Raw genomic sequence first — 144,179 nt, 5'->3', positions numbered from 1 at the left:
TTTCATTATTATTAAATTACTTATAATATAAAAGTAATTATTCTAATTTGAGACTTAAGATATATATATTTATTATATCATTTATTAATTACATTTTGATTAATGAAACTTTAATTAAATTTATGATTATTAATACTTTCATTATTAATGAAAAATACTTATGATAAGTATTAAACTTATGTTATGAGATTATTATAATAAGACTTATAATAAGGATTAATTAATTATTTAATTATTATAAGACTTAGTTATTATTTAATTATAATTTAATTATTAAATACTTATGATTTAATAATTATAATTAAATACTTATGATATGATTAATAATTCATTATTAATTAATAATATTTATGATAAGATTAAAATTTATTATTAATTAATAAAACTTATATTATGATTAATATTTAATTAATTAATTAATTACTTATGTTACATTAATTATATCATTTAAACTTATGTTAACTTTAATAATTCAATTTAATTTAATTAAACTTATGTTATGACATAATTCTACATATATGACTTTAAATAACATTATAACTTATATTATTATTATAACTTATACTTTAAAATTCAATGTTGACTATGTTTGACCAAGGTTGACTTTTGAGTTGACTTTCGGTTGACTTTGACTTTCAGTTGACTTTCTAATTAAGGAAATTTTCCTAACTTATAAAGTTTCCAAAAATAGCAACTTTCTAAATATGGAAACTTTCCAAAAATAGAAACTTTCTAAAAATAGAAACTTTCCTAAAATAGAAACTTTCCTAAAATAGAAACTTTCCAAAAATGGAAACCTACCAAAAATAGAAACTTTCTAAAAATAGAAAGTACGTGTCCTTACGCTGTTCTGATCAAATCGAAGCATGTTGTGTGTTGTTCTATGTTTACTTGCAACACGTGCTATAGCTATCCTACTAAGACTTGACCTAAGTTAGTTATTTATATCGACCTGCTTTATTTATAGGTCGGCGTTGTGATCATTCTTGATCACTTTACTTCATTTGCGGTTAGCCTTTTGTGTGGTTACTTCATTTGCTTTAAGGTGAGTTATAGTCCCATTTTTTCTATTTTATATCTTTTAGGATGAGAATACATGCATTTTATTTTTCATATTGGACACAAGTGGAAGTTGGTTTAAGTTATTCATTGTGAGTTGAACGAAAATATTCCCTAGTCTGGTAACTGTAATAACTGGTTTCTACTGATGAACGCGAATCCTATGGATAGATCTATCGGGTTTGACAACCCCATTTCGTTCTAGTCGCGCTATCAATTTTTGAAGACGAAATGTATTAGCACTTCGTAATTATTTGAAGATACACATGTTCAGTGTATATTGTGTTTGGTAAGGGTGAAATTGGTTAAGTGGTTACCAGGTGGCTCACGGGTTAATGGAATAATGTTTTATATATTTTTGAGCATATAATTTTTGTGGTCCAAACTAAGGCTTTATGTTTTCAAACATAAATTTTTACGGTTTAAATTAAATATTGTTTGCAATATTAAACCTATAATTCACTCAACATTTTTGTTGACAGTTACTCGCATGTTTTATTCCCAGGTTCATGATTGGTTGCTTTCGATGTGCTTAGAGAGTCTGCATATTTATGATGGCAGCTTTTGTTAAACATTAACTTGCATTCTATTTTGATACATTAAATTGTGGGTGTTTGTTGACTTTGTTTTGGTCAACTTTTGATTAAGTATTTATGTATGGTTTTTCTAAACTTACATATTTTGGTAGGTTTTCTTTATAGGAAATCATTTTTAAATAAAGAATGCAAGGTTATTTATTAAATTCATTTAGAGTTATGATCAAGCTGTGGGACCAAGATAACGATGGTCGTCAAGTGTACTTTGACGGGTCGTTAAACTCGCAAAAGATCATCGGAGTTCGCAACATCCATTAGTGTACTTAACATCGCGTATCACTAACCCCTGGGTGGTATCTTAACACCGCAACTAACCCACCCTCTATGACATTGTGGTATCTTAACACCGCGACTAACCCACATGTCACTAGATCCCAGAGTGGTGTCTTAACACCGTGACTAACCCACTCGTTACGTATTATGTGGTGTCTTAACACCGCGACTACCCCATATTTCATTAATTTCCGGAGTGGTGTCTTAACACCGCGACTAACCCACTCATTACGTATTATGTGGTATCTTAACACCGCGACTACCCCACATTTCACGCAACACAAATAAATACATTATATACATACATGCATAATTATTCCACTCACCTTATCACTTCAGTGATGATTAAACACTTCCACAAGCTTCAAGCAAAGTACCTAATACATTAAGTACCCAATCAACACACCAACACTTAACTCTTGTGCAATTAATGACCTAATTGCAATAAATGACCCATTTACACCAAAACCGTCCATTCAAGGCCAAGACTTATCATTAATCACTAAAAGCTAGTGATTTATAACACCAACTAACACAATTTAGGGTATTTTCATACCCATCTTGCCCAACTAGGTCAACCATTACCCATTTGACTCATTTTAACATCAAGACTCATAATTTGGTCAAACTTGAACTCATTACAAAACCTTTCACTAACGCATAAGTGTATTAGTGATTTAACAACACAGTTATCTATGAACACCAAATTGCATGACTAAATCCTAGATTACAAACCTTAGGGTTTCCATACATCAAGTTTAACCCAAATCCACCCATTTAACCCCCCAAATGGGTCTTACAAGTCACACATGAATAAACCCTAGCTATAAATCAAATTGAACTCAAAACTCAGAGTTAAGACTTACCAACACTATCACAACGTAGCTAGAGATGTACGGAACAACTTTAAAACTTGGACTCGGGCAAGATTTGGTCTTCTTCTTCCCCAAAGTGAGCTCTCTCACTCTAAAACTCTACTCTCACTCTAGAATTTAATTTGATGTTGGTGAAAGAGTGTTTAATGAGTTTAGGATAAGCTTTGTATCGCTTTTTAAGTCCCCAAACCGTTCACATGGTGAAAAGACCAAAACACCCAAAAAGATGCCCTTACAAACGGGTCAAAGAAGTCAATTCAGCGACTTCGTCGCGTTTCGCGACGACCAGGCCGCGACAAACATCACCAAGCCGCGATAAAGTGGTCAGGTCGAGGGGTTTCATGTTGTCGCATTTCAGACGCACCTGTCTCGTTTCGCGACGACCCCCAGACGCGATAGACATGCTCAAAACGCGATAAAAGGCCTAATCAACCCAATTTCTAACATTTAATCCAATTACACTAAACCAAGGTTAAAGCTAAACATTCAAAAGGTTAAATACGCACCTCGGACTATGTACTCGGAAAACAGGATGTTACAATTTGAGTCGTCGGATTTAGTAACAAGATGACGTAGGGATCGAGCCACAAGATGACGTAAGGGTGGAGATCATTGTTACGCCAATTGATGTTCTTGAGGTGTTTGGCGGAGATGATAAGGAGTTCGAGATCTAGGGGTTTGGGTGGTTGACAGTGGGAGGTGGTGGCAGTTGGCATGACGGTGATTGGTTGTTTGCGGGTGAATGAATTTGGAGGGAATTGTGAAATGGTGTAAGTTTTAAAGTGGATTTTTATAATTTTAAAAACAGTGCATCCCTTCTAGTCTAGTAGATATAAGATATATATAAGATATATATATATATATATATATATATATATATATATATATATATATATATATATATATATATATATATATATATATGTATATATATATATATATATATATATATACTTTTCAATTATTAAATTTTAATTAAATACTAAATATTGCTCATAACAAATATAAAGCGAGCGTTAGCGCCCTTCCCTAGTGTCTCACTAGAGAGGTGGTAGCTTAATAAAATTTCGTCGTTCTAAAAAGACTTTTTTGATCTGTTCATCCCTCTATTATACACAAAATCTATAACAGCGTCCCTTGGTTTTTAATTTGGCCTTTCAGATCCTTTGTTTTTCTTAATTTGGCAATCCGCATCCCTCCATCGAAATCAGTTAAATAAGTCCGTTAAGTCATGACATGTGCCTTGCATGTGAGGGTAAATTCATCTTTTTACTCTTTTCTTCACTAAAAACGAGGGACCACCGGTGCAATAATTCTTATAATTTATATATTTTTAATTTATAAGTTCTTATAAATTATATATTTTTAATTTATAAATTTATATTATAATTATCTTCATTATCTGGTCATGAATACCATCAAGTTACCATCATCAATAACATTTATTTCTTAAGGTTATCATTTCTTCATCATCATCAACAGCAACAACAAAATACACAACATCAATAGCATAAAGTCAGAAGTTAAATTTTACCATGTTTCAAATCTAAAATATAGTCAGAAGTTGATTTCAAAAATAACAACACTTACAAGTTTCAGTTGGCAAAAAAATCAATCTCACAACACAAACACATACACGAAAAATCAAAAATCAATCTCACACAAACATACACAAAAATCAAATCTCACAAACACATATACGAAAATCAAATCTGTATAATCACGTCGTCTCAGATAGAAAAGAACTTCGGTTCACTGAAAGTTTTAGATCCGGTGGGTGCGTGCTTTATCCGGCGAGTATTTATCATCGTCATCTTCGTCACCACTCGAATCTGAGTTCTATGTTTCAACACCACCGATGTATGCACAATTGACTTCTCAAACCGCCACCTGTTCCGACCCCAATTGATGATGTAAACAAACCGCTACCACCACCAGGACTTGATTCGGAAACCTGCAAATATCAATTCGATTTCTATATAATCGAAATCTAAATCGGCTATCTTTATTATATTCCAACCATTTTCCGGTACTTCCGTGTTTTCTGGCGATGGATGGATTTTACTGGGTTTAAGGAAAGATTGCTAATATGCTAGCTGATGATTTGTTTATGGACTATTGGGATTGAAGGTTGCGATGTTATGACTTATAACATCAATTTTTATTTTTATTTTTGTTTTTATTACTAATACTAATTACTAGTAATCATAAAAATATAATATATATATATATATATAATTAATAAATATTAAAATGTTATTTTTAGTGAAGAGGATGATAAAAAGACAATTTTACCTTCACATGCATTTCACATGTCATGACTCAACGGACTTATTTAACAGAATTTAGACGGAGTAATGCGGATTGCCAAATTAGGAAAAACAAAGAATTCGAAAGGCCAAATTAAAAATCAAGGGACGCTGTTAGCGATTTTAGGTATAATAGAGGGACAAACAGAGCAAAAAAGTCTTCTAAAAAAATAAATATAAAGCGAGTTAACTTTCTTTCCATTTTTTTTTAATATATCTAATGACAAAATGTTGTTATTAGAAAATTAGGACACACAAAGACAATTGTAAAGATTATCGTTTGAAAAATCTTATTTTATGAAAATATGAAAGTGAGTTTAATAAAATTAAAAGATTAATCATAAATAGTTCATAATTTAAATGATTTTAAGATTTTTAATGAATTCGATTCAGAATAATGTGTTCGATAGTTATTATGAATGAACATCATGAATGATCTAACCATGGAGACTTGTTTGAGTGGTCGATTTGTCCAATGAAACACACCAATCGAGTTCGATTCCTGACTATATATGTCAAATCATTCAGAAAGGAAGTGTGACTAGAGGGTGCGCATAATGCGCAATTCACCCGGTACCAGTGATCGGTGTCGAAGGGCCGGTCAAAAATGAACTAATTACTATAGATTAGCTATGGTAAGTAGGATTTGTTTCACAAAAAATAATGGTTGAACACAAGCAATTTTCAGGATTTGGTTATTTATTTAACTAATGAGTAACTAAGATTAACCAACAGGTTTGAAACTTGAATATATAAACTAAGAGCACAATTGAAAAGATTAAAATGTAAACAATAAGATTAAAGGCCTTTATCCCTTCACAATCTCAATCTAACATGCATTCATTCAAACAAGTATTATGTTTATCAAGTATTGATCAAATCTCATAGACAATATTTCTTGGTTTATTACTTCTAACTATCTTGAGATTGAACTATGCAACCTAGACATTATGTCTTTATCCTTAATCTAATTAACACTAAGTTGGATCAAGAACACAATGTTAAATCACTATAATTCAACTTGCAATAATCAAAATCAATAATACTTGCATTGATCAATAAACAATTGGTTTATCACAATCCAAAAGACATAAGTATTATAAAATTACAAATCACATAAACTTTGAATAAAAAGAACACATGTATCAATTGTTCATGGAAGGAATAAAGATAGAGAAACTAGTCACTCATGTTGAAGGTGATGAACATGATGATTCCTTGAAGTTGCATGAAGAACACCTCCTTAATCTTGACTTGAATCTTGAATAATGATGTTTTGTAATGTGATTTGGTGTGTTTAGGGCACCAAGAACTGATGGAAGTGATGATAAATTTGTAGCCTAGTGTTTTATATTTATAGGGATGAAGTAAAGTATATCTCAAGTAGAAAATTCCTCAAATTCGGACTAAAATTCTATCAAAAAATAGTCCAAGCCGTAATTTACTCCTCCCGGCCGCAATTTACGGCCAGGCCGTAAATTCCAGGCACAAAAAGGCGCCCATTCTTAACCTGAGGGTGTTTTTGACATGCCCCAGGCGTAAGTTACTCCTCCCAGTCGCAAATTACTCTCGGGCTCCTGCTTTTTCACCTTTTTCTCGTTTAAGCTCTATTTTTCGCGTTTTCGTCTTGAATCGTTTCCCGTTATAAAAACCTCATGAAAAAGCATTTAAAACCTCAAATATACACATAAGATTCAACCCTTAACATCAATAATGATCGGCGTTTATGACCCGATCAACCAGATCTCGTGCTTGGGGTGCTTGATTACCCGATATTTACCCTCTATGGGTGAGCCAATGTATTTGGATTACTAACGAATGTGGCCAACTTTTTTTTTAAAGAAAAATGAAGTTATATTAGAGTAATATGTTGTATGAGATACAAATTGAAAAATGGTTCAAATTGTTCAAATTTTTATACTATTTTGATAAGAAGCGGAGACGTTCTCTATGATGTATTGTATATTCAAAATTGAGGTTATTGTTCTAAAAGTATATGTATATTGTTAAATATATACATATAAATATCTATCTATCTATCTATATCTATTCTACGTATTATATAGAACAAGATTTTAAACATCTCATGTGCAGCCTCTATTTTAAAAATTGATGACGTGTCAATTTATTAGAAAAATAATTTTTAAATACTTATATTTGGAAGATTTTAGATAAATTTACATTTTTATTATTTTTTTATTACTTATATTTGAAATGTTTTAGATATTATTATTATTATTATTATTATTATTATTATTATTATTATTATTATTATTATTATTATTATTATTAAGAATGATGTAGATTGAATAAGGAATCGATGTACATATTATCTTATTATTATTATTATTATTATTATTATTATTATTATTATTATTATTATTATTATTATTATTATTATTATTATTATTATTATTATTATCGTCATTATTGTTAAGTCATATATGGAAGGTTTTAGATATTATTATTATTATTGTTATTATTATTAAGAATGATATAAATTGAATAAGAAAACGATGTACATATATCTTATTATTATTATTATTATTATTATTATTATTATTATTATTATTATTATTATTAGTGTTAAGTTTATATTATTATTATTATTATTATTATTATTATTATTATTATTATTATTATTATTATTATTATTATTATTATTATATAGATTTTGTCTCACAGTTCAGAGATTGGTTGTCACGTAATATATTACTAGATATATAGATATATAGATTTATAGATTATGTTTCACATTTCAAGGTTGGTTGGGCATAACTAAAAAGCTAGAAAGTTTGAAGAAAAAAAGTCATTTACAAGAAAAACGAAATATCATATTATTAATACTTTATCCAAAAAATCACTACAAACGTCATCTACATATTAAAGTATGTGTCATTCACTACTCGATAAACACATAGTATTATATTTATAATTTACAAACTAATTTTTAAAGTGATAATGGACTACTTGTAAATTATATGAGTCTTGACCAAATGGGCCAACTAATTTACAATTATTTGGACATAATAATACATTTGAGAATTGGTCACTGAGGGAGGCTTATAATTATTTGGGCATAAAATACAATTAAGATTTGAGCTTTATTTGGGTCTTGGTAGGATCAAGAGGGAAGTAACCATTCGGGGGGAAGCGGTGGGAAGCAAAAACTTTTTTTTTGGTTTTTTGAAAAAACTTTGTCCACGAACATTATAGATGAGATGAAAATATGAACATTTAGTAGAGACACTTTGTGATAAATATTTTTATTTTGGCGAAAAAACGCTCGAAGAAGTAATATATAACAATTATCGTGTTTTTCGAGCGTATTTTGAGGTTTTAGCTATTGAGGTTTAGATATTAGGGTTTAGAAATTTAGGGTTTAGGGTTTAGATTTAGGATTTAGATTGAGTTTTTAACACGAACGGTTTAGAGTTTAGGGTTTAGGGTTTAGGGTTTAGTGTTTTGGGTTTATGGAATAAACCCAAAACACCAAACCCTAAACCCTAAACTCTAATTCAGGCTAAATTTTACTTCACAAAACATGAAGAAAAAAAACGTTCATATTCTTCACGAACAATATTATCTTGAATGTTATATTTGTCGATCGTTTTCCCGCCTAAATAATAACATTCATCACGAAATGTCTCTTCTAAATGTTCATATTTTCGTGTGATCTTGATACCGGAAAAAAAAATTTCAAAAAAAATGGAAAAAATAAAATTTTTGCTTCCCCCGATTGGTTACTTCCCCATTGATCATGCCCCTATATATATATATATATATATATATATATATATATATATATATATATATATATATATATATATATATATATATATATATATATATATATAATATATTTGATGTTATTGTTCTTTATATCACAATAAATAAGTTAGGCGATCTTTTAACTAATTTGAAAGTTCTTTTGGGCAGACATGACTTGCACACTACACTGGATGGAGACTTTCTACATGTACGATACGCAACTACTCCTAATACATAGAAGGGAACATACTGGTAGAACTAAATCAGAAGCGAACGAGCTTAGTAGACTGATTAGTGCGGTTGTCATCAATCCGTTCAAAGAAGACTCGTGGCGTTGGTCGTTAAATGGTAATGGGAAGTTCGAGGGAAAAAAAACTGTTAGATTTGATCCGGTCGAAGCTTACTTCAGTAGGTTCACAAAATGTAGCAGCTCAAAGGAACTATTTTGTACCGAAAAAAAGTGAAAATTTGTGTGTGGAGGGCAAAAAGGAAAAGGTTGTCCGTTTTGTCGGAACTTGACAAGCATGACATCGACCTTCATTTCATTCGATGCCCTCTTTGTGATGATGATATCAAGACGGTTGAGAACATTCTCTACTTCATTGTAAAAGTGCGCTTGATATTTGGTCAAAGGTGTTTCATTGGTAGGATGTAAGCGGACTCCCTCCATTGTATTTTTGATGGGATTTCGTCCTTGCAAATCACATATTTTGGTACGAAAATTTGGCAAATGGTGGTATGGACGTGCGGATATCTTATATGAAAAAATCGGAATCAAACAGTTTTCAAAAATGTGAGTTGGAATCTACCGGTGGCATTAATGAGATTCATATTAAAAGCTTTGAGTGGATTGACAAGCGATGTAAATCCAAGAAGATCAATTGACATAATTAACTACACAATCCACAAAGTTTCATTATGGGAAAATATGCTAGGAACTAAATGTATAGGTTACTAACTTACCATCTTTGCATTTAGTTTTCTTAATATTGTATTATGAACTTGTGTGATACTAGGGCAGCAACCATACGGCTCCCTGTTGTACATGTTCATGTTTTTGTATTGTTAATAAAATATCTGCTTTTCCAAACCAAAAAAAAATAAAAAATAAAAAATAAAAATAAAAATCCATACACATCGTGTGCTAAATGATAAATAGTTATGGAACATGAGTTATCACACGTTGGGTCATCCATACACATCGTGTGTTAAACGATAAAGAGATGCAAGTATGCAACATATGACACGTTGGTTCAAAATACTCGGTATTATTTTTTGGGTTCACTTTTATAAATGCAGATGATTATTATGAACAAACTCTATACCTGAAGGTGTTTAATTGTACATGTGGAATATGTAAGGTGTAACTGTATTATATAGTTTGGATAATTCCTTTGCAAGAACAAATGAAAGTATAGTTTAAGGAGTGTAAATGTAACTACAGTTAAGTGTAAACATATAAAAGAACTATTATCTGATTAATTCTCATTCATTTTAAATGTAATTTTATTTTTATGAGTTTATACTTACTATTTTCTCTTCAAGATTTCGTGTGATTGGTTCTTTATGATGTGATTTATCAGGATTATTGTCTCAATGATTAATGTATAATTGTATATTTATTGAGTGACTAAAAAAATTGAGGTTAATTTTTTTGAAGTATAGTTCTTGTTATAATATATAAATATATATATAAATGGATAGTCAATTATTGATACACAAAAGTAATATTATTGTATTACATAAACTTGTGATATTTTTGCTATAAATAGCCATGAATGCAAGCATTAAACTTGCACCATTTCTCACACTTACAAAGTGTTTCTTTCTTTTCTCTCCATTATCATCTTTGTTCTTACACTTCATTATTAGTATTCTTAATCAAGAATCAAATCACTAAAGGTAGTTATAAGCCTACTGAATTATAACATCAAGAATCAAACCACTAAAGGTAGTTATAAGCCTACTGAATTATAACACGTTATCAGCACGATAATCTTAATACTAATTATGGTTGGCTCTGCCACCTAAATGATATGGTCGGTTATACCACCTGAATAATATATGGTCGACACTGTCGTCTAATTATCATTTATGTTACTAACATTTATATTTCAATTATCTAACATTTATATGGCCGACACTGTCGCCTAATTATCATTTATGTTACTAACATTTATATTTCTATTATCTAACATTTATATGGCCGACACTGTCGCCTAATTATCATTTATGTTTACTAATATTTATATTTATGTTATATAACATTTATTAATGATTGCTTACATATGGTCGACACTGTCACCTACTTATCATTTATGTTATATTAAATTTATGTTTAATGTTTATATACTTATGAATATAAAGTGACTATAATTTATCATGTTGTTTGTTTTAATAGAAAATGTCGAATCTGGAAAAACTTAAATTTACTCCTTTAGAATCAACTGGAAACAACTACATGCCATGGGTTATAAAAGTAAAAATGCATCTTAAATCAATGGGCATTCTTGAAGCCATAAATGAAAACAACACTTGTTCTGAAAAAGAACAAGCAACGGCATGTTGCTTTATTCATCAACATATTGATGAATGCTTACAAAATAATTATGTGACTGTAGAATATCCCCATGTTTTATGGAAAGGTCTCAAAAGCAGATTCAATAATCAAAGAGAAATTTTACTTCCAGCTGCTATGGAACAATGGAGAACATTAAGGTTCCAAGACTTTAAGAAAGTAAATGAATATAGCTCAGCTCTGTATAATACATATTCACAACTTAAATTCTGTGAACATGAAATAAGTGATGCAGACATGATGGAGAAAACTTTCTCCACAATGAATGCTGCAAACATCACAGTGCAAAGAAATTTGAGAATGCTAAAGTTCAAAACATATCCTGAACTTAATTCATATCTCTTAGTTGCAGAGCAAAATGATGAGCTATTAATGAAAAATCAGCAATCCCGTCCTACTGGTACACTTGCAATCCCTGAAGCAAATACTGCAAATAATTATAAACAAGGACAAGGACGCGGGCAAGGTCGTGGTTATAATAACCATCACCATCATCATGCCAAAAGCCATAACTATGGTAGAAACCATCCTTATGGTAATGGTAATGGGCGAGGACGTGGTCGTGGTCATGGCCGTGGTGGTCAAAGAAATAATAATCCACGAAAATATAAATATCAACCACAAAACAAGCCCACTAAACAAGATGTTGAAGAAAATTCTTCTAAAAATTCTGAAGAATCTTGCTACAGATGTGGTAGAATGGGCCACTGGGCTAATACTTGCCGAACATCTAAACATCTTGTTAAGATGTATCAGGATTCGCTGAAAGATAAAGAAAAGGAAGTAAACTTTGTGGATAACGTCGACCCAACAGTCACTGAGAAACCATCTGATTTATATGAAGATTTCTTGAATGTTTAAGTTGTGTGTCTTTCGAAAAATAAACGATTTAATATCATCTGTCTTTGTCATTATGTTTGCTAAATGTTTCAGTACTATCTATTTGCGTGTAAAATATTGTGTAATATTAATGTACTCACTATTTATTTCTTATATATGAAGTTCAATATGAATTTTGCTGGAATACAACATCAATCAAGTGGTGGAGATCTCTGTATAGCAGACAGTGAAACTACACACACTATACTTAAATCCGAGAAATATTTTATTGATCTAAAACCAACGAAAGGAACTATATGTAGTGACCCGAACTTTTCCATGTTTATATATATTAATTGAGATTGATATTTACATGATTAAATGTTTCCAACATGTTAAGCAATCAAACTTGTTAAGACTTGATTAATTGAAATATGTTTCATATAGACAATTGACCACCCAAGTTGACCGGCGATTCACGAACGTTAAAACTTGTAAAAACGACATGACGATATATATATGGATATACATATGGTTAACATGAGATTATGATAAGTAAGTATCTCCATAAGTATATTAACAATGAGTTATATACATATAAACAAGACTACTAACTTAAGGATTTCGAAACGAGACATATATGTAACGATTATCGTTGTAACGACATTTAAATGTATATATATCATATTAAGTTATATTAATATATCATAATATCATGATAATATAATAATTTAACATCTCATTAGATATAATAAACAATGGGTTAACAACATTAATTGAGATCGTTAACTTAAAGGTTTCAAAACAACACTTACATGTAACGACTAACGATGACTTAACGACTCAGTTAAAATGTATATACATGTAGTGTATTTAGATGTATTAAAATACTTTTGGAAGACTTCAAGACATATATCAAAACACTCATACTTAACGAAAATGGTTACAGTTACTATTTCATTCTTTTCTTTCATCAAGAATTCTAGTCGTATTCTTACCCGTATTATACACAGCTTCAAAACGTACTTACTATGAGTATATACCAATAGGAACTAGCATGGGATTCCACTCTTGATTATGTCATGTATGACTAATCAATTTTAACTTCTACCATGAGCTAGTCAACTAACTAGAACTCCTTTTAACCCCACTCACCACTCACCAATTACCACTCATCATTCACTCCATTTCACTTCCAATTCTCTTTCTAATTCTCTCTCAACACACACACACACTATTATGAACGTATTTTTCCAGTAGTTAATCATCATCTTCATCAAAAATCACTTCAAGAATCAAGCTATAATCATCATAGGAAGAACACTTCAAGAACACTTCAAAAATCCCTTCAAGTTTACTAATTTACTTCCAAGCTTTCTAATCCATTTCAAGTAATCATCTAAGATCAAGAAACCTTTGTTATATACAGTAGGTTATCTTTCTTATTCAAGGTAATATTCATATTCAAACTTTGATTCAATTTCTATAACTATAAACTATCTTAATTCGAGTAAAAATCTTACTTGAACTTGTCTTTGTGTCATGATCCTACTTCAAGAACTTTCAAGCCATCCAAGATCCTTTGAAGCTAGATCATTTCTTGTCACTTCCAGTAGGTTTACCTACTAAACTTGAGGTAGTAATGATGTTCATAACATCATTCGATTCATATATATAAAACTATCTTATTCGAAGGTTTAAACTCGTAATCACTAGAACATAGTTTAGTTAATTCTAAACTTGTTCGTAAACAAAAGTTAATCCTTCTAACCTGAATTTTAAAATTAACTACACACATGTTCTATATCTATATGATATGCTAACTTAATGATTTAAAACCTGGAAACACGAAAAACACCGTAAAACCGGATTTACGCCGTCGTAGTAACACCGCGGGCTGTTTTGGGTTAGTTAATTAAAAACTATGATAAACTTTGATTTAAAAGTTATTATTCTGAGAAAATGATTTTTATTATGAACATGAAACTATATCCAAAAATTATGGTTAAACTCAAAGTGGAAGTATGTTTTCTAAAATGGTCATCTAGACGTCGTTCTTTCGACTGAAATGACTACCTTTACAAAAATGACTTGTAACTTATTTTTCCGACTATAAACCTATACTTTTCTGTTTAGATTCATAAAATAGAGTTCAATATGAAACCATAGCAATTTGATTCACTCAAAACGGATTTAAAATGAAGAAGTTATGGGTAAAACAAGATTGGATAATTTTTCTCATTTTAGCTACGTGAAAATTGGTAACAAATCTATTCCAACCATAACTTAATCAACTTGTATTGTATATTATGTAATCTTGAGATACTATAGACACGTATACAATGTTTCGAACTATCATGTCAACACATCTATATATATTTCGGAACAACCATAGACACTCTATATGTGAATGTTGGAGTTAGCTATACAGGGTTGAGGTTGATTCCAAAATATATATAGTTTGAGTTGTGATCAATACTGAGATACGTATACACTGGGTCATGGATTGATTCAAGATAATATTTATCGATTTATTTCTGTACATCTAACTGTGGACAACTAGTTGTAGGTTACTAACGAGGACAGCTGACTTAATAAACTTAAAACATCAAAATATATTAAAAGTGTTGTAAATATATTTTGAACATACTTTGATATATATGTATATATTGTTATAGGTTCGTGAATCAACCAGTGGCCAAGTCTTACTTCCCGACGAAGTAAAAATCTGTGAAAGTGAGTTATAGTCCCACTTTTAAAATCTAATATTTTTGGGATGAGAATACATGCAGGTTTTATAAATGATTTACAAAATAGACACAAGTACGTGAAACTACATTCTATGGTTGAATTATCAAAATCGAATATGCCCCTTTTTATTAAGTCTGGTAATCTAAGAATTAGGGAACAGACACCCTAATTGACGCGAATCCTAAAGATAGATCTATTGGGCCTAACAAACCCCATCCAAAGTACCGGATGCTTTAGTACTTCGAAATTTATATCATATCCGAAGGGTGTCCCGGAATGATGGGGATATTCTTATATATATGCATCTTGTTAATGTCGGTTACCAGGTGTTCACCATATGAATGATTTTTATCTCTATGTATGGGATGTGTATTGAAATATGAAATCTTGTGGTCTATTGTTACGATTTGATATATATGGGTTAAACCTATAACTCACCAACATTTTTGTTGACGTTTAAAGCATGTTTATTCTCAGGTGAATACTAAGAGCTTTCGCTGTTGCATACTAAAATAAGGACAAGATTTGGAGTCCATGTTTGTATGATATTGTGTAAAAACTGCATTCAAGAAACTGATTTCGATGTAACATATTTGTATTGTAAACTATTATGTAATGGTCGTGTGTAAACAGGATATTTTAGATTATCATTATTTGATAATCTACGTAAAGCTTTTTAAACCTTTATTTATGAAATAAAGGTTATGGTTTGTTTTAAAAATGAATGCAGTCTTTGAAAAACGTCTCATATAGAGGTCAAAACCTCGCAACGAAATCAATTAATATGGAACGTTTTAATCAATAAGAATGGGGCATTTCACTATACATACAATATCAGGACCTGCTAACTTGATAAAAGGGATAGGAAAGGCAAATTTCATACTACCAAATGGTACAAAATTTTTAATAAATGATGCCTTATTTTCTCCCAAGTCAAGCAGAAATTTATTGAGTTTCTCCGACATATACCTTAACGGGTATGATTATCAGTCAGTGACAACAGAAAATGAGAAATATTTAAGTATCACTGACAATAGTCATGTGGTTGAAAAACTGCCAAGACTTAGTTCTGGATTACATTATACACATATAAATGTACCAGAAATACATATGGTAGTTAACGAAAAATATATTGATCCTGGTATATTCAGTTTATGGCATAACAGATTAGGACATCCAGGATCAACAATGATGAAAAGGATTATTGAATGTACTCATGGACATCCACTAAAGGATAGAAAAAATCCATCATGATACAATGGTTCCATGTACATCTTGCTCTCTTGGAAAATTGATAACTAGACCCTTACCACTTAAGGTTGAGAAAGAATCACCAATGTTTCTTGAAAGAATTCAAGGTGATATATGTGGACCAATTCATCCACCATGTGGACCATTTAGATATTTCATGGTTCTAATAGACGCATCTAGCAGATGGTCTCATGTTTGTCTGTTATCAAGCCGTAATGTGGCATTTGCAAAATTTCTTGCCCAAATTATTAAATTGAGAGCTCATTTTCCTGATTACACCATTAAAAGGGTGAGACTTGATAATGCTGGTGAATTTACATCTCAAGCATTTAATGACTATTGCATGTCTATAGGAATTGTTGTTGAACATTTTGTTGCTCATGTGCATACACAAAATGGTTTAGCCGAGTCTTTGATTAAACGTTTACAGTTAATCGCTAGACCATTGATAATGAGAACAAAACTCCCTGTATCTATATGGGGTCATGTAATTTTACATGCTGCTGCATTGATTCGCATCAGACCAAGTGCAAGTCATAAATATTCCCCCCTACAACTTGCTTTTGGTCAAGAGCCAAATATTTCCCATCTTAGAACATTTGGTTGTGCAGTGTATGTTCCAATTGCGACACCACAACGTACAAAAATGGGTCCTCAAAGGAGGTTGGGAATATATGTTGGATATGAAACATCTTCAATATTTAGGTATATTGAACCTATGACAGGTGACGTTTTTACAACACGTTTTGCTGATTGTCATTTTAATGAAACATTGTTCCCTAGATTAGGGGGAGAAATGAAAAATAAAGAAAATGATGTTTCATGGTGTGAACCTCAATTAAAGTATCTTGATCCTCGCACAAAAGAATGCGAGACAGAAGTTCAAAAGATAATGCATATACAAGAACTTGCAAATCAATTGCCTGATGCATTTACAGATACAAAAATGGTGACAAAATCATATATACCAGCAGTAAATACTCCAGCTCGAATTGAAATTCTAAAAGCTGGCAATAACGTCACTCATGAATCTTTGCCACGTCATAAACGTGGAAGACCAATTGGTTCAAAGGATAAAAATCCTCGAAAAAGAAAATCAGCTGATAATGAAGTAAAAGAAAGTGTTCAAGAAGAACCACAAATCGGTACTCCTACTGCAGAGGAGATTGATGATGTCAATACAGAAATTGCAATCAATTATGCATATTCAAAAATATTATGGAACCGAAATGAAATGAAAAATCTTGATGAGAAATTTTCATTTAATGTTGCATATGACATCATGAATAATGATGATGATCTAGAACCAACATCTATGGTTGAATGTCAAAATAGACATGATTGGGCTCAATGGAAAGAAGCAATACGAGCTGAATTAGAATCACTCAATAAAAGAAAAGTTTTCGGATCCATCATTCTCACTCCTAAAGATGTGAAACCTGTAGGATACAGATGGATTTTTGTCCGAAAAAGAAATGAGAAAAATGAAGTTACAAGGTATAAAGCTAGACTTGTAGCTCAAGGTTTTTATCAAAGACTGGGAATTGATTATGAAGAAACTTATTCCCCTGTTATGAATGCAATTACTTTTAGATACTTAATCAGCCTGGCAGTTTCTAAAAATTTAGAAATGCATCTCATGGATGTTGTGACTGCTTATCTATATGGATCACTTGATAGTGATATATATATGAAGATACCTGAAGGATTTAAGGTACCAGAAGCATCAAATGCAAAACCCAAAGAAATGTATTCAATTAAATTACAAAGATCTTTATATGGGTTAAAACAATCGGGATGTATGTGGTATAATCGATTAAGTGATTACTTGATAAGCAAAGGCTATACAAATAACCTTACTTGCCCTTGTGTTTTCATTAAGAAAACAACATCCGGATATGTGATCATAGCTGTTTATGTTGATGCTCTTAACATCATAGGTACAAATAAAGAGATCTATGAAGCCATTCAACTTCTAAAGAAAGAATTTGAAATGAAAGATCTCGGAAAAACCAAGTATTGTCTTTGTTTACAAATTGAGCATATGCCTGATGGTTTACTTGTACATCAAACAACATATACTGAAAAGATTTTGAAACGTTTCAATATGGACAAGGCAAAACCATTAAGTACTCCTATGGTTGTTAGATCACTCAATGTTGAAACTGATCCATTTCGTCCATGTGAAGATCATGAAGATATTCTTGGACCAGAAGTACCATATCTTAGTGCAATTGGAGCTCTTATGTATCTTACAAATTGTACAAGACCTGACATTTCTTTTGCTGTTAATTTGTTGGCAAGGTTCAGCTCTGCTCCTACCAAAAGACACTGGAATGGGATCAAACACGTATTTCGATACCTTCGAGGAACTACTGATTTAGGATTATTTTATTCTAACGAATCAAAACAAGATTTGGTTGGTTATGCTGATGCAGGTTATCTATCTGATCCACATAAAGCTAAATCTCAAACTGGATATGTATTCCTAAATGGAGGTACTGCAATATCATGGCGTTCTCAAAAACAAACACTTGTTGCTACATCATCAAATCATGCCGAAGTGATTGCATTACATGAAGCTACTCGGGAATGTTTTTGGTTGAGATCAATGACACAAATCATTACTGATTCTTGTGGACTAGAACGCGATAAAAGTCCAACAATTATCTATGAAGATAATGCAGCTTGCATAGCACAGATGAAAGAATGGTATATCAAAAGTGACCGAACCAAACACATACCTCCTAGATTCTTCTCATACACTCAAAATCTCATTAAGGACAACGAGATTGAAATGAGATATGTTCAATCCAGCAAAAACTCTGCTGATCTTTTCACGAAAGCACTTCCAACTGCTATTTTCAGAACACACGTTCATAACATTGGTATGAGACATGTTCAAAAGATGTAACAACTGAAGCGATGTCTACTTGAGGGGGAGTCAACTCCATGCTGCACTCTTTTTCCCTTAGCTAAAGTTTTTCCCACTGGGTTTTCTTTAGCAAGGTTTTTAACGAGGCAGTAACTTATAGTTGATTTTCAACAAACAAAATTGCTATCCAAGGGGGAGTGTTATAATATATAAATATATATATAAATGGATAGTCAATTATTGATACACAAAAGTAATATTATTGTATTACCTAAACTTGTGATATTTTTGCTATAAATAGCCATGAATGCAAGCATTAAACTTGCACCATTTCTCACACTTACAAAGTGTTTCTTTCTTTCTCTCCATTATCATCTTTGTTCTTACACTTCATTATTAGTATTCTTAATCAAGAATCAAATCACTAAAGGTAGTTATAAGCCTACTGAATTATAACATCAAGAATCAAACCACTAAAGGTAGTTATAAGCCTACTGAATTATAACAGTTCTCTATATTAAAAACAATCGAGGCTTCTATGTATTCGCTTTAAATAATTTTTAAGGAGACGAAATCATTTTCGTCCTACTGTCGCCTACAAACTTTCAAAAAATAGGATACAAACTTACACAAATGTACCGATGTCTCCCACAAACTCATTTTCGTCCTACTGTCGCCTACAAACTTTCAAAAAATATGCTAATATCAACATTTTATAGTTTTGACTTGTTACATACTAATTTTGACCTAATAATTTTTTTTTTTTTTTTTAAGAATTAAGATCCAATCTACGAACGACACGTGTTGATTTTAACCAGTTTAGCCGGTAACAAGTCATTTTTGTTTACATTGGTACACTTTTTAAAAGTTTTTGTTTACATCGGTACACTTTTTGAAAGTTTGTAGGTGACAGTAGAACGGAAAAGAGTTTGTGGGCGACATCGGTACATTTGTGTAAGTTTGTAGCCTATTTTTGGCTTTAACCCAAAGGTTGAACCTGGAATAATTCGTTTGTTTGTATTACAAAAGAGGGAGTTTTAATAAGGTTATTGGTATTTTCAATAAAGTTTTTGATAAATCGGGCATTTTTGTGTGCTTCACTTTATTTGTACGGTATAATATTTTAATATGTACATTTGGTGGATTTATCACATATTCAAGTAAGAAATATCATCAACTTGCTATAATATTTGTTCTTTGAAACTATCAAAGATGTAACTAGTGTTATAATTCAGTAGGCTTATAACTACCTTTAGTGGTTTGATTCTTAATGTTATAATTCAGTAGGCTTATAACTACCTTTAGTGATTTGATTCTTGATTAAGAATACTAATAATGAAGTGTAAGAACAAAGATGATAATGGGGAGAAAGAAAGAAACACTTTGTAAGTGTGAGAAATTGTGCAAGTTTAATGCTTGCATTCATGGCTATTTATAGCAAAAATATCACAAGTTTAGGTAATACAATAATATTACTTTTGTGTATCAATAATTGACTATCCATTTATATATATATATATATATATATATATATATATATATATATATATATATATATATATATATATATATATATATATTTATATATTATAACACTCCCCCTTAGATAGCAATTTTGTTTGTTGAAGATCAACTGTAAGTTACTGCCTCGTTAAAAACCTTGCTAAAGAAAACCCAGTGGGAAAAACTTTAGCTAAGGGAAAAAGAGTGCAGCATGGAGTTGACTCCCCCTCAAGTAGACATCGCTTCGGTTGTTACATCTTTTGAACATGTCTCATGCCAATGTTATGAACGTGTGTTCTGAAAATAGCAGTTGGAAGTGCTTTCGTGAAAAGATCAGCAAAGTTTTTGCTGGATTGAACATATCTCATTTCAATCTCGTTGTCCTTAATGAGATTTTGAGTGTATGAGAAGAATCTAGGAGGTATGTGTTTGGTTCGGTCACTTTTGATATACCCTTCTTTCATCTGTGCTATGCAAGCTGCATTATCTTCATAGATAATTGTTGGACTTTTATCGCGTTCTAGTCCACAAGAATCAGTAATGATTTGTGTCATTGATCTCAACCAAAAACATTCCCGAGTAGCTTCATGTAATGCAATCACTTCGGCATGATTTGATGATGTAGCAACAAGTGTTTGTTTTTTAGAACGCCATGATATTGCAGTACCCCCATTTAGGAATACATATCCAGTTTGAGATTTAGCTTTATGTGGATCAGATAAATAACCTGCATCAGCATAACCAACCAAATCTTGTTTTGATTCGTTAGAATAAAATAATCCTAAATCAGTAGTTCCTCGAAGGTATCGAAATATGTGTTTGATCCCATTCCAGTGTCTTTTGGTAGGAGCAGAGCTGAACCTTGCCAACAAATTAACTGCAAAAGAAATGTCAGGTCTTGTACAATTTGTAAGATACATAAGAGCTCCAATTGCACTAAGATATGGTACTTCTGGTCCAAGAATATCTTCATGATCTTCACATGGACGAAATGGATCAGTTTCAACATTGAGTGATCTAACAACCATAGGAGTACTTAATGGTTTTGCCTTGTCCATATTGAAACGTTTCAAAATCTTTTCAGTATATGTTGTTTGATGTACAAGTAAACCATTAGGTATATGCTCAATTTGTAAACCAAGGCAATACTTGGTTTTTCCGAGATCTTTCATTTCAAATTCTTTCTTTAGAAGTTGAATGGCTTCATAGATCTCTTTATTTGTACCTATGATGTTAAGATCATCAACATAAACAGCTATGATCACATATCCGAATGTTGTTTTCTTAATGAAAACACAAGGGCAAGTAAGGTTATTTGTATACCCTTTGCTTATCAAGTAATCACTTAATCGGTTATACCACATACGTCCCGATTGTTTTAACCCATATAAAGATCTTTGTAATTTAATCAAATACATTTCTTTGGGTTTTGCATTTGATTCTTCTGGTACCTTAAATCCTTCAGGTATCTTCATATATATATCACTATCAAGTGATCCATATAGATAAGCAGTCACAACATCCATGAGATGCATTTCTAAATTTTTAGAAACTGCCAGGCTGATTAAGTACCTAAAAGTAATTGCATCCATAACAGGGGAATAAGTTTCTTCATAATCAATTCCCGGTCTTTAAGAAAAACCTTGAGCTACAAGTCTAGCTTTATACCTTGTAACTTCATTTTTCTCATTTCTTTTTCGGACAAAAATCCATCTGTATCCTACAGGTTTCACATCTTTAGGAGTGAGAATGATGGATCCGAAAACTTTTCTTTTATTGAGTGATTCTAATTCAGCTCGTATTGCTTCTTTCCATTGAGCCCAATCATGTCTATTTTGACATTCAACCATAGATGTTGGTTCTGGATCATCATCATTATTCATGATGTCATATGCAACATTAAATGAAAATTTCTCATCAAGATTTTTCATTTCATTTCGGTTCCATAATATTTTTGAATATGCATAATTGATTGCAATTTATGTATTGACATCATCAATCTCCTCTCCAGTAGGAGTACTGATTTGTGGTTCTTCTTGAACACTTTCTTTTACTTCATTATCAGCTGATTTTCTTTTTCGAGGATTTTTATCCTTTGAACCAATTGGTCTTCCACGTTTCTGACGTGGCAAAGATTCATGAGTGACGTTATTGCCAGCTTTTGGAATTTCAATTCGAGCTGGATTATTTACTGCTGGTATATATGATTTTGTCACCGTTTTTGTATCTGTAAATGCATCAGGCAATTGATTTGCAAGTTCTTGTATGTGCATTATCTTTTGAACTTCTGTCTCGCATTCTTTTGTTCGAGGATCAAGATACTTTAATTGAGGTTCACACCATGAAACATCATTTTCTTTATTTTTCATTTCTCCCCCTAATCTAGGGAACAATGTTTCATTAAAATGACAATCAGCAAAACGTGCTGTAAAAACGTCACCTGTCATAGGTTCAATATACCTTAATATTGAAGATGTTTCATATCCAACATATATTACCAACCTCCTTTGAGGACCCATTTTTGTACGTTGTGGTGTCGCAATTGGAACATACACTGCACAACCAAATGTTCTAAGATGGGAAATATTTGGCTCTTGATAAAAAGCAAGTTGTAGGGGGGAATATTTATGACTTGCACTTGGTCTGATGCGAATCAATGCAGCAGCATGTAAAATTGCATGACCCCATATAGATACAGGGAGTTTTGTTCTCATTATCAATGGTCTAGCGATTAACTGTAAACGTTTAATCAATGACTCGGCTAAACCATTTTGTGTATGCACATGAGCAACAGAATGTTCAACAACAATTCCTATAGACATGCAATAGTCATTAAATGCTTGAGATGTAAATTCACCAGCATTATCAAGTCTCACCCTTTTAATGGTGTAATCAGAAAAATGAGCTCTCAATTTAATAATTTGGGCAAGAAATTTTGCAAATGCCACATTACGGCTTGATAACAGACAAACATGAGACCATCTGCTAGATGCGTCTATTAGAACCATGAAATATCTAAATGGTCCACATGGTGGATGAATTGGTCCACATATATCACCTTGAATTCTTTCAAGAAACATTGGTGATTCTTTCTCAACCTTAAGTGGTGAGGGTCTAGTTATCAATTTTTCAAGAGAGCAAGATGTACATGGAACCATTGTATCATGATGGATTTTTCTATCCTTTAGTGGATGTCCATGAGTACATTTAATAATCCTTTTCATCATTGTTGATCCTGGATGGCCTAATCTGTTATGCCATAAACTGAATACACCAGGATCAATATATTTTTCGTTAACTACCATATGTATTTCTGGTACATTTATATGTGTATAATGTAATTCAGAACTAAGTCTTGGCAGTTTTTCAACCACATGACTCTTGTCAGTGATACTTAAATATTTCTCATTTTCTGTTGTCACTGATTGATAAATACCCGTTAAGGTATATGTCGGAGAAACTCAATAAATTTCTGCTTGACTTGGTAGAAAATAAGGCATCATTTATTAAAAATTTTGTACCATTTGGTAGTATGAAATTTGCCTTTCCTATCCCTTTTATCAAGTTAGCAGGTCCTGATATTGTATGTATAGTTCCTTCCGTTGGTTTTAGATCAATAAAATATTTCTCGGATTTAAGTATAGTGTGTGTAGTTCCACTGTCTGCTATACAGAGATCTCCACCACTTGATTGATGTTGTATTCCAGCAAAATTCATATTGAACTTCATATATAAGAAATAAATAGTGAGTACATTAATATTACACAATATTTTACACGCAAATAGATAGTACTGAAACATTTAGCAAACATAATGACAAAGACAGACGATATTAAATCGTTTATTTTTCGAAAGACACACAACTTAAATATTCAAGAAATCTTCATATAAATCAGATGGTTTCTCAGTGACTGTTGGATCGACGTTATCCACAAAGTTTACTTCCGTTTCTTTATCTTTCAGAGAATCCTGATACATCTTAACAAGATGTTTAGATGTTCGGCAAGTATTAGCCCAGTGGCCCATTCTACCACATCTGTAGCAAGATTCTTCAGAATTTTTAAAAGAATTTTCTTCAACATCTTGTTTAGTGGGCTTGTTTTGTGGTTGATATTTATATTTTCGTGGATTATTATTTCTTTGACCACCACGGCCACGACCACGACCACGTCCTCGCCCATTACCATTACCATAAGGATGGTTTCTACCATAGTTATGGCTTTTGGCATGATGATGGTGATGGTTATTATAACCACGACCTTGCCCGCGTCCTTGTCCCTGTTTATAATTATTTGCAGTATTTGCTTCAGGGATTGCAAGTGTACCAGTAGGACGGGATTGCTGATTTTTCATTAATAGCTCATCATTTTGCTCTGCAACTAAGAGATATGAATTAAGTTCAGGATATGTTTTGAACTTTAGCATTCTCAAATTTCTTTGCACTGTGATGTTTGCAGCATTCATTGTGGAGAAAGTTTTCTCCATCATGTCTGCATCACTTATTTCATGTCCACAGAATTTAAGTTGTGAACATGTATTATACAGAGCTGAGCTATATTCATTTACTTTCTTAAAGTCTTGGAACCTTAATGTTCTCCATTGTTCCATAGCAGCTGGAAGTAAAATTTCTCTTTGATTATTGAATCTGCTTTTGAGACCTTCCCATAAAACATGGGGATCTTCTACAGTCACATAATTATTTTGTAAGCATTCATCAATATGTTGATGAATAAAGCAACATGCCGTTGCTTGTTCTTTTTCAGAACAAGTGTTGTTTTCATTTATGGCTTCAAGAATGCCCATTGATTTAAGATGCATTTTTACTTTTATAACCCATGGCATGTAGTTGTTTCCGGTTGATTCTAAAGGAGTAAATTTAAGCTTTTCCAGATTCGACATTTTCTATTAAAACAAACAACATGATAAATTATAGTCACTTTATATTCATAAGTATATAAACATTAAACATAAATTTAATATAACATAAATGATAAGTAGGTAACAGTGTCGACCATATGTAAGCAATCATTAATAAATGTTATATAACATAAATATAAATATTAGTAAACATAAATGATAATTAGGCGACATTGTCGGCCATATAAATGTTAGATAATAGAAATATAAATGTTAGTAATATAAATGATAATTAGACGACAGTGTCGACCATATATTATTCAGGTGGTATAACCGACCATATATCATTTAGGTGGCAGAGCCAACCATAATTAGTATTAAGATTATCGTGCTGATAACGTGTTATAATTCAGTAGGCTTATAACTACCTTTAGTGGTTTGATTCTTGATGTTATAATTCAGTAGGCTTATAACTACCTTTAGTGATTTGATTCTTGATTAAGAATACTAATAATGAAGTGTAAGAACAAAGATGATAATGGAGAGAAAGAAAGAAACACTTTGTAAGTGTGAGAAATGGTGCAAGTTTAATGCTTGCATTCATGGCTATTTATAGCAAAAATATCACAAGTTTAGGTAATACAATAATATTATTTTTGTGTATCAATAATTGACTATCCATTTATATATATATATTTATATATTATAAAAACTAGAACAAAAAATAGAAATATTAGGCGTCAATATTAACGGAAGTCCTCCTAGATCTGACAACCTTGGATGATTAAAGGGAATAGTGGAGGTGCCAAATTGTACGATGGGAGATAGTATATTATAATTACCGTTACATACCTGAGTAAAATAATGTCAACCATCATTAAAGAAAATTAAGAATTAGACGTAAGAAGAGAGAAGAACCTGGGATTAATATTTTAGGGGGAAAAACCGGTGTGGGTCGGTTCATGCGAGTCGGAGTATGCGGGGTCGGGTCGGATTATGTGGGGCGGATTCTGATAAGCGGTTTCAACAGTGATTGCTTCCCCTTTGGGCTGATGGCGTTTGAGGAGAAATCACGGCAAATAGAATATTGAGTAATGGCTTAGCAACGACTCCTTGAATTATAACTACAAAATACTACGTCAAACAATTATTTGTACTAATTTATACGATAACAAATTGTTAAGTTAGTGACCAACTTGAGTATTTGGAAAGTTGGGTGTCCGAATTGTAATTATGTAAAACAATGTTACCATAGAAAACCCGGTTCACAATCCGACTTCAAAAAGTCAGACATCATTTCTCAACTTCTTCTTCTCCTCCTCTTCTCTCTCTGGATCATATATCTGACCTAATTCTCCTGAAATCATAACAAATTTGTCACTGTATAACATAGGTATATAGAGAGATAGCAGGAGAGAGAGAGAGTGATGTCAGACGCCGTGATCAATGGACTTGCCGGCGCCGGTGGTGGAATCATCGCTCAACTCATCACTTACCCTCTTCAAACCGTATAATAAATTTCGTTTCCATTTAGTTTCAATTTTTTTTGTTCAATTGATATGTCTAATAATAAATGTTAATCCAATCACAGGTAAACACGCGTCAACAAACCGATAGAGATCCGAAACAAGAGAAGAAAAAAGCGGGAACTGTTGAACAGATGTATCAGGTAAATAATCCTTTGAATTTAATTATCTCATTCTTTTCTTATATTTATTGAATTGATTGATTGATTATTGAATTGAATAATTATCTATTTTGTTGATTAATTTTAAATTATAGGTAGTTCAGCAAGAAGGATGGGGTCGACTATACGGTGGCTTGACACCCTCACTGGTTGGGACAGCCTGTTCGCAGGTCAGTTTATTTTTAGGGTTTTCGGTTACTGAACGATAATTACTTGGTAAATTGGTAATTGCGTTTTCAACAGCCAAAAATAAGTGTGTCTGGATGGATGTCATGTGGGTCCCATTGTAGGGGAAAGCGTGCCATCTTAATGTATAAATTTGATCTTGCATTTTATATAGTAGAAGAGTAGATAGATACGGAGTAATTTTTAATTTATATGCTCCGTATTTATTATCTTCTCTTTTCTTTCTTTTGTCATTATATGTGGACATGTTTTTTGAAGAATTCATAAACATTACACATTACTACTTATAATAAACAACATATATAGATTGTGATGTCTGTAAGACAAATACATTGATATGTAGCAAGTGATTAGTCGTGTTTAATTGTTGATTTCCTTGTATCATATTATCAAAACTACCACTACACTATAGCGACGTGCTAGACGTTATGTTTCTCTTTTCATTCAGGAAGAACCATACATTATATGGCGTTTCAATTTCTTAATGAGTTCCTCCCACCGAGTGATGGGATCAATATTGTTCTAACAGTGTATTAGGAACCGTAATTAAAATACTTTGGCATGGTATTGCACTATTGCCTAACACTAGAAACCGTACTAGAGTATTAGAAAATTAAGTGGCATTAGTGTAATTTTCTTGATAAATCTTGGGTCTATGTATAATTTAATCACTTAGCCCCCCCAAAGTTTTATCGGTCCACTGTCGCCCCCAACAAACGTGTTCAAGTTCCATTATTTCGTCATTTGAAGTTCTGTAAGTTTTATACACATGTTATTTTACATTATACCTGTAATTCTACATCGAATGCCTGTAAAAATAATTATTGTTTGCATACATAGTTGCTGTAATGTTGTCCTTCTTACTTAAAATGTATTTCATTTGTGGGTAGACTGTGTGAGTTTCGAACTCATTGTCAAACTTGATATAAGAATCAAGACAAATTTAATAAGCAAAACGTCTGATTTTTGTCATCCTATTTTTATGCTACAGGGTGTTTATTACTATTTCTATCAAATATTTAGGAGCAAGGCCGAAGCTACTGCACTTAGACGTAAGAAGGAAGGGGCAGGAGATGGATCAGTTGGTATGCTTTCATCACTCATGGTGGCTGCTATGTCTGGGTACATAGTTTGTTCGTACTTTTACAATATCATCGTATTAAGTACTAAAATTTATCATATTAAGGTGAAGCTTGACCAATCCTATGATTTATATTTTTAAGTAAATGTCTTTAACTTCCCTTCTAGGTGTGTGAATGTGCTGCTGACAAATCCTATATGGGTAGTAGTTACCCGTATGCAGGTGAGGATTCGTATGTTTACTTGTCACTCTGATAACTAAACTGTGGGATTTTATGATTTATATAGAGCAGTACTTGGTGGGCTTCTCTACTCGATTTGCTAACCTTTGTTACCCAACGCTGTATACTTCAATGGCTCCATTATATCTCATTTTTTTGTGCATTAAAAATGCTAGTAAGTGACTATAGACAATTTTCCACTTTTCCCCGGAGTATATCAAGTGTGATTAGTGGAAGCAACTTGTTTTCGATCTTATAAATACCGAGAAATTTTTTTTCCCTCTAAGAATATTTTATGGTGTAAGCTATTGTAAAATGGTTATTAATTTTTTTTATTATTATTATCATTTGGTATATTAATTTAAAACCATCCTAAGGTAGCCTAGTGGTTGGCCCCTGACATCCTTGCAAGAGGTTTCAGGTTCGAATCTTGGGGTGGCCAGGGAAGGGTTGGAAACAGCCAGGGAGTATATTCCTGATGAGTTACCTATAGTAGAGTATGAGGTCGGATTACTCTCCCTTCCCGGGTAACCCGAACAGGGAAAACCTTACAACTTTATTTATTTTATTTGGTATATTAATTTAGTTGTTAAAAGGGGGATCTAGCTGAAAAAAACTCATATTTGTGGAAAATGTGGGTAAAAAGAGTAAAACCGACCCTTTAGCGGCCCCACACCGACTGGTCCCACGGCCAACATGTGAGAGGAAAATCACGTAACTCATGCTTAAAGGGACATAGGGCAGGGATTGAACTCATGACCTCCACTTTACGCTGCATGTCCCCAACCACTAAGCTACTATCGCGGGGACGGAAAACGTCGGTAAGAGAAGAAGGGTCAAAGCTTTAATTTCACATCCTTATTGTACTCTTTTTTGGCTAGTGGAAAAGAAAGATGTATTTTTTATCATCTTAATAAGCTTTAAGCTTTTTGTGTGAGTTTAAGCAACATGAGTTTTACTTGTGTATATACAGGATTGATATTTTTCCAATTTTCAAACTATGTGCCAACACCCTAGCTTCTAATGCTACTTTTTTGCAGACCCACACAAAGAAATCTCCGTCTGACCAGGTTAAACCTACTGGTCCAGAACATGCAATTGTTGGTGGAATAGAACCACCTCCCTTTGCAACTAGCCATGCGGTATGTGTTAGCAACATCATCTCTTTTCTTATATACGACATCATAATCTGTTGCTAGGCATTAAAGTTTTAGAATTGTATCTTTATCGATGAAGCTAAGTTTAAGAATATATTAAATACAAGCCTTCTTTAAGTTCAACTGATTGGTTTTGCACATGGGTCCTCCAGAAAACACTATTGTTATGTTCTGTATCACTAGTTTACTTAAGAAAAAACAGTGAACTAGTTATCTAACTTCAAATTTATAAGCTACAATGATTAACTGGCTGTACTTGACTTACAGTTGTTTTGATGGATTACTCTATCCTTGAGTTTCTAAGTCATGTAGACCGTATTCTGCAGATTCAAGAAGTGTTTGGTGAAGCTGGAATTTGGGGATTTTGGAAAGGCGTGTTTCCAACATTGGTTATGGTACATGTCAATTAGTTTTAGTTCATGCTTGTAGCCTTGTAGGATTGTTGCCTCTTATCCACTTTGTTTCTGCCAGGTCAGCAATCCTTCCATACAGTTTATGCTGTATGAGACTCTACTAAAGAAATTGAAGCAGCGTCGTGCTGCCAGCAACACTAACAAAGGTGTAACTGCTTTAGAGGCAAGTATCAAAATCACCACAGAATTATTATATAACAATATAAATAATTATTGGACTTTTGCCGCTTAATAAAAGTATATACTAGTTTAGGAAATATCTCATCTCTCCACATAATTTATCAGATATTTTTGCTTGGGGCATTAGCAAAACTTGGTGCTACCGTGGTAACTTACCCTTTACTAGTTGTAAAGGTAAGTGCATCGACGTTTTATAAGAACTTTTTATTTGAGCTTGTTAATAAAATAGTCCAGCAAGATTAAAATTACATCTTTTTGTCTCAATTTGCAGTCGAGACTTCAAGCGAAGCAAGCAATTGGGGTGGACAAAAAACATCAGTATAAAGGTACATGCATATGTTGTATGAAATATTATCATATAACATGATCATCTTCATATTAAACCAGAGAAAAGCTGCTTACCTTCAACAACATGAGATGTTGATCATCTTCACTGAAACATCTTTTGCATTAGGCACACTGGATGCAATTTTAAAGATGATACATTATGAAGGGCTTCATGGCTTTTACAAAGGAATGAGTACAAAGATAGTACAAAGCGTTCTTGCTGCAGCTGTTTTATTCATGGTCAAGGAAGAACTTGTGAATGGAGTTCGGTGGCTGCTATTGAAGGATGCAGCAGCTAATGTTGTTAGATCGAAATCTTCATAGATGTAGTAACACACAAGTATCAAAATAATAGTCGAATATTTCTTTATAAAAATGGGCTCAGAAGCCAAAATCATGCCCTTTCATAACGATCATTTGTTATATTTGAATATGTGGTCTACCGTCTGGTGGATAACTTGCAGGAAATTGTAAGGTGTTGGTGTAATATGTATAGACTGACTGACTGACATTATTGTTTATTGTGAGGTCAATCGTGTGGTAGCCCCATGTTTCTTATCCTTTGCTAATCTGTTCACTATGCTTTGCTCATTTGAAAACGAGTAATTGAAATATTATTATAAAAACATAGCGTGTTCTTCATTTGTGATTACGCTTGAATCAGTGTTATGGAGTGGAATAAAACTCACAATGAATGCTGATTCGCGAACATGGATAGAGTAATTTTCATGACTTGTAAGTTGTAAAATACGTCACAACCTCCAAAATTTAGATAGTTACCTATTTAGCTCTCTCTAATGCCCATCTACCTCTTTGCTAGTGGGCGGTTTATTTGTTGTATAATAATATAAACTAGTGAAATGATCCGTGGAATCACGATTTTGTTTAAATAAAATAATTTAATGATATATTTTAGGTATTAAGTGTACGTAAATGCTAAAGTCATTTAGTTTAATGACCCGTGAAACTACAGATTCCGACTAAAAAACTTGTCGTTGTTTTTACAAGCATATTGATATACTTACTTGGTCAGAATAAATAAATGAACTACATTTATTCTCCCACCACTTTCTTCCAATTTTCATCACAATTATTATTTTTCTTGTCATAAAAGCTACATTACAACATTTTATTGAGACATATATTTCGCATACATATGTAATGTAATTAATCTCGTAAAGAGAACTTGTATTTAATTTATATTTATATAATAATAATAATATAATAATAATAAAGTTTGCTTCAAAATTAAGTATTTATATTTTTAATAATTATTATTAGTATGCCTCTTTATTTAAAAAAAAAATTAAAATACAATTATTATATGAAGATTGTACAATATGCTTCAAAGTTTTTACATATGTTCATGTGTTTTTTTTTTGTTTAAGATTGTACAATTTGTTTTAAAGTTTGTACTTATATCATGAGTGTGTTTTATCATAAGGTTGTACATAATGTTTCATATATTGTACATATGATTATGGGAGTGTTTTACTATAAGTTTGTACATAATGCTTAAAATATTATACATATGATCATGGAGGTATTTTATTATAAGGTTGTACATAATGCTTTATATATTATACAACTAACATGTTAATATTTTTATTAAAAATAATTAATTATTTTAATGAGCATCATGAGGGGCTTAATTTTTTTTTAATTTTTGTAAGCTTGAATAATCATTATTTATGATATTAACATTTTTGAGATTTATATGATATTATAGATTATTATAGATATATTATATATAAATCTTTGATGTTAACAAAAATAGTGACTTACCATATGGACCCACTCTCACACTATTTTTCTTGCAAAAAATATTTCTTTAGACCACTCTTAACCATGACGGTCCATCATAGAATCACTGACTGCCACATCAGCGTCACATCAGCACCTTCTTCCCATCACTAACCAACCACTAAATGCTAACAACCATGACGTACCCATTACACACTTCCTCACACTCACTAAATTAATTAATTATTTACGGGTACAAGTTTAAAAGCATTATGTACAAGAAAAAATTGTTTTGCTTCCGTGATCGAATTTGCTGTGCAATAACATTTTGGAGTACGAGTCTTCAAGGACCCTTCAAGGACTAATTGCTAGTATTGGAGTCCTTAAGGGCGGAGGTCATTCACGGGCCAAGGACGGAACCGATACTAGTGCTCTTACAGGTCCTTAGAGTTAGACCATGAGTTTTTTTTTTTTTTTTTTTAAACGGCGATATCGACATCAAATGCTCTTATGTCACACACACACGCGCGTTAGGAGAAAACTCAAATCGCGACGATGTTGACAATACAATCGGAGATTGGGAATCAACTAAAGCTATCAATCTGTGTACCATCTAAGGTTGAAAAAGAAAAAAAAAGCTGTCAATCTATGGCCATTTTCAACTAAAACTATTGTGCACAGAACTATTGTGTACCGTCAATCTGTCATCGTGCTAACTTAATACCACATATATAAAATCTGGACGAAAAAACTAAAGCTAAGCTTGAGGGACATGGACCAAACGTCACTTCTAACACCAACATAAACTGATCCATGACACAACTCTTCCATTTCACCAATTTATAGGGATAAATTCAATCCGTCAAGAAAGAGATAAACTAATGTTAACGAAACATGAATTGTTTGAGTTTAATAATGGTAAAGTTGTTTTTTTCTAGAGTGCACCAATGAAGAATATTTATTTAGAAATTGTTCTTTAGTGTTGAAAGGTGAAAACGACTTTTTATTATATGTGTTTCATGACGTCCCCTTTTTTATTAAAACACAATAACTTGACATAGTTGACAAGGACCGGTTCATTTCCCTTTTATAAAATCCCAAAAGGATTGTTCACTCTACAAAAGTAAATTCTACATGTTTACCATCATAACATTTAGAGATGAGATCGGATCGAATTTGAGTCAGGTTTAGGTAATCCCTTACCCAAACTCGATTAAAAAAACCTGTCTCAAACTTGGATCTGGACATGTCGAACATATCGGGTCCCCATTTAGTTACTAACTAGTGGGTAAACGGGTTTTTCTACCGGGTATCCGGATCCCCATTTACTTACAAACTATAAGGTAAACAGATTTTTACACGGATATTCGAGTCTTTTTTCGAGTCAGGCAGGGTAATCGGGTATATACGGGCCGAGTAATCGGGTTTACGGGCCAAACTTATCGAGTCGGGTATTTGGACTCGGGTCTTTTTTCGGGTATACGGGCCGGGTAATTGAGTTTTTTTTTTGTCTCAATATATCCCTAGATCCGGACCCGCGAAATAATTAAAAACCATCCTCATACCCGATCCTAGACCCATTTACCCGTCTCGAACTAGGCTAAAAAATATCGAGTTTCAGATTTTCCCATTAGGTGCGGATTTTTTTTTCCATCCCTAATTACCATTATCTACAAAATGTACATCTTTAAAGATTTTCTAACGACACCACAAGACGTTAACGTACATAAATCTCTTGTACAATTTAATAATTATCACTTTAAAGTCAATATGTAATTGCTATTTACAATACTTTTATACACGTTAACGACAACCTTTAAAGTTATCGTTAGAATTATTCATTTTTAAAATAAGGTTAAAAGGAAATTGATCATCTAAAAGCAAATATTTGCAGTTCTTTTAAAACTGTGTATTATTTTAATTGTGACACACAAACTATGGTGTGATAAAAGGTGAAAATAAAATGTCAAAATTTAGTTAGGTGTCAAATTTTAGTTTTGCTTGTTGCACATGTGACTCACGTCTCGAACAAACGTTAGGGACACCAAATCCCGCCACCTCAAAAAAAAAAAAAAAAAAAAAAAAAAAAAAACGAAAAAAACAAAACAAAAACTTTTCTAATGACAAATTTAAAAATGCTTTGATTAATTTTATATTTAAAATAGTCAATCACTCTCTAAAATTAACTTTTCATAATCAATTTAATATACAATAAGTTTATGCATGATTTTGTTTTTAATGACAACTCTAAAGGTTGCTATTAGAATTTTCATAAAAACAAACCTGATACCCATGATCAAAGAGTTATCGTAGTGTTAGTTACTTGTCTTCTCACATGGTAGGTCAAAGGTTCGACTATCTCTCGCTGCAAAATTCTTCTTGTTGTTAATCACTCATTTCATGAGTCTCGGAGGTCGCGGACGTCTTGCGCTCGGGCCTCACCCGAGGAGGTTTTGCCACACACGATGCCCGTATGAATTAGTCGTAATAATTAGTTCAATATTGCATTCGACCCTGTCAATGACTCCTAACCGGCGTTAAATTTTTCTTTTTTGTTGTTTAATGATATTTTAAACTATCACTTGTAAATTTAACCAGTGACATTATAAGTACGGAGTAGTACTTACCAAAATTTAAATAGGATAGCAAACAACAACAACAAAACTCAACACCACATGAGTGGAGAATAAAAGCAAGTCATTTTTCACTCAGAGTGAAACACTCTCAAAAATAGAGAAAGTCATCCCTCTCTTTATTTGACGAATAAAGAGATTGCTTTCGAGTGGACCTTCGGTCAATAAGTAGAAATTTTTTAAAAAAAATAGTATCTTAATTTTTTAAAAATTCTGTTTAAATTCAATTTAGGCTCCAGATACCACCGCGAGATAAATATAATAAACTGATTCAAATTATTATTAATGATTCTCCATTAGAAAACCAAATAGTCGGCTATCTGACGTGTCACATCTAACGCCCACACTCACACCGCAACATGGACCCGCTTTTGCTGATCTGGTTAACCGTCAGCATGGTCCCACACGGACTCCATCTCTCCTTTTAATTCCAACTCAAAATTTTCTTTCAAGTCCGTATCTTAATATTGCAAATTTACATTTTACATCCCTCTTCTATAAATATCTTTCCATCCACCCTTATCTCTCCCGTTTTGCTTATCTACCAGTTATTTTACATACAAAAAAAGATAAATACATTTATATACCCAATCACATCCTCCATTTAGATCTATTAAATTCTAGGGTTTCTAATCACTGATTCCTTTAATTCGTTACCAAATCGTTGATTAAATTGTAATAATCGATTCCATATAATTAAAATCAATTTCAATATGAACAATCATCAGAAACAACAATCGATCGATGATAGAGACAGCGATGATCAACAAATATCATCTGATGATTCATCTTCTTCGGTTACGATTTCCGGAGATTCATCGATACCGCTTAACGGTAACGGACACGGACTTGCGGCTCGTTTGACGAATTTGTTTGTTGGTGATGGAGATAACGATGACGATTTGTTGATTCAACGGAGTGCTCAAGGAACGGTTATGCAGTGGTTACAAGCGCTTGATATGCAGGTTATGGGAGCTTGTCGTGCTGATGAGAGGTTGAAACCCTTGCTTAAACTTAATGTGTCTAGTGGTGTGGCTGAGGATCGATTACTTTCGCATCTCAGTCAGGTATCCATATATATATTTGTTAATTGCAATTGTAATTATAATTATAATCAGTGATGTGTGTATGTAATTATAATCAGTGATGTATCCATATATATATTTCTGTGTAGTAGGTAATATATTATTTGAATACATTGAAAATAGATAAATGATGATAATCTATAACGATACAATATATGCTGACGTGTACTCCCTAATTTGTGTTGCTTACAGCACTTTGAGCCATCAGAAGTTGGTTTGCTTGCAAGGTGCTTGTGTGTTCCGCTTGTGTCAGTTCGTGTTGGGAAGATTGACAAGCAAGGGACTCTTCTAATCCCTAACCACGCAAGGTAGTTGCCAGTTAGATTACTATGGAACTCCACCTAGACGTTTTATAACTTAAACATCATATCACACAATAAATTATGATTGATTCATAAATTCAATTCTACTTGACATGCTATAAATTTGCTGATTTATCTTAGGGTATAACCTTTAAGCACGTGGTGTCATTTGATAATTATTACTTACAATAATCTAGCTATGGGTTAGTCTCAGCAGCTTTGCATTCCCCTTCCCAGATTACTTTATAGTTCTAAGGTTACTATCTGTACTTCTTTGGGGGTGTTTGGACAATTGATGCTTGTCAGTAGTGAAGAGTTTGCAAGTGTTTATCCAGAAGTTTTTTAGAATTTGGTTAGTTACATTGTTGTTGGTCCACTTAGTGTGGCTTAAGTACCTCGGTAAGACATTTAGTGGATTCTGATTTTTAGTTTGTGCAATTTTTGAAGTCTGGACTGTGACGCATGCCATACGTCAAGCAAAAAGTTATAGATGTATAATGTTCTGTAGTCCTCGCTTGTCCTCTAAATCTGATAAATATTTTCACAAAAAATGTGAATGCAAGGTAGTGATATCCATTCCAATAGATTACAGCAACAATATTACAACTATTGTTTAGTTGTGGCTATTTACACTTACTATTAGAACTTTATGCCCAAATCTTTTTATATGTTATTGTTTGCACACCCAGTATTGCTTCTCTGTGGTAACTACTTGTATCTTATTTGTGTGATCTCACGGATGATATTGCGCATTGAATACCGTTATCTTACCATATATTTATCCTTTCAAGGTTCCAGATTCTCTCTGGGAACTGTATATTTTATGTATTGAATGTGAGTAGAAAATTTTCATCACTTGGCGTGAAGCTAATGTGTTTAAATTGACCTACAATTCACCTTTCTGAGAAATATCTATTCACATATAATAATTGTTAATTGCTTGTTACATATTATTGCTTTTAGTGAGTGGAAGTTATAGGCTCCTGCATATCAACATATTAATAGTGACATGTTCATCCTTCCAAATAAATATATTTTTTCATTGTAGGTTACTGGGCGTGTTCTAGTATGATCTCTGAATTAAGAAGAAGTAAAGGTAGAGTAATGCTCTTATATTATATGATCATACAATAGTTATGCTATGTCTGTGTTGTGATGCATTATGTTATGTTATCTATATTTTCACGTGGATCCTTTTGCATTCTTATATGTTATTATGACTTCATATCTATTTATGTTCCATTATTTTCTATTAGTGCACAAAGACATGTCTTCAATTTCAGGAAGTTTCTTATCAAGCTGCATGTTTTTGACTAATAAATGTAAAAAGTTTTTTTTATCACCACTCTTATTTATTATTTATCTGGAGATATGACATGAATTCATTTTTAACGAATATGTTTAATGTTTATTATGTATGAAATTTGATTTGGATAACCAGTGGTGTAGTTGTCTGAAATAATGGCTTTAACTATGTGTGAATAGATATAGTGCTTTAGACATATGGAGTATCTAAGATGATAAACAAAACCACTGGTTGATTTTGTTAAGTATATTATGTCACTCTAAATATTACGTAATATTTTGTATATAACTGTCTTTGTCTACCAATCAAACATGAATGCTACTCATTATTTTTAGTTTTTCGTTTTTTTCATCTAGCAAGAATGAGCGAGTTAGTAGCGTGTTGTTATGTACCGTTTTTAGTCATTGAAATAATGGAAGTTAATGCGCAGTTGGTTAGACTGTCTCTAGACTATCTAAGAGTCTAAGAGACAGCGTGTCTATTGAGGAGGAATTCAATATTAGTAACAACTGTTGCATATCCAATTTTTTCTTAAGAAATAATATAGTTGAAGTACTTAAAAAAGATGGAATTAACTATATCATAGAAGTCTGTATATATACTAAATCACCAACCGACAATTTATGGGAAAAAAACCCTTAAAAGTTTATACTCTTTTACATGCAAAGATGAAATGGGCGTAGCTATTATTTCTGAATTGATGGTGACTGTATGTTTGTTTTTTTGTTATATATTCCAGTACATTGATATTGTCATTTGTTGGATTGGAACAGGGGAAACTTAACCCTCTCACTCTTGCCAACTTCTGATTTGCGTATATCGTTTATTGGAGATGACGGTCATGCAGAGCGTCTTTCAACCTTGAAAAATATCTCTGAATGCTTGTCGGTTGTGATTGAGGGAATATCTGCAGATAATTCTGGTCGTTCTTTTATGATTAGGATTCCTAGTTCTGAACCTTTTTATTTTTGGTGCTCAGAAAAGTCCAGACTTCTTGGTAATGAGTTACTTGATAAGGTAGGTATCTTATTTAGTACATTATATTTTCATGTTTTTGCTCCTACTACAAACACATCACAAATCCTTACTGATGATGTATTTCATACCCCTGATTTTAGATGAAGAATTTACTTGTGAAGAAGCCTTCCCTTGCTGACTTAACTGGAATTACTGATTCCCGTCTTGAACGTTTTGTTGCTCATCTTCGAGCATATTTTGTTGGGTCGAGTACTCAAGTTAATTCGTCAACCTCTTTAGTTGTTGACGAAGCTGGTAAAGGTTCACACTCGGCATCTGTTGCATCAAAGTCTTCACGTGGTCGAAGCTGTAGTATTCAAGGTAGCCTGAGCCCAAGGCCAAGTTCTTTCAAGGAGGGCCCACCCAGAAACTTGGTTTCCTTGAAAAATGTTGTCAGGGAAAAAATCAAGCGAAAAGGGGAAGCAAGCACCTTTTCATGTATTCAAAATCTCCAAAGCCTTTCTATTTCTTGTCCAAGTTCATCTACCAATACATCTACTTCAAATCAATCATTGAAGGCCAAGATTCCCGAATCAAGTTTGGATACCCATACGTTCCCATTGGTAATTGGATTAGAAGTTGGCTTAGCTGAAAAAACAATGGACGTGCCATCTACAACGCCTCCGATTCCTTCGTTTTCTCCCTATTATTGTTGGTGTCCGCCTGTTGCGTCCACTCTCCAATATACGGTGGCTCCTACACAGATGATGCCCTTGTCGATGGCCGAGTCATTTACCTTGCCCCCTCTTTCTTCACTTCTTGCCAGCTCAGCACCCGGACCATCATCTGGCCTTTTAACACCAAAGCCATCTCTAAATCTTGACGAGATCCCACCATTTTTACCCATATCCATGCCATCCTCACAACAGATTCCAATTTTCACTCCTTTAATGACTGACCCTATAATGCACATCCCTGTGATAGACATCTGTTCCTCAGGGCAAGCCTACTTGGTGAGTGCTGGGCCTGGTATGAATGTCACTATTCCTCCACTTCACCAAACACTTGTGAGCCCGTTGATCCAAGAAACTGATTCCGTAGCAGAGAAGAGTGCAAGGGATACATTACGGTTGCTTATTAGTGGATCCAGTCAGCTGCCCTCTGTTCTCGCCAATGTTGATGGTAACCAAAACGTACTTGCAGCTGGAAGCAGGGGTCTGTACGGGGGAGCCACTGACGTGAACCGTGCCATTGCAAATAGCATTGCTGCTATGGGGTTGGTTTCACTGAGTGAGAGGTCTGGCGGTGTTATGCGGAGGTGTATTGACCAAGGTGACCTGGTTGATCTACTAGGTGAGACGGTCGACTCGGGTGGAACTTATTCGAACAATGAAGACACAAGCTTCTCAGATTCGGGGGTTGGAAATAACCATAACCAGTAATATGAATGCACGGGAGGCTTTGTTGTCACTTCTGTTTTTGTTGTTCTAAGATAAAAGAAAAAAACAAAAAAAAAATGAAAATGTAGATATATGTTTTTTGTTAGTTTTTTTTTTGGGGGTGCAAGTCATCTGTAAGTCTGTAACTAGACTGGAAAGCATAAAAGAAGGTCTTCCACTACCTCTTCAGCTGCTGTTTATAATCACAAAGTTGATTGGTTATTTCTAGTTATGGAGTGCTTTTTTGCATGTGTTTTGACATTATTCCCAATCGTGACTTACTTACTTCCCAGGATTAAATGCCATATCAACACTTTCTTACCGGCACTAACTAATGGCTAACTCTCAATTATGATATACTTTCTCATAAAAATTGGAATCCACTATATTAATTAATTATTTTATGGTACAAATATACAACTAAATGTACAAGCTTCTTTTACAACCTTCCCGTGCTCAGAAATGTATTAAAATACACAATGGAGTGCTAAAGCTCCTGGACTAAGTGAGGGCTACTCACTCCCATCCAAGCCCTCCGTGGTGATCTTGTGGACGATGAGGACGCGTTCAGCGTTGGGAAAGATCTTATTGCTTCAATTGTGCACCACCTTGATTGTAAATTTGTTGCAAAAATTCCCCACAACATTATAACCTGATCATTATTTGTCTTCCTGGCATGAAGTTGTTCATAATATTGCAACCAAAAAATAATTAATAACCTAATACTTGAGTATGATGATGAATGGAACGTAGTAACCATATGTTAACATGATTAAAGATAATAAAAAAGATAACACAACACAAATAATTTCTCCAAGAAATTTAATGGTGGAGAAGGTAGGGAGATAGAACATCATGTACATATACTTGTGTATTACTCCCTTGCAGGACCAATAACTGATTTCCCCTCTTCTGTTATCCCGTTTAATTCCATTGCTCAATGAACACATACATATTATTTACTATGGCAACCCATTTTCCTTGCAAATTAACCCACAGGATGTGAAGATGGTTCAACTTTGTATTTTTTTTCTTGTTGGTTGTATCGTTAATGTTTATAATGGTTTGTGTCGGGTTGTTGCTAGTTATGCAATGATGAGCATTTAATTTTGTTATCTAGATAGATGTACGGTTGATGAGTATTGTTACATAGCCTCTCTATACACAAAACAAGTTTATGTAACCTCTACCAAAGGGCGCTTAGTGGTATCGAGGTGCCCTTCTAACCATGAGATTATAAGTTCAAGGGTGAATGAATTATATGAATATATGTGTGAAAAAGTTGGTGTTGAGGGTTGGAATTGCCTTTCTATAATAACTTACACAACAAACCTTGAAAAACTTACTGTTTTTGTAGGATCAAATTCCCTAGTAGGACCATTTATATATTCGTGTTTTGGGTGCTTGGCCATGTTCTAAAAGAAACTGTTGGCTGCTGTTCACTTCGTCATTTTGCCTAAAGGTTCTATTCTTAGTTCAAGCAATCTACCTCAGATTCCTAATTTTGCTGAATAGCACCATTTATCCATACAAAGAACAGAAACAAGCTTACTAAGCCAAACATAAAACAACAAATCAGAAAACTAAAATGATGATTCCTTAAATAATTGTAAGCATGTGCTACCAGGGTTATATGACTTCCGCTGTTCCACTAAGACATACTATATTTATATATAATGATGATGATGTGGATTTATATATACTGATAAAAGTGTGGTACCACTGAACACCATCTAGCGTTGTCCGTTGAAAAATCTGACCGTTTATATGCATCTCCTAGGTGTGTTAAAATACAATGCAAATTTAGAATAATATGGAATTAGTAAATGTATATGGGTAAAATATCTAGATATTAATATGTATAAGAAAATATCTAGATATTAGAATATGAGAGAAAAATCTAGAAATTGAAATGTAAAAGAAAAATCTAGATATTTGTAGGTTGTAGAAATATCTAGATATTTATATATCCATGGAAATATCTAAGTTCTAGAATGTTCCATGGAGTAGTATAAATATGGGAGGAGATTTCATTTGTGTTGTGTGAAGTTGTGAGAGTGAAATAAGAAGTGAGTTGTGAAGAAGAGAAGAAGAGTGTGAGTTAGCGAAAGTAGAGAAGAGAAAGCTTGTAAGTAATATTGTAATTGTAATTTAATATAAGTGTTTATGTTAAGTTTCCCGATCAAGCCTTAGTTTGTGTTTAAGTTCTTAGTGCACTTTTGTTGTTCTTATTATATGGTCGGCTCTGCCGCCTAAGTAATATATGGTCGGTTATACCGCCTAAAAATATATGGTCGACACTGTCGCCTAAGTACATTGTGCACTAAGGATTTATAAAATTAAAGGCTAACCAACGTCAAAGTGTTGGTGTAGTGAGTCTAGTATAGTCTAGGTCCTCTATAGTGGGTGTGTTGGGCTCGTCGAAGCTTCCAACAATTGGTATCAGAGCAAGGTCGTTCGGGACCATTTCTAGTGGAGGAAATCGGTAAACGTTGGACGTTTACATCGGCTTGTTTTCACCAAGGCTCTAAGGAAGATTCTGTCGGAGCACAGTTAGGAACTGTGAAAGCTCATCGGTCAGGGACCAAGCTTATTGGACGTTGGACGTCATGATGGCAGATCTTGCAAGTACGAGCAGTGGAATCAAGAGTCTCAATAACCACAACTATGGTTATTGGCGGACTTGCATAGAATCCTACCTACAAGGACAGGATTTATGGAAAATAGTTGCTGGCAGTGACACAACGCCTCCACCGAAAGAAAATGCTGAAGCCTTGAGAAAATGGAACATCAAGGCCGGGAAGGCTTTATTTATATTGAAGACTACAATCAAGGAGGATCTATTGGAGCACATCCGTGACGAGAAAACACCAAAGGCAGCTTGGGAAACTTTTGAAAAATTATTTTCAAAGAAGAATGAAGCACGCCTCCAGCTCTTGGAAAATGAGCTCGCGGGTATCTCACAAGGAAGTCTGTCTATTTCTCAATATTTCACCAAGGTGAAATCAATTTGCCGTGAGATATCTCAACTTGCTCCTGAAGAGAAAGTGAGTGATGCAAGGATGAAGAGAATTATCATCCACGGCTTAAGATCCGAGTATAATGGATTTATAGCCGCTGTGAGAGGATGACCTACTCAACCATCATTAATAGAGCTGGAGAATCTATTGGCAAATCAAGAGGCATTAGCCAAGCAGATGAATGAAGTAACCGTAAAAGACGGAGAAGATGCACTCTTCACCAATAAAAAGAAAGCAACATCTCGAAGACAAGAGGCGATGAAAGAAAGTAAGACATATGGGTGGAAGGGTCACCCAAAATCAAAAGGCAACGCTTCAGGGGGAGCTCAACAAGGAAGAAGAGATCATCGCCAACAATACGGGGAAAATGATAAGAGAAAGAATGGTGAATGCTTCAATTGTGGCAAGAAGGGTCATTTTGCTCGAGAATGTAGATTCCCCAGAAGGCGAACTTTCGAAGGAAATGTGGCCGCCGCAAGAGATGAGAAGAAAGAGGTCACATTCGAAGCAACCATTAATGAGGAAACATGGGATGCAGAAGCAGGACTCTCCGTTGAAGCTGACATGGATGATCAAGCTCTTGCAGCAACCTTAAAGTCAAAAATAAACTACAAAGATGATTGGATCATTGATTCTGGGTGCTCAAATCATATGACCAATGATGAGACGAAGCTGCAAGAAATGGAGGATTACAAAGGAAAGAGAGTCATGTTGACAGCCGACAATTCAAGGTTGTCTATTTCTCACATTGGAAAGACAATAATTCCAAGTGAAGGTGACTCTCATAAGCTCCAACTCGAGAAGGTGTATCTTGTCCCTGGCCTAAAGAAGAATTTACTGTCAGTACCACAATTGACAGCAGAAGGGAACTATGTGCTCTTTGGACCAGAAGATGTGTCCGTATTCAAGAGAGTGAAGGTGGTTGGCAATCCAATTATGCAAGGAAGAAGAATAGAGTCGGTCTATGTACTATCTGCTGAAACAGCATATGTGGATAAGACTCGGAAAAATGAGACGGCTGATCTTTGGCATGAACGTCTTGGGCATGTGGGCTACAACAAGTTAAAGGAGATGATGGTGAAACACGTAGTAAATGGGCTTCCTCAAATTGATATCCGAACAGATACAATATGTGCTGGATGTCAATTTGGAAAAGCTCACCAATTGCCATTCAAGGAGTCACAACATCAGTCCAAGACACCACTAGAGCTCATACACTCAGACGTCTTTGGCCCAGTTAAACAAACATCACTTGGAGGAATGAAGTATATGGTGACATTCATTGATGACTTCTCAAGGTATGTGTGGGTTTACTTCATGAAGGAAAAGTCGGAGACTTTTCAGAAGTTTAAAGAGTTCAAGAAGAAGATAGAAAGTGAGCTCAATAATAAGATTAGGTGCTTACGCACAGATAATGGAGGAGAATATTTATCGACTGAGTTCAATATCTATCTTGAGAAGCACAAGATTAGAAGACAATTAACTTGTCCCAATACTCCACAGCAGAATGGAGTGGCGGAACGCAAGAATCGTCACTTTGCCGAAACTTGTCGAAGTATGCTTCATGGTAAGAATGTACAAGGCAGATTTTGGGCCGAATGTATGAGGACGGCATCGTACGTGATTAACAGACTCCCACAAACAAAGTTAGGATATATTTCACCATATGAAAGATTATGGAAGATCAAACCAACCGTCAACCATCTCAAAGTTTTTGGATGTGTATGTTACGTCTTCGTGCCAGATCATCTACGAAGCAAATTTGAGAAGAAGGCAATTCGGTGCATTTTTGTCGGTTATGATGAATCAAGAAAAGGATGGAGATGTTGTGATCCAAATACCGGAAAGTGTCATACTTCAAGAAATGTGGTATTTGATGAAGCGTCTTCATGGTGGTCACCTCAAAAGATAGAGCTTCCAGAATCTCATGGATTAGAAGAAGTTCCAGAAGAGAAAGAAGAACATAAAGAGCACATATCGGATCCAATTAAAGAAGGAGATGGATCGTACTCTAAGGAAACGAGTCCATGGAAAACTGGGGTACATCAATCTACATTCGAAGAGGTTCGTCCAAGCCAAATGGATGCCGAGGAGCATGTGCAAGAATTACGGAGATCAACAAGACCGAGGCAACCTAATCCGAGGTATACCAATGCTGCTCATGTGGATGAATTAATACATATTGAGCCTTCCACTTATGAAGAAGCAGCACAAAGTCAAGAATGGCAGAAAGCGATGGAAGAAGAAATTAATGCACTAAAAGAAAACCAGACATGGAGTTTAGTTCCAAAGCCAAAAGATGTAAAACCAATATCTTGTAAATGGGTTTACAAGGTGAAGACTCGATCAGATGGCTCCATTGAAAGGTATAAAGCTCGACTTGTTGCTAGAGGTTTTTCTCAACAATATGGGCTGGATTATGAAGAAACGTTTAGTCCAGTGGCGAAGATCACAACAATTCGAGCTCTACTAGCTTTAGCCGCTAGCAAATCTTGGAAGCTGTGGCAGATGGATGTCAAGAACGCTTTCTTACATGGAGAACTTGACAAAGAAATTTATATGGAGCAACCAAGAGGCTTTGAGAACAAGTCTCATCCTGACCATGTCTGCAAATTAAAGAAACCACTATACGGCTTGAAGCAGGCTCCAAGAGCTTGGTACGGGAAGATTGGCGAGTTTTTAGTAAAAAGTGGTTTCACAGTTGCTCCTTCAGATTCTAGTTTATTTGTGAAACAAGATCAAGGAAAACTAGCCATAGTGCTAGTATATGTGGATGACTTAATCATCACGGGAGATCACTATGAGGAGATTCAAAGAACAAGAGAGAATCTGTCTATCATATTTCATATGAAGGAGCTTGGAGAACTCAAACATTTTCTTGGACTCGAAATAGAGCAGAAAAGAGAAGGATTATTTCTGGGACAACAGAAATATGCGCGAGATCTTTTACAAAAGTACGGAATGCTTAATTGCAAACCTATCTCAACTCCGATGGATCCGAATACAAAACTACGAGCAGATGAAGGAAAAAGTCTTCAAGATGTTACCATGTATCGAAAGATGGTCGGAAGTCTTATTTATCTCACACTAAGCCGGCCAGACATATCTTATGCAGTTGGAGTGGTTAGTCGATACATGAGCAATCCGAAGAAGCCTCACCTTGATGTTGTACGACGCATCTTAAGGTATGTTAAAGGCACTATTAACTTTGGCATTTTGTACAAGAAAACAAAAGAATGTCACGTGACTGGATATTGTGACGCCGATTACGCTGGAGACTATGATACACGACGGTCAACAACTGGATACATGTTTAGTCTTGGATCGGGAGTAATATCATGGTGCAGCAAGAGACAACCGACAGTATCCTTGTCAAGCACTGAAGCAGAATATCGATCGGCATCGTCAGCAACACAAGAAATTACATGGTTGAAACAACTAATGGAAGATCTTCATCAATCAACAGACTATCAAGTAGAGCTTTTCTGCGATAACCTATCAGCTATACGTCTAGCAGAGAATCCAGTCTTTCACGCAAGAACAAAACATATAGAAGTACACTATCACTATGTTCGCGAGAAGGTCCTTGAAGGGGAGATCAAGATGGTGCCAACAAAGACAGATGAACAGGTAGCAGATATATTCACCAAGAGCCTAAGTAAATCGAAGTTTACAAAATTCAGAGAAGCACTTGAAATGGTCTGCAAGACATCGTTGGAAGAAAATTTGCATTGAGGGGGGAGTGTTAAAATACAATGCAAATTTAGAATAATATGGAATTAGTAAATGTATATGGGTAAAATATCTAGATATTAATATGTATAAGAAAATATCTAGATATTAGAATATGAGAGAAAAATCTAGAAATTGAAATGTAAAAGAAAAATCTAGATATTTGTAGGTTGTAGAAATATCTAGATATTTATATATCCATGGAAATATCTAGGTTCTAGAATGTTCCATGGAGTAGTATAAATATGGGAGGAGATTTCATTTGTGTTGTGTGAAGTTGTGAGAGTGAAATAAGAAGTGAGTTGTGAAGAAGAGAAGAAGAGTGTGAGTTAGCGAAAGTAGAGAAGAGAAAGCTTGTAAGTAATATTGTAATTGTAATTTAATATAAGTGTTTTTGTTAAGTTTCCCTATCAAGCCTTAGTTTGTGTTTAAGTTCTTAGTGCACTTTTGTTGTTCTTATTATATGGTCGGCTCTGCCGCCTAAGTAATATATGGTCGGTTATACCGCCTAAAGATATATGGTCGACACTGTCGCCTAAGTACATTGTGCACTAAGGATTTATAAAATTAAAGGCTAACCAACGTCAAAGTGTTGGTGTAGTGAGTCTAGTATAGTCTAGGTCCTCTATAGTGGGTGTGTTGGGCTCGTCGAAGCTTCCAACACAGTGTTCCATTTATTCTAAAGGGTTAAAGTAAAAAATAGGCTACAAACTTACACAAATGTACCGATGTTGCCCACAAACTCATTTCCGTCCTACTGTCGCCTACAAACTTTCAAAAAGTGTTCCAATGTAAACAAAAACTTTCAAAGAGTGTACCAATGTAAACAAAAATGACTTGCTACCGCCTAAACCGGTCAAAATTGACACGTGTCGTTCGTGGATTGGATCTTAATTCTTAAAAAAAAAAAAGTTTCAGGTCAAAATTAGTATGTAACAGGTCAAAACGCCAAAATGTTGATATTAGCACATTTTTTCAAAGTTTGTAGACGACAGCAGGACGGAAATGAGTTTGTGGGCGACATCGGTATATTTGTGTAAGTTTGTAGCATATTTTTGACTTTAACCCTATTCTAAATTTTAATCCCTTCATCTATACAAAATTCCATGTATCACTGCTGCTTTTATTTATTTATTTAAATATCATGGAAACGTATGACTAAAGCTTTAAATTATATATTTTTTTCCGGCAAAAATAACGAAAACTCATATAGAAACGAGGTCGTTTTTCAAAGGAAAACGCCCTCAACAAAGAATACAAATGAACGGGGAAGCTCGCACCTGGAAAGCAACCATCTAAACAAAAACTATCTATAAACGAGCCTTCCCTAAAAAACAAAGTAACTGAATGAAAACGACAAACGGAAAATCACGAGACAAACTCAACCTATCAACCTCTATTTCCCGCCCTTTTCAGCTTACCATTAACCGTCTCTTTCAAAATGTTCTTCCCGGATCGATTCTCAATCTTGTAAGATAACACAGTAACAGATCCATCACCCGGAACGCTCTCCTCGGCCAAGCGTGTCATCACTTCATCGAATGCCGCGAAAGCCTCCATGGACATATTTCATTTCCCGATAGCCGAACCGCAGTCTCTTCCATCATGAGAACCCATAAACAAGTTCTGGATTGCATCCCCGTAATCCAAGTCATCAATGTGATCTTTAAACTAGTAAGTATCCGAAGTAGAAGCCCCATTCACCTTCTTTCTTGACCTCGGATTAGCTTCACAAAGCAAACTTATTGAAACCTCTCTATTCAAGACGTACTACGATTTACAAAAACCTCCGCACGATGGGGCCTCACAATCACAATATCTTCTTCCACACTTAAAATACTACAGTATTAAATGGTGGAACAAAGTGCTCTATCCTACAACTTGCTAAAAATAAAACATCACTTCATGGGGGTGAGAACCTTTGTCATACTCCAAAAGCATTTTTTTTTTTTTTATTTTGAGATAAAGAGAATCAAAGAAATAATTAATGATGTGAAACATAATGAAACTTTGGTCTGTGTGTTCGTTGATCTGCTTGTCATATACACTGGTAATGGTAATATAAGATGCATTGTGCACTTTCTTTATTTTATTTATTTTTTTTTTCTTTCTGATGGTTGCAATCAATGAGGCATGAGTTGATAGGCATTGCATGGTGGTGATCTGATCTGTAAAATTTCGTACTAGTGTACAGTGAGTCAGCTGATGACATGCCAGTAGACCCGAATAAGCGATCAGCAACTTGGCTTATTCTATGCATGAGTACTCATGACATGCAGCAAAGGGAAAAAGCCAACTTAATCTGATGAATAAAGGTAATATATCAATCTAATTAATCAGGTTCCACATAGCATTATACAATTTTCATCATGATCTACTGAACAACTTGAACATTAATATTAATAACAGAGAAAAACTAAGTTTGGAATTTGTAGTCTAACTTATTAATGAAACCTGGTGCAGCAAATATTCTGATTAATCTTTTTAAGTACAGAACAGACTGCGTATTGTACATCAACACTACGTTTTAATTTAAAGTTTTCAACTATAAGCACAAACCTCGGTTGCCTAACCCTGCACCTGATACCGTGTTGGTTGGAACGAGAGACCGGAATTGGTGGCTCGTGGCAGCAGGTGGATGGTGGTGATATCATGAATGCTAGGCCTCCTTTTTTCTTTCCCTTCGGAATGTTGCCTTGCGTAGTACTTTTGTGCGTGACTTGCTACTTGTGTTGGTGTTTTTGTCATCACAAAGTTGCGCGAAATGTTTCTCCAGTCTCCTTTTCCGTGAACTTGAAGACCCATCAAGAATCGCCTATAATGCGCACAATTCAAGTTAAGCTCAAAGTGTTTGAAATTTAAGTATAAAATTAGTGGCAGATCCAGGAAATTTTTTGACGTGCAAAACATTAAAAATTTGGAAAAACAAGTAAACGAGGGCAAAATGTCTACTTTTAACATATAAAAACTCTAAATGTCAAACTTTAACAAATAAATACACTATGCAAAATTTGAGTCGTCGGAGGCAGTTGACCCCGGTTGACCCTTCATATGCCCGCCCCAGTATAAAATAAAAGCCATTTTTTCGGTTTTGTTTTTTAGAACCACAAGAATTAAGATTAAGATAGACATTCACCTATGTTCTTCTTCGGTCCAAGGTACACCTTTTCGCCTTTCGTGGTCAAAGGATCTTGACCTGAAAAGCCTATTCCCGAAAGAATTGAACCCACGATTTTGAACCAAATATGATTCAGGATCTTCAATCAAACCAGACTCTATATTATTGATATCAGCTTTCAGTTCTTCATATTGTTCTCTAACCTCATACTCTGACTTCCCAGGAACAAAAGCAGCCACATTTGACCACCTATCTGGCGTCTCTGTATCGAATATAGCCAGAGCACTTTCGAACCATTTGTTTTGTTCTTTTGTCCACTCCGAAATCTTACTCTTTTGCATCGTATGATTGTGCTCGAATTGTGTAAGAATGAGTAGCTGTTGGCAATCCTAATACGCAGGAAAGTTTAGAATCATATTATGGGAATCAGATCATTAAAATACTTTTCAAGATTTAATAGAACATATTCAAGAATCTTGAATTGACCCATCAATTCAAGAATCAAGAAGGCAATAAAAAAGATACTAACCTGTTAAATCATACTAATCAAATACCAAACTAAGAAACATTATTAAAAGGTAAGGTATAGTTATATGAAAAAAACATGCAACAACTTAAAAGTAATACGGAGTATGTTCTATTTTTTTTTTTTCTTGAATAAAACAAAAAGGCTTTACCTCTTGTAGCAGAATTAAAACTTCTTTTGATTGGCAGTTTGATTTGATTGTAGATGAACCCAGAGTGATTGAACAAGGAGGCTACAAACTACAAAGTTGTGAATTTCAGTGTGCTTTCTGCTATTTATATACAAAGTTTTGTATAGTTTGTGTGAATATAGAGTACTTTAATGGCTGCTATTATGGGCTTTACTTTACAAACCTTTAATGATTAAATTAAAAAGTTAGCAAGATTTGGCATGACAATGAATGATACATTTGCCTTTTCATTTCCAGTATTATATTATTGTCATTTGCTCATACAATGGCAATCAATAGCAAATATCTTTCATTTTTTTAACAGCTATATACCTTTTTCCCATGCACTCATGATTTATTGATCTTAAACATAATGTACATTTTATATTTATGCTGTATTTCTCTTGAAATAATGAATTACAGGACATGTTATTTAACTTATTGACATCTTACTGAACACTTTGTTACTATGCAAACAACTTATTGATTGAAGTAAAAGGAGCAATCCTTTTATATTAAAAAATGGAAAATGCATTAGTTTGCTACAATATTATTTTTTCGTGGACAGTTTATTTTTCTGAAGACATAATTATTCTGTATGCAATCTCCAGACTTAGAAATATGCTTCTAAGTGCTGCAGATAGGATTTAGTTATTTTACAGATATTAAAACAAACAGTCTTCTGTATTCAGCATGCAAACCTTAGAACTACATCTTCTCTTCTCTACAGACATGCTCCGGAAATCTTTAGACAAAAACGTCTTAAAAAACAAACAGCACCTAAGTGTCGTTAATTTGCTTTCACTTGGTAAGCAAAAGATTCGTATTTGGGATAGAAAGGTGGTTTTTGGTGTCACATTCAAAACGTTACATTTCTATGAACGTCTAAACAAAGGGTTTTTAGTGTGCAGTGGCAACAACTAAACGACGAAACCCACTTCTTTGAACTGTCGAAAGACCAATTGAGACAAAGAGTGGCCGTTAAAGTGTTGGTGACAGTATAAAAGTGGGTACGAAAATTCGAAGAAAGGGCCAAAGCAAATGTACCAAATGAGCAATTATTTGATGCAAATAATTAGTGAAAGGCGAAAAGGAAAAAGAAAGGGAAAGGGTCAAGTGGAAACAACTTAACGGTGCATTTACACTTCTTTTTTTCCCAATGAGTTATGCATGGGGTTCATATCAGACTATATAAAAGTGTCCTGCCACAAATTAGTACGTATTAGACATAAAATCATGTAAAATACATGTGTTCGATTCGTCACATATTCCCACTATGACGGAGGTGCGGGCCCCATATCAATTATTAAAGTTGTGACGATGATTATGGTAGTTATTCCTAGATATTTATTCTATGAAAATGATTTCAGAACAACTTATTCTACAACTCTGCAGTGCAGTAGTAAACATGTGTAGTACAAAAATACAAGTTACTGCATTTCTAGAATAGTTACTTCTTACCATGGTAACAAAATGGAGCCTTTAGCTCATTCGATAGAGCGTCTGTTTTATAAGCAGAATGTTCTGATTCGACCCTACGTTAATTTCTTCATTACATCAAATAGATTTTTTCCAGTAACAGTTTGAAAGTTGCAAGTACTTGATTACAAAACTTAAATGTCCATTAGATATATATATTGAAAACTTTCATTGGATCCTTAGTAATATATGTTTACAAAACAAAGATGATGTGGTGTAATCAAGTATTTAAGCTGAGGCACCAACAGGGACACCCGACTTGAGCCTTGATGACCCGTATAGTGTCTCTTCAAACCTGATGATCTCATTTTTAGAACCATAAGCTACTTGAGTCCGATCATCAAGGTTTACGATCACCTTATCTAACACAGACTGTGTTCCGTCACTGCTGTAACCACCAGCATTTTCAATCAATAGTCCTAAAGGAGCCACCTCGAATAGAAGCCTTAACTTGGCTTTTGTTGTTGGTGATATCACATTTGTGAATACACCCTTTTCTTTCACAATAATCTGAAAAATAAATAAAGATTACTTTTAACTGAATAACTGCACACAAGACCCATGTAGTTAACTGCAATGCCTAAAAATTTGATCTTTTGTGACTGAAATGTAAAGATATTGACCTGGTTAACATCAGGCACCATTCCACCAGTGTATCGTAAAGTGTACTTCTCTTTGACGTAGTAGTTGATTAGCTGCATTTGATCACCAATGAATCATTAAAAATAATAAACACAATTAGTTGAAGTATTTAACTTTTTCTTGTTTTTTTGATGAGTAAAACAAGAAGGCTAAGGGATCAAGAATTAAGACCGTGTCATATTGTGGGTTGTCGAAAGTGGCTCTCAAATTTCCAGGGGAAAACATCTTTCCTTCTGAAATTTCTGTTGTTTCTTTCACATGTTGCCATTTTCCTAAAACAAAACATGAAACATTTGTTGTAAATGTACGATAAATATAAGACACTTAATCTTGAAATCAAAAGTATATTATGATTTACCTTCGTCGAGAAGAAGAAACTCATGGGTTCCAGGGTAACCCTTGATAGCAAGAACGTAAGTTGTTCTTGGTCCGTAAATACCCATGGCTGCAGCAACTTGGTCTCCTCCAGTCACACCGGTTAGCTTATCTCCTGGCCATACGCCAAAGATGGTCCCCACGGTGAAGTTTGTGTCAACAATGCTGGACCCATCAAGAGGATCAAAAGCCACGCTGAATCCACCTGCTCATTCACAGTATTATGGATCATCAACTTAATAATAATGCCACATCATCACGTATATTATGTATTATGTATTATGTATTATGTATATATATAACGTTGTTTACCTTCAACTGGACCACCCATGTCTTGAAGCTCTGGAACTTCTTCAGAACAAGCATATTTGCAGAAATGCGAGTGAGTCAATGCCTATGAAGGTTTTCAGGAAAATAAAATAAAATTAGGCTTCTTCATAAATTACTTATTTTATTACCCTGAATCAAGAAGATTAATTTTTAATGTAAGTTTTGAATCTAACATCAAAAAGTAGCTTGTCAGCAAGCATGTCGACTGCGAGCTGTTCATCACCAAATGAGTTGACACACGCGGTCCCACCACAAGATGCAGTCCGGACTTTAAATGCGATTGTTCTGATAGCTTCACTCATGCATGTCAACAATCTGATCAAACCTTTGTCTGGGGTTGCCTTTGATAAGAAATCTTCCTTCAAACATTTTAAAACTCGAACGTGAGTTCCATATTATACATAAGGTACTCAAATGGGTAGAAATAGTTTGAACTATCTGTCTTGTTTCCATGGTAAACTTACCAGACTTTCACCGATTTCACATTTGGTTACGAGTGACGAATTCTGTGTCTTTGAAACCTTGATAGACGATCTTGGCGTCACCCTCAATGCTTCTCCAAATAACGAGCTTGATTTTAAACTCTATGAATAAGAATAGCGTTTAAAAGTTAGATATGCATCATCATAACTAAGGCGATTAGAGCTTATATCCATTCATATATGAACAATGATAATGCTGAAACTTGGTGACTTAAGGAATCACTAATTCTAGTCTTATGTTGGAAATTTCATATTTCACAGTTTTAGTATAATAGGACTGATTTGAATTTTAATAATTTTCCATATTGGTAAAAAAGACAGTATCTTTTTAACTGTAAAATAAAATACTCACTATCTAGCTAGTGTTTATGTCATGTGTCCATTTGAAATATTGTTAACTAATTGTATTTTATCCTTAATTACAAGTATTTCACGAGTTTGTTAAACAAACCGCGTAACAAACTTTTACCATTTTTTATTTCGTCGAACCAAATTGATTAACTATAAAGAGTGACAAGATCTATTCTATAGGCTCGTACCTCTATATTCTTGATTTCTAAAAAACTATCTAAATAGTGGATTTAAACATCTGTTTTGCGTCAGAAACCAAACAATCATGTTTTAATCCACACCAAACTGATTAAATTCTATATTGAGCATTGCAGTTTGACCAGTTTACCAATTCATATAGAAATATAGAATCTCATCTCATTGGCATATTACATGCATAATACATATTAAAAGTCATTACTAATCATTATTAATTATTAAGTATTTAAAATGATTATTCATAATGAATAATGATTAGTAATGAAACTGAAGCATGAATTGATGTATTAATACCTTGGTGGTGAATGATGGAGAAATGGACCTTGGTGATGCAAATGAAGTAGTATGTTGAGAAGCAACACTTGGTAAGATTGTCCCACGTGCAAAGCATGCTACCCCTGTCTCCATGTTTTATATGTTCCTCTTAAGCTTCAAAGATGAAGCTGAATTAGAAGAAGCAACAATGTTTTAGTAACTGGTGTTTAAGTGTGAATTTGGTTGAATGGCTACTTCAGCAGATAAGCAGGCAACTATGAGATGACACGTGGCAATGATTGAATGGATAGATATGGTTTTGATGGAGGAGTATGGGGTTGAGGTTTATAACTCATCTTTTCAAGATTTATGTGGCTATCATATACATATGTGAATGCGATGATGATGATGATGATGATGATGATGATGATGATGATGATGTTATATGGGTGATTATTATTTTATCCCTTTTTTTTTTTTTTAGTTAATTGATTAAATTTTAAATCTCAGTTCAATGGTAGTAATGATAAATTAATTAAAGAACTGCTTAACATTGTAATTAACAGATTGAGAATTTATGCTTGACACCGTAATTGGAATATAATAATTGTACTAGTGAAATGACCCGTGGAACCACGGGTTGTTTAAACGAAATAGTTTAATGATATGTTTTAGATATTAAGTGAACGTAAATACTAAAGTCATTTAGTTTAATGACTCGTGGAATCACAGAGTCCGACTAAGAAATTCGTCAGCTGAACATTTCATCAAACACCTAAAATGCATATTAAACAATCAACGTTCAATCATAAGAGATACTAATATTGATTGTTATTTTATTTTAAAAGTGTAAATTAAAATATAAATTTAGAATTAGTTTCTTTCTGCCTAGCTTTTATACATTCTCGTACTCAATTCAAATAATTAATTAAAATAATTCAAAATTATTTAATTTTAATAATTAAAATAATTATTAATAAGACTTAATAATAATAATTAATTAATAAGATTTAATTTTAATTCAAAATTATTTAGGTTAATGACATCACCCACCATGCTTAAATTGTTTTCTTTTGTCTTTTGATTTTTTTAATAAAGTTAACCTAATGTTGATATCATCATTATAGTTTTTAAATGGAATATATAAATAATTGTAATTTGTCGTCGACGAGGCTACTTCTTCTTCTTTCGAAATGAGAAGAATAGCGTAGTCAAAGTAGGCCAAGTCTTTCACTTGATGGATTGATGGGTTTTTAAAGTGATGTAAAAAGTATATAAAATAACATAACATATTCAAGTTAAATTGCATATATCAAATTAAAACAAAATTCATCATAAACCAAATTTTTATCATATTTATACTATATACTATACTAGTATCATATATCATATAACTAGCTTAACCCGCAGAGTTTGCAATAAAGTTGTGAAGTATAGAAAATTTTGAGTATGGTCTTGTAAGAAATTGTTAGAAACTATGTATGATAAACAACTGATAGCAAAGAATTTAGTTAAACAAAATCTAAAATGTAAAAGAAGATTATAATAAATAAAAAAAATTAATCTAAAGTTGCAGTGGATAAACATCAAATATCATAAATCGATCAAGTATTAATTTATCATTGGATAGTAATAGTTTGTAACTAACTGTGATTGTGACGACTTTTCCACAGTTCATTCAATGTAAGAAAACATTTGAAGTAGTGATTTAGTGTTACTATTAAAACAACTTGTTTTTCCTTCAAGACCGTTCGCATATCCGTTCAAAGTACACTCTCCATTGAACATATAAGAGGACAAGAGCAGTCGAAAAAAGGGTTTGAATAATTTTATTTACTCCTTCTTGTCATAATCCAATTGTGTATGTCCAAATTTTTATATTTTGGTTGTATCAAATAGAGGTGTTATATAGTTGGTTTCTGATCGATTAATTTAAAAGTTGAACCAAATTATAATAGGAAAGCATTAATTCGAATCTGAATTTGGTTCTCGGCTCAGTTTTCAAATCCAAATTCCATTTTCATTCAGTTAACTATTTTAGTTTTTCAAATTCAGTTAACAAATAACCGAATTCAAAATCAAAATTCAACTAATAATATACTCGTATCAATTTATTAATTTATAAACCACAAATCGTTTAAAATTAAAATTCAACTAATAATATATCAATTTATTAATTTATATATCACAAATCGATTTCAAAATCAAAAGTCGAGTTAAAAATAAATTTTTAAGGTCAATTAGTTAAAATTATATTTTCTTAATTTTTGTTTATGTATTGATTTTTGGTTTTGTTTATGAAAATTTCAAATAAAACAGATGGAAACGAATAAACTGAGTAAACCGAAAATCAAACCCATGTACACATGAAATCTAACAATTAATATTAATATTTAATTATTAGTAATAATTGTTGTAATTTAGGAGTTTATAACTACCTTTGGCCTAAGCTTATTACACAATATTTGAATATGAAAGAGTAATAATGGATGGAGATAGAAAGATATATTTCATATATGTATATGAATGGGTGTAAATAACTGATTACATGGTGTACATATATATACTAAAATTTGATACTGTGTATAGTCAACGCAATCATTGTTGAAATTGTCAGCCATTTTTTTTTTGGCATTATCATAACACTCCCCCTTGGATGACAATTTATTTTAAATAGATATCAACTAGTACTGCCTCATTAAAAACCTTGCTAAAGAAAAACCCAGTGGGATAAAAACTTTAGTCAAGGGAAAAAGAGTGCAGCATAGAGTTGACTCCCCCTCAAGTAGACATCTCTGAACTGTTACATCTTTTAAACATGCCTCATGCCAATATTGTGAACGTGTGTTCTGAAAATAGCAGTTGGGAGTGCTTTGGTGAAAAGATTAGCAGAGTTTTTACTGGATTGAACATATCTCATTTCAATCTGGTTGTCCTTAATGAGATCTTGAGTATATGAGAAAAATCTAGGAGGTATGTGTTTTGTTCGGTCACTTTTGATATACCTTTCTTTCATTTGTGCTATGCAAGCTGCATTATCTTCATAGATAGTTGTTGAACTTTTATCGTGTAAGAATCAGTAATGAGTTGTGTCATTGATCTCAACCAAAAATATTCCCGAGTAGCTTCATATAATGCAATCACTTCGTCATGATTTGATGATGTTGCAACAAGTGTTTGTTTTAAGAACGCCATGATTTTGTGGTACCTCCATTTAGGAATCATATCGAGTTTGAGATTTATCTTTATGATGATTTGATGAATGACCTCCATATACATAATCAACCAAATCTTGTTTTGAAGCGTAAGAATAAAATAATTTTAAATCGGCAGGTCCTCAAGGGTATCAAAATATGTGTTTGATCCCATTCCATTGTCATTTGGTAGAAGTTGAGATGAATCTTGCCAACAAATTAACTGCAAAAGAAATGTCAGGTCTTGTACAATTTATAAGATACATAAGAACCTCAATTGCACTAAAATATGGAACTTCCGATCTGTTAAGCTCTTCATGATCTTCACAGGGATGAAATAGATCAGTGTCAATATTGAGTGATCTAAAAAAAAATGTTTAAAATCTTTTCGGTATAAGTTGTTTGATGTACAAGTAAATCATTAGGGCATATGCTCAATTTACAATCCAAGGTAATACTTGGTTTTTCCGAGATCTTTTATTTCAAATTCTTTCTTTAGAAGTTGAATGACTTCATGAATCTCTTTATTTGTATCTATGATGTTAAGATCATCGATATAAACAACTATAATCACATATTTGGATGTCGTTTTCTTAATGAAAACACATGGGCAAATAAGATTATTTGTATACCCTTTGCTTATCAAGTAATCACTTAATCGGGTATATCACATGCGATCCAATTGTTTCAACCCATATAAAGACCTTTGTGATTTAACGGAATACATTTCATTGGATTTTGCATTTGATGCTTCTAATTCCTTAAATCCTTCATGTATATTCATGTGTATATCACAATCAAATGATTCATTTAAATAAGTAGTAATAACATCCATTAGATGTATTTCTAAATCTTTAGAAATTGCCAGGCTGATTAAGTAATTTCATCCATAACAGGAGAATAAGTTTTCTCATAATCATATTCTGGTCTTTGAGAGAAGTTTTGAGTTACAAATCTAGCTTTACCTTATAACTTTATTTTTCTCATTTATTTTTGGATAAAAATTCATTTATATTCCATATATTTCACAATGATAACTATTGATATGAAAACTTTTCTTTATTGAGCGATTCAAATTTAGCTCGTATTGTTTCTTTCTATTGAGCTCAGTCGTGTCTATTTTGACATTTAATGACAGATTTTGATTCTTGATCATCATCATCATTCATGATGTCATATGCAACATTATATGAAAATATCTCATCAAGATTTTTCATTTCATTTTGGTTCCATAATATTTTTAAATGTGCATAATTGATTGCAATTTTCGTATTGACATCATCAATCTCCTCTGCAGAAGGAGTATTGATTTGTGGTTATTCTTGAACACTTTCTTTTACCTCATTATTAGCTGATTTTCTTTTACGAGGATTTTTATCTTTGGAACCAATTGATCTCCCACGTTTCTGCCGTAGCAAAGACTCATGAGTGACATTATTGCCAGCTTTTGTAATTTCAATTCTAGCTGAAGCATTTACTGCTGGTATATATGATTTAGTCACTTATTTTTTGTATCTTTAAATGCATAAAGTAATTAATTTGCAAGTTCTTGCATATGCATTATATTTGAACTTTCTTTTCGCATTCTTTTGTGCGATGATCAATATTCCTTAATTGATGTTCACACCATGAAACATCATTTTATTTATATTTCATTTCTCCCCCTAATATAGGGAACAATGTTTCATTAAAGTGACAATCGGCAAAACTTGCTGTAAAAACATCACCCGTCATGGGTTCAATATATCTTATGATTGAAGATGTTTCATATCTAACATATATTTCAATCTTTCTTTGAGGAACCATTTGTTGTGGTTGTGCAATTAAAAATACACTGCACAACCAAATGTTCTAAGATGGAAAATATTTGGTCTCCACCAAAATTAAGTTGGTAATGGAGAATATTTATAACTTGCACTTGATTTAATGCGAATTAATGTCACATCATGTAAATTTACATGTCCCCATATAAATATTGCGAGTTTTGTACTCATTACCAATTGTCTAGTTATTAGCTGCAAGTGTTTATCTATTGATTCAGCTAAACCAATTTTGTGTATGCACATGAGCAACTGGATGTTCAACAATAATCCCTGTAGACATATAATAATCATTAAATGCTTGAGATGTTAACTTACCAGCATTATCAAGTCTCATCATTTTAATGGTGTAATCAGAATAACGTGTTCTTAATTTAATAATTGGTGCAAGAAACTTTGCAAATGCCATATTACGGCTTGATAACACACAAACATGAGACCATCCGATAGATGCGTCTATTAGAACCATGAAATATCAAAATGGTCCACATGATGGATGAATTGGTCCATATATATAACCTTGAATTCTTTCAAGAAACATTGGTGATTCTTTCTCAATATTATTTTCATTAATCACCATATGTGCTTTTCATTAATCACCAAATGTGCTTTTCATTAATCACCAAATGTGCTTTTCATTAATCACCATATGTGCTTTTTCATTAATCACTATATGTGCTTTTTCATTAATCACTATATGTGCTTTTCATCATATATCCTTTTCACCATATGCGCTTTTAATCATATGCGCTGCGCTTTTCATCATATGCACCTTTCATCATATGCGCTTTTAATCATATGCACTGTGCTTTTAATCATATGCACTTTTCATCATATGCGCTTTTTATCATATGCGCTTCTGGTACATTTATATATGTATAATGTAAACCAGGACTAAGCCTTGGTAGTTTTTTCAACCACATGATTCTTGTCGGTGATGCATAAATATTTCTCATTTTCTGTTATCATTTACTGATAATCATATCCATTATGATATATAATAGAGAAACTTAATCAATTTCTCTTTGATTTTGAGAGAAAACAAATCATTATTTACCAGAAAATTTGTACCATTTGGTAACATGAATTTTGCCATTTCTTTTTATCAAGTTCGCAGGACCTGATATAGTATTAATAATTCTTTCAGTTGATTTCAAATTAATGAAATATTTCTTAGATTTGATTATAGTGTGTGTTACCACTATCTGCAATACATAGGTCTCTACCATTTAATTGATGTTGTATTTTAGCAAGATCATACTAAAACTTTAAATAAGATAAGCAAATAACGAGTAATATTTTAGCAAAATAATCAAATTAATTTACCTGCAACCAAGTTACAATCTGAAGTACATAAAAGATAACACTTAATAAACATATATATGTAGTATCATTTAAGAATGGTGACCCTAGTGATTACATTCGATCACTTATTTAAGATACAAATTTTTCTGTGCAAGTAGGTGAAATAGTAATGAAATATATTATCTAAATTTACTGTACATTTATCACTAGATCTAAATTCATTTGGATTCATGTGAAAATTGCATCCACCTTCTTTGACTTTAGTATCATAACAAGTTGAATTATTAGTATACATCTCGATATTTATTTTATGAGACATGAATGAAGGTCTTTTGAGGGAATTCACAAATAAAGTATTACTTCCCATTAGAAAAGTCTTTTGATGAAATTTATAATTTTTTTTTAAATAAAAATAAAAACCTTTTCCTATTTTCCATACTATTTTTCAACTTCACTAGCAAAATATGAAGTCTAGTGTCTGGGTCACAAATTGCTTTGGAACTATGTTTTCCCCGTTATCATCTATAGAATATAGTCCATGTTGTAAAAAGACTTGAGCAAAGTCAAAGGTCAAATTATAATTAGTAATATATAATACATATGCCCACTAATCTTGTGATATTCGAATCTCAACAAAAATGTAACTTTAAATAACATGGTTGGCAGTGGCGGAACTAGGAATATATTTGACTGGGGGCGAAATTTTTATTGAAAGCGTTCGGATTATAAAAAGTGCACGAAATTTCGTCAAAATATTACTCCCTCCGTCTCAGATTAATTGTCCAGTATTTTTTTTTTTCGGATGTCCCAAATTAATTGTCAAAATCTAAATATGGAAAGTAATTTTAACGAAGTTTACAATATTTTCCTAATGAATTAATTAAATTACAAAAGTGATAGGGTTTTTATTTTATTAATTAAGGGTAAAATTTTAAAGTTAAAAAAAAATCAGAAAAAATACAGTGTGATAATAATAGTTTTTAAACTATGTGCTTTTTTTCTCAGGACAATTATTCTAAAACGGATGGAGTAGTAAACTTGCCAATACATAAAATAACAACTTAAAATTGTCAATATATTTCATGCTTCAATTGACCGATTATTATTTTCTCACTAATATTAATACATCAAGACAAGATATGCATATGCATTGATTATCGAATTATATGAGTTTTTTCTTCATCTAGTTAATAATATACTCCATTGCTTCGTATGGTATTTGAGTTAAATATAAATATGTTAACTTAATAAATTTGTTAAAATAGAGAATAAATTGAATATTTAATAAATATAAGGAACTACATGTGTAATTTATTTATTTTTTATAATAGCACAAGTGAGACGTGCAATTTATTTAAAATAGTACAAGTGGGGCCTTGGGGTTTCCCTAATTTGAGTTTTTTTTTAGGGACTAAAATTGCATCTTTTGACAGGTACATGGTACACATTTTGAAAGGTTAAGTAATAAAGGAGTCAAATTGTGAATTTAAAATAAACTAGAAGGTCCTTTATAAAAATATAGTCTTCTCTTTCATCTATCATCCCCAAACAGCTAAACCCTTTCCCGGATTTTTTTTTCCTTTCACTTCCCCTGTTCGTTAATGGTTTGGGGCAAAATAAATAATCCAAATTTTTTTAACCCTAAAATTTCTAGGTTCACGGGGGCAGGCGCCCCCCTGGCCCAAGCTATTTTCGCCCCTGATGGTTGGTGAGCCTACCAAGGAAGACCTCAAACAAATACTACAAACTTAAATAATTCATTTCAAGAAACAACCTTTACCTACTACGAGTATAAACTAGTACACAACTTTAAGTAATCTTTTAAACGACTTTACTTTATCTTCTGTTCTTTTATTATTATTATTATTATTATACATAAATAGGTTCTCTAAATTTCTGTAGTCTCTTGGTTGACTTTTTATTGTTAATAAGGATTTGGTATAATGTAATTACAGAAATATAATTCAGGCGGTCTAACCGACCATATATAACTTAAATAACATAAAAATAAATGTTAGTGAAGTTAATAAAAGTTAGATTACAGAAATATAATTCAGGCGGTATAACCGACCATATATAACTTAAATAACATAAATATAAATGTTAGTGAAGTTAATAAAAGTTAGATTACAGAAATATAATTCAGGCGGTATAACCGACCATATATAACTTAAATAACATAAAAATAAATGTTAGTGAAGTTAATAAAAGTTAGATTACATTAATATAATTCAGGCGGTATAACCGACCATATATAACTTAAATAACATAAAAATAAATGTTAGTGAAGTTAATAAAAGTTAGTAAACATAAATGATAGTTAGGCGACAGTGTCGACCATATATAATTTAGGTGGCAAAGCCAACCATATAATAAGAACAATACAAATGCACTATGAACTTAATAAAAATTAGTAGTTCAAAATGTTAGTAGTCCAAAATTTGATATGTCCGAGTATGAAAATTATTAATAATTTCATACCTTGATTAGTGATTCGTGGTAGTTTGAGATATCCTTTGATTACACTAAGCTCTTCGTGCTGATAACGTGTTGTAATTTAGGAGTTTATAACTACCTTTGGCCTAAGCTTATTACACAATATTTGAATATGAAAGAGTAATAATGGATGGAGATAGAAAGATATATTTAATATATGTATATGAATGGGTGTAAATAACTGATTACATGGTGTACATATATATACTAAAATTTGATACTGTGTATAGTCAACGCAATCATTGTTGAAATTGTCAGCCATTTTTTTTTTGGCATTATCATAACAATAATAATAATAATTTATTTATTCAATAATTAATAAATTAATAAATATAATTAATTTAATAATTGATATAATAAATAACATAAACTTACTGGGCTTGTATAACACCAGCGAAAAAACATACCGAATTATTAGTGGGCTTGTGTAATCTGCTTTTCAAATAAGCTATAAAAATTATCAAAACTTTAACACCAAACGCCGCCGGTGGAACTCCTCCCTCCGGCACCTCTTCCACCGTCTCGTTATCACCATCGTAAGTGTTTTATTCATTAATTCGACCATACGCTCTTTTGTGCATTCACTTTCAGTGAATTCGAATTTCCAGTTGATTTAGCAACTTTTCATTTTTTATTTCTTATAACTCTAACACGCTTTTTAGGGTTTAGATAATATTGTGTTTTTTATTAGTAACTTTGCGGCCGAATTAAATCTATTTCGAAGTAGCGAGTGTTACAAGTATGATGATTATATTTATTTCATTTTTGCAGTTAAATTGCTAATGATACGGTTTTAAATTTTTACATAAACTAGCCATTAGGTTTGACTTTAAAAGTCAATGAATAAGGTTGTGGTGTCTCAGTTTTATTGTATGTTTTTAAGCGTATGTGTAATTGTATAAATAAACTTGCTACTGCTTTTCGATTTACTTTGACACATTATTTGAAGTGCCAACATTTGATTTGACATTGTTTTGTTGAAGCTTTTTACGCATTTATGGAAATTGGATCTTGTGTTAGAATTCCGAATGGAAGCTGCCCAGCATCATTCTTAAATCGTGCAAATTGCTTCCCTGAACAATCTGTTTCAACTCAAAATCGTATGTCTTGTTTATGTTATGCAACGTTTCCTCGCAAAAATGGTGGCATTTGTAAGTCGACTATGAAGGAAGCCAATAACCAAATTGAAGCTGTTGGAAAGGTAAAGGCCTGTCCCCAAAATACTATTTCTGCTTTATCTTTCATCATACAGGTTTCAGTCAATTTGTAATAACAGATTACAGATCAGAGTAATTTGTGTTATATTGTGTTAAAGATTATGTATGATTTCAGGTAGAAGTAAAACATACTGAATTTTCTTTTGGTATGGAGCCCTCAAGTTTAACAGCCATAAGTCCCTTGGATGGACGTTACTGGAAAAAGGTCAAGGATCTTTCTCCGTATTTAAGTGAATACGGTCTGATCTACTATCGGACCCTAGTTGAGGTACACTATTTATTTCTCTATTTATTTTTTTATTATGTTGATTTAGTCCCTATTGTGCCATTTTCCATGCTATTGAATCTTGATACACAGCTCACCAGATAAAAATAAATAGATTACATTTTTATAATGTAGTTCTAAATATAAACCTGTATTATCTCTTAGAAGTTTATGTATGTCGGTGAGTAAACAATTGGATACATTATGAAGATTTTGATGTTTAGTTTAGTCTTATACGTGTTTCTGTCACTTTAGATTAAGTGGCTCCTAAAACTCTCACAAATTCCCGAAGTACACGAGGTTCCAAGCTTTAGCAACGAAGCACAAACATTTTTGGAAGGATTGATTGATGGATTTAGTGAGGCTGATGCAATGCAAGTTAAAAATATCGAAAAAATTACTAATCATGACGTGAAAGCAGTTGAATATTTTCTCAAACAAAAATGTCAAGATAATCCTGAGATAGCTAAGGTATGTATCTATATTCATCCAAATGTTATTACTATTTAAAAATTCTGGCATAATCTTATATTAATGAAATCATTATAGGTGTTAGAGTTTTTCCATTTTGGGTGTACATCTGAAGACATAAACAACCTTGCTCATGGGTTAATGCTGAAAGAATCAGTTAACTCGGTTATTTTACCAGTCATGGATGATTTAGTAAATGCAATATACACAATGACCAAGGCTAATGCACACGTTCCTATGCTTTCTCGGACTCATGGACAGGTAATACACACACACACACACTCTCACACACACTCACACACACATCTGTTAATCATGAATTAAATCCAGAATTCTCATTTTTATGTAACTCTTTTTTTGTGTAATGTAGCCAGCATCACCAACAACGTTGGGGAAGGAAATGGTAATATTTGCAGAAAGATTGAACAGAGAAAGGCGGGATATTTCACAAGTAGAAATATTGGGTAAGTTTGCTGGTGCAGTTGGTAACTACAATGCACATGTTGTTGCGTATCCGGATGTTAATTGGCCACATGTTGCTGAAGACTTTGTAAACTCTCTCGGATTAAGCTTTAATCAACACATAACTCAGGCACGTTCTATGCGTTTGACTGCTTTTCACATATTTTTTTAGTTGATTGTTTTCAATCAACATTAACTTGTTTTGATGCTGCAGATTGAACCTCATGATTACATGGCAAAACTTTTCCATACATTCATCCGATTCAATAATATCTTACTTGATTTTGATAAGGACATATGGGGATACATTTCCGTTGGATACTTCAAACAGGTGCAATTTCTATGTGTTTATTTGTGATATGTCAACAAGTAGTAATGCTCAACAATAACCACCACCGGATATTGACTTTTTGAATCGTTGTGCAGGTGACTAAGGCTGGTGAAATTGGGTCGTCAACAATGCCTCACAAAGTTAACCCAATCGACTTTGAAAACAGTGAAGGCAATCTTGGGTTGGCCAATGCAATTTTAGACCATTTAAGTATGAAGTTGCCTATTTCACGTTGGCAGGTATATAAATACATTTAGCTTATTATATGTATTTTTCTAACCCCAACCCACACATATGCTTATATGGTCATCATGTATCTGGCTTGGCATATTTGTTATCATAACTGCAGCGTGACTTGACTGACTCTACAGTCCTGAGAAACATTGGTGTGGGCTTGGCTCATTCACTTTTGGCTTACACGAGTGCACTTGTAGGAATCAGAAAGCTTCAGGTAGTTAACTGACTAATGTGTTTTTGTTAAAGAGAAGGGGTAAATTGTCTAATAAATTAATTCTTGTTATTAATTTTGTTTTGTTTTTTTTTTTAGGTCAATGAATCTGCCTTAAACAAGGATCTTGACAACTCTTGGGAGGTTCTTGCTGAACCAATACAAACAGTATGTATCGAACTTTTGTGTTTATATCTTAAATGAATTGGTTAATTCTTCACATTATTGCAAATGAGTTATGTATTATCTAAAGAGTTTATAATTTAGCTTTTAGGTATTTATATTTATATTCCTATTGAAATGGTTTCATTATAGATGAATGCTATTGAGTTATATTTTTCGTGTACATAGGTGATGAGAAGATATGGTGTTGAAGAACCTTATGAGAAACTGAAGGAACTTACGAGAGGAAGAACGGTTAACAAAGAGAGCATTACTGATTTTATTAATGGGCTAGAAATACCATTAGAAGCAAAAACAGAGCTGTTGAAGTTAACACCTCACAATTATATTGGAGTTGCAGTTCAATTGGTGGAGGAGGCTTGTATTAAGGCCAATGTGTCCATTTAAGGTCATCATGACAGGTAACTGTATCCCAGTTGTAGCTTCTTATAAAATGGCACATAAGATGGTGTCAGTACCAAAATTTCCCATCTACGCATAACATTAATAAACACTGTAAAAGTAGTTGTGCAAATGAGTTGGTGGCTGTGAGACATTGTTAAGGCATTTGTTTTCTGAGTCTGAAAGCAATGGCATATGATGCATGGGGTTTATGGATGCTAATGAACTCTGCTTATTTTCTGGAAAAAGCAATAGATTATGTTGGTTTCCAATTCCCATTATTAACTTTGATGTTCCTTAGTTTATCAAGCTTAGATGTGTTTTACTTGCATTTATAATTCAAAATCGATGTTAACAGTGGTACATGGTCAATTACGTGTTGCTAGTAGCACACTCGCTTTTCCCCCCAGGGATAACATATATCATAGTGTTATTAAATTGGTCATTTTGTTACTTGTTGAAACTTTTATTATACTTTGTAATAGTTTGTATATAATAATGATAATGATGATAATGATAATGATAATGATGTTATAATTCAGTAGGCTTATAACTACCTTTAGTGGTTTGATTCTTGATGTTATAATTCAGTAGGCTTATAACTACCTTTAGTGATTTGATTCTTGATTTAGAATACTACTAATGAAGTGTAAGAACAAAGATGATAATGGAGAGAAAGAAAGAAACACTTTGTAAGTGTGAGAAATGGTGCAAGTTTAATGCTTGCATTCATGAGTATTTATAGCCTAAAATCTCAATATAAAAATACATACTTTGTGTACCAAAATTGACTATATGTATACACCAAAATTGACTATCCATATCTATATTATTCTTATTATTATAACACTCCCCCTTGGATAGTAATTTTATTTTGTTGAAGATCAACTATAAATTACTGCCTCGTTAAAAACCTTGCTAAAGAAAACCCAGTGGGAAAAAACTTTAGCTAAGGGAAAAAGAGTGCAGCATGGAGTTGACTCCCCCTCAAGTAGACATCGCTTCAGCTGTTACATCTTTTGAACATGTCTCATGCCAATGTTATGAACGTGTGTTCTGAAAATAGCAGTTGGAAGTGCTTTCGTGAAAAGATCAGCAGAGTTTTTGCTAGATTGCACATATCTCATTTCAATCTGGTTGTCCTTAATGAGATTTTGAGTGTATGAGAAGAATCTAGGTGGTATGTGTTTTGTTCGGTCACTTTTGATATACCCTTCTTTCATCTGTGCTATGCAAGCTGCATTATCTTCATAGATAGTTGTTGGACTTTTATCGCGTTCTAGTCCACAAGAATCAGTAATGAGTTGTGTCATTGATCTCAACCAAAAACATTCTCGAGTAGCTTCATGTAATGCAATCACTTCGGCATGATTTGACGATGTAGCAACAAGTGTTTGTTTTTGAGAACGCCATGATATTGCAGTACCTCCATTTAGGAATACATATCCAGTTTGAGATTTAGCTTTATGTGGATCAGATAAATAACCTGCATCTGCATAACCAACCAAATCTTGTTTTGATTCGTTAGAATAAAATAATCCTAAATCAGTAGTTCCTCGAAGGTATCGAAATATGTGTTTGATCCCATTCCAGTGTCTTTTGGTAGGAGCAGAGCTGAACCTTGCCAACAAATTAACTGCAAAAGAAATGTCAGGTCTTGTACAATTTGTAAGATACATAAGAGCTCCAATTGCACTAAGATATGGTACTTCTGGTCCAAGAATGTCTTCTTGATCTTCACATGGACGAAATGGATCAGCTTCAACATTGAGTGATCTAACAACCATAGGAGTACTTAATGGTTTTGCCTTGTCCATATTGAAACGTTTCAAAATCTTTTCAGTATATGTTGTTTGATGTACAAGTAAACCATTAGGCATATGCTCAATTTGTAAACCAAGGCAATACTTGGTTTTTCCGAGATCTTTCATTTCAAATTCTTTCTTTAGAAGTTGAATGGCTTCATGGATCTCTTTATTTGTACCTATGATGTTAAGATCATCAACATAAACAGCTATGATCACATATCCGGATGTTGTTTTCTTAATGAAAACACAAGGGCAAGTAAGATTATTTGTATACCCTTTGCTTATCAAGTAATCACTTAATCGGTTATACCACATACGTCCCGATTGTTTTAACCCATATAAAGATCTTTGTAATTTAATCGAATACATTTCTTTGGGTTTTGCATTTGATGCTTCTGGTACCTTAAATCCTTCAGGTATCTTCATATATATATCACTATCAAGTGATCCATATAGATAAGCAGTCACAACATCCATGAGATGCATTTCTAAATTTTTAGAAACTGCCAGACTGATTAAGTACCTAAAAGTAATTGCATCCATAACAGGAGAATAAGTTTCTTCATAATCAATTCCCGGTCTTTGAGAAAAACCTTGAGCTACAAGTCTAGCTTTATACCTTGTAACTTCATTTTTCTCATTTCTTTTTCGGACAAAAATCCATCTGTATCCTACAGGTTTCACATCTTTAGGAGTGAGAATGATGGATCCGAAAACTTTTCTTTTATTGAGTGATTCTAATTCAGCTCGTATTGCTTCTTTCCATTGAGCCCAATCATGTCTATTTTGACATTCAACCATAGATGTTGGTTCTGGATCATCATCATTATTCATGATGTCATATGCAACATTAAATGAAAATTTCTCATCAAGATTTTTCATTTCATTTCGGTTCCATAATATTTTTGAATATGCATAATTGATTGCAATTTCTGTATTGACATCATCAATCTCCTCTGCAGTAGGAGTACTGATTTGTGGTTCTTCTTGAACACTTTCTTTTACTTCATTATCAGCTGATTTTCTTTTTCGAGGATTTTTATCCTTTGAACCGATTGGTCTTCCACGTTTCTGACGTGGCAAAGATTCATGAGTGACGTTATTTCCAGCTTTTGGAATTTCAATTCGAGCTGGAGTATTTACTGCTGGTATATATGATTTTGTCACCGTTTTTGTATCTGTAAATGCATCAGGCAATTGATTTGCAAGTTCTTGTATATGCATTATCTTTTGAACTTCTGTCTCGCATTCTTTTGTGCGAGGATCAAGATACTTTAATTGAGGTTCACACCATGAAACATCATTTTCTTTATTTTTCATTTCTCCCCCTAATCTAGGGAACAATGTTTCATTAAAATGACAATCAGCAAAACGTGCTGTAAAAACGTCACCTGTCATAGGTTCAATATACCTTAATATTGAAGATGTTTCATATCCAACATATATTCCCAACCTCCTTTGAGGACCCATTTTTGTACGTTGTGGTGTCGCAATTGGAACATACACTGCACAACCAAATGTTCTAAGATGGGAAATATTTGGCTCTTGACCAAAAGCAAGTTGTAGGGGGGAATATTTATGACTTGCACTTGGTCTGATGCGAATCAATGCAGCAGCATGTAAAATTGCATGACCCCATATAGATACAGGGAGTTTTGTTCTCATTATCAATGGTCTAGCAATTAACTGTAAACGTTTAATCAATGACTCGGCTAAACCATTTTGTGTATGCACATGAGCAACAGAATGTTCAACAACAATTCCTATAGACATGCAATAGTCATTAAATGCTTGAGATGTAAATTCACCAGCATTATCAAGTCTCACCCTTTTAATGGTGTAATCAGAAAATGAGCTCTCAATTTAATAATTTGGGCAAGAAATTTTGCAAATGCCACATTACGGCTTGATAACAGACAAACATGAGACCATCTGCTAGATGCGTCTATTAGAACCATGAAATATCTAAATGGTCCACATGGTGGATGAATTGGTCCACATATATCACCTTGAATTCTTTCAAGAAACATTGGTGATTCTTTCTCAACCTTAAGTGGTGAGGGTCTAGTTATCAATTTTCCAAGAGAGCAAGATGTACATGGAACCATTGTATCATGATGGATTTTTCTATCCTTTAATGGATGTCCATGAGTACATTCAATAATCCTTTTCATCATTGTTGATCCTGGATGGCCTAATCTGTTATGCCATAAACTGAATACACCAGGATCAATATATTTTTTGTTAACTACCATATGTATTTCTGGTACATTTATATGTGTATAATGTAATCCAGAACTAAGTCTTGGCAGTTTTTCAACCACATGACTCTTGTCAGTGATACTTAAATATTTCTCATTTTCTGTTGTCACTGACTGATAATCATACCCGTTAAGGTATATGTCGGAGAAACTCAATAAATTTCTGCTTGACATGGGAGAAAATAAGGCATCATTTATTAAAAATTTTGTACCATTTGGTAGTATGAAATTTGCCTTTCCTATCCCTTTTATCAAGTTAGCAGGTCCTGATATTGTATGTATAGTTCCTTCCGTTGGTTTTAGATCAATAAAATATTTCTCGGATTTAAGTATAGTGTGTGTAGTTCCACTGTCTGCTATACAGAGATCTCCACCACTTGATTGATGTTGTATTCCAGCAAAATTCATATTGAACTTCATATATAAGAAATAAATAGTGAGTACATTAATATTACACAATATTTTAAACGCAAATAGATAGTACTGAAACATTTAGCAAACATAATGACAAAGACAGACGATATTAAATCGTTTATTTTTCAAAAGACACACAACTTAAACATTCAAGAAATCTTCATATAAATCAGATGGTTTCTCAGTGACTGTTGGATCAATATTATCCACAAAATTTACTTCCTTTTCTTTACCTTTCAGCGAATCCTGATACATCTTAACAAGATGTTTAGATGTTCGGCAAGTATTAGCCCAGTGGCCCATTCTACCACATCTGTAGCAAGATTCTTCAGAATTTTTAGAAGAATTTTCTTCAACATCTTGTTTAATGGGCTTGTTTTGTGGTTGATATTTATATTTTCGTGGATTACTATTTCTTTGACCACCACGGCCACGACCACGACCACGTCCACGCCCATTACCATTACCATAAGGATGGTTTCTACCATAGTTATGGCTTTTGGCATGATGATGGTGATGGTTATTATAACCACGACCTTGCCCGCGTCCTTGTCCTTGTTTATAATTATTTGCAGTATTTGCTTCAGGGATTGCAAGTGTACCAGTAGGACGGGATTGCTGATTTTTCATTAATAGCTCATCATTTTGCTCTGCAACTAAGAGATATGAATTAAGTTCAGGATATGTTTTGAACTTTAGCATTCTCAAATTTCTTTGCACTGTGATGTTTGCAGCATTCATTGTGGAGAAAGTTTTCTCCATCATGTCTGCATCACTAATTTCATGTCCACAGAATTTAAGTTGTGAACATGTATTATACAGAGCTGAGCTGTATTCATTTACTTTCTTAAAGTCTTGGAACCTTAATGTTCTCCATTGTTCCATTGCAGCTGGAAGTAAAATTTCTCTTTGATTATTGAATCTGCTTTTGAGACCTTCCCATAAAACATGGGGATCTTCTACAGTCACATAATTATTTTGTAAGCATTCATCAATATGTTGATGAATAAAGCAACATGCCGTAGCTTGTTCTTTTTCAGAACAAGTGTTGTTTTCATTTATGGTTTCAAGAATGCCCATTGATTTAAGATGCATTTTTACTTTTATAACCCATGGCATGTAGTTGTTTCCAGTTGATTCTAAAGGAGTAAATTTAAGCTTTTCCAGATTCGACATTTTCTATTATCAAAAATTAAAACAAACATCATGATAAATTAGAGTCAATTTATATTCATAAGTATATAAACATTAAACATAAATTTAATATAACATAAATGATAAGTAGGTGACAGTGTCGACCATGTGTAAGCAATCATAAATAAATGTTATATAACAAAAATATAAATATTAGTAAACATAAATGAAAATTTGGCGACAGTGTCGACCATATATTTTTTCAGGTGGTATAACCGACCTATATCATTCTGGTGGTATAACCGACCATATATCATTTTGGTGGTATAACCGACCATATATCATTTTGGTGGTATAACCGACCATATATCATTTTGGTGGTATAACCGACCATATATCATTTTGGTGGTATAACCGACCATATATCATTTTGGTGGCAGAGCCAACCATATTTAGTATTAAGATTATCGTGCTGATAACGTGTTATAATTCAGTAGGCTTATAACTACCTTTAGTGGTTTGATTCTTGATGTTATAATTCAGTAGGCTTATAACTACCTTTAGTGATTTGATTCTTGATTTAGAATACTACTAATGAAGTGTAAGAACAAAGATGATAATGGAGAGAAAGAAAGAAACACTTTGTAAGTGTGAGAAATGGTGCAAGTTTAATGCTTGCATTCATGAGTATTTATAGCCTAAAATCTCAATATAAAAATACATACTTTGTGTACCAAAATTGACTATATGTATACACCAAAATTGACTATCCATATCTATATTATTCTTATTATTATAACAAATGATTTATTTTTGGGGATAAAAACGATACCATTAATTACATATCTGAAAATCAACCAGTACGACCGATACAATGAAATACAAAACGAGCCCTTACCAAACTAAACTACCTACAAACTACCTCACCTACAGTAACTACCTACGAACGATAATTATAATAATTGGTGGTGACAATTAGTATGTAGATAAATAAATAATGATTCTTCATAAAATTTCCGTGTTGCTTCCACGGTTTTATCCATCGACAACGACTGATTAAAGTTTTATTGCAACCTATATCAGTCAAACGATAAGAAACATAATCATTGCTTATGAACCAACTAAGGGATCAAAGTATTAATGTTCTTTCTTCCTACTTAGACGAGTCAAAGAATGTACTCATCAACATCGCTTTATGGACCAAAAAAGGGATCAAAACATTATTGTTTCTATACGAGGAATAGAAAGTCAATGACCATGCTTCAGTTACTCATCATTCACACTTTCTAAACTATATAATGGATCAATCACCATGGAGGTATATATACAAGGGATCAAATTCTGACGTCCAAATTGGACTCTTGATATCCTCGTAAAAAGTTTCACGGCTAAATCTCACTAAGCACACTTGTATCTTGGAGTGGCTAGGAAATGGTGGAAAGTTATCACGTGATAACCCAGTAGTTTGCATACATTTGGATAAAAAAAATATCCGGCCTCCCTAAGTAGCCTGAAGAGGAAATACTTCATCCGTTTACCATTTCACACTTAGAGTACAAGTACACAATAACATATATAAAGATAGTTTTTAGCATGTACTTCATCAATGACAGTTTTTTAGGATGTAGTCAACATCTCCTAAAATGGCAGCTGAATTAACCCTCAGAAATGATTTATGTAGAATTATTCTTTTATAGATGAGATTATCATGTAACAAAATTGGAGGCATCAGGTTGACACAAAGGATGGTAAGAGGAGTGGAGACACGTTAAGTACTATGATCATGCCAATATTCTTTGGGAACGCTGAAGTGAAATAGGGTAAGTGTTAAGTATACCTGAAAAACGAGTCAGGTTGGGTTGATTTGGTTAACGGGTCAAAACGGGGTTTATCCCTAGTCCTTATGTTATAATTAGTGATATCTTAACTAAGAGAAACAAAACAATGACATACATAATTAATGAATGGAATCCCATGTAGTGGACGTGTAAATTACTCTTACAAAGTAGACCAAGACTTTGAGTCAAGTAAAGTAAAACTTAATTGCAATGTGTCAATGCTTGTCACTTCAGTCCCCATAAAAGAATGATTTTTCCCACATCAAAAATATACAAGAAAGTTGTTCATGGCATACCTTTCTTTATTCTTCCATGCAGTAGCAGTAATGTTGTTAATCTCTGCAACACTTGCTAAAAACAATACCGATCACCTTGCGCTCCTAGCCATTAAGTCTGGCATCACCCACGACCCACAACGCGTTCTCGACACATGGAACACCTCTATTCATTTCTGCAATTGGGAGGGTATCACATGTGGTCGTCGACATCCTAGAGTCACCGCATTGGACCTTGGAACTAAAAGCATTGTTGGCACCTTGTCTCCACATATTGGAAACTTAAGTTTTCTTAGAGTGATAAGTCTAGAGAACAACAGCTTCAAAAGCGTAATCCCATCTCAAATAGGTAATTTATTTAGGTTACGGAACCTAATTCTATTCAACAATTCTTTTGAAGGTGAAGTTCCAGCCAGTTTATCAAACTGCACTCGGCTCAACGTTCTTCACTTGGCTAGAAATAAACTAGTTGGTAAGCTTCCACAAAAGCTTAGTTCGCTGGTGAACCTAGAGATGGTAACCCTTAATTCTAATGGTTTCACAGGAGGGATACCATCTTTCTTGGCGAACCTCACGTCACTTGTAGTTATTACGGCTGCCAACAATCATCTAGGTGGAAGCATTCCACATGGTTTAAATCAATTGGTTAACTTGCAAGTAATTATGTTTGGTAATAACCAATTGTACGGTACAATCCCCCCATCTTTGTACAACTTATCATCTTTAAGATTCATTAGTTTCACAGATAATAAAATCAGTGGAGATCTACCACTAGATTTAGGCTTGCGGCTTCCTAAGCTTGAATATGTCCAGATGTCAGAAAACAAACTTACAGGAAAAATTCCATCCTCTTTTTCTAATTGTTCAAACTTGGTAGAGCTTAACTTAGGGAAAAACAGGTTTACTGGAAAGGTTGACATAAATTTTAGTCAGATACCAAATGTTCAGTATCTTGGGCTATTTGACAACAGTTTAAGGAGTTTGGAACCTGATGAGTTGAAGTTTATCGATTCCATGATCAACTGTAGCAAACTCGGAATGTTGGATATGGGGAATAATCGATTTGGAGGAACCATTCCAAACGTATTTGAGGATTTTGGACAGTTAGAGGGGCTTGTTTTGAATGGAAATCAGTTAGAAGGAGAGGTGCCTAGCTCATTGTCCAAATGCAAATCCTTAAAAGAACTTGATCTTGGAAACAACCTCTTAAATGGAACATTCCCTGGTTGGTTAGGAGATCTTCCTAGTCTACAAGTCCTTATCTTTAAATCTAACAAACTTAGTGGTCCTATCTCAATCTCTTCTACTACTAATTACTCGTTTAGGAGTCTGCATATTCTTGACTTGTCTCATAATGAGTTTGTTGGACAACTACCTCTACAGTTTTTTCAAAATTTCAATGCCAAGAAGAGTATTGCTACAAGGAGCACACATCCTGAATATTTAAGAATCTTTTCTATATATTGCTCTATCACTGTTGCAATGAAAGGGGTAGAACAAAGTTTCTCACAACTTTTGGTTGACTACACAATTATTGATGTATCGAACAATAGTTTTGAAGGAGTGATTCCAGCCGTTATCGGTGAGCTAATTTCATTGAAAGCTCTAAATTTATCCCACAACCGCCTCACGGGTGGAATCCCACATGCTCTTGGGAACCTTTCAGAAATTGAATCATTAGACCTATCATCGAATCAACTCACCGGAGAGATCCCTACAAGTCTTGAAGATATCAATGGTCTTGCAGACTTGAATCTTTCGCAAAATCATCTCGTAGGACGTATCCCACAAGGGAAACAATTTGATACCTTTAATGCCGATTCTTTTACTCGAAATTCAGGGCTCTGTGGGGTACCATTGCCTAACCAATGTGAACTCCCACAAGATAAGGAAGACGCAGATGATCAGGAAGAGCGTGATGAGGAGAGTGGATTTACATGGAGAGTGGTGATGTTGGGATATGGATGTGGAAGTTTACTTGGAATGTTCATGGGGTATCTCATGTTGTCAACTGGGACACCAAAATGGTTCACTGCAATTTATGATGCACTAGAGCATACACTCTTGAAGAAGCGAAACAAAACAAGATACATATAAATGGGGAGAAGAAATTCAAATCTAAATGGTACAAAGTATATGTGTTTTTATTATAATCACAAGAGGTGAAAAACACCTGTACTTTATAATTTTCTGATGCAGGTATGTAAGTTTGGGTTGTATTTAAACCTTACGAATTATCAAATTCAGGAGGATCTTCTGAATTGGGTTGCATTATATTGCGAGTATCTTTTAATTATTATTTTATTAATTAACGTTGGTACTTCCAAATCGTAGTATTAATGATGTATGTTTTTGTTATCTCATTGGCCATATTACCATGGTATTTGGTATAGGCTATATTTATATACTACGTAGTATGTTTTTAAGCTCATGCTTTGCACATCTATCAAAAAATTGACATTAAAGATCAATTGTGAGATTTTGAAAAGAAAAAAAAAAAAAAAAAAAAAAAAAAACTATGTGCAACTATCTTTATAGTTTATACATCAGTTACCCCTATGCAAACATATGTAAACAAGTCCGATGTGTATTAGCTTCCTTTTCAAGTGGACTCCAACTTTAATGAAAAAAAAAAAAATTATAGAGGTAAAAGCACGATTATTGAATTGGGACATCAATCATAGTCACTAGGAGTCGATTTAAAAATATATAAAGTAACTTAAGCCCAAAAAATTCGGCCCACTTAATTAGCAAATTGGTCTATTTTATTTTAGTTAAATACTAGTCACTATCTGATTCTTCTTCCATCTTCATCTTCAACAAATGTCATATACAAACAAAAAATACCCCTGAATTCTCAAAAGCAAAAATTAAAAATAAAAGAAAAAAATAAAGAAAAATAAGCCAATCAAAAGGAAGGATACATTGAAATCTCAACGTCGGCTAGCTAACGCCGAAAGGCAACGGTGAAGTTTAACGGCGCTTTAACGTCGGGACGGAGTGGCCACGGTCATCGTCCCCGGCGTCGGATTTCTTTAACAGCGAAAAACGCAAAAGCAAGTGCTTTTCAAAAATTAAGGTAAAACTCAAAGGATATACAATTTGTATCAACTTCCTTAACCAAGTTTTTTTTTTTGAACGGCGATTTTTTTGGCATCAGTAGATCATTTATTTCAACGACCCTCATCATTTGCACGTATTACACACGTTCGGACGGAAACCCGAACCCGATCGACGGTACCCGGGAACACATCCATTCAGGCAGTGTTCCTGGGTAGAGGTCCGTGAACGAATATGGTAAAACCTCTCTATAGGGTCAATATATACCACCATTATTGGTGTATAATTGTTTTAGGGATAATCAGATGACTGTATTAATCACCTCTAAACCACTATCTAACACCTTAATATGTAGGATTATGATTGTATATGTTGGAGAAAAACTCACATTGGGTTTAGGGATAATCAGATGACTTCAACTATGTCAACGTAACCAATGTTGCAAAACACCCTGTATCGAGCTATTTTTTTTAAAGGCAAACACACACACTCATACACGAATTTAAACACGAATATATACATGCCCCTCCGGGACTCGAACCCCCAACCTATAGGTTGAAGGGGTTACCTCGATACCGCTAGGCCAATGGCCGTTTGGTGTCTCGAGCTGTTAAGTCTAGCAATACCGATCACCTTGCACTCCTAGCCATTAAGTCTAGCATCACCCACGACCCACAACACGTATTCGACACATGGAACACATCTATTCATTTCTGCAAATGGGAAGGTGTTACATGTGGTCGTCGACATACTAGAGTCACCACATTGGACCTCGGATCTAGAGGCATTGTTGGTTCCTTGTCTCCACATATTGGAAACTTAAGTTTTCTTAGAGTGATAAGACTAGATAATAACAGCTTCAAAAGCGTAATCCCACCACAAATTGGTAATTTATTTAGGTTACAAAAGCTAATTCTCATCAACAATTCTTTCGAAGGTGAAGTCCCAACCAGTTTATCAAACTGCACTCGGCTCACCGTTCTTGGATTATCAAGAAACAAACTAGTTGGCACGCTTCCACAAAAGCTTGGTTCGCTACTGAACCTCGAGATCATAACCACTCATTCTAACGGTTTCACAGGCGGAATACCGTCTTTCTTGACGAACCTCACGTCACTTGTAGCTATATCAGTTGCCAACAATCATCTAGGTGGAACCATTACACATGGTTTAAATCAACTGGTTAACTTGCAAGAAATTAAGTTTGGTAATAACCATTTGTATGGTACAATCCCTCCATCTTTGTACAACTTATCATCTTTAAGAGTCATTAGTCTCATAGATAATGAAATAAGTGGAGATCTTCCACAAGATATAGGCTTAAAACTTCCTAATCTTGAGTTATTCAGGATGTCAGGAAACAAACTAACAGGAAAAATTGCATTCTCTTTTTCTAATTGTTCGAATTTGGTAGAGCTTAACTTAGGGACAAACAATTTAACCGGAAAGATTGACATAAACTTCAGTCAAATGCCAAACTTTTGGTATCTTGGGCTATTTGACAACAGGTTAGGGAGTTCGGAACCTGATGAGTTGAAGTTTATCGATTCAATGATCAATGGTAGCAAACTTGAAATGTTAAGTATTCATATGAACCAATTGAGTGGAGTCCTTCCTAGTTCTATAGGCAATCTTTCTACTCAAATAACATCTCTATATTTTGCTAATAACTTTTTACACGGGCCCTTGCCTTCTGGGATCGATAATCTTGTTAACTTAGAGCGGTTAGGTATGTTAGATAATCAGTTCACAGGCATAATTCCTAACGAACTAGGTAATCTCCGAAATTTGTGTTGAGAAAAGTGACACCGAATTATAGCAAACCACTAGTAATAATATGAAAACGATAATAAAGGAACACCGAGATTTAACGTGGAAAACCCCAATAGGGTAAAAACCACGGGCAAGGAAAGAAACGTTTCACTAATAAGAATAATAGGAATTACAACTTCTCTCTAATTACAAGGATAATTACTAATCCTTATATCGCTTGTAATTAGGAGACTAAACTCAAACTCTCTATTACACTCTTAAAATATAAGAAGAAGAATGTGTTTTGGGATGATTTGAATGCTTGCTTATGGCTCTATTTATAGTAGTAAGGATTGGGATTTGGTGAGAGTTAGGCAAGTTAGGTAATGAAAAGTGTTACCTACAACTTACCAACAACCATCCACTTATTTTACCAACTACATCCACCAACAACATCTACCAACAACCATTTATATTTTCTATTTCAACAATATCCCACTTGAAGATTCGATTGAAACTCAATCAATCTTCACACGATAATCCTTCCTTGCCAATGATGTTGCTTACGTTTCCGCTAGGCCGCATGAGGAATGTCACCAAATAAACTTGTCACGGTTGATTGACTTTGTTAGAAAATCGGCCACATTGTCGTTTGTATGAATTTTCTGCACATCCACGGTTCCTTCTTCCACTTTCTCACGAACGAAGTGATACTGAACTCGTATATGCTTTGTCTTTGAATGAAATGCTGGATTCCTTGCAAGATGCAAGGCACTCTGGTTGTCACAAAATAGAGTGATATTCTCTTGCTTGTGCCCGAGTTCCTCCAACAACATCTTCAACCATACTGCCTCTTTAGTAGCGTGAGTAGCTGCTACATATTCTGCTTCTGTTGTTGATGTCGCCACAACTGACTGCAGTTTTGAAACCCATCTTATTGTTCCACCACAAAGTGTAAAAACATATGTAGTGGTAGATTTACTTTTATCCATATCACCTGCATAATCTGAATCAACATACCATTTGACAATAAATTCAGGTTCCCCATAACATAATGCAACATCCAAAGTACCCTTAATGTATTTTAGGATCCTCTTTACCGCATTCCAGTGCTCTTTACCAGGATTCGCCATGTACCGACTAACTACTCCCACTGCATGTGCAATGTATGGTCTTGTACATATCATTGCGAACATTAAACTTCCCACTGCTGATGCATACGGTACTCGAGACATCTCCTTCCTCTCGTATTCACTGCTAGGACACATAACGGAGGATAACTTGAGATTAGTAGGAAGTGGGGTTGAGATTGGCTTACTATCTTGCATATTGAAGCGCTGCAAGACTTTCTTCAAATAATTCTTTTGAGAAAGCCAAATCTTCCTATTATCTCTGTCTCGATGAATTTGCATCCCTAGAATCTTGTTTGCGGCACCCAAGTCTTTCATTTCAAACTCCCTAGCCAATTGAGCCTTCAGCTTATTAATACAATCTTTGTTGGGGCTTGCAACCAACATGTCGTCTACATATAACAGCAAAATGACAAAATCATTGTCCCCAAACCTCTTGAAATATGCACAAGGGTCTGCATAAAGTCTGTTATATTCAAGGCTCATTATGAAAGAATCAAATCTCTTGTACCAACATCTCGGCGCCTGTTTGAGACCATACAGAGATTTCTTTAACCTGCAAACCAAGTTCTTTTTTCCTTGTAGTTCAAAACCTTCTGGTTGAAGCATATAAATTTCTTCTTCAAGATTTCCATGAAGAAATGCAGTTTTCACATCTAGCTGCTCTAGATGCAAATCAAATGTAGCACACATCGCTATAACTACTCGAATTGTTGTAAGTCGAACCACAGGAGAAAATATTTCATTAAAGTCCGTACCTTCTTTCTGAGCATATCCTTTAAATACCAGTCTTGCACGATACCGCTCCACTTGATCATCGCCATTTCGCTTGATCTTATACACCCATTTATTTCCAATAGGTTTTCTACCTTTCGGCAATGGCACAAGTTCCCATGTTTTATTTTTATGAAGAGCTTCAATTTCTTCCTGCATAGCTGTCATCCATTGAGATGCATCTGAATGATTTAGTGCCTCGCGAAGAGTTGTTGGCTCTCCTTCCTCTGTTAGAAGACAATATGCAACATTGCTTTTCATAATATAATCCGAGTGCCACCCTGGACGTTTCCGTTTCCGATTAGAAGTACGAGTCGTTGGAGCTTCATCAATGACTACTTGATTTTCATCATTCTCTGGTACTGCTTCAGAAGAATCTTTATGAAATTCATTACCCACCTGTATCGGTATAGTTTCTATTGAAGTGCTAACATCTTCAAGATCTTTGTCTTCTGTAAAGACAACATCTCTGCTGATGACTACTTTGTGGGCAGTGGGGTCCCATAAGTGATACCCCTTAACTCCATCAGCATACCCCAAAAACAAACACTTTCTGGACTTTGGATCCAACTTTGTCGTTTCTTGAGAATTGTACATTGCGTACATAGGACTTCCAAATACATGAAGGTCTGAGTAATCAACTGGTTTACCAGTCCACATCTCCATCGGTGATTTCAACTCAATTGCAGTTGATGGTGACCGATTTATTACGTAACAGGCAGTATTAACTGCTTCTGCCCAGAATGATTTCCCCAAGCCTGCAGTTGCCAACATCGCCCTTGTTCTATCTAACAAGGTTCTGTTCATCCGCTCTGCCACTCCGTTTTGTTGAGGAGTGTATGCCGTCGTGAACTGCCTTTTGATACCTTCTTGTTTGCAGAACTTATCAAATTCTTCACCAGTGTATTCTCCTCCATTATCCGTCCTCAAACACTTGATCTTTTTACCAGATTCAAGTTCAACTCGTGCTTTGTAAACTTTGAAAACTTCAAACACATCCGCCTTCCTCTTGATTGGGTACACCCAACATCTCCTAGTATAATCATCAATAAATGATACAAAATACTTTGCTCCTCCTAGGGATTGAACTGGTGCTTGCCACACATCAGAGTGAACCAATTCTAGAACCAATTTACTTCTAGAATTTGATGTGTTAAACTTCAGACGATGCTGCTTACTGATTACACAATGCTCACAAAAAGGTAGCGATACCTTTGTAAGACCAGGAATAAGATTTCTTTCAACAAGAATCTTCATACCTTGTTCAGACATGTGTCCAAGCTTTTGATGCCATGTCATAGCAACTTTATCACTTAAACAATTCGAAGCAACAGATGCTTCCGATTCCTGTACCGTCTCGCCTTTCAGAATGTATAAATTAGCACCCACCTTTTCTCCTTTCATAAGTACAACCGCGCCTTTCTTGATTATCATGATCTTCTCATGTATCACCATCTTACAACCAAGATCATCCAATTGTCCTAAAGACAATAAGTTCTTCTTCAAACCTTCCACGTGTCGTACACCTTGAGTAGTACGAACTGTACCATCGTGCATCTTCAGAATGATATCTCCAATTCCAATGATCTTTAGTTCATGATCATTGCAACTATATACAGATCCTCCTGAGATACGTTCATATTGTTTGAACCATTCTCTTCTAGGGGTCATGTGAAAAGTAGCTCCTGAGTCAAATAACCAGACATCAACAAATGTCTTTCTGCCTTCATTTGCTACCACTGCCTCACTAACCAAAGCAGTCCCATCATCTGAAGTGCTTGCAATATTTCCTTGAGGATTTGAGTTATTTAAACTCCGACAATCCTTCTTCAGGTGACCTTTCTTGCCACAATTGTAGCATGTATAGGTCCTCTTCTTTTTAGACTTCAGTTTACCATGATTGTGAGTCCCACTTGAGCCACGTTCCGTTGATCTCCCTCCTAACACCAATAAGGCCTCCACTTGTCGTGAACCGGCCTTTTTGTCCTCCTTGTTATTGCGCCGATTTTCTTCTTCTAGAATAGCAGCCGCAACTTCATCATAGACTAGATACGCCATCTGCTAGTGCCAGATGAAGATTTGCGATAGCCTGGCCGTCCATCTCTTCCCATTTTTCATCAGTGACTTCAACGGAACGTCCACTGATGGCCGCCAAACACTTATCCTTTCTCAGGATAGCTTTCATCTTTAGTTTCCATAACGAGAAGTTACTCTCGTTGAACTTTTCAATTTCAAATTTCGTAGACATTGCTATAATTACAATCCTTTTTTTTTTCGACAATATTATTTTTTTCTTGAAATAACACCCAAGGACTTTTACCGAGTGAAAATAATCTTACTTATTTTCTGATGTGGACGATCCACTCTCGTGGCAACCACAGAGCATACGATAAGTAGATTAACACACAAGATATTAGACCTTAGCTCTGATACCACTTGTTGAGAAAATTGACACCGAATTATAGCAAACCACTAGTAATAATATGAAAACGATAATAAAGGAACACCGAGATTTAACGTGGAAAACCCCAATAGGGTAAAAACCACGGGCAAGGAAAGAAACGTTTCACTAATAAGAATAATAGGAATTACAACTTCTCTCGAATTACAAGGATAATTACTAATCCTTATATCGCTTGTAATTAGGAGACTAAACTCAAACTCTCTATTACACTCTTAGAATATAAGAAGAAGAATGTGTTTTGGGATGATTTGAATGCTTGCTTATGGCTCTATTTATAGTAGTAAGGATTGGGATTTGGTGAGAGTTAGGCAAGTTAGGTAATGAAAAGTGTTACCTACAACTTACCAACAACCATCCACTTATTTTATCAACTACATCCACCAACAACATCTACCAACAACCATTTATATTTTCTATTTCAACAATTTGAAACTTTTATACCTAGAATTTAACAACTTCACCGGGAACGTTCCATATTTTATAGGGAACCTTTCGTTGCTAGTTGAATTAAGTTTGTCAAATAACAGATTAGGAGGTTATATACCTCCCAATCTTGGTAACTGTAGGAGTTTAGTATCGTTGGACCTTTCAGTAAACAATCATTCGGGTCCCACACCCCTTGATCTTTTTCAAATGTCATCCCTATTGATCACTCTAAATCTTGCTCAAAACAATTTAGTGGGCCCAGTTCCTCAAGAGATCGGAAAGCTTAAAAGCTTGGAGTATATTGATCTGTCACACAATGATCTCGTCGGTGAAATACCAAGTTCTATTGGAAGTTGCTCAAGCCTCGAGTCCTTATATTTGGATGTCAATTCGTTTCATGGTTATATACCACCCGCAATGAGTGATTTAAGAGGAGTTATGGTCCTTAATCTAGATTCTTGGGCCAACTAAACTTGTCTTCGTTAGATTTATCGTTCAATGATCTTGATGGGGAAGTACCGTTGGAAGGAATTTTTAAAAATGGAAGTTTATTCAAAGTCGATGGGAACGATAAGCTATGTGGTGGCTGAAATGTCCCGTTCTTATTGATTAAAAACGTTCCATATTAATTGATTTTGTTGCGAGGTTTTGACCTCTATATGAGACGTTTTTCAAAGACTGCATTCATTTTTAAAACAAACCATAACCTTTATTTCATAGATAAAGGTTTTAAAAAGCTTTACATAGATTATCAAATAATGATAATCTAAAATATCCTGTTTACACACGACCATTACATAATGGTTTACAATACAAATATGTTACAACAAAATAAGTTTCTTGAATGCAGTTTTTACACAATATCATACAAGCATGGACTCCAAATCTTGTCCTTATTTAACTATGCGACAGCGGAAGCTCTTAATAATCACCTGAGAATAAACATGCTTAAAACGTCAACAAAAATGTTGGTGAGTTATAGGTTTAACCTATATATATCAAATCATAATAATAGACCACAAGATTTCATATTTCAATACACATCCCATACATAGAGATAAAAATCATTCATATGGTGAACACCTGGTAACCGACATTAACAAGATGCATATATAAGAATATCCCCATCATTCCGGGACACCCTTCGGATATGATATAAATTTCGAAGTACTAAAGCATCCGGTACTTTGGATGGGGCTTGTTGGGCCCGATAGATCTATCTTTAGGATTCGCGTCAATTAGGGTGTCTGTTCCCTAATTCTTAGATTACCAGACTTAATAAAAAGGGGCATATTCGATTTCGATAATTCAACCATAGAATGTAGTTTCACGTACTTGTGTCTATTTTGTAAATCATTTATAAAACCTGCATGTATTCTCATCCCAAAAATATTAGATTTTAAAAGTGGGACTATAACTCACTTTCACAGATTTTTACTTCGTCGGGAAGTAAGACTTGGTCACTGGTTGATTCACGAACCTATAACAATATATACATATATATCAAAGTATGTTCAAAATATATTTACAACACTTTTAATATATTTTGATGTTTTAAGTTTATTAAGTCAGCTGTCCTCGTTAGTAACCTACAACTAGTTGTCCACAGTTAGATGTACAGAAATAAATCGATAAATATTATATTGAATCAATCCACGACCCAGTGTATACGTATCTCAGTATTGATCACAACTCAAACTATATATATTTTGGAATCAACCTCAACCCTGTATAGCTAACTCCAACATTCACATATAGAGTGTCTATGGTTGTTCCGAAATATATATAGATGTGTCGACATGATAGGTCGAAACATTGTATACGTGTCTATGGTATCTCAAGATTACATAATATACAATACAAGTTGATTAAGTTATGGTTGGAATAGATTTGTTACCAATTTTCACGTAGCTAAAATGAGAAAAATTATCCAATCTTGTTTTACCCATAACTTCTTCATTTTAAATCCGTTTTGAGTGAATAAAATTGCTATGTTTTCATATTGAACTCTATTTTATGAATCTAAACAGAAAAAGTATAGGTTTATAGTCAGAAAAATAAGTTACAAGTCGTTTTTGTAAAGGTAGTCATTTCAGTCGAAAGAACGACGTCTAGATGACCATTTTAGAAAACATACTTCCACTTTGAGTTTAACCATAATTTTTGAATATAGTTTCATGTTCATAATAAAAATCATTTTCTCATAATAACAACTTTTAAAACAAAGTTTATCATAGTTTTTAATTAACTAACCCAAAACAGCCCGCGGTGTTACTACGACGGCGTAAATCCGGTTTTACGGTGTTTTTCGTGTTTCCAGGTTTTAAATCATTAAGTTAGCATATCATATAGATATAGAACATGTGTTTAGTTGATTTTAAAAGTCAAGTTAGAAGGATTAACTTTTGTTTGCGAACAAGTTTAGAATTAACTAAACTATGTTCTAGTGATTACAAGTTTAAACCTTCGAATAAGATAGCTTTATATGTATGAATCGAATGATGTTATGAACATCATTACTACCTTAAGTTCCTTGGATAAACCTACTGGAAAAGAGAAAGATGGATCTAGCTTCAATGGATCCTTGAATGGCTCGAAGTTCTTGAAGCAGAATCATGACACGAAAACAAGTTCAAGTAAGATCATCACTTGAAATAAGATTGTTATAGTTATAGAAATTGAACCAAAGTTTGAATATGATTGTTACATTGTATTAGAATGATAACCTACTGTAAGAAACAAAGATTTCTTGAAGTTGGATGATCACCTTACAAGATTGGAAGTGAGCTAGCAAACTTGAAAGTATTCTTGATTTTATGAAACTAGAACTTTTGGAATTTATGAAGAACACTTAGAACTTGAAGATAGAACTTGAGAGAGATCAATTAGATGAATAAAATTGAAGAATGAAAGTGTTTGTAGGTGTTTTTGGTCGTTGGTGTATGGATTAGATATAAAGGATATGTAATTTTGTTTTCATGTAAATAAGTCATGAATGATTACTCATATTTTTGTAATTTTATGAGATATTTCATGCTAGTTGCCAAATGATGGTTCCTGAAATGTCCCGTTCTTATTGATTAAAAACGTTCCATATTAATTGATTTCGTTGCGAGGTTTTGACCTCTATATGAGACGTTTTTCAAAGACTGCATTCATTTTTAAACAAACCATAACCTTTATTTCATCAATAAAGGTTTAAAAAGCTTTACGTAGATTATCAAATAATGATAATCTAAAATATCCTGTTTACACACGACCATTACATAATGGTTTACAATACAAATATGTTACAACAAAATAAGTTTCTTGAATGCAGTTTTTACACCATATCATACAAGCATGGACTCCAAATCTTGTCCTTATTTAAGTATGCGACAGCGGAAGCTCTTAATAATCACCTGAGAATAAACATGCTTAAAACGTCAACAAAAATGTTGGTGAGTTATAGGTTTAACCTATATATATCAAATCGTAACAATAGACCACAAGATTTCATATTTCAATACACATCCCATACATAGAGATAAAAATCATTCATATGGTGAACACCTGGTAACCGACAATAACAAGATGCATATATAAGAATATCCCCATCATTCCGGGACACCCTTCGGATATGATATAAATTTCGAAGTACTAAAGCATCCGGTACTTTGGATGGGGTTTGTTAGGCCCAATAGATCTATCTTTAGGATTCGCGTCAATTAGGGTGTCTGTTCCCTAATTCTTAGATTACCAGACTTAATAAAAATGGGCATATTCGATTTCGATAATTCAACCATAGAATGTAGTTTCACGTACTTGTGTCTATTTTGTAAATCATTTATAAAACCTGCATGTATTCTCATCCCAAAAATATTAGATTTTAAAAGTGGGACTATAACTCACTTTCACAGATTTTTACTTCGTCGGGAAGTAAGACTTGGCCACTGGTTGATTCACGAACCTATAACAATATATACATATATATCAAAGTATGTTCAAAATATATTTACAACACTTTTAATATATTTTGATGTTTTAAGTTTATTAAGTCAGCTGTCCTCGTTAGTAACCTACAACTAGTTGTCCACAGTTAGATGTAAAGAAATAAATCGATAAATATTATCTTGAATCAATCCACAACCCAGTGTATACGTATCTCAGTATTGATCACAACTCAAACTATATATATTTTGGAATCAACCTCAACCCTGTATAGCTAACTCCAACATTCACATATAGAGTGTCTATGGTTGTTCCGAAATATATATAGATGTGTCGACATGATAGGTCGAAACATTGTATACGTGTCTATGGTATCTCAAGATTACATAATATATAATACAAGTTGATTAAGTTATGGTTGGAATAGATTTGTTACCAATTTTCACGTAGCTAAAATGAGAAAAATTATCAAATCTTGTTTTACCCATAACTTCTTCATTTTAAATCCGTTTTTAGTGAATCAAATTGCTATGGTTTCATATTGAACTCTATTTTATGAATCCAAACAAAAAAAGTATAGGTTTCTGGTCGGAAAAATAAGTTACAAGTCGTTTTTGTAAAGGTAGTCATTTCAGTCGAAAGAACGACGTCTAGATGACCATTTTAGAAAACATACTTCCACTTTGAGTTTAACCATAATTTTTGGATATAGTTTCATGTTCATAATAAAAATCATTTTCTCAGAATAACAACTTTTAAATCAAAGTTTATCATAATTTTTAATTAACTAACCCAAAACAGCCCGCGGTGTTACTACGACGGCGTAAATCCGGTTTTACGGTGTTTTTCGTGTTTCCAGGTTTTAAATCATTAAGTTAGCATATCATATAGATATAGAACATGTGTTTAGTTGATTTTAAAAGTCAAGTTAGAAGGATTAACTTTTGTTTGCGAACAAGTTTAGAATTAACTAAACTATGTTCTAGTGATTACAAGTTTAAACCTTCGAATAAGATAGCTTTATATGTATGAATCGAATGATGTTATGAACATCATTACTACCTTAAGTTCCTTGGATGAACCTACTGGAAAAGAGAAAAATGGATCTAGCTTCAATGGATCCTTGGATGGCTCAAAGTTCTTGAAGCAAAATCATGACACGAAAACAAGTTCAAGTAAGATCATCACTTGAAATAAGATTGTTATAGTTATAGAAATTGAACCAAAGTTTGAATATGATTATTACCTTATATTAGAATGATAACCTACTGTAAGAAACAAAGATTTCTTGAGGTTGGATGATCACCTTACAAGATTGGAAGTGAGCTAGCAAACTTGAAAGTATTCTTGATTTTATGAAACTAGAACTTTTGGAATTTATGAAGAACACTTAGAACTTGAAGATAGAACTTGAGAGAATTCAATTAGATGAAGAAAATTGAAGAATGAAAGTGTTTGTAGGTGTTTTTGGTCGTTGGTGTATGGATTAGATATAAAGGATATGTAATTTTGTTTTCATGTAAATAAGTCATGAATGATTACTCATATTTTTGTAATCTTATGAGATATTTCATGCTAGTTGCCAAATGATGGTTCCCACATGTGTTAGGTGACTCACATGGGCTGCTAAGAGCTGATCATTGGAGTGTATATACCAATAGTACATACATCTAAAAGCTGTGTATTGTACGAGTACGAATACGGGTGCATACGAGTAGAATTGTTGATGAAACTGAACGAGAATGTAATTGTAAGCATTTTTGTTAAGTAGAAGTATTTTGATAAGTGTATTGAAGTCTTTCAAAAGTGTATAAATACATATTAAAACACTACATGTATATACATTTTAACTGAGTCGTTAAGTCATCGTTAGTCGTTACATGTAAGTGTTGTTTTGAAACCTTTAGGTTAACGATCTTGTTAAATGTTGTTAACCCAACGTTTATAATAACAAAAGAGATTTTAAATTATTATATTATCATGATATTATGATGTACGAATATCTCTTAATATGATATATATACATTAAATGTCGTTACAACGATAAACGTTACATATATGTCTCGTTTCAAAATCATTAAGTTAGTAGTCTTGTTTTTACATATGTAGTTCATTGTTAATATAATTAATGATATGTTTACTTATCATAATATCATGTTAACTATATATATAACCATATATATGTCATCATATAGTTTTTTTTACAAGTTTTAACGTTCGTGAATCACCGGTCAACTTGGGTGGTCAATTGTCTATATGAAACCTATTTCAATTAATCAAGTCTTAACAAGTTTGATTGCTTAACATGTTGGAAACATTTAATCATGTAAACATCAATCTCAATTAATATATATAAACATGGAAAAGTTCGGGTCACTACAGTACCTACCCGTTAAATAAATTTCGTCCCGAAATTTTAAGCTGTTGAAGGTGTTGACGAATCTTCTGGAAATAGATGCGGGTATTTCTTCTTCATCTGATCTTCACGCTCCCAGGTGAACTCGGGTCCTCTACGAGCATTCCATCGAACCTTAACAATTGGTATCTTGTTTTGCTTAAGTCTTTTAACCTCACGATCCATTATTTCGACGGGTTCTTCGATGAATTGAAGTTTTTCGTTGATTTGGATTTCATCTAACGGAATAGTGAGATCTTCTTTAGCAAAACATTTCTTCAAATTCGAGACGTGGAAAGAGTTATGTACAGCCGCGAGTTGTTGAGGTAACTCTAGTCGGTAAGCTACTGGTCCGACACGATCAATAATCTTGAATGGTCCAATATACCTTGGATTTAATTTCCCTCGTTTACCAAATCGAACAACGCCTTTCCAAGGTGCAACTTTAAGCATGACCATCTCTCCAATTTCAAATTCTATATCTTTTCTTTTAATGTCAGCGTAGCTCTTTTGTCGACTTTGGGCGGTTTTCAACCGTTGTTGAATTTGGATGATCTTCTCGGTAGTTTCTTGTATAATCTCCGGACCCGTAATCTGTCTATCCCCCACTTCACTCCAACAAATCGGAGACCTGCACTTTCTACCATAAAGTGCTTCAAACGGCGCCATCTCAATGCTTGAATGGTAGCTGTTGTTGTAGGAAAATTCTGCTAACGGTAGATGTCGATCCCAACTGTTTCCGAAATCAATAACACATGCTCGTAGCATGTCTTCAAGCGTTTGTATCGTCCTTTCGCTCTGCCCATCAGTTTGTGGATGATAGGCAGTACTCATGTCTAGACGAGTTCCTAATGCTTGCTGTAATGTCTGCCAGAATCTTGAAATAAATCTGCCATCCCTATCAGAGATAATAGAGATTGGTATTCCATGTCTGGAGATGACTTCCTTCAAATACAGTCGTGCTAACTTCTCCATCTTGTCATCTTCTCTTATTGGCAAGAAGTGTGCTGATTTGGTGAGACGGTCAACTATTACCCAAATAGTATCAAAACCACTTGCAGTCCTTGGCAATTTAGTGATGAAATCCATGGTAATGTTTTCCCATTTCCATTCCGGGATTTCGGGTTGTTGAAGTAGACCTGATGGTTTCTGATGCTCAGCTTTGACCTTAGAACACGTCAAACATTCTCCTACGTATTTAGCAACATCGGCTTTCATACCCGGCCACCAAAAATGTTTCTTGAGATCCTTGTACATCTTCCCCGTTCCAGGATGTATTGAGTATCTGGTTTTATGAGCTTCTCTAAGTACCATTTCTCTCATATCTCCAAATTTTGGTACCCAAATCCTTTCAGCCCTATACCGGGTTCCGTCTTCCCGAATATTAAGATGCTTCTCCGATCCTTTGGGTATTTCATCCTTTAAATTTCCCTCTTTTAAAACTCCTTGTTGTGCCTCCTTTATTTGAGTAGTAATGTTATTATGAATCATTATATTCATAGATTTTACTCGAATGGGTTCTCTGTCCTTCCTGCTCAAGGCATCGGCTACCACATTTGCCTTCCCCGGGTGGTAACGAATCTCAAAGTCGTAATCATTCAATAATTCAATCCACCTACGCTGCCTCATATTCAGTTGTTTCTGATTAAATATGTGTTGAAGACTTTTGTGGTCGGTATATATAATACTTTTGACCCCATATAAGTAGTGCCTCCAAGTCTTTAATGCAAAAACAACTGCGCCTAATTCCAAATCATGCGTCGTATAATTTTGTTCGTGAATCTTCAATTGTCTAGACGCATAAGCAATCACCTTCGTTCGTTGCATTAATACACAACCGAGACCTTGCTTTGATGCATCACAATAAATCACAAAATCATCATTCCCTTCAGGCAATGACAATATAGGTGCCGTAGTTAGCTTTTTCTTCAATAACTGAAACGCTTTCTCTTGTTCATCATTCCATTCAAATTTCTTCCCTTTATGCGTTAATGCAGTCAAGGGTTTTGCTATTCTGGAAAAGTCTTGGATGAACCTTCTGTAGTAACCAGCTAGTCCTAAAAACTGGCGTATGTGTTTCGGAGTTTTCGGGGTTTCCCACTTTTCAACAGTTTCTATCTTTGCCGGATCCACCTTAATAACTTCTTTGTTCACTATGTGACCGAGGAATTGAACTTCTTCCAACCAAAATGCACACTTTGAAAACTTAGCGTACAATTCTTCCTTCCTCAATACTTCTAACACCTTTCTCAAATGTTCACCGTGTTCTTGGTCATTCTTTGAGTAAATAAGTATGTCATCAATGAAAACAATGACAAACTTGTCAAGGTATGGTCCACACACTCGGTTCATAAGGTCCATGAACACAGCTGGTGCATTAGTTAAACCAAACGGCATGACCATAAACTCGTAATGACCGTAACGTGTTCTGAAAGCAGTCTTTGGAATATCATCTTCTTTCACCCGCATTTGATGATACCCGGAACGTAAGTCAATCTTTGAATAAACAGACGAGCCTTGTAGTTGATCAAATAAGTCGTCGATTCTCGGTAGTGGGTAGCGGTTCTTGATGGTAAGTTTGTTCAACTCTCGGTAGTCGATACACAACCTGAATGTACCATCTTTCTTCTTGACAAACAAAACAGGAGCTCCCCACGGTGATGTGCTTGGTCGAATGAAACCACGCTCTAAAAGTTCTTGTAATTGGCTTTGCAGTTCTTTCATCTCGCTGGGTGCGAGTCTGTAAGGAGCACGAGCTATTGGTGCAGCTCCTGGTACAAGATCTATTTGAAATTCAACGGATCGATGTGGGGGTAATCCCGGTAATTCTTTCGGAAATACATCGGGAAATTCTTTTGCAATGGGAACATCATTGATGCTCTTTTCTTCAGTTTGTACTTTCTCGACGTGTGCTAGAACAGCATAGCAACCTTTTCTTATTAGTTTTTGTGCCTTCAAATTACTAATAAGATGTAGCTTCGTGTTGCCCTTTTCTCCGTACACCATTAAGGGTTTTCCTTTTTCTCGTATAATGCGAATTGCATTTTTGTAACAAACGATCTCCGCTTTCACTTCTTTCAACCAGTCCATACCGATTATCACATCAAAACTCCCTAACTCTACTGGTATCAAATCAATCTTAAATGTTTCGCTAACCAGTTTAATTTCTCGATTCCGACATATATTATCTGCTGAAATTAATTTACCATTTGCTAATTCGAGTAAAAATTTACTATCCAAAGGCGTCAATGGACAACTTAATTTAGCACAAAAATCTCTACTCATATAGCTTCTATCCGCACCCGAATCAAATAAAACGTAAGCAGATTTATTGTCAATAAGAAACGTACCCGTAACAAGCTCCGGGTCTTCCTGTGCCTCTACCGCATTAATATTGAAAACTCTTCCACGGCCTTGTCCATTCGTGTTCTCCTGGTTCGGGCAATTTCTAATAATGTGGCCTGGTTTTCCACATTTATAACAAACTACATTGGCATAACTTGCTCCGACACTACTTGCTCCGCCATTACTCGTTCCGACACCATTTGTTCCTTTCGTTCTATTAACCCCTGGTCCGTAGACCTCACACTTCGCCGCGCTATGACCATTTCTTTTACATTTGTTGCAAAATTTGGTGCAGAACCCCGAGTGATTCTTTTCACACCTTTGGCATAGCTGCTTCTGATTGTTTTTGTTGTTGCGGTTATTATTGTTGTTGGGATGATTGTTGTAGTTGCTGTTGTTGTTGTTGTTGTTGTTGTTGTTGGGCCGTTTGTTGTAGTTGCGATTGATGTTGCGATTGTTGGGATAATTGTTGCGATTATTGTTGTAATTGCTGTTGTTGTTGTATTGGTGATTCTTATCACCATTTTCCTCCCACTTTCTTTTGACTTGCTTCACATTGGCCTCTTCAGCAGTCTGTTCTTTAATTCTTTCTTCAATCTGGTTCACTAGTTTGTGAGCCATTCTACATGCCTGTTGTATGGAGGCGGGCTCGTGTGAACTTATATCTTCTTGGATTCTTTCCGGTAATCCTTTCACAAACGCGTCGATCTTCTCTTCCTCATCTTCGAATGCTCCCGGACACAATAGGCACAATTCTGTGAATCGTCTTTCGTACGTGGTAATATCAAATCCTTGGGTTCGTAACCCTCTAAGTTCTGTCTTGAGCTTATTGACCTCGGTTCTGGGACGGTACTTCTCATTCATCAAGTGCTTGAATGCTGACCACGGTAGTGCGTACGCATCATCTTGTCCCACTTGCTCTAGATAGGTATTCCACCATGTTAACGCAGAACCTGTGAAGGTATGCGTAGCGTACTTCACTTTGTCCTCTTCAGTACACTTACTTATAACAAACACCGATTCAACCTTCTCGGTCCACCGTTTCAATCCGATCGGTCCTTCGGTTCCATCAAATTCCAAAGGTTTGCAGGCAGTGAATTCTTTGTAGGTGCATCCTACACGATTTCCTGTACTGCTAGATCCAAGGTTATTGTTGGTATGTAGCGCAGCCTGTACTGCGGCTATGTTTGAAGCTAGAAAAGTACGGAATTCCTCTTCATTCATATTCACGGTGTGTCGAGTAGTCGGTGCCATTTCCTTCAAAATAGTTAAATGGAACAAGTTAATCATACAGAATATTAAGAGTAGTTAATAGTATTTCGTAGCATAATATGAACTCATTTATAAAAGCTTTTTCTTCATATTAGCGTTTTATAAGTTTAAATTCGGGTAGTACCTACCCGTTAAGTTCATACTTAGTAGCTAATATACAATTCAACTACTACAATTCTATATGAAAAACTGATTGTAATAATATTTCGCGTTCAAACTTTTATACAATATTTTACAAACTTACAATACCGCTTATTTTACATAAAGCATGAAATATAGCACACAATAACTTTGATACAAGATAGTTGTGAAGACAATTCTAGCTAGTACACAAGTCGTTCAGCAAAGGCAATAAAGACACGTAATTCATACGTCCAGAAACAAGTCATGCATTCTGGTTTTACTAGGACTACTTCCCATCCTTGGTCTTGTGCAACATAACCGTTATGGCCGTTGATAAGACAGCGTGTTGTAACGTCATCAAAGGGACGAGGGTTACGTAATGTCCAACAGTCCCGTAATAATCTAAAAACCTCATTTCTTACCCCAATTACCGACTCCGTCACTTGTGGAAACGTTTTGTTTAATAGTTGTAGCCCGATGTTCTTGTTCTCACTTTGGTGAGAAGCGAACATTACTAATCCGTAAGCATAACATGCTTCTTTATGTTGCATGTTAGCCGCTTTTTCTAAATCACGAAGTCCAATATTCGGATATATTGAGTCAAAATAATTTCTTAACCCGTTGCGTAAAATAGCATTTGGGTTCCCCGCAATATATGCGTCAAAGTAAACACATCGTAACTTATGGGTTTCCCAATGTGATATCCCCCATCTTTCAAATGAAAGTCTCTTATAAACCAAGACATTCTTGGAACGTTCTTCGAATGTCTTACAAACTGATCTCGCCTTAAATAGTTGTGCCGAAGAATTCTGGCCGACTCTAGACAAGATTTCATCAATCATGTCTCCGGGTAGGTCTCTTAAAATATTGGGTTGTCTATCCATTTTGTGTTTTTAAACTGTAAAATAGACAAGAGTTAGATTCATAAAAAAAATACTTATTAATACAAGCAATTTTTACATATATCATAAAGCATAAGAACACTATATTCCATATATTACACCACACGAATACAACTATCTTATTCCGAATCGCTCGTTTCTTCTTCTTCGGTTTTGGTTCGTTTTGCCAAGTTTCTAGGGATATATGATGTTCCCCTAATACGAGCCGTCGTTGTCCACATTGGTTTAGAAAAACCTGGTGGTTTAGAGGTTCCCGGGTCATTGTTACAACTTAAGGACTTCGGGGGTTGACGATACATATAAAGTTCATCGGGGTTGGAATTAGATTTCTCTATTTTTATGCCCTTTCCCTTATTATTTTCTTTTGCCTTTTTAAATTCAGTTGGGGTAATTTCTATAACATCATCGGAATTCTCGTCGGAATCCGATTCATCGGAGAATTGGTAATCCTCCCAATATTTTGCTTCCTTGGCGGAAACACCATTGACCATAATTAACTTTGGTCGGTTGGTTGAGGATTTTCTTTTACTTAACCGTTTTATTATTTCCCCCACCGGTTCTATTTCTTCATCCGGTTCCGATTCTTCTTCCGGTTCCGATTCTTCTTCCGGTTCCGACTCTTCTTCCGGTTCCTCTTCGGGAACTTGTGAATCAGTCCACAAATCATTCCAATTTACATTTGACTCTTCATTATTATTAGGTGAGTCAATGGGACTTTTTCTAGAGGTAGACATCTATCACATAATATCAAACACGTTAAGAGATTAATATATCACATAATATTCATATGTTAAAAATATATAGTTTCCAACAAAAATGTTAAGCAATCATTTTTAAAGAAAACACGGTCGAAGTCCAGACTCACTAATGCATCCTAACAAACTCGATAAGACACACTAATGCAAATTTTCTGGTTCTCTAAGACCAACGCTCGGATACCAACTGAAATGTCCCGTTCTTATTGATTAAAAACGTTCCATATTAATTGATTTCGTTGCGAGGTTTTGACCTCTATATGAGACGTTTTTCAAAGACTGCATTCATTTTTAAACAAACCATAACCTTTATTTCATCAATAAAGGTTTAAAAAGCTTTACGTAGATTATCAAATAATGATAATCTAAAATATCCTGTTTACACACGACCATTACATAATGGTTTACAATACAAATATGTTACAACAAAATAAGTTTCTTGAATGCAGTTTTTACACCATATCATACAAGCATGGACTCCAAATCTTGTCCTTATTTAAGTATGCGACAGCGGAAGCTCTTAATAATCACCTGAGAATAAACATGCTTAAAACGTCAACAAAAATGTTGGTGAGTTATAGGTTTAACCTATATATATCAAATCGTAACAATAGACCACAAGATTTCATATTTCAATACACATCCCATACATAGAGATAAAAATCATTCATATGGTGAACACCTGGTAACCGACAATAACAAGATGCATATATAAGAATATCCCCATCATTCCGGGACACCCTTCGGATATGATATAAATTTCGAAGTACTAAAGCATCCGGTACTTTGGATGGGGTTTGTTAGGCCAAATAGATCTATCTTTAGGATTCGCGTCAATTAGGGTGTCTGTTCCCTAATTCTTAGATTACCAGACTTAATAAAAAGGGGCATATTCGATTTCGATAATTCAACCATAGAATGTAGTTTCACGTACTTGTGTCTATTTTGTAAATCATTTATAAAACCTGCATGTATTCTCATCCCAAAAATATTAGATTTTAAAAGTGGGACTATAACTCACTTTCACAGATTTTTACTTCGTCGGGAAGTAAGACTTGGCCACTGGTTGATTCAAGAACCTATAACAATATATACATATATATCAAAGTATGTTCAAAATATATTTACAACACTTTTAATATATTTTGATGTTTTAAGTTTATTAAGTCAGCTGTCCTCGTTAGTAACCTACAACTAGTTGTCCACAGTTAGATGTACAGAAATAAATCGATAAATATTATCTTGAATCAATCCACAACCCAGTGTATACGTATCTCAGTATTGATCACAACTCAAACTATATATATTTTGGAATCAACCTCAACCCTGTATAGCTAACTCCAACATTCACATATAGAGTGTCTATGGTTGTTCCGAAATATATATAGATGTGTCGACATGATAGGTCGAAACATTGTATACGTGTCTATGGTATCTCAAGATTACATAATATATAATACAAGTTGATTAAGTTATGGTTGGAATAGATTTGTTACCAATTTTCACGTAGCTAAAATGAGAAAAATTATCCAATCTTGTTTTACCCATAACTTCTTCATTTTAAATCCGTTTTTAGTGAATCAAATTGCTATGGTTTCATATTGAACTCTATTTTATGAATCCAAACAAAAAAAGTATAGGTTTCTGGTTGGAAAAATAAGTTACAAGTCGTTTTTGTAAAGGTAGTCATTTCAGTCGAAAGAACGACGTCTAGATGACCATTTTAGAAAACATACTTCCACTTTGAGTTTAACCATAATTTTTGGATATAGTTTCATGTTCATAATAAAAATCATTTTCTCAGAATAACAACTTTTAAATCAAAGTTTATCATAATTTTTAATTAACTAACCCAAAACAGCCCGCGGTGTTACTACGACGGCGTAAATCCGGTTTTACGGTGTTTTTCGTGTTTCCAGGTTTTAAATCATTAAGTTAGCATATCATATAGATATAGAACATGTGTTTAGTTGATTTTAAAAGTCAAGTTAGAAGGATTAACTTTTGTTTGCGAACAAGTTTAGAATTAACTAAACTATGTTCTAGTGATTACAAGTTTAAACCTTCGAATAAGATAGCTTTATATGTATGAATCGAATGATGTTATGAACATCATTACTACCTTAAGTTCCTTGGATGAACCTACTGGAAAAGAGAAAAATGGATCTAGCTTCAATGGATCCTTGGATGGCTCAAAGTTCTTGAAGCAAAATCATGACACGAAAACAAGTTCAAGTAAGATCATCACTTGAAATAAGATTGTTATAGTTATAGAAATTGAACCAAAGTTTGAATATGATTATTACCTTGTATTAGAATGATAACCTACTGTAAGAAACAAAGATTTCTTGAGGTTGGATGATCACCTTACAAGATTGGAAGTGAGCTAGCAAACTTGAAAGTATTCTTGATTTTATGAAACTAGAACTTTTGGAATTTATGAAGAACACTTAGAACTTGAAGATAGAACTTGAGAGAATTCAATTAGATGAAGAAAATTGAAGAATGAAAGTGTTTGTAGGTGTTTTTGGTCGTTGGTGTATGGATTAGATATAAAGGATATGTAATTTTGTTTTCATGTAAATAAGTCATGAATGATTACTCATATTTTTGTAATCTTATGAGATATTTCATGCTAGTTGCCAAATGATGGTTCCCACATGTGTTAGGTGACTCACATGGGCTGCTAAGAGCTGATCATTGGAGTGTATATACCAATAGTACATACATCTAAAAGCTGTGTATTGTACGAGTACGAATACGGGTGCATACGAGTAGAATTGTTGATGAAACTGAACGAGAATGTAATTGTAAGCATTTTTGTTAAGTAGAAGTATTTTGATAAGTGTATTGAAGTCTTTCAAAAGTGTATAAATACATATTAAAACACTACATGTATATACATTTTAACTGAGTCGTTAAGTCATCGTTAGTCGTTACATGTAAGTGTTGTTTTGAAACCTTTAGGTTAACGATCTTGTTAAATGTTGTTAACCCAACGTTTATAATAACAAAAGAGATTTTAAATTATTATATTATCATGATATTATGATGTACGAATATCTCTTAATATGATATATATACATTAAATGTCGTTACAACGATAAACGTTACATATATGTCTCGTTTCAAAATCATTAAGTTAGTAGTCTTGTTTTTACATATGTAGTTCATTGTTAATATAATTAATGATATGTTTACTTATCATAATATCATGTTAACTATATATATAACCATATATATGTCATCATATAGTTTTTTTTACAAGTTTTAACGTTCGTGAATCACCGGTCAACTTGGGTGGTCAATTGTCTATATGAAACCTATTTCAATTAATCAAGTCTTAACAAGTTTGATTGCTTAACATGTTGGAAACATTTAATCATGTAAACATCAATCTCAATTAATATATATAAACATGGAAAAGTTCGGGTCACTACAGTTCCCACATGTGTTAGGTGACTCACATGGGCTGCTAAGAGCTGATCATTGGAGTGTATATACCAATAGTACATACATCTAAAAGCTGTGTATTGTACGAGTACGAATACGGGTGCATATGAGTAGAATTGTTGATGAAACTGAACGAGGATGTAATTGTAAGCATTTTTGTTAAGTAGAAGTATTTTGATAAGTGTCTTGAAGTCTTTCAAAAGTGTATGAATACATATTAAAATACTACATGTATATACATTTTAACTGAGTCGTTAAGTCATCGTTAGTCGTTACATGTAAATGTTGTTTTGAAACCTTTAGGTTAACGATCTTGTTAAATGTTGTTAACCCAATGTTTATAATATCAAAAGAGATTTTAAATTATTATATTATCATGATATTATGATGTACGAATATCTCTTAATATGATATATATACATTAAATGTCGTTACAACGATAATCGTTACATATATGTCTCGTTTCAAAATCATTAAGTTAGTAGTCTTGTTTTTACATATGTAGTTCATTGTTAATATACTTAATGATATGTTTACTTATCATAATATCATGTTAACTATATATATAACCATATATATGTCATCATATAGTTTTTACAAGTTTTAACGTTCGTGAATCACCGGTCAACTTGGGTGGTCAATTGTCTATATGAAACCTATTTCAATTAATCAAGTCTTAACAAGTTTGATTGCTTAACATGTTGGAAACATTTAATCATGTAAATATCAATCTCAATTAATATATATAAACATGGAAAAGTTCGGGTCACTACAGTACCTACCCGTTAAATAAATTTCGTCCCGAAATTTTAAGCTGTTGAAGGTGTTGACGAATCTTCTGGAAATAGATGCGGGTATTTCTTCTTCATCTGATCTTCACGCTCCCAGGTGAACTCGGGTCCTCTACGAGCATTCCATCGAACCTTGACAATTGGTATCTTGTTTTGCTTAAGTCTTTTAACCTCACGATCCATTATTTCGACGGGTTCTTCGATGAATTGAAGTTTTTCGTTGATTTGGATTTCATCTAACGGAATAGTGAGATCTTCTTTAGTAAAACATTTCTTCAAATTCGAGACGTGGAAAGTGTTATGTACAGCTGCGAGTTGTTGAGGTAACTCAAGTCGGTAAGCTACTGGTTCGACACGATCAATAATCTTGAATGGTCCAATATACCTTGGATTTAATTTCCCTCGTTTACCAAATCGAACAACGCCTTTCCAAGGTGCAACTTTAAGCATGACCATATCTCTAATTTCAAATTCTATATCTTTTCTTTTAATGTCAGCGTAGCTCTTTTGTCGACTTTGGGCGGTTTTCAACCGTTGTTGAATTTGGATGATCTTCTCGGTAGTTTCTTGTATAATCTCCGGACCCGTAATCTATCTATCCCCCACTTCACTCCAACAAATCAGAGACCTGCACTTTCTACCATAAAGTGCTTCAAACGGCGCCATCTCAATGCTTGAATGGTAGCTATTGTTGTAGGAAAATTCTGCTAACGGTAGATGTCGATCCCAACTGTTTCCGAAATCAATAACACATGCTCGTAGCATGTCTTCAAGCGTTTGTATCGTCCTTTCGCTCTGCCGATCAGTTTGTGGATGATAGGCAGTACTCATGTCTAGACGAGTTCCTAATGCTTGCTGTAATGTCTGCCAGAATCTTGAAATAAATCTGCCATCCCTATCAGAGATAATAGAGATTGGTATTCCATGTCTGGAGATGACTTCCTTCAAATACAGTCGTGCTAACTTCTCCATCTTGTCATCTTCTCTTATTGGCAGGAAGTGTGCTGATTTGGTGAGACGATCAACTATTACCCAAATAGTATCAAAACCACTTGCAGTCCTTGGCAATTTAGTGATGAAATCTCTGGTAATGTTTTCCCATTTCCATTCCGGGATTTCGGGTTGTTGAAGTAGACCTGATGGTTTCTGATGCTCAGCTTTGACCTTAGAACACGTCAAACATTCTCCTACGTATTTAGCAACATCGGCTTTCATACCCGGCCACCAAAAATGTTTCTTGAGATCCTTGTACATCTTTCCCGTTCCAGGATGTATTGAGTATCTGGTTTTATGAGCTTCTCTAAGTACCATTTCTCTCATATCTCCAAATTTTGGTACCCAAATCCTTTCAGCCCTATACCGGGTTCCGTCTTCCCGAATATTAAGATGCTTCTCCGATCCTTTGGGTATTTCATCCTTTAAATTTCCCTCTTTTAAAACTCCTTGTTGCGCCTCCTTTATTTGAGTAGTAAGGTTATTATGAATCATTATATTCATAGATTTTACTCGAATGGGTTCTCTGTCCTTCCTGCTCAAGGCATCGGCTACCACATTTGCCTTCCCCTGGTGGTAACGAATCTCAAAGTCGTAATCATTCAATAATTCAATCCACCTACGCTGCCTGATATTCAGTTGTTTCTGGTTAAATATGTGTTGAAGACTTTTGTGGTCGGTATATATAATACTTTTGACCCCATATAAGTAGTGCCTCCAAGTCTTTAATGCAAAAACAACCGCGCCTAATTCCAAATCATGCGTCGTATAATTTTGTTCGTGAATCTTCAATTGTCTAGACGCATAAGGAATCACCTTCGTTCGTTGTATTAATACACAACCGAGACCTTGCTTTGATGCATCACAATAAATCACAAAATCATCATTCCCTTCAGGCAATGACAATATAGGTGCCGTAGTTAGCTTTTTATTCAATAACTGAAATGCTTTCTCTTGTTCATCATTCCATTCAAATTTCTTCCCTTTATGCGTTAATGCAGTCAAGGGTTTTGCTATTCTGGAAAAGTCTTGGATGAACCTTCTGTAGTAACCAGCTAGTCCTAAAAACTGGCGTATGTGTTTCGGAGTTTTCGGGGTTTCCCACTTTTCAACAGTTTCTATCTTTGCCGGATCCACCTTAATAACTTCTTTGTTCACTATGTGACCGAGGAATTGAACTTCTTCCAACCAAAATGCACACTTTGAAAACTTAGCGTACAATTCTTCCTTCCTCAATACTTCTAACACCTTTCTCAAATGTTCACCATGTTCTTGGTCATTCTTTGAGTAAATAAGTATGTCATCAATGAAAACAATGACAAACTTGTCAAGGTATGGTCCACACACTCGGTTCATAAGGTCCATGAACACAGCTGGTGCATTAGTTAAACCAAACGGCAAGACCATAAACTCGTAATGACCGTAACGTGTTCGGAAAGCAGTCTTTGGAATATCATCTTCTTTCACCCGCATTTGATGATACCCGGAACGTAAGTCAATCTTTGAATAAACAGACGAGCCTTGTAGTTGATCAAATAAGTCGTCGATTCTCGGTAGTGGGTAGCGGTTCTTGATGGTAAGTTTGTTCAACTCTCGGTAGTCGATACACAACCTGAATGTACCATCTTTCTTCTTGACAAACAAAACAGGAGCTCCCCACGGTGATGTGCTTGGTCGAATGAAACCACTGAAATGTCCCGTTCTTATTGATTAAAAACGTTCCATATTAATTGATTTCGTTGCGAGGTTTTGACCTCTATATGAGACGTTTTTCAAAGACTGCATTCATTTTAAAACAAACCATAACGTTTATTTCATCAATAAAGGTTTAAAAAGCTTTAAGTAGATTATCAAATAATGATAATCTAAAATATCCTGTTTACACACGACCATTACATAATGGTTTACAATACAAATATGTTACAACAAAATAAGTTTCTTGAATGCAGTTTTTACACAATATCATACAAGCATGGACTCCAAATCTCGTCCTTATTTAAGTATGCGACAGCGGAAGCTCTTAATAATCACCTGAGAATAAACATGCTTAAAACGTCAACAAAAATGTTGGTGAGTTATAGGTTTAACCTATATATATCAAATCATAATAATAGACCACAAGATTTCATATTTCAATACACATCCCATACATAGAGATAAAAATCATTCATATGGTGAACACCTGGTAACCGACATTAACAAGATGCATATATAAGAATATCCCCATCATTCCGGGACACCCTTCGGATATGATATAAATTTCGAAGTACTAAAGCATCCGGTACTTTGGATGGGGCTTGTTGGGCCCGATAGATCTATCTTTAGGATTCGCGTCAATTAGGGTGTCTGTTCCCTAATTCTTAGATTACCAGACTTAATAAAAAGGGGCATATTCGATTTCGATAATTCAACCATAGAATGTAATTTCACATACTTGTGTCTTCTTTGTAAATCATTTATAAAACCTGCATGTATTCTCATCCCAAAAATATTAGATTTTAAAAGTGGGACTATAACTCACTTTCACAGATTTTTACTTCGTCGGGAAGTAAGACTTGGCCACTGGTTGATTCACGAACCTATAACAATATATACATATATATCAAAGTATGTTCAAAATATATTTACAACACTTTTAATATATTTTGATGTTTTAAGTTTATTAAGTCAGCTGTCCTCGTTAGTAACCTACAACTAGTTGTCCACAGTTAGATGTACAGAAATAAATCGATAAATATTATCTTGAATTAATCCACGACCCAGTGTATACGTATCTCAGTATTGATCACAACTCAAACTATATATATTTTGGAATCAACCTCAACCCTGTATAGCTAACTCCAACATTCACATATAGAGTGTCTATGGTTGTTCTGAAATATATATAGATGTGTCGACATGATAGGTCGAAACATTGTATACGTGTCTATGGTATCTCAAGATTACATAATATACAATACAAGTTGATTAAGTTATGGTTGGAATAGATTTGTTACCAATTTTCACGTACCTAAAATGAGAAAAATTATCCAATCTTGTTTTACCCATAACTTCTTCATTTTAAATCCGTTTTGAGTGAATCAAATTGCTATGGTTTCATATTGAACTCTATTTTATGAATCTAAACAGAAAAAGTATAGGTTTATAGTCGGAAAAATAAGTTACAAGTCGTTTTTGTAAAGGTAGTCATTTCAGTCGAAAGAACGACGTCTAGATGACCATTTTAGAAAACATACTTCCACTTTGAGTTTAACCATAATTTTTGGATATAGTTTCATGTTCATAATAAAAATAATTTTATCAGAATAACAACTTTTAAATCAAAGTTTATCATAGTTTTTAATTAACTAACCCAAAACAGCCCGCTGTGTTACTACGACGGCGTAAATCCGGTTTTACGGTGTTTTTCGTGTTTCCAGGTTTTAAATCATTAAGTTAGCATATCATATAGATATAGAACATGTGTTTAGTTGATTTTAAAAGTCAAGTTAGAAGGATTAACTTTTGTTTGCGAACAAGTTTAGAATTAACTAAACTATGTTCTAGTGATTACAAGTTTAAACCTTCGAATAAGATAGCTTTATATGTATGAATCGAATGATGTTATGAACATCATTACTACATTAAGTTCCTTGGATAAACCTACTGGAAAAGAGAAAAATGGATCTAGCTTCAACGGATCCTTGGATGGCTCGAAGTTCTTGAAGCAGAATCATGACACGAAAACAAGTTCAAGTAAGATCATCACTTGAAATAAGATTGTTATAGTTATAGAAATTGAACTAAAGTTTGAATATGATTATTACCTTGTATTAGAATGATAACCTACTGTAAGAAACAAAGATTTCTTGAGGTTGGATGATCACCTTACAAGATTGGAAGTGAGCTAGCAAACTTGAAAGTATTCTTGATTTTATGTAACTAGAACTTGTAAAATATATGAAGAACACTTAGAACTTGAAGATAGAACTTGAGAGAGATCAATTAGATGAAGAAAATTGAAGAATGAAAGTGTTTGTAGGTGTTTTTAGTCGTTGGTGTATGGATTAGATATAAAGGATATGTAATTTTGTTTTCATGTAAATAAGTCATGAATGATTACTCATATTTTTGTAATTTTATGAGATATTTCATGCTAGTTGCCAAATGATGGTTCCCACATGTGTTAGGTGACTCACATGGCCTGCTAAGAGCTGATCATTGGAGTGTATATACCAATAGTACATACATCTAAAAGCTGTGTATTGTACGAGTACGAATACAGGTGCATACGAGTAGAATTGTTGATGAAACTGAACGAGGATGTAATTGTAAGCATTTTTGTTAAGTAGAAGTATTTTGATAAGTGTCTTGAAGTCTTTCAAAAGTATATGAATACATATTAAAACACTACATGTATATACATTTTAATTGAGTCGTTAAGTCATCGTTAGTCGTTACATGTAAATGTTGTTTTGAAACCTTTAGGTTAACGATCTTGTTAAATGTTGTTAACCCAATGTTTATAATATCAAAAGAGATTTTAAATTATTATATTATCATGATATTATGATGTACGAATATCTCTTAATATGATATATATACATTAAATGTCGTTACAACGATAATCGTTACATATATGTCTCGTTTAAAAATCATTAAGTTAGTAGTCTTGTTTTTACATATGTAGTTCATTGTTAATATACTTAATGATATGTTTACTTATCATAGTATCATTTTAACTATATATATATCCATATATATGTCATCATATAGTTTTTACAAGTTTTAACGTTCGTGAATCACCGGTCAACTTGGGTGGTCAATTGTCTATATGAAACATATTTCAATTAATCAAGTCTTAACAAGTTTGATTGCTTAACATGTTGGAAACATTTAATCATGTAAATATCAATCTCAATTAATATATATAAACATGGAAAAGTTCGGGTCACTACAGTACCTACCCGTTAAATAAATTTCGTCCCGAAATTTTAAGCTGTTGAAGGTGTTGACGAATCTTCTGGAAATAGATGCGGGTATTTCTTCTTCATCTGATCTTCACGCTCCCAGGTGAACTCGGGTCCTCTACGAGCATTCCATCGAACCTTAACAATTGGTATCTTGTTTTGCTTAAGTCTTTTAACCTCACGATCCATTATTTCGACGGGTTCTTCGATGAATTGAAGTTTTTCGTTGATTTGGATTTCATCTAACAGAATAGTGAGATCCTCTTTAGCAAAACATTTCTTCAAATTCGAGACGTGGAAAGTGTTATGTACAGCCGCGAGTTGTTGAGGTAACTCAAGTCGGTAAGCTACTGGTCCGACACGATCAATAATCTTGAATGGTCCAATATACCTTGGATTTAATTTCCCTCATTTACCAAATTGAACAACGCCTTTCCAAGGTGCAACTTTAAGCATGACCATCTCTCCAATTTCAAATTCTATATCTTTTCTTTTAATGTCAGCGTAGCTCTTTTGTCGACTTTGGGCGGTTTTCAACCGTTGTTGAATTTGGATGATCTTCTCGGTAGTTTCTTGTATAATCTCCGGACCCGTAATCTGTCTATCCCCTACTTCACTCCAACAAATCGGAGACCTGCACTTTCTACCATAAAGTGCTTCAAACGGTGCCATCTCAATGCTTGAATGGTAGCTGTTGTTGTAGGAAAATTCTGCTAACGGTAGATGTCGATCCCAACTGTTTTCGAAATCAATAACACATGCTCGTAGCATGTCTTCAAGCGTTTGTATCGTCCTTTCGCTCTGCCCATCAGTTTGTGGATGATAGGCAGTACTCATGTCTAGACGAGTTCCTAATGCTTGCTGTAATGTCTGCCAGAATCTTGAAATAAATCTGCCATCCCTATCAGAGATAATAGAGATTGGTATTCCATGTCTCGAGATGACTTCCTTCAAATACAGTCGTGCTAACTTCTCCATCTTGTCATCTTCTCTTATTGGCAAGAAGTGTGCTGATTTGGTGAGACGATCAACTATTACCCAAATAGTATCAAAACTACTTGCAGTCCTTGGCAATTTAGTGATGAAATCCATGGTAATGTTTTCCCATTTCCATTCCGGGATTTCGGGTTGTTGAAGTAGACCTGATGGTTTCTGATGCTCAGCTTTGACCTTAGAACACGTCAAACATTCTCCTACGTATTTAGCAACATCGGCTTTCATACCCGGCCACCAAAAATGTTTCTTGAGATCCTTGTACATCTTCCCCGTTCCAGGATGTATTGAGTATCTGGTTTTATGAGCTTCTCTAAGTACCATTTCTCTCATATCTCCAAATTTTGGTACCCAAATCCTTTCAGCCCTATACCGGGTTCCGTCTTCCCGAATATTAAGATGTTTCTCCGATCCTTTGGGTATTTCATCCTTTAAATTTCCCTCTTTTAAAACTCCTTGTTGCGCCTCCTTTATTTGAGTAGTAAGGTTATTATGAATCATTATATTCATAGATTTTACTCGAATGGGTTCTCTGTCCTTCCTGCTCAAGGCATCGGCTACCACATTTGCCTTCCCCGGGTGGTAACGAATCTCAAAGTCGTAATCATTCAATAATTCAATCCACCTACGCTGTCTCATATTCAGTTGTTTCTGATTAAATATGTGTTGAAGACTTTTGTGGTCGGTATATATAATACTTTTGACCCCATATAAGTAGTGCCTCCAAGTCTTTAATGCAAAAACAACCGCGCCTAATTCCAAATCATGCGTCGTATAATTTTGTTCGTGAATCTTCAATTGTCTAGACGCATAAGCAATCACCTTCGTTCGTTGCATTAATACACAACCGAGACCTTGCTTTGATGCGTCACAATAAATCACAAAATCATCATTCCCTTCAGGCAATGACAATATAGGTGCCGTAGTTAGCTTTTTCTTCAATAACTGAAACGCTTTCTCTTGTTCATCATTCCATTCAAATTTCTTCCCTTTATGCGTTAATGCAGTCAAGGGTTTTGCTATTCTGGAAAAGTCTTGGATGAACCTTCTATAGTAACCAGCTAGTCCTAAAAACTGGCGTATGTGTTTCGGAGTTTTCGGGGTTTCCCACTTTTCAACAGTTTCTATCTTTGCCGGATCCACCTTAATACCTTCTTTGTTCACTATGTGACCGAGGAATTGAACTTCTTCCAACCAAAATGCACACTTTGAAAACTTAGCGTACAATTCTTCCTTCCTCAATACTTCTAACACCTTTCTCAAATGTTCACCGTGTTCTTGGTCATTCTTTGAGTAAATAAGTATGTCATCAATGAAAACAATGACAAACTTGTCAAGGTATGGTCCACACACTCGGTTCATAAGGTCCATGAACACAGCTGGTGCATTAGTTAAACCAAACGGCATGACCATAAACTCGTAATGACCGTAACGTGTTCTGAAAGCAGTCTTTGGAATATCATCTTCTTTCACCCGCATTTGATGATACCCGGAACGTAAGTCAATCTTTGAATAAACAGACGAGCCTTGTAGTTGATCAAATAAGTCGTCGATTCTCGGTAGTGGGTAGCGGTTCTTGATGGTAAGTTTGTTCAACTCTCGGTAGTCGATACACAACCTGAATGTACCATCTTTCTTCTTGACAAACAAAACAGGAGCTCCCCACGGTGATGTGCTTGGTCGAATGAAACCACGCTCTAAAAGTTCTTGTAATTGGCTTTGCAGTTCTTTCATCTCGTTGGGTGCGAGTCTGTAAGGAGCACGAGCTATTGGTGCAGCTCCTGGTACAATATCTATTTGAAATTCAACGGATCGATGTGGGGGTAATCCCGGTAATTCTTTCGGAAATACATCGGGAAATTCTTTTGCAATGGGAACATCATTGATGCTCTTTTCTTCAGTTTGTACTTTCTCGACGTGTGCTAGAACAGCATAGCAACGTTTTCTTATTAGTTTTTGTACCTTCAAATTACTAATAAGATGTAGCTTCGTGTTGCCCTTTTCTCCGTACACCATTAAGGGTTTTCCTTTTTCTCGTATAATGCGAATTGCATTTTTGTAACAAACGATCTCTGCTTTCACTTCTTTCAACCAGTCCATACCGATTATCACATCAAAACTCCCTAACTCTACTGGTATCAAATCAATCTTAAATGTTTCGCTAACCAGTTTAATTTCTCGATTCCGACATATATTATCTGCTGAAATTAATTTACCATTTGCTAATTCGAGTAAAAATTTACTATCCAAAGACGTCAATGGACAACTTAATTTAGCACAAAAATCTCTACTCATATAGCTTCTATCCGCACCCGAATCAAATAAAACGTAAGCAGCTTTATTGTCAATAAGAAACGTACCCGTAACAAGCTCCGGGTCTTCCTGTGCCTCTGCCGCATTAATATTGAAAACTCTTCCGCGGCCTTGTCCATTCGTGTTCTCCTGGTTCGGGCAATTTTTAATAATGTGGCCCGGTTTTCCACATTTATAACAAACTACATTGGTATAACTTGCTCCGACACTACTTGCTCCGCCATTACTCATTTTGACACCATTTGTTCCTTTCGTTCTATTAACCCCTGGTCCGTAGACCTCACACTTCACTGCGCTATGACCATTTCTTTTACACTTGTTGCAAAATCTGGTGCAGAACCCCGAGTGATACTTTTCACACCTTTGGCATAGCTGCTTCTGATTGTTGTTGTTGTTGCGGTTATTATTGTTGTTGGGATGATTGTTGTAGCTGCTGTTATTGTTGTTGTTGTTGTTGTTGTTGTTGTTGTTGTTGGGCCGTTTGTTGTAGTTGCGATTGATGGGATAATTGTTGCGATTATTGTTGTAATTACTGTTGTTGTTGTATTGGTGATTCTTATCACCGTTTTCCTCCCACTTTCTTTTGACTTGCTTCACATTGGCCTCTTCAACAGTCTGTTCTTTAATTCTTTCTTCAATCTGGTTCACTAGTTTGTGAGCCATTCTACATGCCTGTTGTATGGAGGCGGGCTCGTGTGAACTTATATCTTCTTGGATTCTTTCCGGTAATCCTTTCACAAATGCGTCGATCTTCTCTTCCTCATCTTCGAACGCTCCCAGACACAATAGGCACAATTCTGTGAATCGTCTTTCGTACGTGATAATATCAAATCCTTGGGTTCGTAACCCTCTAAGTTCTGTCTTGAGCTTATTGACCTCGGTTCTGGGATGGTACTTCTCGTTCATCAAGTGCTTGAATGCTGACCACGGTAGTGCGTACGCATCGTCTTGTCCCACTTGCTCTAGATAGGTATTCCACCATGTTAACGCAGAACCTGTGAAGGTATGCGTAGCGTACTTCACTTTGTCCTCTTCAGTACACTTACTTATGGCAAACACCGATTCGACCTTCTCGGTCCACCGTTTCAATCCGATCGGTCCTTCGGTTCCATCAAATTCCAAAGGTTTGCAGGCAGTGAATTCTTTGTAGGTGCATCCTACACAATTTCCTGTACTGCCAGATCCAAGGTTATTGTTGGTATGTAGCGCAGCCTGTACTGCGGCTATGTTTGAAGCTAGAAAAGTACGGAATTCCTCTTCATTCATATTCACGGTGTGTCGAGTAGTCGGTGCCATTTCCTTCAAAATAGTCAAATTGAACAAGTTAATCATACAGAATATTAAGAGTAGTTAATAGTATTTCGTAGCATAATATGAACTCATTTATAAAAGCTTTTTCTTCATATTAGCGTTTTATAAGTTTAAATTCGGGTAGTACCTACCCGTTAAGTTCATACTTAGTAGCTAATATACAATTCAACTACTACAATTCTATATGAAAAACTGATTATAATAATATTTCGCGTTCAAACTTTTACACAATATTTTACAAACTTACAATACCGCTTATTTTACATATAGCATGAAATATAGCACACAATAAATTTGATACTAGATGGTTGTGAAGATAATTCTAACTAGTACACAAGTCGTTCAGCAAAGGCAATAAAGACACGTAATTCATACGTCCAGAAACAAGTCATGCATTCTGGTTTTACTAGGATTACTTCCCATCCTTGGTCTTGTGGAACATAACCGTTATGGCCGTTGATAAAACAGCGTGTTGTAACGTCGTCAAAGGGACGAGGGTTACGTAATGTCCAACAGTCCCGTAACAATCTAAAAACCTCATTTCTTACCCCAATTACGACTCCGTCACTTGTGGGAACGTTTTGTTTAATAGTTGTAGCCCGATGTTCTTGTTCTCACTTTGGTGAGAAGCGAACATTACTAATCTGTAAGCATAACATGCTTCTTTATGTTGCATGTTAGCCGCTTTTTCTAAATCACGAAGTCCTATATTCGGATATACTGAGTCAAAATAATTTCTTAACCCGTTGAGTAAAATAGCATTTGGGTTCCCCGCAATATATGCGTCAAAGTAAACACATCGTAACTTATGGATTTCCCAATGTGATATCCCCCATCTTTCGAACGAAAGCCTTTTATAAACCAAGGCATTCTTGGAACGTTCTTCGAATGTCTTGCAAACTGATCTCGCCTTAAATAGTTGTGCCGAAGAATTCTGACCGACTCTAGACAAGATTTCATCAATCATGTCTCCGGGTAGGTCTCTTAAAATATTGGGTTGTCTATCCATTTTGTATTTTTATACTGTAAAATAGACAAGAGTTAGATTCATAAAAAAAAATACTTATTAATACAAGCAATTTTTTACATATATCATAAAGCATAAGCACACTATATTACATATATTACACCACACGAATACAACTATCTTATTCCGACTCGCTTGTTTCTTCTTCTTCGGTTTTGGATCGTTTTGCCAAGTTTCTAGGGATATATGATGTTCCCCTAATACGAGCCGCCGTTGTCCACATTGGTTTAGAAAAACCTGGTGGTTTAGAGGTTCCCGGGTCATTGTTACAACTTAAGGACTTCGGGGGTTGACGATACATATAAAGTTCATCGGGGTGGGAACTAGATTTCTCTATTTTTATGCTCTTTCCCTTATTATTTTCTTTTGCCTTTTTAAATTCAGTTGGGGTAATTTCTATAACATCATCGGAATTCTCGTCGGAATCCGATTCATCGGAGAATTGGTAATCCTCCCAATATTTTGCTTCCTTGGCGGAAACACCATTGACCATAATTAACCTTGGTCGGTTGGTTGAGGATTTTCTTTTACTTAACCGTTTTATTATTTCCCCCACCGGTTCTATTTCTTCATCCGGTTCCGATTCTTCTTCCGGTTCGGATTCTTCTTCCGGTTCCGACTCTTCTTCTGGTTCCTCTTCGGGAACTTGTGAATCAGTCCACGAATCATTCCAATTTACATTTGACTCTTCATTATTATTAGGTGAGTCAATGGGACTTGTTCTAGAGGTAGACATCTATCACATAATATCAAACGCGTTAAGAGATTAATATATCACATAATATTCACATGTTAAAAATATATAGTTTCCAACAAAATTTGTTAAGCAATCATTTTTCAAGTAAACACGGTCGAAGTCCAGACTCACTAATGCATCCTAACAAACTCGATAAGACACACTAATACAAAATTCTGGTTCTCTAAGACCAACGCTCGGATACCAACTGAAATGTCCCGTTCTTATTGATTAAAAACGTTCCATATTAATTGATTTCGTTGCGAGGTTTTGACCTCTATATGAGACGTTTTTCAAAGACTGCATTCATTTTAAAACAAACCATAACCTTTATTTCATCAATAAAGGTTTAAAAAGCTTTAAGTAGATTATCAAATAATGATAATCTAAAATATCCTGTTTACACACGACCATTACATAATGGTTTACAATACAAATATGTTACAACAAAATAAGTTTCTTGAATGCAGTTTTTACACAATATCATACAAGCATGGACTCCAAATCTCGTCCTTATTTAAGTATGCGACAGCGGAAGCTCTTAATAATCACCTGAGAATAAACATGCTTAAAACGTCAACAAAAATGTTGGTGAGTTATAGGTTTAACCTATATATATCAAATCATAATAATAGACCACAAGATTTCATATTTCAATACACATCCCATACATAGAGATAAAAATCATTCATATGGTGAACACCTGGTAACCGACATTAACAAGATGCATATATAAGAATATCCCCATCATTCCGGGACACCCTTCGGATATGATATAAATTTCGAAGTACTAAAGCATCCGGTACTTTGGATGGGACTTGTTGGGCCCGATAGATCTATCTTTAGGATTCGCGTCAATTAGGGTGTCTGTTCCCTAATTCTTAGATTACCAGACTTAATAAAAAGGGGCATATTCGATTTCGATAATTCAACCATAGAATGTAGTTTCACATACTTGTGTCTACTTTGTAAATCATTTATAAAACCTGCATGTATTCTCATCCCAAAAATATTAGATTTTAAAAGTGGGACTATAACTCACTTTCACAGATTTTTACTTCGTCGGGAAGTAAGACTTGGCCACTGGTTGATTCACGAACCTATAACAATATATACATATATATCAAAGTATGTTCAAAATATATTTACAACACTTTTAATATATTTTGATGTTTTAAGTTTATTAAGTCAGCTGTCCTCGTTAGTAACCTACAACTAGTTGTCCACAGTTAGATGTACAGAAATAAATCGATAAATATTATCTTGAATCAATCCACGACCCAGTGTATACGTATCTCAGTATTGATCACAACTCAAACTATATATATTTTGGAATCAACCTCAACCCTGTATAGCTAACTCCAACATTCACATATAGAGTGTCTATGGTTGTTCCGAAATATATATAGATGTGTCGACATGATAGGTCGAAACATTGTATACGTGTCTATGGTATCTCAAGATTACATAATATACAATACAAGTTGATTAAGTTATGGTTGGAATAGATTTGTTACCAATTTTCACGTAGCTAAAATGAGAAAAATTATCCAATCTTGTTTTACCCATAACTTCTTCATTTTAAATCCGTTTTGAGTGAATCAAATTGCTATGGTTTCATATTGAACTCTATTTTATGAATCTAAACAGAAAAAGTATAGGTTTATAGTCGGAAAAATAAGTTACAAGTCGTTTTTGTAAAGGTAGTCATTTCAGTCGAAAGAACGACGTCTAGATGACCATTTTAGAAAACATACTTCCACTTTGAGTTTAACCATAATTTTTGGATATAGTTTCATGTTCATAATAAAAATCATTTTCTCAGAATAACAACTTTTAAATCAAAGTTTATCATAGTTTTTAATTAACTAACCCAAAACAGCCCGCGGTGTTACTACGACGGCGTAAATCCGGTTTTACGGTGTTTTTCGTGTTTCCAGGTTTTAAATCATTAAGTTAGCATATCATATAGATATAGAACATGTGTTTAGTTGATTTTAAAAGTCAAGTTAGAAGGATTAACTTTTGTTTGCGAACAAGTTTAGAATTAACTAAACTATGTTCTAGTGATTACAAGTTTAAACCTTCGAATAAGATAGCTTTATATGTATGAATCGAATGATGTTATGAACATCATTACTACCTTAAGTTCCTTGGATAAACCTACTGAAAAAGAGAAAAATGGATCTAGCTTCAACGGATCCTTGGATGGCTCGAAGTTCTTGAAACAGAATCATGACACGAAAACAAGTTCAAGTAAGATCATCACTTGAAATAAGATTGTTATAGTTATAGAAATTGAACTAAAGTTTGAATATGATTATTACCTTGTATTAGAATGATAACCTACTGTAAGAAACAAAGATTTCTTGAGGTTGTATGATCACCTTACAAGATTGGAAGTGAGCTAGCAAACTTGAAAGTATTCTTGATTTTACGTAACTAGAACTTGTAAAATATATAAAAAACACTTAGAACTTGAAGATAGAACTTGAGAGAGATCAATTAGATTAAGAAAATTGAAGAATGAAAGTGTTTGTAGGTGTTTTTGGTCGTTGGTGTATGGATTAGATATAAAGGATATGTAATTTTGTTTTCATGTAAATAAGTCATGAATGATTACTCATATTTTTGTAATTTTATGAGATATTTCATGCTAGTTGCCAAATGATGGTTCCCACATGTGTTAGGTGACTCACATGGGCTGCTAAGAGCTGATCATTGGAGTGTATATACCAATAGTACATACATCTAAAAGCTGTGTATTGTACGAGTACGAATACGGGTGCATACGAGTAGAATTGTTGATGAAACTGAACGAGGATGTAATTGTAAGAATTTTTGTTAAGTAGAAGTATTTTGATAAGTGTCTTGAAGTCTTTCAAAATTATATGAATACATATTAAAACACTACATGTATATACATTTTAACTGAGTCGTTAAGTCATCGTTAGTCGTTACATGTAAATGTTGTTTTGAAACCTTTAGGTTAACGATCTTGTTAAATGTTGTTAACCCAATGTTTATAATATCAAAAGAGATTTTAAATTATTATATTATCATGATATTATGATGTACGAATATCTCTTAATATGATATATATACATTAAATGTCGTTACAACGATAATCGTTACATATATGTCTCGTTTAAAAATCATTAAGTTAGTAGTCTTGTTTTTACATATGTAGTTCATTGTTAATATACTTAATGATATGTTTACTTATCATAGTATCATGTTAACTATATATATATCCATATATATGTCATCATATAGTTTTTACAAGTTTTAATGTTCGTGAATCACCGGTCAACTTGGGTGGTCAATTGTCTATATGAAACATATTTCAATTAATCAAGTCTTAACAAGTTTGATTGCTTAACATGTTGGAAACATTTAATCATGTAAATATCAATCTCAATTAATATATATAAACATGGAAAAGTTCGGGTCACTACAACCACGCTCTAAAAGTTCTTGTAATTGGCTTTGCAGTTCTTTCATCTCGCTGGGTGAGAGTCTGTAAGGAGCACGAGCTATTGGTGCAGCTCCTGGTACAAGATCTATTTGAAATTCAACGGATCGATGTGGGGGTAATCCTGGTAATTCTTTCGGAAATACATCGGGAAATTCTTTTGCAATGGGAACATCATTGATGCTCTTTTCTTCAGTTTGTACTTTCTCGACGTGTGCTAGAACAGCATAGCAACCTTTTCTTATTAGTTTTTGTGCCTTCAAATTACTAATAAGATGTAGCTTCGTGTTGCCCTTTTCTCCGTACACCATTAAGGGTTTTCCTTTTTCTCGTATAATGCGAATTGCATTTTTGTAACAAACGATCTCTGCTTTCACTTCTTTCAACCAGTCCATACCGATTATCACATCAAAACTCCCTAACTCTACTGGTATCAAATCAATCTTAAAAGTTTCGCTAACCAGTTTAATTTCTCGATTCCGACATATATTATCTGCTGAAATTAATTTACCATTTGCTAATTCGAGTAAAAATTTACTATCCAAAGGCGTCAATGGACAACTTAATTTAGCACAAAAATCTCTACTCATATAGCTTCTATCCGCACCCGAATCAAATAAAACGTAAGCAGATTTATTGTCAATAAGAAACGTACCCGTAACAAGCTCCGGGTCTTCCTGTGCCTCTGCCGCATTAATATTGAAAACTCTTCCGCGGCCTTGTCCATTCGTGTTCTCCTGGTTCGGGCAATTTCTAATATTGTGGCCCGGTTTTCCACATTTATAACAAACTACATTGGCATAACTTGCTCCGACACTACTTGCTCCGCCATTACTCGTTCCGACACCATTTGTTCCTTTCGTTCTGTTAACCCCTGGTCCGTAAACCTCACACTTCGCAGCGCTATGACCATTTCTTTTACACTTGTTGCAAAATTTGGTGCAGAACCCCGAGTGATACTTTTCACACCTTTGGCATAGCTGCTTCTGATTGTTGTTGTTGTTGCGGTTATTATTGTTGTTGGGATGATTGTTGTAGTTGCTGTTGTTGTTGTTGTTGTTGGGCCGTTTGTTGTAGTTGCGATTGATGTTGCGATTGTTGGGATAATTGTTGCGATTATTGTTGTAATTGCTGTTGTTGTTGTATTGGTGATTCTTATCACCGTTTTCCTCCCACTTTCTTTTGACTTGCTTCACATTGGCCTCTTCAGCAGTCTGTTCTTTAATTCTTTCTTCAATCTGGTTCACTAGTTTGTGAGCCATTCTACATGCCTGTTGTATGGAGGCGGGCTCGTGTGAACTTATATCTTCTTGGATTCTTTCCGGTAATCCTTTCACAAACGCGTCGATCTTCTCTTTCTCATCTTCGAACGCTCCTGGACACAATAGGCACAATTCTGTGAATCGTCTTTCGTACGTGGTAATATCAAATCCTTGGGTTCGTAACCCTCTAAGTTCTGTCTTGAGCTTATTGACCTCGGTTCTGGGATGGTACTTCTCGTTCATCAAGTGCTTGAATGCTGACCACGGTAGTGCGTATGCATCGTCTTGTCCCACTTGCTCTAGATAGGTATTCCACCATGTTAACGCATAACCTGTGAAGGTATGCGTAGCGTACTTCACTTTGTCCTCTTCAGTACACTTACTTATGGCAAACACCGATTCGACCTTCTCGGTCCACCGTTTCAATCCGATCGGTCCTTCGGTTCCATCAAATTCCAAAGGTTTGCAGGCAGTGAATTCTTTGTAGGTGCATCCTACACGATTTCCTGTACTGCTAGATCCAAGGTTATTGTTGGTATGTAGCGCAGCCTGTACTGCGACTATGTTTGAAGCAAGAAAAGTACGGAATTCCTCTTCATTCATATTCACGGTGTGTCGAGTAGTCGGTGCCATTTCCTTCAAAATAGTCAAATGGAACAAGTTAATCATACAGAATATTAAGAGTAGTTAATAGTATTTCGTAGCATAATATGAACTCATTTATAAAAGCTTTTTCTTCATATTAGCATTTTATAAGTTTAAATTCGGGTAGTACCTACCCGTTAAGTTCATACTTAGTAGCTAATATACAATTCAACTACTACAATTCTATATGAAAAACTGATTATAATAATATTTCGCGTTCAAACTTTTACACAATATTTTACAAACTTACAATACCACTTATTTTACATATAGCATGAAATATAGCACACAATAAATTTGATACAAGATGGTTGTAAAGATAATTCTAGCTAGTACACAAGTCGTTCAGCAAAGGCAATAAAGACACGTAATTCATACGTCCAGAAACAAGTCATGCATTCTGGTTTTACTAGGATTACTTCCCATCCTTGGTCTTGTGGAACATAACCGTTATGGCCGTTGATAAGACAGCGTGTTGTAACGTCGTCAAAGGGACGAGGGTTACGTAATGTCCAACAGTCCCGTAACAATCTAAAAACCTCATTTCTTACCCCAATTACCGACTCCGTCACTTGTGGAAACGTTTTGTTTAATAGTTGTAGCCCGATGTTCTTGTTCTCACTTTGGTGAGAAGCGAACATTACTAATCCGTAAGCATAACATGCTTCTTTATGTTGCATGTTAGCCGCTTTTTCTAAATCACGAAGTCCAATATTCGGATATATTGAGTCAAAATAATTTCTTAACCCATTGCGTAAAATAGCATTTGGGTTCCCCGCAATATATGCGTCAAAGTAAACTGATGTGTAAAATCTAGTATATAAATTTATCACTGGAAATATGCCTGGTTTAAAGATTACTACACACTTACGGGCAGTGTACCCGATCGTGTAATAGTATAAAAATGGTAATCCCAAGTATCGTTCCAAGGACAGTATTAACGTGAGAATTAAGTTTGAAACTAATAAAAGTAAACTAAGTTAAACTATGAAAATCGAAATTACGAGATAGTTTGTTTTGCGGCTATTTAACGATTAGCCAAATCAAGATAGCTTTGAAAATAAAAGACAATATTTTTGGTTTTTAAGTTTAAATAAAGGAAATGCAGACTCGACAGAAAAATAAAGATATTTGAATTCAATGGATAAAAGAATGTTCGCCTAGATATCCTATTCGCAGTGTTGGATGATTTGTTATTAAGCACTAGTTCTATTAATCAATGCACGCAATTACAGAGTCGGTTTACCCAGAGTTCTCTTTTAGCAAACACGTCAAACTAGGATTAATTGGCTTAGGGTTCCCTTTTACCAAATACCATCTTTCGTTTGTGACTTAGTAACTAGCTAATTATAAGATTAAGATTCAATTGGTTACGCGTTCGCTCCACACAATTCACCCCTATTTTGGTTAATTGCGTTACCCGGTTTACCCCCTTGGTCCAGTAAGCACCCAATCGGTTAAGACAAATCAATTGGGAATTAGATCACTAAATCGAAACAGGGTTCCCTTTGTTCAAACAAGATTCACTAATCAACCTAGTAACAATAATTAACACCCACAAGAATGGTTCTTTAATCAAAACTCATAATTAATCATGCATCAATCAATAAAACATTAAAGTATCATCCAAACACTTGCAAATATTCAATCTAGACAAACATTAAAGGTTTAGCCTACAATCATGGCTGAAATCAAAATAACAATCAAAGACATAGAATAATTCATTGTTGATAACAAAAGAAATAAACTAATTAAAGATTGAAATCTGAAAGATACACGAATCGAGACTTGATTCCGGAATGATTAATACCTTAGAATGACCTTGAAGATCTCCAAAAATCACCTAAGTTCGTCAAAAAGTGGCTGGAATTCGTCAGGATACGATTATGATAAGTTAGGGTATAATTCGGGCTTTTATAGGAGGAAATTCTGAACCCGGGCACAACCCCGCGCGGCGCGCCAATATACCGCGCGGCGCGCCGATTGTCTGTGAGCTGACATTTGATTCTTTGAAAAGGCTCGAATTGATTTTATAGTTAAATGGCGCGGCGCGCGCCTATTTGGAGCGGCGCTCCATTATCAAATTACTGAAACGAGCTGAAAATCATCATACTAACACCCAAACTCGAACCGAATCAAACCTTTTCACTTGTAAACAACGAAACACTTCCAAAACCATCAAATAACATCAAATTTAACCTTCTTGGTCTTGGAACTCAAACTTTCACAACTTTAACCGAAATAACTCCAAATCGTATCCATAAGGACCAAAATGTAACCGATATCGCTAAGGAAAATGCATATGAAATATGCGATATCAAACAACCCCACACTAGAGTTTTGCTTGTCCTCAAGCAATGAACTCGATAATAATCTTCTATAATAAAATAACGTCTTCAAGCAAATATGTAGAATCAAACGAACAAGAACCAAACAAGCAACTAGCGTGGGCACGATTTGGAGTAAATAACAACCATGGTTCCCACTTGCATTCCCCCGATGTAACTTCCCAAACCGCAATCAATATGAATCAAAATAGTAACCAAAAATAATCTCGATAACGTACCATACTGATGAAATAGAGAATCTCGAACCATAATAAAAGTCTTCAACGAAACCGGGAATCAAGTAGGAACCAAGCACCAAAGATGTAACAATCAAACCATGTGTACCAAGAGAACGTACGGGCTACCCCGCAATTGGTCAAGCCAAGCCTCCCACAGTACCTAACATCGCGAGATGTCGGTAGAAAATAATGTGCTTAGGAGGATACACATTACGTCCGGATATCATCGATGGTTATGAGGTTACCGTCTAATCCGTTAAGTCAACCATAAAGATTGAGGTTCATCAGGCTTAAAAGCTGATATCTTACCTTTCCGGAGGTTATCCACTGGGAATCTGATCAATCACTGACATTTTGTGTATCATGGTGCGCTTCCCATTAAGCTAGCAAATCTCCCTCATTGAGAAAAGCTTCGACTACCAGTTTCCCTGTTTGATGTTGAGGCCTGGTAGATTTCCAGTCGATTTTAGCAATGACTTTTCAAGACTTTTCGTCACCCTACAACTGGTCTGGACTACAACTTCTGAAATAAATCAGCAAGTGTGTCATTCGGGAGACTTGACTCCCTTTAGGATGGAGTGGATACATCCTGTATGGTCATAAAAGGTGGTCGAGCGCATACATTGTCCTTGTTAGGAGAAACAATGAAGACCGCCCTATAAAGTTTTCGATCTAGCGTGTGGCCCGGCTTCGACCACACGATCCAATCACCGTTCATACGGTTGACACCCGTTTTTGTACAAGTGACCTACGTATGAACTGTCTGTTCATGTAGGATTTCACATTCAAAATAATGAACGTGTTTCCTCTAAAGCACCTCATCGTGAAATGATGGGTAATGAAATGGTACGCCTTTAGAGGAAAACGTACCAAGTAGGACTATCGGAAGACTTTACTTCCTTATGAGTGGATTTGAATCACTCGGAAGTGCCAATCTGTTTCAATTGACACCGGTTTTGAAAAATCCCGAAAACCTTCGGGTTCCATAGCTTTTGGCTATGGGTTGTGTTGTCTAAGCAAACACAAGCACGTAGCTATTGCTCCTGAAAAGGACAGCACTGGTGAAGCTCAAGGCTCCTCTTCCCACAGTATCACATCATTAAATGATGCAATAATAAAATGATATAGTTTCGGAAGTATGCTATACCAAGTAACCAAAAGTTTTTTGATCTGGCACGTGATTCGGTCACAATCACGCTATGCAATCACCGCTCTCTCACGGTTTACACCCGTTTTGGTACAGGTGACCTACTATTGAGTTCCCCGAACTCGTAGGATTTCATGTTCAATGGTAATGAACATGTGGAACAACTTTGGCTTCTTTAAACATCATGAAATATAAATTCCAAGCCATACTTAAACAAAGGTTTTGGTCGAATTTTTTAACTACTTTTATATATATATTTTTTTTTCTTTTTAACTAACTAATTTTTTCATTTTTTTTTATTTTCCCCTAAATTTTTCAATTTTTTTTTTTACGACCAAAACCCCGTGAAACGTTAAGTCTTTTAAATGTCAAAACCAAAATAATGATGATTCTATTAATAACCAACCCGAGAGATTTTACATCCCCCACCCCACACTTGAGATTAAGTAATGTCCCCATCACTTGAGATCAAAAATGGATTAAAATCAAAAGGGTAAGAAAAATAAAAACTTATCGAGCTTAACCACAGATCGTGGAATGACAGTGACAGATGGCGCTGAACTGACTGCCAGCATAAGAACATCGTCCATTCCCGATCCTCACACCAATACCATCATTAAAGTAGTTTTGCTGAACTTAATGCCAGACTTGAAAAACCGTTTCACCAACACACCTAACAAAAAGAAAAACACACCAAATACATAAATGGGCAAGGTGGTACCACCCGGTACCAAAACGCCTTGCCCCAAATAGGTCTCAAAGTACATCATACGAAAAATAAAAATAGTCAAGTACAACCAAATCGAAACGGAAATAGTTTAAACAAATACAACAATAATAAGTGCAACACATCAATCGCTTCCCGGCCAAAAATCTCTCAACGGGTCCCAAGTCACGCCATAAGTATCTTGGCAAGCTTGATACGGGTCATAATACGGATCCGGTCTCGGAGGCGTCACGGCGGTGTAGTCCGGAATAGTGGTTTGCGTAGGAATGTACGCATCCGGCACATGACGCATCTGCCGTTGGAGCTGCCTCTGATGAATTTCCCACTGATTGTGGGCCCGAATCCCTCGAACATCATACTCTATCCTGTCAACACGGTCGCCCAAATTACCAACCTCTGTCCGAACCTGACCCAAACTCGTGTTAAGCGACCCATAGTTACCCTGGTGCCACGTCATCAACTCCTGATTATGACGGCGCTGCTCGTCATACATACGCTGATTATGCGCAACCTGATCATTATAAAATGTACGACTATCTTGGAACTCGAGATGCAGCCCGTCAACACTATTCACCAACCCATTAAAAGCTTCCTCATCGGGAGCCCATCCTCCCCGAACATTACCACTAGAACTCCCTGCTTCATACGTGGACCCAATACCACGTCCTCTACCTTGACCTCGACCTTGCTCTTGCTGTTGTTGTTGACCTTGACCCTGTTGTTGCTCTTCATCCTCTACCAAAACCCAACCGTTCGGTCCTCGCCTAATAAAATCGGCTTTAGCGAAAAACAAAATGTTTGTTACCATTGCTTCGACCCCCGCGATAGTACACCTATCAGTAGGCACAGAAAATGCCTCAGCTATCCGTGTCACTAAATGGCCCCCTAACAACGGGCGCTCGGGACGATTATCTTCACCGATTTCCTGAAACCAGGACCCCAACATAGTCGGCACATCAATTGCCTCTCTCGCTTTTATCTGCTGGAGGATCCAAAGATCCTTTCTTTTGATTTTGTTTGCATTCCTCCGGGCCATGAACATAGTAGCAATCATTTTAAACAGAATACGGTCCACCGGACGTCGAAGATTAGACTGAATGCTTCTACTAGAACTGAAAGCCCTAACCCCCGGATTAATAATCGTCGGCCAATACTCACTTTCACTAAACTCGCCGTCACCGAATACCCTGCACCCCAACAAATGGTACCCTAAATCGATGTCATCATTTAACTCGGGGTACAAACCCAACGCCCGAGCTAACTCAACTTTACTCATTTGACGGTCCGCCCCGCCAAGCCTAAATATCAAAAAGTCCGAATCACGAGGAGCAACTCGGGGCCGACAACTTACAGTCGAAAAGAACTCGACAGTCAATTGCTCATACACATCTTCGTTAATCTGAAACAAACGCTCATACGGTCTCAACTCAGTACCGCTATACGTAACCCATAAGTAACCGCGCAATTCTCGATAAGCTTGAACACTTTCATTCCGAAGTTGCGTCCAATCCAAGTAGTAGGTTTGCTCAATCGGACGAGCAAGATTGATGTTAAACCTTTGTTCCAAATCCTCAATATTACTAACTTGGGACAACCACAATTCAGGGTTGTTCGGTGGTTGCTGTGGTGGGTTACCTCTTGTTCTCTGCATTCATGAAACAAGTAAAGAAAACAAACACAAAACTCAAAAGTTAGTGTTAGTCATCATAATAAGCACCCAACACCTTTACAATCAATCCTTGTTTCATGCTAAATCACTTTCAAATACAATAACCATTTAAACCAATAACTCTTTTGAAAACGTTTCAAAAACTAACTCTCAACCAAATCACATTATCCATAAACCAATAATTCATAACCAAAACACGACCAACATGATTACTTATAACTCCTTTAAATTCCAAAAATCCAATCAACTTCATCATGTTAGCAACTTTTATCCAATTCAACAACCATTAAACAAAAGCTTTATCTCAATTAAAATCATATGTTTAATCATCACTAGCATGGCATATCACATAAATGGAACAATGTAGCAAAAGTCATTCAAAACAAAGTGACCCGCCCATATGGACACTACCCCACACTAGTTCAAAAACACATTAACAATTCAAAGAACAACACACCTTCAAGCAATTAACCCCTTTTTACTTACAAAATTCGGACCTTTAACCCTACAAACCCTAGGTTCATGTTAAACTTCTAAAAACACCAACTTTAGCATAAAATCAAAGCATATAAACAATATCTAACAAAAACCCATGACTAATTGAATCATATAACCCAAATTAAAGCAACCCCACACTAATTCATCATGACAATTAAGAATTAAACAAGCAATTAACATATAATAAGATGAAATTAGTAAAGAAAGGAACAAATTCGGACCTTCTTAGGTGCCATTCTTGAAAGATTAAGGTTACTTGAAACAAGAAATTAAACTTTGTAGAATTAGGGTTTTTAAAGATCAAAGGATTTGTAGGTGTTTAAGAGATGTAAGAATGAAAATAATTGAAGTAAAAAGGACTAAATACAGCTGGTCACCCGTTTCTAAATTGTGGGGATGTAAAAATTCGGCTTGACTTTAAATAAAAACCCAAAAACAGCTGGCTGACAGGGTTCCGCGCGGCCGCTCCAAAAGCTCGCGCGGCGCGCAGTTTTATCGCGCGGCGCGCCAATGTCTCGCGCGGCGCGCAGAATAACTAAAAAATGATGCCGAGCTGTTTTCAGAAACTGGTACTTCAGATATACTTAAGTGGCGCGGCGCGCCCCTTATTGGAGCGGCGCTCCACTTACTGTATCATCAAAAATCCGCATTTTTCAGTAATAAAACCCAGTTTTCTCGCCATAAAACAACCAAACCATCCCCAATAAAAACTAAACATGATCGTATTGCACATATTATCAAACTAGCACCAAAAATATACAAACTTTACAACAACGTGAACCTTATTTAACGAGTCGTTCACACGACTCGTCCCCAACTTCAAGTGGCGTTGGTGTCGGGTTCAACGTGAACCTCATCATCAATCACTAACGGACCATCAACATACTTCTTCACACGATGTCCGTTAACCTTAAAGGTAATACCATTCGCATTTTTTAACTCAATCGTACCGTATGGGTACACCTTAACAACCTCAAATGGTCCCGTCCACCGGGACTTAAGTTTTCCCGGTAAAAGCTTCAATCTAGAGTTAAACAAAAGCACTCGATCGCCTTCGTTAAACTCTTTTGGACCCTTTAACTTCCTATCATGCCATTGCTTGGTCTTTTCTTTATAAATCAATGAATTCTCGTACGCATCAAGGCGTAATTCACCAAGCTCATTCAATTGCCCCGCCCTTAGGCGTCCGGCTTCCTTCAAATCTAAATTGCACTTTTGAAGTGCCCACATAGCTTTATGCTCAATCTCCAACGGGAGATGGCACGCTTTCCCATAAACCAACCGATAAGGAGTGGTACCAAGTGGCGTTTTGAAGGCGGTTCTAAACGCCCACAAAGCTTCATCGAGCTTATTTGCCCACTCCTTCGGATTCGACCCCACAGTTTTCTCAAGAATACTTTTAAGAGCTCGATTGGTATTCTCAACTTGTCCGCTCGTTTGGGGATGGTATGAAGTAGAAACTTTATGGACAACTCCATATCGCTTCAATACCTTCTCCATTTGAGCGTTACAAAAATGAGTACCCCTATCACTAATTAAAGCTTTAGGAGTTCCAAATCGAGAGAATAAACGCTTAAGGAACGAAATCACAACTCGTGCATCATTTGTGGGTAAAGCTTGCGCTTCGGCCCATTTAGACACGTAGTCGATGGCAACGAGTATGTAACTAAAATTCTGAGATTTCGGAAATGGCCCCATAAAGTCAATTCCCCAAACGTCAAATACTTCGCAAACTTGGATGCTTTGTTGAGGCATCTCATCACGTTTGGTGACTTTACCGGCCCTTTGGCACGAATCACATGACTTACAAACCAGGTGGGCATCTTTGAAGATTGTCGGCCAATAAAAGCCGGCATCATAGACTTTACGCCCCGTAATTTGGGGTCCAAAATGCCCACCGGTAGGCCCACTATGGCACTCGGTTAGAATTCGCATACACTCATCACCGGAAACGCACCGGCGGATAACTCCATCGGGACAACAACGAAAAAGATAGGGATTCTCCCAGAAATAGTACTTAAGGTCACTGAAGAATTTCTTCCTCTTTTGATGTGACCACCCTTTCTCCAAGAATCTCCCAACTAGATAATTAGCAATGTCCACGTACCACGGCTCATCAACCTTATCCACCTTCATGAGATATTCGCCGGGAAAATCATCATGAATGGTAGTCTCATCGAGAACCTCACGGGAGGGGTTCTCAAGACGGGAAAGGTGATCGGCCGCCAAGTTTTCAGCACCCTTTTTATCCCGGATCTCCACATCAAATTCTTGCAAAAGCAAGATCCATCTAAGAAGTCGTGGTTTTGCATCCGGTTTAGCAAAAAGGTACTTTAGAGCAGAATGGTCTGTAAAGACAATAGTCTTAGATAAGACTAAGTAGGACCGGAACTTATCAAACGAAAAGACCACCGCAAGGAGCTCTTTTTCAGTGGTAGTATAATTTAATTGCGCTCCTTGCAAGGTCTTGCTTGCATAGTAGATGGGTCGGAAATGCTTCTCGACCCTTTGACCCAAAACTGAGCCAACAGCGAAATCAGATGCATCGCACATAAGCTCGAACGGAAGGGACCAATTCGGAGCAATTATGATTGGTGCATTGATGAGTTTCTCCTTCAAAAGCTCGAATGCCTTTTGGCACTCGTCGGAGAAGTTCCACGGGGTGTCCTTTTCAAGGAGTTTATTCATCGGGTTGGCAATCTTAGAGAAATCTTTAATGAATCGCCGGTAAAAACCGGCGTGCCCGAGAAAACTCCTAACACCCTTAACATCGGTAGGAGGTGGAAGGTTCTTAATAGCGGTAACCTTTGCGGGATCCACCTCTATACCGTTTTTAGAAATCTTGTGCCCGAGAACGATGCCCCCTTGAACCATGAAATGGCACTTCTCCCAGTTGAGCACAAGATTAGATTTTTCGCACCTGACCAACATCCGTTCTAAATTAAGAAGGCATGAATCGAAAGTGTCACCGAAGACCGAGAAGTCATCCATGAACACCTCCATGCAATCTTCGATCATGTCATGGAATATGGCCATCATGCACCTTTGAAAAGTGGCCGGAGCATTGCAAAGGCCAAAGGGCATGCGTCGATATGAGAACGTGCCATACGGGCACGTGAAAGTAGTCTTCTCTTGGTCCTCTGGCGAGATAGGAATTTGAAAATAGCCCGAGAAACCATCGAGAAAGCAATAGAAACTGTTTCCCGCCAACCTCTCTAGCATTTGATCCATGAAAGGTAGCGGGAAGTGGTCTTTACGTGTGGCGTCGTTCAACTTACGGTAGTCGATACAAACACGCCACCCCGTGACAGTCCGGGTGGAAATTAACTCATTTTTATCATTGGTGGTAACAGTCATACCACCTTTCTTAGGTACACAGTGTACCGGGCTAATCCATGGACTGTCAGAAATCGGGTAAATCAGACCTGCATCAAGGAGCTTAACGATTTCTTTCTTCACGACATCCTGCATGTGCGGGTTCAACCTCCTTTGGCGTTGCACCACGGGTTTGGAGTTATCCTCCATTAGGATTCTGTGGGTGCAATAGGAGGGACTAATACCCTTAATGTCGTGAATCTTCCATGCAATGGCCGGTTTATGGGCCTTTAGCATGGTTACAAGCTCATTTTTCTGACCTGCTGAAAGAGAAGAAGAAATAATTACCGGAAGCTTAGATTCCTCATGCAAGTAAGCGTATTCCAAATGATCTGGAAGTGGCTTCAATTCGAGCTCGGGAGGTTCTTCAATTGAAGACTTGCTCCGGTAATTTGAATCACGTTCAAGTTCTTTGAACTCCTCTTCAGTCGGCTCATAGCCGTTTTCCATCAAGGTGGTTAAAATATCCACCTCCTCAACCTGCACATCCTCATCAATCTCAACCAAAGAGCACTCTCCTGAACCCTGTAACTCTGGGAATTCCTGCAAAAACTCAGACTGGACATTCACAGTGTTAAGAAAATAACATGTATCATCAGTATAACCAGGGTATTTCAAAGCATGGTCGATTGAGAATGTTGCACTCAAATCATCTATCCTAAGGGTCAGCTTTTGGCCATACACATCAATCATACACCTAGCAGTATTTAAGAATGGCCGACCCAAAATTAGTGGAATCCTTTCATCCACTTCCATATCCAAAACCACAAAATCCGCCGGAAAAACTAACGACCCGGTCTTCACTAGCATATTCTCTATGATTCCACGAGGGAATTTAATAGAGCGGTCGGCTAGCTGCACAGCCATACGCGTGGGTTTTAACTCCCCGGGATCTAGCTTTAAGTAAATAGAATAAGGCATTAAATTAATGCTAGCCCCCAAATCCGCCAAAGCCCTCATACAGTCCAAATTACCAAGTAAACAAGGAATGGTAAAACTTCCAGGATCTTCAAGCTTCTCGGGAAGCTTGTTTGCAACAACCGCTGAGCATGCGGCATTCAACCTGACTGAAGACACGTTCTTCAGCTTCTGCCTGTTAGTCAGCAAATCCTTAAGAAACCTCGCATACTTAGGCACACCTGCAATAACATCAATAAAAGGCATATTTATGTTAACTTTTTTAATCAAGTCCATGAACTTGGACTTTTCGGCCTCTAGCTTCTCCAATCGCTGTTTCCTCGGGAATGGGAGCGGTGGTTGATACTCTCTAACTACCGGTTTAGCAGCAACAGTAACCGGTTCCTTAACAACTTTTTCAGCCACCTGTTCCGGCTCCTTTTCCCTTTCCGGTTCACTTTCAACAACCGGCTCACTATCATTAACTAACGGTACCCTCAAATCATACTCGTCGGGCTTCCTCGGTGGAGGATACGCTAAACCACTTCGGGTGGTGATAGCATTAACATGCCCGTTTTTCGGGTTAGTGTCCGTCTTGCTCGGTAACTCCCCCGGTTTTCTCTCACTACTCTTATTAGCAAGTTGACCAATCTGCTGTTCAAGATTATGAATAGCTGCTTGTTGATTTCGAAACATTTGGTCATTCTTTTCATTATTCTGAGTAACGGTAGTGACAAGTTGAGTCTGAGATATCACTAACTTCTCGATCATAGCCTCAAGGTTGGACTTTTTCTCTTCGACCTGTGGTTTCTGAAAATAACCGGGAGCTTGCTGCTGAAAACCTCCACTAGAACCCGGTTGGAACCTCGAACCCTGATTACCTTGCGGATTATAAGGATTATTGAAATTCCTATTAAACTGAGCACGTCCCTGAAATTGATTGTTATTCTGCTGACTAATATAGTTGACCTCTTCTTTCTGATTCATAGTCAAACCCGCATCACAATCTTTGCCCAGATGCAAACCTCCACAGTATTCACAACCAACCTTCATACCATGAATATCCTTGTTCATCTTCTCCAAATTCCTACCAAACGAATCCAACTTAGCACTGATAGACCCAAAATCATCATAAGCACCTGTACCTGTAGTCTCTGTTCTCTTAACTGAAGCAGAATGGAAAGACTCATGATCCTGATGCCACTCATGAGAGTAAGCAGCTTGCTTTTCAATGATTTCTAACGCCTCTTCTTCAGTCTTATCCATTAACGTACCACCTGCAGCTTGATCAATACACTGACGCGTAGGAATATCACAACCTTTGTAGAAAATCTGAACCTTCTGTAAATCATTCAACCCGTGTTGCGGACACGAGCGTAACAAAGTAGCAAAACGGTCCCAAGCATCAAACAATGTCTCACTGCTCTTTTGTCTAAATTGAGAAATATCTGCTTGAAGTCGAGCAGCTCGAGATGCAGGGAAAAACTTTGACAAAAACTTATCCTCCAAAGTCTCCCAAGATCTAATCGTACCTTCGGGTTGCTTATCTAACCATCTCTTAGCTTCTCCCTTAAGAGTCCAAGGGAAAAGTCTTGTCTTAATTGAAGTGTCGGCAACCTCATGTAGCTTAAACAAGTTACAAACATCATTAAAATTACGAAGATGCTCGTTAGCATCCTCGGTATCTTTGCCATAGAATCGGCAATCAGAAGAAATCAAATTCAGGATCGGCCCTGTAATTTGAAAAGGCTGAGTAATATTCGGTTGAGTAATCGAATTGCCTTGGCCTCCTCGGGTGGCCTTTAACTTTTCAGCCATAGTCTGAGGACGGGGTGCTTCTCCTTCGGCCATTTCTTCAGTTTCTGTAGTATCAGACGAAGCGTAAGAGTCTTCTTCGTTAAAAATTTCAGGTGGTGTCTCGGGCACCACAGTCTCAGAAGTACTTCCCAAATTAACGTAAGTATCACCCGATGAAACTGATGAATCCACTGTTAACTTTTGCTTCTGACTTAAAGCTTTAAACAACTCTCTTTCAGGCTCGTCAAATGGTTTAACAATTGGAGAATCTGAAGAACGCGTATGTTGCATGCACTACCTGTAACTGCAAGAACACAGCTAACAAACCGATTAAACGCACCGACTCAATTAGAATTAAATTAAACTAAACAGTTAAAATTAACTAAAAACAAACTTAATTTTCAAACTTAATTTTCAACACAACTGTCCCCGGCAGCGGCGCCAAAAACTTGATGTGTAAAATCTAGTATATAAATTTATCACTGGAAATATGCCTGGTTTAAAGATTACTACACACTTACGGGCAGTGTACCCGATCGTGTAATAGTATAAAAATGGTAATCCCAAGTATCGTTCCAAGGACAGTATTAACGTGAGAATTAAGTTTGAAACTAATAAAAGTAAACTAAGTTAAACTATGAAAATCGAAATTACGAGATAGTTTGTTTTGCGGCTATTTAACGATTAGCCAAATCAAGATAGCTTTGAAAATAAAAGACAATATTTTTGGTTTTTAAGTTTAAATAAAGGAAATGCAGACTCGACAGAAAAATAAAGATATTTGAATTCAATGGATAAAAGAATGTTCGCCTAGATATCCTATTCGCAGTGTTGGATGATTTGTTATTAAGCACTAGTTCTATTAATCAATGCACGCAATTACAGAGTCGGTTTACCCAGAGTTCTCTTTTAGCAAACACGTCAAACTAGGATTAATTGGCTTAGGGTTCCCTTTTACCAAATACCATCTTTCGTTTGTGACTTAGTAACTAGCTAATTATAAGATTAAGATTCAATTGGTTACGCGTTCGCTCCACACAATTCACCCCTATTTTGGTTAATTGCGTTACCCGGTTTACCCCCTTGGTCCAGTAAGCACCCAATCGGTTAAGACAAATCAATTGGGAATTAGATCACTAAATCGAAACAGGGTTCCCTTTGTTCAAACAAGATTCACTAATCAACCTAGTAACAATAATTAACACCCACAAGAATGGTTCTTTAATCAAAACTCATAATTAATCATGCATCAATCAATAAAACATTAAAGTATCATCCAAACACTTGCAAATATTCAATCTAGACAAACATTAAAGGTTTAGCCTACAATCATGGCTGAAATCAAAATAACAATCAAAGACATAGAATAATTCATTGTTGATAACAAAAGAAATAAACTAATTAAAGATTGAAATCTGAAAGATACACGAATCGAGACTTGATTCCGGAATGATTAATACCTTAGAATGACCTTGAAGATCTCCAAAAATCACCTAAGTTCGTCAAAAAGTGGCTGGAATTCGTCAGGATACGATTATGATAAGTTAGGGTATAATTCGGGCTTTTATAGGAGGAAATTCTGAACCCGGGCACAACCCCGCGCGGCGCGCCAATATACCGCGCGGCGCGCCGATTGTCTGTGAGCTGACATTTGATTCTTTGAAAAGGCTCGAATTGATTTTATAGTTAAATGGCGCGGCGCGCGCCTATTTGGAGCGGCGCTCCATTATCAAATTACTGAAACGAGCTGAAAATCATCATACTAACACCCAAACTCGAACCGAATCAAACCTTTTCACTTGTAAACAACGAAACACTTCCAAAACCATCAAATAACATCAAATTTAACCTTCTTGGTCTTGGAACTCAAACTTTCACAACTTTAACCGAAATAACTCCAAATCGTATCCATAAGGACCAAAATGTAACCGATATCGCTAAGGAAAATGCATATGAAATATGCGATATCATAAACACATCGTAACTTATGGATTTCCCAATGTGATATCCCCCATCTTTCGAACGAAAGCCTTTTATAAACCAAGGCATTCTTGGAACGTTCTTCAAATGTCTTACAAACTGATCTCGCCTTTAATAGTTGTGCCGAAGAATTCTGACCGACTCTAGACAAGATTTCATCAATCATGTCTCCGGGTAGGTCTCTTAAAATATTGGGTTGTCTATCCATTTTGTGTTTTTATACTGTAAAATAGACAAGAGTTAGATTCATAAAAAAAAAAAAAAAATACTTATTAATACAAGCAATTTTTACATATATCATAAAGCATAAGCACACTATATTACATATATTACACCACACGAATACAACTATCTTATTCCGACTCGCTTGTTTCTTCTTCTTCTTCGGTTTTGGTTCGTTTTGCCAAGTTTCTAGGGATATATGATGTTCCCCTAATACGAGCCGTCGTTTTCCACATTGGTTTAGAAAAACCTGGTGGTTTAGAGGTTCCCGGGTCATTGTTACAACTTAAGGACTTCGGGGGTTGACGATACATATAAAGTTCATCGGGGTTGGAATTAGATTTCTCTATTTTTATGCTCTTTCCCTTATTATTTTCTTTTGCCTTTTTAAATTCAGTTGGGGTAATTTCTATAACATCATCGGAATTCTCGTCGGAATCCGATTCATCGGAGAATTGGTAATCCTCCCAATATTTTGCTTCCTTGGCGGAAACACCATTGACCATAATTAACCTTGGTCGGTTGGTTGAGGATTTTCTTTTACTTAACCGTTTTATTATTTCCCCCACCGGTTCTATTTCTTCATCCGGTTCCGATTCTTCTTCCGGTTCCGATTCTTCTTCCGATTCCGACTCTTCTTCCGGTTCCTCTTCGGGAACTTGTGAATCAGTCCACGAATCATTCCAATTTACATTTGACTCTTCATTATTATTAGGTGAGTTAATGGAACTTGTTCTAGAGGTAGACATCTATCACATAATATCAAACACGTTAAGAGATTAATATATCACATAATATTCACATGTTAAAAATATATAGTTTCCAACAAAATTTGTTAAGCAATCATTTTTCAAGTAAACACGGTCGAAGTCCAGACTCACTAATGCATCCTAACAAACTCGATAAGACACACTAATGCAAAATTCTGGTTCTCTAAGACCAACGCTCGGATACCAACTGAAATGTCCCGTTCTTATTGATTAAAAACGTTCCATATTAATTGATTTCGTTGCGAGGTTTTGACCTCTATATGAGACGTTTTTCAAAGACTGCATTCATTTTTAAAACAAACCATAACCTTTATTTCATAGATAAAGGTTTTAAAAAGCTTTACATAGATTATCAAATAATGATAATCTAAAATATCCTGTTTACACACGACCATTACATAATGGTTTACAATACAAATATGTTACAACAAAATAAGTTTCTTGAATGCAGTTTTTACACAATATCATACAAGCATGGATTCCAAATCTTGTCCTTATTTAACTATGCGACAGCGGAAGCTCTTAATAATCACCTGAGAATAAACATGCTTAAAACGTCAACAAAAATGTTGGTGAGTTATAGGTTTAACCTATATATATCAAAACATAATAATAGACCACAAGATTTCATATTTCAATACACATCCCATACATAGAGATAAAAATCATTCATATGGTGAACACCTGGTAACCGACATTAACAAGATACATATATAAGAATATCCCCATCATTCCGGGACACCCTTCGGATATGATATAAATTTCGAAGTACTAAAGCATCCGGTACTTTGGATGGGGCTTGTTGGGCCCGATAGATCTATCTTTAGGATTCGCGTCAATTAGGGTGTCTGTTCCCTAATTCTTAGATTACCAGACTTAATAAAAAGGGGCATATTCGATTTCGATAATTCAACCATAGAATGTAGTTTCACGTACTTGTGTCTATTTTGTAAATCATTTATAAAACCTGCATGTATTCTCATCCCAAAAATATTAGATTTTAAAAGTGGGACTATAACTCACTTTCACAGATTTTTACTTCGTCGGGAAGTAAGACTTGGCCACTGGTTGATTCACGAACCTATAACAATATATACATATATATCAAAGTATGTTCAAAATATATTTACAACACTTTTAATATATTTTGATGTTTTAAGTTTATTAAGTCAGCTGTCCTCGTTAGTAACCTACAACTAGTTGTCCACAGTTAGATGTACAGAAATAAATCGATAAATATTATCTTGAATCAATCCACGACCCAGTGTATACGTATCTCAGTATTGATCACAACTCAAACTATATATATTTTGGAATCAACCTCAACCCTGTATAGCTAACTCCAACATTCACATATAGAGTGTCTATGGTTGTTCCGAAATATATATAGATGTGTCGACATGATAGGTCGAAACATTGTATACGTGTCTATGGTATCTCAAGATTACATAATATACAATACAAGTTGATTAAGTTATGGTTGGAATAGATTTGTTACCAATTTTCACGTAGCTAAAATGAGAAAAATTATCCAATCTTGTTTTACCCATAACTTCTTCATTTTAAATCCGTTTTGAGTGAATCAAATTGCTATGTTTTCATATTGAACTCTATTTTATGAATCTAAACAGAAAAAGTATAGGTTTATAGTCGGAAAAATAAGTTACAAGTCATTTTTGTAAAGGTAGTCATTTCAGTCGAAAGAACGACGTCTAGATGACCATTTTAGAAAACATACTTCCACTTTGAGTTTAACCATAATTTTTGGATATAGTTTTATGTTCATAATAAAAATCATTTTCTCATAATAACAACTTTTAAATCAAAGTTTATCATAGTTTTTAATTAACTAACCCAAAACAGCCCGCGGTGTTACTACGACGGCGTAAATCCGGTTTTACGGTGTTTTTCGTGTTTCCAGGTTTTAAATCATTAAGTTAGCATATCATATAGATATAGAACATGTGTTTAGTTGATTTTAAAAGTCAAGTTAGAAGGATTAACTTTTGTTTGCGAACAAGTTTAGAATTAACTAAACTATGTTCTAGTGATTACAAGTTTAAACCTTCGAATAAGATAGCTTTATATGTATGAATCGAATGATGTTATGAACATCATTACTACCTTAAGTTCCTTGGATAAACCTACTGGAAAAGAGAAAGATGGATCTAGCTTCAATGGATCCTTGGATGGCTCGAAGTTCTTGAAGCAGAATCATGACACGAAAACAAGTTCAAGTAAGATCATCACTTGAAATAAGATTGTTATAGTTATAGAAATTGAACCAAAGTTTGAATATGATTATTACCTTGTATTAGAATGATAACCTACTGTAAGAAACAAAGATTTCTTGAAGTTGGATGATCACCTTACAAGATTGGAAGTGAGCTAGCAAACTTGAAAGTATTCTTGATTTTATGAAACTAGAACTTTTGGAATTTATGAAGAACACTTAGAACTTGAAGATAGAACTTGAGAGAGATCAATTAGATGAATAAAATTGAAGAATGAAAGTTTTTGTAGGTGTTTTTGGTCGTTGGTGTATGGATTAGATATAAAGGATATGTAATTTTGTTTTCATGTAAATAAGTCATGAATGATTACTCATATTTTTGTAATTTTATGAGATATTTCATGCTAGTTGCCAAATGATGGTTCCCACATGTGTTAGGTGACTCACATGGGCTGCTAAGAGCTGATCATTGGAGTGTATATACCAATAGTACATACATCTAAAAGCTGTGTATTGTACGAGTACGAATACGGGTGCATACGAGTAGAATTGTTGATGAAACTGAACGAGGATGTAATTGTAAGCATTTTTGTTAAGTAGAAGTATTTTGATAAGTGTCATGAAGTCTTTCAAAAGTGTATGAATACATATTAAAATACTACATGTATATACATTTTAACTGAGTCGTTAAGTCATCGTTAGTCGTTACATGTAAATGTTGTTTTGAAACCTTTAGGTTAACGATCTTGTTAAATGTTGTTAACCCAATGTTTATAATATCAAAAGAGATTTTAAATTATTATATTATCATGATATTATGATGTACGAATATCTCTTAATATGATATATATACATTAAATGTCGTTACAACGATAATCGTTACATATATGTCTCGTTTCAAAATCATTAAGTTAGTAGTCTTGTTTTTACATATGTAGTTCATTGTTAATATACTTAATGATATGTTTACTTATCATAATATCATGTTAACTATATATATAACCATATATATGTCATCATATAGTTTTTACAAGTTTTAACGTTCGTGAATCACCGGTCAACTTGGGTGGTCAATTGTCTATATGAAACCTATTTCAATTAATCAAGTCTTAACAAGTTTGATTGCTTAACATGTTGGAAACATTTAATCATGTAAATATCAATCTCAATTAATATATATAAACATGGAAAAGTTCGGGTCACTACAGTGGCCCACCTGAACTTCGCTTGCACAAGTGTCTGATAGTAGCAAGATCAAGATCATCAAAAACAGGTTCACGAGAATCTCGGATGATTATTCTTGTTGTCATTCCACTTTGCACACTTGTAGTTGCAGCAATGGTGTTCATGTCTTTCTTGGTTTATCGGAAAAGAAGAAAGACGCGAGCGCAACCGCCAGCTGGCGCCTCAACAGTGCAGCCGTTTTCAAGGGTTACATATGGAAGCATACTTAAAGCTACCAACGAATTTTCCCAACTAAACCTGATTGGGACAGGGGCTTTTAGTTAAGTTTATAAAGGTATTTTTGAACCAAATAATGAAACGGTTGCTATTAAGGTTCTAAAGATTGAAAACAGAGGAGCTTTGAAGAGTTTTACAGCAGAATGTGAAGCTTTGAAGAACATACGACATCCTAATCTTGTAAAAATCATTACTTCATGTTCATCTATTGATTTCCAAGGTAATGATTTTAAAGCTCCTATCTACGAATTCATGCCAAACGGGAATCTTGAAAGGTGGCTTCATCCAAGTTCAGAACACGAGATGGATATCGAATCTGGTCCACAAAGATTAAGCCTTCACCAAAGAGTAACAATTGCATTAGATGTGGCTCAGGCAATTCATTACCTTCATCAAGAATGTGAAGTACCAGTAATTCACTGTGATCTGAAGCCAAGCAACATTTTACTCGATAAAGAAATGCTTGCTCATTTGGGTGATTTCGGGCTAGCAAAGTTTCTTCCTTTAAGGCCACACGAATTGAAAGCAGCGTTGGACTGAGAGGAACTATTGGGTATGCAGCCCCAGGTAACTGTTAAACAAAACTTCAAACAAACTTATAAATTGTTTATTATTCTTAAAATCTGACTAAATGGTATGAATCTGAAGAGTATGGTCTTGGAAGTGAGATGACGAAAGAAGGAGATATATACAGTTTTGGAATTTTGTTGTTAGAGATGATAACAGCAAAGAGACCAACTGACAATATGTTTCAAGAAGGATTGAACCTACATTGCTATGTAAAGGTTGCATTTCTAGATCGTCTCAAGGAAATCGTTGAATCGGGACTATTGTTTGTCCATGAAGAAGCTGATCAACATATCAACTATGGTTATGATGAAAATATTGAAGGAAGAAAGTGGAAGAAAATTGAAGAGTGTATTGCTTCATTGGCAAGAATTGGGTTAGCATGTTCCATGGAATCTCCCACAGAAAGAATGGATACAACCAAAATAGTTCATGAATTGCGTAACATCAGTCGTATCTTTTGATGTTAATTAGCTTCGAAACGATTAATTCACAAATGGGGTGGTGGCGCAGTTGGCTAGCGCGTAGGTCTCATAGCTAAAGAGTGATCCTGAGGTCGAGAGTTCGAGCCTCTCTCACCCCATATTTTTTTAATCATATTTCACAAAATTTAGAATAATTATTCTTTTTTTCCCCTACTTTCACTATGTGTAATTGGGTAAATTCAGTCCTTAAAATAATTTAGTTGTGTTACACTGCTATAAAGTAAAACTTGCACACCACAATAGTGTACTTAAACTTTTTCCATACTATTATTATATTGTATAAATGTAATAAAGAGGTGACAGAAAGTAACAAGGTACAAACTACGGAACAGCAACAGGCTCTGCAGAAGAAGAAGCATCAGCTATAACAGCAGGTGGTTGTGTGGGTAATGTTTGAGGTGGATAGGTATGCTGTTCTTGAGTTTTACGATAATCTACCTCATTCTCGATATGTCGGTTGGTATTCCAGGCTTGGAACCTTGGATCACAACAACAGAAGGTTTCTTGTCCAGGTCCTTTTTTGATTCTCTCGTTTCTAGAACAGGTAGTTCTTTCGAAATGAGCTCCGCAATTGCGTTCCAGCAACTCTTGTCCACTTCCACATAATGTTGCAAATAAGTTATAATAAACGTTTATATTTTATACATCAAAGTAAAGGTTTAAGACATATCATAACAATAACAATGTACTTTAAAAAAATACCACATTAAATTATTAAAAAACCTGCTATTTTATCACTTTAAGTATAGAAAAAGCCGTATGGGGAACATCCTGTGGTAGCCAATGAATGGGTAAGTTGCCAATCCCCGATGGCAATAAAATTATGCGTAAAAGGCATAATGGCATTAAGATCCAAAATAACTATACCAAGCTCAATTCAAAATATTGGAAATATGAAATATTTGGTGATTTTGTTCCAATATGTTTTATTTGCTTATGTGGCGAATGACCGATTATAATGAAATAAAATTTTAGCGTCTAATTGGTATGTTGGTAACAAAATGTTACATGACTTACACCAGGTATAAATGTAAAATACTGCAAAGTCATCAAATTTACTGCAGTAGTATAAAACTGTACACTACCACAAAGTGTTGATCTTTACATGTTCGCTTTCACAATTACGGAGTAGTAACTATGTTATCGTTACTGGTTACAAATGGCTTTCCTCTTGCTGAGGAAATTAATCTTGTACTCTTCCGCTTCATCGAAGATTTGGTTTAAGTTAACAGATCTTTCTCCATTTTTTTCCTTTTCTGTTGTACGCAATTCACTTGTCTCTCATTACCATAACATCTGTTAATATTCATATTATTTCATATTTCATACATTATATATTATTATATTATTATTATTATAGTATAAGTCAAAATTGTAACATAAGCACTAAAGCTCGCAAAGAATAACTAAATACATATGTAAAACATAAATTCTCCTAAACATGTTTATACAATCAACCATACACAATTGAATTATCTATCAGATAGTAACTAATAAAAAAAATTAACCGAATGTAATTAGAATAAATGTAAAATGAAGAGTGATCAAAGATAAACAAAAGCCCTAACCTTCGCCAGTCTCTGAGAGCTAATCCTTCTCCAGGCTGAATCTCCGATATTGGGGGAAAATTACAGTAAGAATTATCAGACGAGTCAGACATTTTTAATTATTTATTTTTGAATATTTTGATAAAATCGTATGGTTTTATTTAGGCCACATGCAATTATTTAGGCCACATGCAATGGTTTGATTCTTTAACACTCATTTTACCCGCCACATCAGCGTCACATAAGCACAAATCCTTTAACATTTCTGTCACATTCTTTTCACTAAACACTCACGGTCATAAACTTCACAACCCCACTTTACCTATTTTTTATTATTATTTAAAACTTAAAATATAAATATAAATAACATTATAAACTAAAAAAAAAAAATACGAATTAGAAAAAAAATAATAAAAAAGCCGATTACATTAATTAATAAAAATACGCTTACATTAAATTTAAACTACGAGTACGAAAAAAAAAAAAAAAAAAACCAGTAGAAAAAAAAAACACGATTACATTAAAAAAAAAATACTAGCACATAAACTAAATACCGATTAATCGGTATAATAACCATCCGCACTGCCATCGGTTTCGTGAGTAAGATCGTCCCAAATATGTTTGGTATACAACACGACTTTGTGTAGTCACAAAAAGAAAAATAAAAAATAAAATCGGTGGTGGGGCCCACCATTCGAGCCGTTAGTCCCGTTGGTGTAGTCACTGGCGACGACGGTGGCGAATTGCTGGTGGTGGGGGTGAGACGGGTGGCGGCCGGTGGCGGAGGGGGTAACGGACCACTACGTGTGGCTTTACTGTACTTTTTACCCTTCTTATTTGTTTGTTTGGAAGGCGAACGAAATTTTTGTAGGCTATCTAATTTTTTTATTTGTTAGGCCGGCCCAAAGTTTGGATCAGTTCTATTTTCTATCCTTTTGAATAACATGACTAAAAAATGCAAAATTTTAAAATAGCTATAATTTAGACAAAAAAATGTTGAAATAGTCCATGTGGTTTATACCAAAATGCTGATTTAGTTATGTGTTTTTTTTTTAATGAGTTCATCCTCGTGGTAAGTCAATGCTGCTCATTTAGTCCCTATTTATGATGAACATCTATATTAGGCATTAAATGGATGCATGTGAGATTATGGGTATTTTAGTCATTTTATCTTAATTTGACTTTCTCATCTATGTTTTGCATTTAAAACCTTTAATTTCACCTTCTCTTTAGTATTTCATCATCTTTTCAGATTCAGATCTCATTTCCTTACATTTTTCTCTTTCATCTATCTAATCTATCTAGATCTCAAATCAAAGATCAAGCAAGTAAGTAACCAAAACTCGCCGGAGGTCACATAACCCGTAACCACCACCGTCGCCGGAGGTCACATAACCCATAACCACCACCACCGTCCCTTTCGGGGTGGGATTGGTGGGTGCTACGGCACACAGGGTTAGCGTGTCCCTGCCAACTTACACGTTTTTGACCCAACATCCCGTCAAAATCCATTAACGGCGATGTTAACTCTGGTCCCAGTGCTTGGCTTGACTTCTATGTAACAGCAAAGTTATACAGCGGAAGCAAAAAGTACCTGAGAATAAACATGCTAAAAAGTGTCAACCAAAAGGTTGGTGAGTTCATGGATTTATCATAAACAATGATTTTGATAATAGTAATAGATCACAAGATTTCAGTTTCCATAATTATCCTAACACCACAGTGTAATAAAAAGATTCTACAACCATGGGCACATGGTAAAAAACCTTAACGATAATAATATAATAATGACTACCCCTGATGTCTATAGAGCACCGAATCAAGTGCGATAAATACCCTCGAAGTACTAAACATCCGTTGACTGCTAGCGCGACTAGCCCAGATGGGGTTGTCAAACCCGATAGATCTATCAATAGGATTCGCGCGTACGGTACAGAGACCAATAGATTACATTACCAAGCTAGGGGAATATTTGTGATTCTAACCCACGTAGAATTAAGTTTAGTACTTGTATCTATTTTGTAAAACATATATAAAACATTTCATGTATTCTCAGCCCAAAAATATATATAAAAAGGGAACTATGAAAACTCATGATACGATACGATAGTTTGTAGTAAATATGTATAGGATGACACTGAACAAGTACATAGTTGACCTCGGATTCACGAACCTATATCAATATATATATTAAAACGTATATACATAATCGAATAAGTTTATATATATATATATATATATATATATATATATATATATTAGTTGTTATATATTTCTATATATATACTGTTATGTATATATTCTATATATAAGTATTTATTTGATAAAATATTATTAATAATGTTAATGAATAAAGAGTTGTACTATTTTATAATAATAATAATAATAATAATAATAATAATATCCATAATGATAATGATACCAGTAATAAAAATGTTAATACTAATAATGATATAGTTTTAATGATAGTAAAAATGATAATTTTGGTAAAAATGATAATAACGATATTAATTTTAATAATAACAATACTAATAATGATAATTACACTTATGTTAAAAATGATAATAATAGTACTATTAATTATAAAATGGTACTAATACTAATATTAATAAATTGTGTTATGTTCATAAATAATAATAATCATAATCATAATAATGATAATAATATTTAAAATGATAATAATAATACAATAATAATACTAATAATAATAATAATATTAGATAAAACTAATAATTTTTAAATGATAATA

At 34.7% G+C, this 144,179-nt stretch overlaps 5 protein-coding genes, 1 non-coding gene and 1 pseudogene across 6 annotated transcripts; 5 read left to right on the top strand and 2 right to left on the bottom strand.

The window, feature by feature from the left end:
• The first annotated feature begins 26,805 nt into the window (after positions 1-26,805).
• Positions 26,806-31,326, top strand: LOC139899591 (peroxisomal nicotinamide adenine dinucleotide carrier). The gene is made up of 11 exons (XM_071882406.1): positions 26,806-27,025; positions 27,109-27,186; positions 27,300-27,374; positions 28,382-28,512; positions 28,639-28,693; positions 29,732-29,833; positions 30,175-30,243; positions 30,320-30,424; positions 30,547-30,615; positions 30,713-30,767; positions 30,896-31,326. The coding sequence occupies exons 1-11, from the start codon at positions 26,945-26,947 to the stop codon at positions 31,090-31,092; spliced, it is 1,017 nt and encodes a 338-aa protein (XP_071738507.1). The 5' UTR covers positions 26,806-26,944; the 3' UTR covers positions 31,093-31,326.
• A 4,368-nt stretch (positions 31,327-35,694) lies between these two features.
• Positions 35,695-40,465, top strand: LOC139899590 (uncharacterized). Its single transcript, XM_071882405.1, has 4 exons — positions 35,695-36,211; positions 36,422-36,537; positions 38,611-38,854; positions 38,956-40,465. Exons 1-4 carry the CDS (start codon positions 35,858-35,860, stop codon positions 40,234-40,236), a joined length of 1,995 nt encoding a protein of 664 aa, XP_071738506.1. The 5' UTR covers positions 35,695-35,857; the 3' UTR covers positions 40,237-40,465.
• An 8,979-nt stretch (positions 40,466-49,444) lies between these two features.
• On the bottom strand, positions 49,445-50,823 carry LOC139895778 (transcription factor DIVARICATA-like). Its single transcript, XM_071878315.1, has 3 exons — positions 50,781-50,823; positions 50,122-50,480; positions 49,445-49,800 (listed from the first exon to the last, which is right to left on the bottom strand). Exons 2-3 carry the CDS (start codon positions 50,442-50,444, stop codon positions 49,554-49,556), a joined length of 570 nt encoding a protein of 189 aa, XP_071734416.1. The 5' UTR covers positions 50,445-50,480; positions 50,781-50,823; the 3' UTR covers positions 49,445-49,553.
• A 1,575-nt stretch (positions 50,824-52,398) lies between these two features.
• LOC139895777 (sedoheptulose-1,7-bisphosphatase, chloroplastic) lies at positions 52,399-55,160 on the bottom strand. Its single transcript, XM_071878314.1, has 8 exons — positions 54,950-55,160; positions 54,089-54,208; positions 53,798-53,983; positions 53,607-53,688; positions 53,278-53,499; positions 53,091-53,191; positions 52,901-52,972; positions 52,399-52,787 (listed from the first exon to the last, which is right to left on the bottom strand). Exons 1-8 carry the CDS (start codon positions 55,061-55,063, stop codon positions 52,506-52,508), a joined length of 1,179 nt encoding a protein of 392 aa, XP_071734415.1. The 5' UTR covers positions 55,064-55,160; the 3' UTR covers positions 52,399-52,505.
• Positions 55,161-64,121: 8,961 nt separating this feature from the next.
• On the top strand, positions 64,122-67,935 carry LOC139895776 (uncharacterized). The gene is made up of 11 exons (XM_071878313.1): positions 64,122-64,261; positions 64,709-64,926; positions 65,058-65,210; positions 65,463-65,678; positions 65,757-65,939; positions 66,049-66,270; positions 66,355-66,471; positions 66,567-66,710; positions 66,821-66,922; positions 67,019-67,087; positions 67,271-67,935. Exons 2-11 carry the CDS (start codon positions 64,723-64,725, stop codon positions 67,487-67,489), a joined length of 1,629 nt encoding a protein of 542 aa, XP_071734414.1. The 5' UTR covers positions 64,122-64,261; positions 64,709-64,722; the 3' UTR covers positions 67,490-67,935.
• Positions 67,936-77,406: 9,471 nt separating this feature from the next.
• On the top strand, positions 77,407-139,862 carry LOC139899703 (putative receptor-like protein kinase At3g47110; annotated as a pseudogene).
• Positions 139,863-139,896: 34 nt separating this feature from the next.
• On the top strand, positions 139,897-139,981 carry TRNAM-CAU (transfer RNA methionine (anticodon CAU)). Its single transcript is given in 2 exon segments — positions 139,897-139,934; positions 139,946-139,981. It is a non-coding gene; the product is annotated as a tRNA-Met (tRNA).
• The last annotated feature ends 4,198 nt before the right edge of the window (positions 139,982-144,179 follow it).

The sequence above is a fragment of the Rutidosis leptorrhynchoides genome, chromosome 3 (genome assembly GCF_046630445.1).
Source record: "Rutidosis leptorrhynchoides isolate AG116_Rl617_1_P2 chromosome 3, CSIRO_AGI_Rlap_v1, whole genome shotgun sequence".
NCBI lineage: Eukaryota > Viridiplantae > Streptophyta > Magnoliopsida > Asterales > Asteraceae > Rutidosis > Rutidosis leptorrhynchoides.
Note: the sequence above shows the minus strand (reverse complement) of the source record. Positions and strands in the feature narration are given on the sequence as shown.

What these genes read in the sequence shown, in the direction of transcription:
- LOC139899590 (XM_071882405.1), top strand. Translation starts at nt 35,858, where the DNA reads ATGAACAATCATCAGAAACAACAATCGATCGATGATAGAGACAGCGAT. An exon ending in CTAATCCCTAACCACGCAAG is followed by an intron (nt 36,538 to 38,610) that starts GTAGTTGCCAGT and finishes GGATTGGAACAG; the next exon opens with GGGAAACTTAACCCTCTCAC. An exon ending in GTAATGAGTTACTTGATAAG is followed by an intron (nt 38,855 to 38,955) that starts GTAGGTATCTTA and finishes CCCTGATTTTAG; the next exon opens with ATGAAGAATTTACTTGTGAA.
- LOC139895776 (XM_071878313.1), top strand. Translation starts at nt 64,723, where the DNA reads ATGGAAATTGGATCTTGTGTTAGAATTCCGAATGGAAGCTGCCCAGCA. An exon ending in ATAATCCTGAGATAGCTAAG is followed by an intron (nt 65,679 to 65,756) that starts GTATGTATCTAT and finishes AAATCATTATAG; the next exon opens with GTGTTAGAGTTTTTCCATTT. An exon ending in TTAATCAACACATAACTCAG is followed by an intron (nt 66,271 to 66,354) that starts GCACGTTCTATG and finishes TTGATGCTGCAG; the next exon opens with ATTGAACCTCATGATTACAT.
- LOC139899591 (XM_071882406.1), top strand. Translation starts at nt 26,945, where the DNA reads ATGTCAGACGCCGTGATCAATGGACTTGCCGGCGCCGGTGGTGGAATC. An exon ending in TCACTTACCCTCTTCAAACC is followed by an intron (nt 27,026 to 27,108) that starts GTATAATAAATT and finishes ATCCAATCACAG; the next exon opens with GTAAACACGCGTCAACAAAC. An exon ending in CCTTTGCAACTAGCCATGCG is followed by an intron (nt 29,834 to 30,174) that starts GTATGTGTTAGC and finishes CGTATTCTGCAG; the next exon opens with ATTCAAGAAGTGTTTGGTGA.
- LOC139895778 (XM_071878315.1), bottom strand. Translation starts at nt 50,444, where the DNA reads ATGCAAAAGAGTAAGATTTCGGAGTGGACAAAAGAACAAAACAAATGG. An exon ending in TGGACCGAAGAAGAACATAG is followed by an intron (nt 49,801 to 50,121) that starts GTGAATGTCTAT and finishes TGCGCATTATAG; the next exon opens with GCGATTCTTGATGGGTCTTC.
- LOC139895777 (XM_071878314.1), bottom strand. Translation starts at nt 55,063, where the DNA reads ATGGAGACAGGGGTAGCATGCTTTGCACGTGGGACAATCTTACCAAGT. An exon ending in GTGAAATCGGTGAAAGTCTG is followed by an intron (nt 53,984 to 54,088) that starts GTAAGTTTACCA and finishes AAATGTTTGAAG; the next exon opens with GAAGATTTCTTATCAAAGGC. An exon ending in ACAACCCACAATATGACACG is followed by an intron (nt 52,973 to 53,090) that starts GTCTTAATTCTT and finishes GATCAAATGCAG; the next exon opens with CTAATCAACTACTACGTCAA.